The sequence below is a fragment of the Watersipora subatra genome, chromosome 7 (assembly GCF_963576615.1).
Source record: "Watersipora subatra chromosome 7, tzWatSuba1.1, whole genome shotgun sequence".
NCBI classification, from domain to species: Eukaryota; Metazoa; Bryozoa; class Gymnolaemata; order Cheilostomatida; family Watersiporidae; genus Watersipora; species Watersipora subatra.
The window spans coordinates 23681437-23799129 of NC_088714.1; the positions used below are offsets into that span (position 1 = coordinate 23681437).

At 34.9% G+C, this 117693-nt stretch overlaps 2 protein-coding genes and 3 long non-coding RNA genes across 5 annotated transcripts; 4 read left to right on the forward strand and 1 right to left on the reverse strand.

The window, feature by feature from the left end:
• The first annotated feature begins 47253 nt into the window (after positions 1–47253).
• Positions 47254–62022, forward strand: LOC137400569 (G-protein coupled receptor dmsr-1-like). Its single transcript, XM_068086896.1, has 7 exons — positions 47254–47586; positions 53737–53956; positions 55439–55641; positions 56303–56568; positions 57807–57919; positions 61102–61203; positions 61955–62022. Exons 1-7 carry the CDS (start codon positions 47254–47256, stop codon positions 62020–62022), a joined length of 1305 nt encoding a protein of 434 aa, XP_067942997.1.
• Positions 62023–72016: 9994 nt separating this feature from the next.
• On the reverse strand, positions 72017–75522 carry LOC137400570 (zinc finger BED domain-containing protein 5-like). Its single transcript, XM_068086898.1, has 5 exons — positions 75477–75522; positions 74509–74717; positions 73358–73537; positions 72655–73259; positions 72017–72083 (listed from the first exon to the last, which is right to left on the reverse strand). The coding sequence occupies exons 1-5, from the start codon at positions 75520–75522 to the stop codon at positions 72017–72019; spliced, it is 1107 nt and encodes a 368-aa protein (XP_067942999.1).
• A 1036-nt stretch (positions 75523–76558) lies between these two features.
• On the forward strand, positions 76559–87067 carry LOC137400138 (uncharacterized). Its single transcript, XR_010979225.1, has 6 exons — positions 76559–76693; positions 77556–77580; positions 78151–78204; positions 80638–80715; positions 85027–85102; positions 86750–87067. It is a non-coding gene; the product is annotated as an uncharacterized lncRNA (long non-coding RNA).
• A 2852-nt stretch (positions 87068–89919) lies between these two features.
• LOC137400242 (uncharacterized) lies at positions 89920–98319 on the forward strand. The gene is made up of 6 exons (XR_010979238.1): positions 89920–89993; positions 91525–91549; positions 93143–93196; positions 94123–94200; positions 95681–95757; positions 98148–98319. It is a non-coding gene; the product is annotated as an uncharacterized lncRNA (long non-coding RNA).
• Positions 98320–98975: 656 nt separating this feature from the next.
• LOC137400067 (uncharacterized) lies at positions 98976–114385 on the forward strand. Its single transcript, XR_010979210.1, has 6 exons — positions 98976–99054; positions 99850–99874; positions 102189–102242; positions 104938–105015; positions 111049–111125; positions 113996–114385. It is a non-coding gene; the product is annotated as an uncharacterized lncRNA (long non-coding RNA).
• The last annotated feature ends 3308 nt before the right edge of the window (positions 114386–117693 follow it).

The window sequence follows — 117693 nt, forward strand, 5'->3', positions numbered from 1 at the left end:
TTAGGACACAGGCGTTAAATTAGCCTCTTTCAATGAGCTATTTCCTCCAAAAAAAGCTAGATGGTTAATTTACCTAAGGGCTAAATTGGCTCACCACTGCTCAATGAAGTTTCAGAAGCTTGTGGTTTTTAAGGATGGAAGGCAGTTGTCTTTGCATTTGCCTTGCTGGTCATTTGTTGAGTGAAGCTAGGGGACGAGGGCCACAATTGCACCAGCCGGTACCAATATGGCCATTCAATGTCAAGTTTATTAACTATTGCCAGCTAGGGAAACATAGGTGTACTCGGAAAGTTATTTTTGTTGACTAGCTAGAACCAGTCTGGACTAATGAAACACAGTCCAACTGTGCTTAAAGCTCACTGAGCAACCCATGACATCACAGTGGTTTGTGTACTACTGTAATAGTACTAGATACCGCTAGGACTTTGTTGGTGCCATTACCCGTACCTATTGTGTTGGTACTGGTATCTGTGCTGGCATCACAGTAGAAGCCAATGCCAGAGTAAGGAAAAACAGGGGAATGAGGAGCCACTCCTTTCATGCCAGGACTAAACGATCAATGGAAAATAAATAAAATACTTTGTGTAATGTTTTAGACCTGTTTCATTAACAGACAATAAATAAAAATAGAGTATTGGATAACAATATAATATTATTACTACTATTATTACTTATACACATTAATATTATTAACAATATTAATAAGTATGCGTTGGGAATTACTTGTGTTAGTGTTGTATCCACAATGTTTGTGCGCTGCAAGTGTCTTTTAAGTCTGTTGCGCATGTGCTGTACGAGTGTTGTAACGACCTAAGATGCACCGTTACCCTTGAGGTGTTATTTGTGAGCTAATTGTGTTATAGCACTTAAGTGTCAAGTGCTATCTGTAGAAACGTATAGCTTAATAGACGTTTTTTCTTTGAAGTTCTTAATGACCATGTTTCTTAGCCAATAGTGTGCATTTATCTATAAAGCTGCAACAGATAAAAAATCGTTTCGATTGGTTGTCGAAGGAAAAATCTCAACTCTCAAACACATGTAGAAATAATGTAATTTGCAATGGCACTCCAAAAACCAGTTTCTGCTTAAAAGGTAAACTGGAGTCTAACTAAAAAAAGATAAAAAATAACATTAAGTTTCAAGACATACCATAGACTTTCACTTCAGCCAAACTAAGAGGACTTTCTTTTAGTTGACTGAAAACAGCTACATGTAGATGTTGTAGTTCAAGTAGAGTGTTGATCTTCTTTATGTACATAGCATTAAATGCTGCTTTTCTGTAGTCTATGAGAGTCCACAGATTAGAGCTCAGAGTTGGGTCTCCTGGTGATGGATGAGTAGAGATCAGAAGATATTGACTGACTAAGCGGTAATCTAAATATGAAATTCAATGGTTACAAAGAGGCGCTTGTAAAAACTAATGTTAAAAAGCTCAGTTTGAAAAAATAAGCTCATAAAAATTCTGATTCATAGATCAAATTGTGAAAAATTTTGGCAAATTACTTCATCATTTATAACAGATACTAAAAGTTGAATCAGTGAGCAGATCAGCACAATTAATCATAAATATCCGTTGAATACTGTGGTGGATGGCATTCCCTTACATTTAGCCAAGCCCAGCCAAGCCCAAAGCCAAGCCAAGCCAAACCAGAGCCATGCCGAGTCAAGACCGAGCCGGGCCGAGCTGAGACAGGCCGTTACTGCGCACTATCGAAATAAATCTATGATGTCATCAGTAAATAATCTATCAAGTTTTGGCAAGAACCCATAAAGTATGTCTCTGGTAAAGTTTGCTTACACTACAACAATTTTTGCCACCCATGAGAAAGAGTCATTGTTTAAGATGCTGAGAGGATTGCCTAGTGTAAATGTTGAAATGTTAGGGCAGCCATGGTTGTGGCAAACTATCTAAACTCTGACCAACATATTACCACATATCAACTGGAGTTCATTTAAAAATTGGTTTAACTTCAAACTACTCATAGTAACATAATGAGACTAAGTATTTCAGTAGTAATAGTATAGGAAACGTCAGCCGGTCTGCTAGCTGAGGAACGACAAGCCCAACCGACTGGCCACTGCACCAGCCGGCTGGAAGAATAATGGCTATGTCCAGCTCGGTCAAGAGGCAACTGGATGGGCCAACTATAGACCTTACTAAACTGAAACTTACCAGCCCAAACCAAAAACGACCTAGCCTGGCCTGGCCTGGCCTGGCGGAGAGCAAGACTGGCCGGCCACCACACAGCAGTGAGGCAACCACTCACCTCTCAGATTGGCACTTAGAAGACTGGCCGATCTCGCAAGCCAAATTGCAGCAAAGATCAAGAGCGGAAAGATCCAAGGAAAGCATTATCGTGTACATTCAGTGTGTACTGTAGCTTATATATTTATTGAAAGTATAATCTACATAATGGAACTAAGTGGCTTGTTCTAAGTGGCGCAGTGAAGGTCTACAGCAGATCTTGTGCGATATGTTTTAGATCGTCATGAATGTGAAACTTCCTTATCTATACTCTTTAGCTAACTTAGTTTATCAAAAAGCTCATATTTGAATATATAGAATGTTTGCATAGTGGCCTAGCTAATGTAGAAACCTTGACATTCAAAACACATTCTCCGCTTCTACACAATTCTTTTAACTTATAACATAGTTTTTGAGAAAGAGGCTAGCCAAATTGACTAAACTTAAATCAGTGTAAAAAAACTAAAATGGTATCAAATATGAAAGTGGTTTTAAACAATACCTAAAATGGTCAATACAAAAGCATTATAATAGCTCAGTTTCCTCTTTTGGTAATACTACAGGCTGTTGCATTGATAGCTCTGTTAGTGACAAACCTTTTAGAATACCTAGGCTATGACTCGAAACTAGATGTTGATTCGTTGTAGCTGTTCTCTTTTACAGATGTTTCTACCAGTCTATGAAAAAGCGTTTAGTTGCTCAGGTTTTGTTCTTTATGTAGCAGTGAGTTAGCCATGAGTGAAATTGTCTTAAGTAAGTCATGAAACTGTAATGATTGAAAATGATGACTAAACCCAATTATTTTGGTCAAATTAGTAAAGTTCTAATATCTATTTAATAGGTGTTTTGCACATCGATCGATGTCTCTCTTCTCATGGGCTACTTCCAGAGGAGCTTTCTAGGCTGCTTGTCGACAAGTATATGATGATTGTTTTAATTTATGGTCCTTTAATGTGTTAGGTGTCATGTTCATTGTAATATTGTTTATATCTTCTGTTTTTAGGCGTTTCTGTATTATGCTATCTGATTTTACTAATACCTCTGTACAACATTTTAAACTTAAAAATGAGATATCTGAATTAGATACATCACTGAAACGCATGAGAGTAAACACTGTTCTTTTCTGACCTTTGTCTGGTTTTAATCTGTTCAAGATGTTAGCAGTTCAATGCCAACATGTTTTAATGACTGACCAATGCATTTGTTTACAATCAAGGCAAATGAAAGTGAAACAGAATATTTATGGCAAATAAACTGAAATGGCAAATTGAAAAATGACAGCTTATACAAAAGGCAATTAATATAAAACTTTTAAAAGACTTTCGAAAAACGAGCCAACTCAAAAGGCAATGATGCGTAATAATAAGAATACATACTTAGCTTGCATCTTGCAATCATGGCTAAACTTAAAAGTGGTAATGCAACTCCAATAAGTAGAGCCCTTGCAAATCTTAGCCAACATTTTAGTAACTAAGCATTTTTTTATGCGGTTAACATGTTTCAACCAATTGCCATTCTCAGGAGGCACACACAATGGCAAAAAACCAACACTCCATTTCATATACATTTTTATATAGACTAGAATATAAGGAAATGCCTATCAGCATATATGCTAAACAATAATATACCGTATTGTATCACAAATTTTTACTACACCTCACTACGTTTTCTGCATTTTTTTATTTCTAAGAACTAAGCTCAGGTCATGACTTTTGCACTTACCTATTTGCTACAGACAAAGGAACCCTTCCATTGCTTTACTATATGACGCTTTTGCATAAACTCCCTAGACTTAAATGGTGTGCTTAAAGTTTAATAATATGATAGACATTGGCTCCTAAATTGTGTGAATTTTACTATTGGGAAGCTCACTATGAATTTTATTTTGAAAAAAATAATAGGCTCTCACTGTAAGTAGTATTATTTTAGGCAGTTCCTTAAAAAAATACACTAACAATCATTCTACCAAGCACTTTTTCAAATCATTGAACAAGTTCTACCAATCTTTTTAGAGTTTTTCAACTCATATACTTGATACTTATGCAGAATTTGCTTCATTACACTTCAAAGTACACTTCATTAGAATAAAGTAGCTGAAACCTCAATTGTTTAATTATTGAGGCTTCAGCTAATTTATTCTAATGAAGTGTACTGAGCTTATAGCCAGTAGGCTTATTACTCCATTTGAGTTGGATAGTTTCACTTGAACCCATTGCTTATTTCAAATTATTCTTTGACATTTTACTACAGTATCAACCAATTATTATTAATTACTTATATCCTAAAATGTTTGCTTTGTCATAAAACAATCAAAATAGTATAAAAATATTCCATGCACATATAGTTAACCTGAATCTTACTGAGACCGCGAGTTTACTATTCAAATGGACAGCAGGGCCTTGCAGACTGACCCCATGCATATCAGAAGAAAAATGTAAATATAGTCAGAAGCCTGAAATGTAGAGAGCCATGTGTAAACCAATCAACATTCATATGTGCTGCGGCAAACTATGGAGAAGAAAACTGTGAGCTACAAGAGGAGAATAATCAAACGGGATACATAACTACAAAAGATGGCTGGGAGCACTTCCCCAGACCTATCTGTACAGGTAATATATTGCAGTTGCTGAGAATAGGTAATAGAAACGATTTTATTAAATATACTGTATGATGTGAAATTTATCGGTTTATTAATTTTCATAATCTTCCTGTCCTATAGTAAATCAATATCACTTGCCATGTTAAAAGGCACGGTTGTTAGTGTTATTTTATTTAAATTGTACGATGCAGTATTATTTTATGTAAACAGAAGTGATATCTACAGAGATCTAGATGTTTGCGTTATATAAAACCTGTCATGACAAAAACAGAAAAGTTAGTAAAAATTTAAGATACAGAACTTTTTAAAATTTCAGTTTGGCCAATTTTGAAATTCTCCTTGATGATTTTGATTTTTAATAGACCAAAATGAATTAACTGTATTAATGGTTATGCTATAAATTTTTGACAAGAAACCCAATACCACACTGTTCAGTAATGTTGCAATTAAAAAACAGATGTTTTAGAAGTGTGTAGCTAAACCAACAATCATAGTACGAATATTTTCTGTCATTTGCGAAATATACCATTATTAGTCTTATAATGTGCATACTAATCATCATCAGACTATTACAGTCTAAGAAGACATAGCGCAGCACTAGTAAACTACTAGGATATATAGTTCTGCACTAATGCATAATTACAAGGAACATTGTTGCACTAGTAAACTACTAGGATATATAGTACTGCACTAATGCATAATTACAAGGAACATGGTTGCACTAGTAAACTACTAGGATATATAGTACTGCACTAATGCATAATTACAAGGAACATTGTTGCACTAGTAAACTACTAGGATATATAGTACTGCACTAATGCATAATTAGGAGGAACATGGTTGCACTAGTACACTACTAGGATATATAGTACTGCACTAATGCATAATTACAAGGAACATTGTTGCACTAGTAAACTACTAGGATATATAGTACTGCACTAATGCATAATTACAATGAACATGGTTGCACTAGTAAACTACTAGGATATATAGTACTGCACTAATGCATAATTACAAGGAACATGGTTGCACTAGTAAACTACTAGGATATATAGTATTGCACTAATGCATAATTAGGAGGAACATGGTTGCACTAGTAAACTACTAGGATATATAGTACTGCACTAATGCATAATTACAAGGAATATTGTTGCACTAGTAAACTACTAGGATATATAGTACTGCACTAATGCATAATTACAAGGAACATTGTTGCACTAGTAAACTACTAGGATATATAGTACTGCACTAATGCATAATTACAAGGAACATGGTTGCACTAGTAAACTACTAGGATATATAGTACTGCACTAATGCATAATTACAAGGAACATTGTTGCACTAGTAAACTACTAGGATATATAGTACTGCACTAATGCATAATTACAAGGAATATTGTTGCACTAGTAAACTACTAGGATATATAGTACTGCACTAATGCATAATTACAAGGAACATTGTTGCACTAGTAAACTACTAGGATATATAGTACTGCACTAATGCATAATTACAAGGAACATGGTTGCACTAGTAAACTACTAGGATATATAGTACTGCACTAATGCATAATTACAAGGAACATTGTTGCACTAGTAAACTACTAGGATATATAGTACTGCACTAATGCATAATTACAAGGAACATTGTTGCACTAGTAAACTACTAGGACATATAGTACTGCACTAATGCATAATTAGGAGGAACATGGTTGCACTAGTAAACTACTAGGATATATAGTGCTGCACTAATGCATAATTACAAGGAACATTGTTGCACTAGTAAACTACTAGGATATATAGTACTGCACTAATGCATAATTACAAGGAACATTGTTGCACTAGTAAACTACTAGGACATATAGTACTGCACTAATGCATAATTAGGAGGAACATGGTTGCACTAGTAAACTACTAGGATATATAGTGCTGCACTAATGCATAATTACAAGGAACATTGTTGCACTAGTAAACTACTAGGATATATAGTACTGCACTAATGCATAATTACAAAGAACATTGTTGCACTAGTAAACTACTAGGACATATAGTACTGCACTAATGCATAATTAGGAGGAACATGGTTGCACTAGTAAACTACTAGGATATATAGTGCTGCACTAATGCATAATTACAAGGAACATTGTTGCACTAGTAAACTACTAGGATATATAGTTCTGCACTAATGCATAATTACAAGGAACATTGTTGCACTAGTACACTACTAGGATATATAGTACTGCACTAATGCATAATTACAAGGAACATTGTTGCACTAGTAAACTACTAGGATATATAGTACTGCACTAATGCATAATTACAAGGAACATTGTTGCACTAGTAAACTACTAGGATATATAGTACTGCACTAATGCATAATTACAAGGAACATGGTTGCACTAGTACACTACTAGGATATATAGTACTGCACTAATGCATAATTACAAGGAACATTGTTGCACTAGTAAACTACTAGGATATATAGTACTGCACTAATGCATAATTACAAGGAACATGGTTGCACTAGTACACTACTAGGATATATAGTACTGCACTAATGCATAATTACAAGGAACATGGTTGCACTAGTACACTACTAGGATATATAGTTCTGCACTAATGCATAATTACAAGGAACATTGTTGCACTAGTACACTACTAGGATATATAGTACTGCACTAATGCATAATTACAAGGAACATTGTTGCACTAGTAAACTACTAGGATATATAGTACTGCACTAATGCATAATTACAAGGAACATTGTTGCACTAGTACACTACTAGGATATATAGTACTGCACTAATGCATAATTACAAGGAACATGGTTGCACTAGTACACTACTAGGATATATAGTACTGCACTAATGCATAATTACAAGGAACATGGTTGCACTAGTACACTGCTAGGATATATAGTTCTGCACTAATGCATAATTACAAGGAACATTGTTGCACTAGTAAACTACTAGGATATATAGTTCTGCACTAATGCATAATTACAAGGAACATTGTTGCACTAGTACACTACTAGGATATATAGTACTGCACTAATGCATAATTACAAGGAACATTGTTGCACTAGTAAACTACTAGGATATATAGTACTGCACTAATGCATAATTACAAGGAACATGGTTGCACTAGTAAACTACTAGGATATATAGTACTGCACTAATGCATAATTAGGAGGAACATGGTTGCACTAGTAAACTACTAGGATATATAGTACTGCACTAATGCATAATTACAAGGAACATTGTTGCACTAGTAAACTACTAGGATATATAGTTCTGCACTAATGCATAATTACAAGGAACATGGTTGCACTAGTAAACTACTAGGATATATAGTACTGCACTAATGCATAATTACAAGGAACATTGTTGCACTACTGCAGTACTAGGATATATAGTTCTGAACAAATGCAGTGTTAGGATATACCTTGTTGCACTAAAAATTGTGGTTTATTAAAATATGTAGCACTGAGTTAATGCAGCATAATTGTACATAGTGCTGCACTATTGCAGCATTAGAAAATATAGCAGTGCACTAATGCTGCATTAAAATATATTGCTGGGCTAATGAAGTATTAAAAATTAGTACTGCCTTATTGCAGTATTAGGAGCTTAGTTAAAACCTTCTGTTAAATATTGTTTACATGTTTTATCGGGATTTTTGCTTCTGCGGAAAACTGATAAAAGGATTTAGGTGTCAGGTAAAAAGATAGCCAGCCATATCCAAAATTAATAATCTGGAAGAATGTAAAAGAAGCTGTTTAAGAGTGGCAAATAGTGGCACTGAATGTGTATCCATCAGCGTTCATACTGTGTCTGTTAACAATAACTGCAGACAAAGGACTTCCAGAGTTAATAGATGCTCGTGTTGAGACATTTAAAAAGTAACACTTTCAATACTTCATTCATCCTAGCTGGTACTTTGGTGAGTTACCATCTGTTTTTGAAGTCTCCTTATATGGCTTCAGATAGAATTTATAGCTTCCATATTATCTCGTTCTACTTGTTATTATTGTTTGGTATTAATACTATCATCATTACTGAGACCAAATTGTACAGCAAACACTGATGGTTTGACTGAAACTTGGCACAAAAATGAACTACTACAAAATTTCAATTAACAACCAACTTTGCCTAAATAGAACTTTAAAAAATCAATTTACATAATATATTCTGTTTGAGTGGTTAGGTTAATATTTGTAGTTGCTTTCTTCTGTGTACAACAATTCTATATAAATAATTAACTCTTAATTTCAGTAACTTCATATTTTCAAAGTTCTGCATTTTAAAATAATTTGTAGTTGTCTTGTCTTGCATCCAGTGATCTTGCATGCATAAGCAACTACCAATCCTAGTAAGTTTATTTCAAGTTGGAAAGGTTTTGCAAGAATTTGTTGTTGTCTCATTTCGTGTACAGTGGTACTACAAGTGTAAGCAGTCACTTATTTAGTGACTTTGTCCTCAAGTTGCTAAGCAAGTCCAGAATATAATTAAGTATTATACCGAACTAAATGCTCTGACTGTATGGAATGACCTACCACTTCTGACTAGTGTGTCAAGAGAGCGTTATTGAAACATTTGCTACTTAAATGTACAAGTATTCAGTGTTGGCAGCAAGCAGTTATGGTGGAAAATTTATAATGCAATCATCAAACACAATTTTTTTTCTCAATTTATTATGATCAATTTATAGAGAGGAAGTGCTGGGTAGTTGAAGCGAGAATTATACAGAGTAGTTATATATATACCACCAATGAAAAGCTTTAATAAATAAGCTAAATTCATAATGAATTGTTTAGGTTTTGTAAACTATCAGTAAATACATAATCATGCCACTTTGAGGTCTGCTAGCAATAATAATATGCAGTCTATTGTATGATTGTAATAGAATCATTGTTATTGAATAAACTGAAAAAGCTTATAGTTGTCATGTTAAATGTGAATCTAGTATGTCAGCACATGTGCAGCTAAGATTATTTTGCAATCAAATGCTTTCTTAAAAGCGATAAATCGCTAAGCAGCAAAATAGGTCATTACTAATTTATTTAGCAGGGTGGTTTTGAGTTTCTGTTTTTAATAAAATGATATATAAATTGATCATCATTTGACTTTTGTAGACCTACATAAAAGCTTACAATTGTTCTTAGAGATGAGCGAGTTTAATTCTTTCTGTCTTTCTTGAAAACCGCGTTTGTAAAGTTTTTTTATGAAAAGTTTTTTGTGAGAAGTTAAGAACCATATTAAACTTTAACTTGTGATGTGGAGAGTTGATTATAATTTGGTTGAAGTGATCGAACCTATAAATGCATACACATGTCATATTTTCAGCACTCAAGATTTCCTAACAATCAAGTAAATTGTTGATACATCTCAAAATATCTTAGCAACTAGCTTCTGAATATAAATATTAAAACAAGCAGATCTTTTGAACTTTCAAAACTTTACAACCTTAAAATTTTTGCGTTACTAAATATTTTTGACTTAATAAAAAGGCAATAAATGATTTTGTTTTCGGTTATGAAAGAAGTTACAACCTAAATGTATTAGATTTTTTTTTAAACAAAACATCTTAACAAAAGTACTGACTCTTTTTGCTTTTATTACAAATGAGCTTGTTAGAAATTTGGTGTTCTACGGGCTGGAACAGATTTTTTTCAAGAAAACCCTGAAAAACATTCTGCTTTGAAAGCTCTAATTTCGAAAAGCTCTATAATCAATATGAAAAATATATGAAAAGATTAGTTTTTTACAGAAATATCCAGAAATAACTTTTACTGTAAAACAAATATAACAGTGTAGATACAAATAAGCATTGCTGGATAAAAAATAAGAACACACTCAGGATCTACTTAACCTTCAAATGCATGCTGCTAAAAGTATGATCTGCTTACACCATGGCAGACATCAGTCAGTCTAGCCAGCACCAGTACCAACTGGTATATTAGACCCGCAAAAATATGATTAGTATGAAAACAAACATGACATGTATATGCAGCATGTAGCCATAGTAATAATATTGTAGTCACAAAGTGATAAGGTAATTGCTAGAGGCTTGTTGTGTCTAAGTACATGTATTAAGCAGTACTAAACATGGTTTTCCTTACAGAACAGCAGCTCCCAAAAAGTCAGACATGCATTACATAAGATTGTATTCTTTGGCATTTTTGCCAGTGTTTTATGTATATTAAGTTATTTTACCAAATTTGAGGTTTGAAACCTTTTAGATCTAATCTTACCCTCCTTATGGTTGATGGAAATCATCAATTCTAGTGTTCATCTTTAACACTTCTTGTTTAGTATAAATATAAGATTTTATAACAATAATAAAGGTCATTAGGTAGCTTAAAATTAGCAACAATTACTCAAATTTATGTGATAGCAAAATAAATCCTTAAACCTTTATGACAATTTTATGATATTTAAAAAGTGTTTAAATTATATCAAAATTAAACCATTAGTAAGTTGTGAATATATACTAAATTTTATTATTTCTAAAGTGAAATAGGATAACTTAATGTTTGGTAAGAATCTAGCATCTGGACTTTTTAAAATCTGGTATTAATAATGAAATGGTGTCAGTTTGCCGACCTTCAAGTGGTGTACATGTTCACTAGTGGCTTGTTATAATTGTTATTGGAAGAGTACCCATTTGGTTATTTAAGAGAACACAATTCTGAATTCGTTATTGTTAAGCCTGGTTCCCATATCGATTACTAGACTCCGGCAGTAACATGCGCAGCCAAACGCTTGCGACGCTAGGCTCTGCGGGACATGTTCACATAAAGCCACATCGTTAATAATATCGTAAACATAATTATGTAATCAAATAAAATTTTCGCTCGCCATGCCGTTCCTATAATGGTGACCTTCACCCGTACAGTGCATTTCGGGAATGTTTTGCCTGCGGCCGTTTGCGAAATTTGAACATGCTCAAATTCTTGCGTTGACCGCCGGCATCCACCGACGGTGCACTGCGAACTGCGGCGTGTAGGTTCTCATTTTACCGCAATAGCCTGCGGTGCTGTCGCCGGTGCTTTGCGGCGTATATGGGATCCGGGCTTTATGTAGGCTTCATTGCTGCACAGGCTATATTTTAAGTAATGTTGACATATAAACTATGATTGACTTTCACAAATTCCATGTTTATTTGTATGAAGTTGGGTTATATTTTAGGTACAAATGTGTTTACAAAGTCATTATTTTGTTGTTATTAAGAAATGATTGGCAGTTTTGTAACTAAAGTTAGACTCAGACATGCAAATTAGAGCCTAAGTTTGGCTAGTTTTACGATGCATACTTATTACGATTGTTTGGTGTACAATCTCTTCGGCTATGATTTGTTCACATATTTAAAAAAAAACATGTTTTTCAACCCTGCGAGCTTATTATAGAGGCTTGATAAAAAAATCAAACAACTTTTAAAAAGTTCATGGCTACTTTAACAATCTTACATGTATTTGCATATCAGAATGTTTTGTGCGTAATTTCAATCACGCACCAAACTGACAGAACAGCTGATTAGGAGCAAGTCAAAGTTTTGTTGCCACAGGTTTTGAGAGGTATTTTTCATTTGCTGGAACGTTGCTTACAATTTCAAACCTTAATATCTTGACTGTCAATTTTAAAAATTAATGACATCGGGTGTTTCTTTTTCAATTGTAAAGAGATTTGATGCTACATATGTTTTATGCTTCTCACACTACTATATTTTATTAAAATTTATTTCATGCTTTACTTCAGACTAGGCACATTTGCATATTTTAGCTAATACTAGCTTTTAATGTTTCTGCACTAACTTTCACAGCAGGTTGGAAGGTACTTGTCATAAAATAGTACTTTTTTGCTGTTTCAAGATATTAGACAACAGCCACCACCAATTCGTTCACCAGTGCATCATATAAATAGCGATAGTACCAGCGGACACTTTATTCTCAAATGGCAAAATTTTTGCTACTTGAAAACCGTCCCAGCAATTTTTTGCCACGGTGTTGTTCCGAAAATACATGTAATTACGAGCATTGAAAATTGAGAAGTTTACATAAAGGCTGCCTGTTTTTCTTGTAAAATATGAAACGCTTGCGGAGGCCTGTAGTTCTTAGCTACCTCCTAACTAGCGATTAAAGGCTCAATCAGTAAAAAAAAATAGAGACAACATTGGAACCTCAAATTTTTTGGTTTGCCTGTAATGAATTTTTCAGCTTCAGATAGAACTAGAGGCAAGTGTGTATCTTAAAAGCTATCAAAAATTTAGAGGGCAGGTAAAGCTAGTTTCAATGTTGCACCAATGTAAGATTTGTTCAAGCAAGTAACACTCTTGTAATCTTTCAGATTCTTTAAACAAACCAGGCTTTGAAGATCAAAAGTAAACCAATTGTCTGATAAGACCAGTGGCAGGAGTACTCTTCAACACACAAATAGCTATATAAAGTAAAAATGACTGTGCACGCTGCCAAAAATGATAGCCACATGAGACCTTAATGACATTCATATGTTTTTTCACCATATGTGATATATGAAAAACCAGAACCATAAACTTAGAATTTTAAGCAATAGTGAGAATAAAGAACTTGGCTGATAAAGATGCTTTACTTGGAGATATAAGGTTTTGAGACATCATGTAAAGTTGCTGCACAAAAAATGTTTAGCTAACAAGTAACGTATATGTTTTACAAAAATTTAGTGATTTTATGGTGAATATTTGTCATTAAGCAATGCACCTCTTAATGTTGTCAAGCATGTAAAGACCCAAAATACGAACAAAGGCAATAGAATACCAATGCTAAACGGTTTCAAAGTAAATTATGATGTTGTGCATCAGCAAGTTGGCTATAACAGGGTCTGCAACATGAAGATCAATTTTATTCTATTTGCTGCTATTTGGGAGTTTTAAACAATTAATTCAACTGGTAATTTTCATGCTTAAATTGACGTATATGGAGACAAGCGGACGCCTATAGAAAGTCTGTGCTACAGTTGCTGCCAATAATTAACAAATTTTGTGTTCTGTTATAAAAAGAAATGGGTAGGCTAATGGGAAATGAGCACAAAATAACTTTTTCTTGCATTACATATTGACTTAGAAAAACTGATTGCTTCCTACACACGGACATAAATTGGCCAGAGAAAAATGAGAGATAAAATTTTAGATGCAATATTTACCTGACAGCCTCAAAATTTTAACAGCTAGTTTACCAGAAAAGGTAGCAGAATTTATTTTCCATTAATATATTTTCCTTGCCTATAGTGGCAAAGGTTGGCTGACTGCTATATTGGCTAGACACCCAAAACACTGGCCTGTCACAGCCTTACTCACTCGGAAAAAAGACAACTGGGAGATAGACAGAATGAGAGAGAGAAACGACTTGGCTTCACCAGGCGAGAAAAAGCGATGAGCAGCCTAGTCAAAAGAGCAACTGACTGGCCTTGAAGAGACCACTCAGATCCGAGAAAACGTAGGTGGGGCTTACGGTATATAAGGTGAAAGCTACGATTAAGAGCAGAAGAGCAAAATAGCTTTTGACTTGGTTTGCTGTACCTTACTACATTCTTCAGTTTATGCTGTACATTTATACAAAACATATTTTTGTTTTACTTAAACAAGTAGCTAGATCTAAGCTAAGAGGTCATAGTAGATTATTTACACTGATGGCAGCAGTAACATTTTTAGTATCTCAGCTCCACTCGCGCCAGGAAACCCTTGCATAAACTTCTGCAACTGCCTTAAAAATGGCATTGGGAAAGAGACCTTGAGAGATCAAGTGATTTGAAACGAAAAGCTTTGCGGACTGGTGAGAGCAAAGCTCCTTTAAAAGTGACAACTTGTCTTTAAACCTCTAAGGGGTAAACAAGCAAGTCGGAACCCACCAACATGGCCACTTGACATATCCATATTACAAAAAGAGACATGGACCATTTGGCTGACCTCTTGGAAGGTTGAGGATAGTGCCGAGGAACACCGTCCTAGCCTATTAGTATAAATGCTACGTATAATACACAAGTACTGAATATGGGGAATATTTCATAAATATCTTTTCTGGAAGTAACCAGAGCAGGCCAGTGAGCAACAGTTGCTGCAGAGCTGCACGTAAGGGTTGCCTTAAAGAAGAATGCAGAGAATTGCAGCCGGGAAGACTAAATCAAAGCCATACTTGAAACACTCAGAGCTTTGATAAGCCTGTTTTTTCGACAAGTATAGGCAAAACTGTGTACCCAGGAATGAAAAGATCAGACCACACTCTTTGAGATCAGAGTGGAAAGGATACTTTGAGTATCGTATTGTAGTTGCCTTGACCCTTCTCTCGTCAACATGGCAAAAGAGAAGTTCGGCAGCGGTTGGAACAAAACCTATTAAACAGAGACATTATTTGATGGTACCGACCTTCAAATTGACTGGTGAGTAAAAGCTAGTACACATTTTCTCCAGATTGAAACACAACCAACCAAGCAGCCTCATGTCAACAGCAAGGGTGAGAAACTGGCTGAACATGTTGATGTTGTTCAGAACCAGTATGTTAGCCATCTGCACAATAGATGCAACAGCTAATAAAGCAGGTTCAGCAGCTGTAAGACAAGCACCTCTGCTCTTGGCTAATACTACTCCTTCGTTGAATTTGAAGATCAATGGGCGCATCCTGTAAGACAGCCTTAGCAAAAGAGCCAAAATCAGTAGAACAACTAAGGAGGGCAAAAGGATGCGGACCTTTAGATGTACAAAAAGCCATTGCAACTCATAATTTTTTACAACAGGAGTAATAGTCTGCTGACTCGACCACGAGAGTTAGGGTTTGCTCATGCCAAAACGATCTCATGGGTTTGCAGTATAACAGAATTGAGCTTTCCGCGGCTACTAAAGAATACAACAAGGCTCTGGTAGAGCTTGAGTTCAGCGAGGCAAATTTCTAGGTCAAATTGCTTGCTCTCTTGAATACCAGCTGAAAACAACTCAGTCTTCTTCAGACATGGTGGCATAACGGAACCTGATCAGATTGTTAGGGAACAGAGAAATATAGACCAGCGGCATATTTATTGTCTGCCTTACAATTTGGGAGATTCCTTCTAGTCAAACCCAACCTGCTGACCGGTTGGGTAAACCTGAAACTTGTCCTGAAGGTGGCAGGTTCATGGGCACTGAAACTAAACTTCATTACCACCATGAGCCAAAAATAATAGGAAGTCAATTAATACACAGGCGTTAAATCAGCCTCTTTCAATGAGCTATTTCCTCCAAAAAAAGCTAGATGGTTAATTTACCCAAGGGCTAAATTGGCTCACCACTGCTCAATGAAGTTTCAGAAGCTTGTGGTTTTTAAGGATGGAAGGCAGTTGTCTTTGCATTTGCCTTGCTGGTCATTTGTTGAGTGAAGCTAGGGGACGAGGGCCACAATTGCACCAGCCGGTACCAATATGGCCATTCAATGTCAAGTTTATTAACTATTGCCAGCTAGGGAAACATAGGTGTACTTGGAAAGTTATTTTTGGTGACTAGCTAGAACCAGTCTGGACTAATGAAACACAGTCCAACTGTGCTTAAAGCTCACTGAGCAACCCATGACATCACAGTGGTTTTGGTACTACTGTAATAGTACTAGATACCGCTAGGACTTTGTTGGTGCACATTACCCGTACATATTGTGTTGGTACTGGTATCTGTGCTGGCATCACAGTAGAAGCCAATGCCAGAGTGAGGAAAAACAGGGGAATGAGGAGCCACTCCTTTCATGCCAGGACTAAACGATCAATAGAAAATAAATAAAATACTTTGTGTAATGTTTTAGACCTGTTTCATCAACAGACAATAAATAAAAATAGAGTATTGGATAACAATATAATATTATTACTACTATTATTACTTATACGCATTAATATTATTAACAATATTAATAAGTATGCGTTGGGAATTACTTGTGTTAGTGTTGTATCCACAATGTTTGTGCGCTGCAAGTGTCTTTTAAGTCTGTTGCGCATGTGCTGTACGAGTGTTGTAACGACCTAAGATGCACCGTTACCCTTGAGGTGTTATTTGTGAGCTATTGTGTTATAGCACTTAAGTGTCAAGTGCTATCTGTAGAAAAATATAGCTTAATAAACGTTTTTTCTTTGAAGTGCTTAATGACCATGTTTCTTAGCCAAAATTGTGCATTTATCTATAAAGCTGCAACAGATAAAAAATCGTTTCGATTGGTTGTCGAAGGAAAAATCTCAACTCTCAAACACATGTGGAAATAATGTAATTTGCAATGGCACTCCAAAAACCAGTTTCTGCTTAAAAGGTAAACTGGAATCTAACTAAAAAAAGATAAAAAATAAAATTAAGTTTCAAGACATACCATAGACTTTCATTTCAGCCAAACTAAGAGGACTTTCTTTTAGTTGACTGGAAACAGCTAAATGTTGTAGCTCAAGTAGAGTGTTAATCTTCTTTATGTACATAGCATTAAATGCTGCTTCTCTGTAATCTATGAGAGTCCACTGGTTAGAGCTCAGAGTTGGGTCTCCTGGTGATGGATGAGTAGAGATCAGAAGATATTGACTGGCTAAGCGGTAATCTAAATATGAAATTCAATGGTTACAAAGAGGCGCTTGTAAAAACTAATGTTAAAAAGCTCAGTTTGAAAAAATAAGCTCATAAAAATTCTGATTCATTGATCAAATTGTGAAAAATTTTGGCAAATTACTTCATTATTTATAACAGATACTAAAAGTTGAATCAGTGAGCAGATCAGCACAGTTAATCATAAATATCCATTGAATACTGTGGTGGATGGCGTTCCCTTACATTTAGCCAAGCCTAGCCAAGCCCAGCCAAGCCCAAAGCCAAGCCAAGCCAAACCAGAGCCGTGCCGAGTCAAGACCGAGCCGGGCCGAGCTGAGACAGGCCGTTACTGCTCACTATCACAATAAATCTATGATGTCATCAGTAAATAATCTATCAAGTTTTGGCAAGAACCCATAAAGTATGTCTCTGGTAAAGTTTGCTTACACTACAACAATTTTTGCCACCCATGAAAAAGAGTCATTGTTTAAGATGCTGAGAGGATTGCCTAGTGTAAATGTTGAAATGTTAGGGCAGCCATGGTTGTGGCAAACTATCTACACTCGGACCAACATATTACCACATATCCACTGGAGTTCATTTAAAAATTGGTTTTTCTTCAAACTACTCATAGTAACATAATGAGACTAAGTATTTCAGTAGTAATAGTATAGGAAACGTCAGTCGGTCTGCTAGCTGAGGAATGACAAGCCCAACCGACTGGCCACTGCACCAGCCGGCTGGCAGAATAATGGCTATGCCCAGCTCGGTCAAGAGGCCACTGGATGGGCCAACTAAACCTTACTAAACTGGAACTTACCAGCCCAAAATAAAAACGACCTGGCCTGGCCTGGCCTGGCGGAGAGCAAGACTGGCCGGCTACCACTCAGCAGTGAGGCAACCACTCACCTCTCAGATTGGCACTTAGAAGACTGGCCGATCTCGCGAGCCAGATTGCAGCAAAGATCAAGAGCAGAAAGATCCAAGGAAAGCATTATCGTGTACATTCAGTGTGTACTGTAGCTTATATATTTATTGAAAGTATAATCTACATAATGGAACTAAGTGGCTTGTTCTAAGTGGCGCAGTGAAGGTCTACAGCGGATCTTGTTCGATATGTTTTAGAACGTCATGAAAGTCAAACTTCCTTATCTATACTCTTTAGCTAACTTAGTTTATCAAAAGCTCATACTTGAATATATAGAATGTTTGCATAGTGGCCTAGCTATTGTAGAAACCTTGACATTCAAAACACATTCTCCGCTTCTACACAATTCTTTTAACTTGTAACATAGTTTTTGAGAAAGAGGCTAGCCAAATTGACTAAACTTAAATCAGTGTAAAAAACTAAAATGGTATCAAATATGAAAGTGGTTTTAAACAATATCTAAAATGGTCAATACAAAAGCATTATAATAGCTCAGTTTCCTCTTTTGGTAATACTACAGGCTGTTGCATTGATAGCTCTTTTAGTGACAAACCTTTTAGAGGACCTAGGCTAAGACTTGAAACTTGTTCCTTTTAGTCAGAAAATGGAAATTTGAAACTAAAATTTATGAATTTTGAATGATTTCGTATTATTGGTATTTGAAAACATAAAAAGCTTTGATAGGTACAATGCATTGTCATAAACCGAACCTCAAACAATATGTATGAAACTGCTGAAAACTTATTTAGGAACTTAAAAAAGGGAGTTATATGGAGTCTTAATTGAAAGTTTATTACATATGTCTATGTAAATGGAATATACTTTGTAAATGTTGTTTTATTTATGTAAAAGATAAAACCACACATTAAAATACTAACAATAGATCTGCCAACATACATATACATGTGCATTAAGTTTCTATTAGTTTATGGTATTTGGTTCATTGAGTTTTACTATGGTTATACATGTACAGTGCGTCTTAAAAGTAAAACTGCCACTGGCTATTCTTGTAATACTAATACAAGCTGGTCTGTAAAGACTTTTTGCCGATAGCTCACATTACCTCCCGTTGATCTTAATTGCGGTAGGTTAGATTGTGAAATGTTGGCAATGTGGTATATCAGCAATGGCTTGTTTGAACAAGTGATCAATGTCTGATATACGACAGGACTATGGGTGTATTATTCACATAAGTTACTTCCTCAAGTAAGTGCCAGCTGTTCAGTTGACTACAAGAATATATGTCAGAGTAATGAAGAAAAATATGACTTGGAACTACAGCATCTTTGGGTTATTACTGCTTAGCATGATTTTGGATGAATTCGGTGAGTTTTCACGGTCAAATGAATGTGTGGCAGTTTATATTGTGCATATGAAGGCTTTTTGCAATTGTATATGTAACATTTTTTGCTTTTTGCTTTTCCATTATACAGGGTCAGGTTGGACGCTAGGCATTAGATTCAGCACAGTGTAAAATTGTTAGTGTTCATCTTGAATGGATTGAGTTGAGCTGGTAGTTATGTGCTCTTGTTTTTTTGCAATACAAACTTTGTATTATCATTCATTTTGATCTTACTTCACTTGACAGAATGCTTCAATTTTTTATGTTGAATGTATTTAAAAAGACTTTACTTTTCTCGTTCAAGGGGATTGAATGAAAAACCATTTGTAACAATTTGGACCTTAACAGACCCTCTAGGTATATGATGAGTGTAATATTGTTTACTAAGAAACAAGTAATGGTTGGTAGTCAAGAATAAAATAAATATAAAAGGAAGACTGATTGATATAGCATTTATATTTTACAGTGAACTCAGATTTATCTTGTGAATGGACTAGCAGCCCAGGCAAACTGAAACCATCCATACTAACAAAATTAATCAGCTTGAGTAGTGACAGCCTTGAAGAGTGTAAAGACCACTGTTTAAACACCTCATCATTCATTTGTACTGCCGTTAACTATGGAGAAGGGAACTGCGAGCTTCTAGCAGAGAATAATCAGACAGCACATGTGACTACAAAATATGCCTGGGAGTACCTCCTCAGACCTATCTGTGCAGGTATCATGTCAATCAGAAAAAGTAGACAATCAGCATTTAAAATGTGTCAGTAACTGTTTTATCAGTAGGTAAAGTTTTAGAATACGCTTTTATATAGGTGAATATAATAGTGTGTGGCATGCATTTGGCATAGATGTGACCTGGCTGCTGTGGCATACATAATTTGACTAGGCATTGTTCATACATACAGTAGGAATGTGACATGCTACAGACGCATATAATGTATCCCAATAGATACAGCTATTAGAGTATGTATGCTCTGCTTCATCAGAGTACACCATATGGGTAGCAGATCATTACCCCAATGGTCTGCTACCCATCTGCTCTATGGGTAGTGTCTGCTCTATGGAATCACAATCATAGTAAATCCAAACTGGCTATAAAAAATACTGCATTTAGTGCTAACGAATGTGAATCCAAAAAGTTCCTTATTCATCGTACAGCAATAGCATTAGTTTTACCAAGTTTAAATGCGTAATTGGTTACTTACAAATTTTTTCTAAATATAAAGTTTTGTAGCAAATACTCACTATACTACCTTCAGTAAGCTATGCTTTTAGGAATTTGGCTTCCGTGGAAAGTTAATGATGGCAAAGATTTAAATTCTACATTCATAACATCAACAGCTAGCAGTCTGCAGCACTGTATGGAGCAGTGCTTAGAAGAGACAGGTGATAGCAGTGAATGCCGTGCTATTATTATTAATACCAAAACACAAAAAGACAACTGCAGATATGAGTCTCTTAAGACAGAAGATCCTGTTTATACAACATTGCCAGGCTCTAATTGGCAACACTTTGAACGTCCTGGTTGGTACCTTGGTAAGCTAGCTAGTTTTTGCTAGAAAAAACACTTTTTGTAACACGTTACTTGTTCTTAATCTATAAAATGAGCCAAAGCAGTAGAAAAGTTAAAAAGCATTTTATAAAGTGCTCTTGCACTCTATATTAGTGCAAGAGCACTTTATTAATATGATTCATTTGCATTGTAATAATGCATTTGCATAACACACAACTTCCTTGATTCCCTTCAAACAGGTATAATAGTTTGTGTGTATATTTCAAATTGTGTACAGAAAACTGGCAGTTTCCTGTACACAATTTGAAATAAACGCTCAAATTATTATACCTGTTTGAAGGGAATTAAGGAAGTTCTATATATATATATATATATATATATATATATATATATATATATATATATATATATATATATATATATATATATATATATATATATATATATATATATATATATATATATATATATATATATATATATATATATATATATATATATATATATATGTAATGCAATGCAAAATGCAATGCAATGCAAAATGCATTTTCATTTTGTGCAAAGCTCATCACTTTTGTGATTTGAGCACTCTGGTGCCAGCACATCGATTTTCTTAAAGTCTGTGAGGCAACCTAGTTGTTTCATGGCAGGAAATCAACTCTCATTGGTAATGGGATTTGCGTCCCTTGCCTAAGCTCTGAGCTGCACTGATGAGGCTTCAATAGCCGAAACAGTACTGTCTGTAGCATGAGTATATATATATATATATATATATATATATATATATATATATATATATATATATATATATATATATATATATATATATATGTATAGAGGTATGCATAGATATACATATATATTTATATGTATATATAAAGCATGCACGCATATTTATATTTTGAATACACTCAGTGTGTTTATTCTTGTAGAGAGTGAAGGAAACTGGAAGTTTCCTTGTGCATGCTTTATATATAAATATATATATATATAAAATTGTTTCCTCATCCCGGTTAACCCGTATGGGTGGCAGTAGTTTCTGTTCTAACTCGGGTCTCCTACCAGAGACCTGGGAGTTTAAGCACTCACTTCAAGATCTTAGCTGTTCCCAGTAGGGCAATTTTCTGCAACTCACCTGAGTTGATTGCTGTTGGTATTTGGGCAAGCCACATTTGATGCACCGGTGTTATTGTGCCCAGTGCCCCAATGACTACTGGGATTACAGTTGTTCTTACATCCCAGCACTCTCTTCTCCAAGAGGGAGATTTTTCTCTACCTTTTCTTTTTCTTTGCTGGCTATATTGTAGTCATTGGGTACTGCTATATCTATGATAGTAGCTCTCTTGTTCTCATTGTTCACCACCGCTATATCTGGTTGGTTTGCTAGAACATGCTTGTCAGTCCGGATGTAGAAGTCCCAGAGGATATTAGCGCGATCATTTTCATTGACCTTACCAGGAGTTTCCCACCAGTGTTGTGGTTTATTAAGGCCATACTCGTCACATAGACTTCTATACACAACACCTGCGACAATATATATATATATACATATATATATATTATATATATATACATTTTAGTACAATCGCGTCTGATGAGTGCACAAAACAATTTTGTAGCGCAAATACTAAAAGTTTACTTTTTTCGCAATAATTTTTCAAATATATATCTATATATGTATACATATATATATATATATATATATTAACATATATATATATATATATATACATATATATAAAGCATGCACGCATATTTATATTTTGAGTACACTAAGTGTGTTTTTTCTTGTAGTGAGTGAAGGAAACTGGTAGTTTCATGTACGCATGTTTAAATAAACACTCAAGCTATTATACCTGTTTGAAGGGAATCAAGGAAGTTGTGTGTTATGCTAATGCATTATTACAATGCAAATGAATCATATTAACAAAGTGCTCTTGTGCTAATAGAGTACTGATTGTAGATCAGCAAAAGGTCAACACAAGCTGATTAAAACTATTAGTATTCTTGCAGTCTATTGAGCCGTGAGAGATTGGCAGGTGCTCTGATAAAGCACAGATAATAAATATTTGTGCAGCTATTCTGAAATGCGAGAGGGCAGATGATTAGCTCAAGTTTTAAAGTGTCAGGCTGTTGTTCTGAATTTCATGAGTATGAAGCAATCTGAAAGTTGTGAGTTTGAATCCCGCTCAAAGCAATCTTTTATCTCAATTTTTAACCATGGCTTTTGAAAGATGAATAGACACAGCTTCTATGGTATTACAGTTAAGATTAACCTAAGCCATTTTAGTTCAACATTTCTTTTACCAACTTAATTTTTTTTTAAAGCGAAGCATAGTAAACTTTTTTTTACTTTTATCAGAAGTACCGCATTTTGTGTAATTTTATTAAAAAAAAGCCTATGATGTTGACCTTGAGCTATACTATTTTGCAACATTTTTATCGTGAGTAAAATGTAGCTTTACATTAGCTATTTGCTTTTGTCAAGAGTTCCGACTTGGACTACAATTTTAGACTAAAGGCCTGCCCTACTGAAACTCAATTTAATGGTAAAACCCTACAAATAATTGTTGTCTTGAAAGCTAACCAAGAGCAAACTTTTACACCTCGTTTGTTTGCAAAGACAATATCATGTTTACTTTTTATTGCAGAATCATCATCAGCTAGAACGGTAGCTGAAATCAAGAATCTGAGTACAATTGGAAATTTTCCTCATCTATTCACTGACATCAAGTTACCAGCTAGTGGATATCTGGTAGCATGGCAGTACTATTTTAAATCATATAAGTCTTGTATAACATATGCAGCAATTTGGAGACTTGTAAGTGCTGGAACATATCGATACAAGCTGGTTTCATTAACAAAGTTAGCTCCTGAGAATATCTTAATGGATGGAGCTAAATTTCAGTTTGTGCAAAGCCTAGGCATCAGAGTTCAGAAAAATGACATTATTTCTGTTCTTGGAAAAAATGAAACATGTGGAAATAGCATGGTCGCTGTTGATGGTAAAAATGGAAACAAGCTAACACTAACGTTTCGGGAACCTGAAGATAATTATACAATTGGGCAGGAAATTGTCCTGAACAATTTCGTAATCCGCCAATCCATACCTTCTTTAAGAGCATATATATCAGGTAAGACTGTTTTTTGGTATTTAGGAAAGATATCGCCTTTGCTAAAATCACCACTGAAAAGTAGTTGGTTTTGTCATGTTGATACTTGAGTGAGACTGTCAGTAGAAAGACCTTAAACTAAATACAAAAAACTTATAATAGAGTTGATAAAGTTTATAGTGGTTTTATGTATATTAATTATTTTTAAAGAACTGTAAAAATTACTGTTTAGCTACATGTATGCTATGAAGTATTTTTGGTTACCAGCATGAATCAAGTCTAGTCAGCAACAACACTGCAATATTTGTTCTAGTGAAGACATTCTTTCAAAAGGCAGCATTAGCATTTGATGTTGATGGTTGCTGTGGGAACCTTCTATTCATCCTCCTATTGAGCTGTAATAATCGAGAGACACGTGAACGGCCACTGCGTCGGCAACGACGTTCTGTTCTGGAAAGTTGTATGTCCATAGTAGTTGTCAAGTTGTTTTGAAATTAAATTCAAAAAGTCAGTCATGCAAAACAAAATATTATATAAAAATCAAACCTAATCTACTACTATCTCAAACCTATGTTTTACAACAATGAAATAAATATTAATTAAAGCTGTAGGCCTAGCCTACTGTACTGTATGTAATTTAACAACATCAATAATGAAATATGTTTATTACATCTCGGAAATGCAATATTAGAAGTAAAATGGCAAGCTGCTGTGTAATATACACAGTTTAAAAGTTGGTTGTGTTGAATGTAGAATGGTTTTGATAGCGATCTGTAACAGAAAGCGAGCATCAGAATTCAGGCGTCTGAAAGTTTTCTGCGAACTAGAGCGAAATAAAAAAATGTTCTCGTCATAGAGGGGCATTGTATTTTGGCCCTAGCTTGTACATGAGATGTAAACAATTTTGGCTAACGTTCTAATTAATTTAATGACACCTTCGGTAATTGGACAAATAAAACATAGGCTGATAAACTGTGTACCACAATTTTGTACCTGTAAATCAGTCTACGCCTCAAACGGTCTACGTTTATTAAAGAAACCTTCAGATAAATAAATTTGAATAATTATTCTTATAATTAAATCTTATAACAACTTTATAAAATTGAATAATTATTTTTATAATTAAATATTTTTGCAAGATATTAAAAACGAAAGATATAAGAAACCTTCGGCAATTGGACAATGCCATAGACTAATCAAATTTGCATGTTTTTCTCGTAAAATGCGCACGACTTAATGGTTCTACTCTCAGTCGCACGGCTTTATCGATGTTTCGTTGGCCGGTCCTAATTTTGAATATAATAGGCTTCTCCGGATTTAATAGTGATTTTAGGCCAAATTAATTTGTCTAGTTATGCATTATTTGATCAGATGGGTAAGTGAGTTGTGACTCACATTTGGGTGAGTTGTGTGCACATATGCTTTTATCACAAAGCTCTCAAAAAATCGCTTCACTCGTGTTTGGTCATGAGATGATAATAGTAATAATAATAATAATACATAATAACACATAATAAACCAAACTGTTTATTTTAGAGTACTTATCACTAACTGGAAAACCCACAACCTATCATAATGAATCTTTGCGTGACGGTCAAGTCTTTCTTAGACTTCCTCCACCTCTGATGACAGAAGATAGTGTTGTTGTTGCTGGGTACCGGATCATATGTTCAACAGATGCCCAAATGAAGCAACCTGTAGTATGCTCTAATGACTTAGTGCCTGTTTCGTCAAAAGTGGTATTGATCAGTCTTCCCAATGTTACCAGAACATTTCATGCATCTGTTCAAATTGCTAGAAATGTTAAAGGTAAAGAGCAGTTAGAAGAGAAGCTTTCAGATGTAAGCTTCGCTTTTTGTCCAGGTATGAGAAAAAAAACCTAACAAATAAAACATGGTGTTGTTATTAAACTCAGCTAAATATTTTCTTGTTTGCATCGTAATATTATCCGCTAGTATGTATACAATTTTAATAGGTTTATAACACTCCAAGTGAGCCGAGCAGTGTACTACTAATGAAAGGTTTTCCAGTTCTGACTGAGAACTAGTCAATGCAGCTCAGGGCTAATAAATGATTACTATCTTTTTTTAAATCGTAAAAGCATGTTAGAAGTCATAAATACGTAATAAGGATTGACTGAAAATGGAATCCTGCTTCTTGCTTTAGCAAACTATGCCAACCTTTACCTCTTTGATTCAGCTCATTAGCTAGTCATCACAATTACCAGCTATTGATGTGTGCTAGTGATCACTAGTGTGAAATAAGTGAACTCTCAATCTTTAACCTTTATAGAATTTTTTTTTAAAATAGGTTTTTAAAATCTGCTCAGAGAAAACAGTTTGTGAGCTTCTATTAAATTGGCTTTACAGAAATTTTCTTATTTTGTTGTTTTTTGCTTATACATATCTGATCTGACCGCTTTGGTTTGTCTGTTGTTCTAAAATTGGTCGTTGATTGTTAAAAGATTGAATATGTCTGAGTGTAAAATAGTGTAACAAAAGTTAGTAGTAGCCATTGTGCAATGCACATATGTTTTGTCTCACGACAAGCTATACATCGTACGCCTATTAGCCCACATCATAAGAAATAACTTTTCTTCTATATAAATTTCTAAATAAATTTCTTCTTCTACAAATAATATAGCTTGCACAAGCATTGATATCTAGAAACCTGTTAGTGAGCTCAACTGTGCTTTTATAATTATTCTTGATTTTTGTTGTGTATTTTAAATTCGTTGATGTACATGGTGTACATTTTTGATACACTATCCTTTGTTTCAAAATGTACAGACACAAAGGAATGAAATTCTTTATAAGATTTTATTTTATAGGACGAGCTCAGACTAAAAGTGCTTACATCATTGAATCCTTTGCACTGGATAAAAATCATTCTGCAGAAGTCAACATTACACTTTTGCACCATTTTGAGGTAAGTAGGCTACGCTTGCGATATCAAGCAAATAGAAAGTAATCATTTTGCTTCTTACAGTATTTAGGAGTATGAAATTATCGAAATACGTTTCATTAGCTGAAAGATAAGCCAAAGCAGACGTAAATCAAAGATAGGGCAGGAATAGAAATGGTCATACAAATACTACCCGAAAGCCATTATGAGAGAAAATGGAGGCAGTGCACTGATGATTGGTGATTGGTCATTAATAATACAAAGATCTCAGGTACTATTTTTGAAAATGTTTTTGAGATTTTTAAATGGAGAGGTAGGGCCAAACAAAGTTTGTGTCACTCATTTCAATGCAGTTTATATTCCAAAGCATGATAAAATAATTTGAATCCCCAATAAAAAATTTAGTTTGCACTGTTGTTACGACATAGCACCATAATCAGGGCTGTAGCGATCGACTTCCTTTTTATCACGGTCTTAGGGCCAAGCCTTCAGGACATCGAAGAAGGCCTGGTAACTAATAGGAATGCTCTGGCTACCAAGAAGAACTGATAAGACTGTGAAAAAGAAACAGTACGCAAAACAAAGGAAATAGGGCAGCATCCTAAAAAGAACGTAAATATACAGGAGAACAAAATAATCGTTAGAGCAGAGCTGTACGCGCACACTCTCTGCATGCTTGAAGGTGTTTATTGCCTGTCATACATGTATACTTACATATTAATGTTTAAAAAAATATGTATAAATATATATATATTTATGTATTTATATATATACATTTATATATATATGTATTTATATATATATATATATATTGAAATGTATCCTACTTTGAACTAAAATCAGAGTGCTCAACATAGGATGGAGCAGTATAAATTGGAAAATTAAATAGTTTACTTATCTTTCAGCTACTGTCAGTGTCCTGCTGGCGCATTCTTCAGGCTGTAAGCTTCAACTTAGTTGAAGCTTACAGCCTGACGAATGCGCCAGCAGGAAACTGACAGTAGCTGAAAGATACATAAACTATTTAACTTTCCTATTTCAACTTTCCTATATATATCATTGGCATTTAACACTTGTGTTGTTGCTTGACTGTCATGTGGAGAGTGAGGGGAGTCGGCAGTTTCTTTTACACTGCATCTAGTAAGTTAGAAGTTTAACGATGAAGATATACCTATTGCAGGGTGATTCTTGTGCTGAAGAGATCAAACTTAACTGCTCTCACTGTCGGGGTAACTATAAAAGTGTTGAGGCAGAACGAAATGAATTTTCTGTGCAGCTACAGCAAGAGATGTCTTATCAACTGACTGTCTATCTCAAGCTAAAAGATGGTGCAGAGATAAAATTCTGGTCCATGCTTTACAAAGTTCCATTTCAAGATCACAACCATAAAAATAATTGTGAAACTCTCCTTAAAAATTGTCTTCAAGGTTGGTTGATTAAAATAACATAAACAACTAATAAAACTTTTACCTAATACTCTTTAACAATTTTAGCTTAGGTGTTCAACAGTTCAGCAACACTTGCATGTTAATTTGTTCTATAAAATGTTAAACCTTTTAATTTTTTCATGTTTTAGCTGTCTTCCAAGTAATATTTATTAGGACTTTTACATTGCTATATCACTACATAATCTGTTTGATTATAATGGATAGGACCTATACAGTATGTCAACTGACGTCGTTGACTTTTCTATTAACCAGATAATGCTGATCACTCTCAAAGACTTATACAGACTGTTTCTCTGGGAGGAGTTACAGGTTTATTGCTTCTTTACTCTGTTGCTATCACAGTTGCTTTCTTGCGACGTGGAAGCTTGTAAGTACATTGAATTCATACATTTTGTGTAAGTTTCAAAGCCATTGATTTGAATCTTGTATGGTAATTACATTCTTTCAAGTTTTGATATAGTGGTTTTTAAGGCATTTAGATTAGTTCTAGAATCAATCTCGGAAAGCTAAAGATTTATTTTAAATGTAGAAAAAGAATATCTACAAAGGTATGTTGGTACTTTGGTGAACTATCAAAACGGAGATTTTGGGTTCCAAAATTTCCCGCTAGCTTTTCTTATGATGTTTATTCATTCTGGCAGGCTTTTGATTTATGATTAGACAGTCTAACTTTCTAGAGTGTTGCCGTGGAGCTTATTGCAAAAATGATGTATTGCTATAAGTTTAGTAACAAGTTTTTTTTAATTATCTGTTTCAGAAGACAATGTCAAAGTACTAATAGTCTGGAAGGTAGGCATCAATTTAATATTTATAAATAAGTGCAATTTATTTAGATGTGGTTTGGTTTATAGACAGGCTTGTGCCAAAACTAAACATTTATCAACGGTGGCAACAGAAATATGTTTTAAAATTTGTTTTTTTACTAAACAGTTATAATAATAGATTGGTCAAAGTAGTTCAACTGCTTTTTTGACTACTTTGGTTAAAGCTGATAAAGTTGTAAAGGTTTGACAAATATATTTGTTCAGTTTTTAAACCTTCAAATGCTGATCATACATTGAAGCTTGTTTGTGATGAGTATAAAAAGATCTTTGGCAATATTCTTACTTTTTTATAAAAACTGGCTCAATTCTGTTTAATTGTTTAAAATTTATAATTTTTAGTTGCGTTTAATGCTCTTTGGAACTTTTTATAGCAGGTTATTAAAACTGACATAATGGTCATTAATGCTCGCATCCATAAACTTAATAATATCACTGACCTGTTCAAATAAATGTTTTATATGAGCAAGCTAAAAGAAGAACTCTGTAAAGGATTTTGCTTTATAAGCAGAATTTGATGCCATGCTTCTTTTGGATGAAAAAAACTGTAATATTTACCTATTTAGCACTAAGTTCCACTCACATGTATATATTAAGAAGCATTAATTTTTTAAAACATGACTGTTACTTGGACTATGTATTATAGTAGCCAATGTATTGAACTGATTACTGTCAGCTCTACAGAAGTACATCTCACTACAGCTGATACCATACTAAATGACCTGTGTGCCTAAAGGTATACCATGTAAATTGGAAATATGTTTTAAATTCCTGACAATTTGAATACCGCCACCACAAAATTACAAGCTGAGTCGACTTTCTCAAACTCCTAAATGCTAAGAGATAACAGCTAGTTAAAAGCTAAATATTTAAAACTGAATCAAAACTTGATTATTTTAGCTTTTAGCTGTTCACAACCGGTAGAGCTTTCTATGTGTTTAACTTTTCTAAAAATTACTCGATTAAATCATCAGGATTCTATGTAGGCATACAAAAGCAAGCCATGTCATATAGTTCACCGAGCATGCAAAAAAATGTGAGGTGCAAAAAATGTCAACAATTTTGGCTTAATTGTCCAAAAGTATCTACCAAGTAGGCTTTATTATACAACACATTTATTGCACAACTTTAATGCTACAGGTGTTTTTGAGGTTTATTTTTTCTACTCGTCTGTTTGACGCAACTTACAAAAGTTGAATTTTAAATTACGATTTAATTTCTCACCTTAATAGCTTTTTAAGTATAATTAATTGCAGTGTTTAAATCTGCAGGAAATATTGTATTGACCTCCATTTGATAAAAGAAGCATTAATATTTATGTAGGTAACCACAAGGCAAAGGAATGTGTTTCTTCTCAACCGAATCAAGCGGATATATTAAATGGAGCATATGAGATGGCAGCTGTGGCTACTCCTCATGTATATGACATTATAAACTTGACAGATCAAACTGCTAAGCAAGGTATAGTTGGGTCAATTTAATAGGTTTTCGTTTTAAACTATTCGCAATGTATAAAATCCTGCAACAGATTCATATTTTCAAAAGATTTCAAAAATTGCAGATATTTTACTAGGTAAAGATTGGCATATAGTAGTTTTAGTTGTAGTGTACACCATATGGGGAAATGGTAGAAAGTGTATACCTAATGATAAAACACGTAGACCTTATGGTAGAATATTTAGACGATATGGTAGAACATATACACAATATCATCAGGCTACCTAGACAGCTCCTATACTCCCAAAATTCTTCAGGTTTCAGCAGATGAAAGCATGTTATTATATACAAATTGGATCTATAATTTCAGTTTCAATAAGTCTTGCTATCAAAGTTGTTCTTCTTTGAAGATAAACCATTAAGCAATCAGTTGAACTAACCAAGCTTGCTTAGAAACATGTTAGTCAATAAACCTATCAACCAGTAGTTGTGATTATTTACAGAAGGCATCAATTAAAGAATATGTAATTTATAAGTAATTATACTTTATAGTTTGTCTTATTAAGCTTTATGTGTTTTCATCACCTATTGAGTTTGTGCTATACAAAAACAAAAATTTGAAGAATGTAAATTAATGCTATTTTAAGGCGCTCAAACATTTAGTGAACTTGAATTATAAGACAGTTTTAATTTTTTCGTGTTTTTACTTTGTAAAGCTGCAACAAAAGCCAAAGAGACAGAACTAAATAGATAGGACTTAATCACTCTCATGCTTTCCTCAAAAAATTTATTTATAGCCGCTGGGTATAAATTAGTATGTGACTCTTATTACAAGTAATGACCTTGGCTTGCATCTGAAAACAAGTTGTTATCAATTGTTGTATTATTATTGCTTGTAAGTCAGGCTATGCAAATCAAAAAATATATATATTGATTATGCAGATATATTGATTATTGAATATTATATATCATTGATGCAGATACCACAGCGTTTGACTAATACACCACAAATTGCATAAACTCTGATTTCGGCAATTTAGTGAGTGCTCGGAACATCTTACCCTCATTGACTGACTCTGCAAGCACCTCCGGCACTTTCCTAATATTGAAAGTTTGCAAAATTAACCTTGACATTACAGCACTAGTAACAAGAAGCGAGTATAAATGGTTGCTGATAAACTGTCACAAATTGCTTTTCAAGTACAAAATAGAAACAAATTACCCCTGATCAAATGTTATTAAATATTCTTTTGTTTTAATTCCTTTTAGTTCAATATGTAAAAAAGAATTTGAATAACTTTTATATCTCCTCCTGTGTACTAATTTACTTTGCAATCTAATTTTAGGAAAGAAGATAAAAGGCAATGGTGCATCCAACGCAGCAAACAAACCTGCTGAATTTCCTGATCATATCTATGGTAACTTAGGGTCAGCCGGGAAACCTTAAACCACTACATTGTTATAAAATGACTTTTTTATTATTAATTCAGGGATATTTCTAGATATAGATTTGCATCTTCTGAACATAATTTCAGCTAGAAGATTTTAAGTAATTTGCTATATTTATCCAAAAAAATGGTTTAAACTTGAATTAAAGACCAAAGTATGTACAGCGTAAGCTTTGAACTACCTTAAATAAGTTTAGATTACTAAACATGCATACTTGAAGCTAATTTTTAGTAGGTATTTTTAACTATTCTACAGAGTTTCAACTTACTTTTTATAACTAAAGTTTTAGCACCTATCAGTTTCTGGCTTTGTGTTAACTATAATTTTAGCCAATCTCATAAGAACCTTGTTCAACCTAATTCGGCAAAAAAGCCCGAACGATCCTGTGTTAATAATGAAGTGGATTTTTGTTAGTGGATTAAGAGAAGTTGTCTGATTGGGATCGCAACTCCGACTTTGCAAATAGTTTGGAAGCAAAATAATCTGTACCACTTTTTACAAAATGGAAGCTGAACTAAAGGAAACGGTCATCATTTCCCTTTCAGGCATTCTGAGATATTTTTGGCAAACAAAGTATCAGCATCTTTGTTATTTTGTGTACAAAATACGCACACTGACTGCCAAATGTGACAGAGGAATGTTTTGTTGAGCTCGTATGGTGAAAAATGTTTGTATGGCGAGGTAAAAAAAATCATCATGTTCAACTTTGTAAGGTAAACAAATAGTATAACAGGGTAATCGTATCTCGACGGTGCACTGTAACTGTTATGGTTCTATCTAGACTACAGCCTACCTAAAGAACTTTATTAATGGCTAACGCTTTTAATAGGCAGCAAAATCTTATTATATTGTAAACTTGATTTGAACTACCATTGTTTTCATAACTTAATTCTTGTCAGACTTTAGTATTTGTATCACTTTCCATTTTGTCTTCCTTTTCTATTTTGCACTTTCAATTATCTGCCTTTTGTTACCCTTTTTCATTTTGTAGTCAGCTAGTTCTAACGCTTGCGATATTTTTTTATTTTGAACAGTTTTAAATTAAATTGCTAGAATGAATCTTTGTAATGTGTTAACATGTCCAAAAGATTGTTTGAGTGAGAAATTTAGGTTTTCACTGAAATATTTGCAACCCAATAGAAAAAATATAATTCTTCAATTTATTTGCTCCTGTTACCAAAATTTATGAAGTTACTAAATACAGCACAATGAGTCAACAAAATTTTTCTGGTACCTGTATTTTCAGCTTTATGCTTAGATTTCTCAGAGTACAAAATGTTACTCTGTCCAGCTTTTTTCTGCACATGGTATTTCTTGCAGTTTGTTGTCTACCTAATCTTTGGAGTATGAAAAGTAAACTGCCAGTAAAGGTGCAAGCCTTACGAAAAACATATACGTGTATATTAGAGCATTTACATCATCATTGATTACTCGGCAGTTCATAGCTACTTGTTATCAAATTCTGGGTGAAAGTCATACTAAGAGTAATTATATGTCTAATATTGGTCTCTTGGGTTCAATTTTGTTGTCTAAAATACTTGCTGAACAATCTTAAGTGAATCCTAAATAATAAATAATACTCTCTCAGAAAATCATAATCAGCATCATTTGTGTGCCTGCCTTTATTTAATCAATACCTAATCAATACCTAAATAATACCTAGGTAATTGTACTTAAGATGGATTTAGCTTCACGAAGCCTTGCCATTGGAGTTGTCCTTTTTTACCACTAGGGGTCACTTAGTGCTTCATGTCTTCATGAGCTTGGGTTAGCTGGAGTTTGGATCTTGATAGTTTCATCGATAGGTAGTCTGTGATATAATGTAACACGATTGCTCATCTTCTAATGTTCATAAACAAATGCAATCACAGAGATCATTAGCTTTCCCTCAAACATTTGCTGAAAGTTTCATGTGCAGACAACTTTATAACTTTGCTTTAATCTATTCTGTCAAATGAAATAATACCTTCTAAGTAAATGTACCTACATGCCCATGTTTTAAAGTTTGTGATTCTAGTTGTTTCTATATATTAAGTGAGTCATTTCAACATTGTTGAATAGAGCAGCAGAAAGCAAAATAGTCATTAGATGATAGAACTGTTCTGTTTTTTACCAGTTTCCTGATAGCACTGAATGCACTTAAAACACTGTGATACACAGTAAAGAATGTTAATAAAGCACAGATAATAAGTAGACTGGTCGTATTTGTAAACACTGGAAGGTGAATGATTGGCTCGGGTGGTAGTGAGTTGGGTGGTGAAGCGAAGTGTTGCTGCTTCAGCCCCTGCTTATATTTGTTTTCCATCCCTTATTTTTTGCTTTGGACAGACATGTCTCATGTTATAGAACAGATTATTTGTAAAAATCATAAGATCATAATCATATGTAAGATTGGACTTCTTTTTTTGCAAAAAAATGATGCCTCGATCAAAATGTAAATAGCACAATTGTCACGAGCTAATATAGCGAGTCTCTTTATTTAATAAAAAAGAAGAGAAGAGAGTCGACTCGCTATATTAGTCCTTGACAATTGCGCTAGTTACATTTAGATCAAGGCATCAATTTTTGGTAAAGAGAAACTTTGTCTTTAATACAGTTGGTAATCAAAATACATCAGTATTCAACAGTTCAAACGAAAATTCACTTACAGGTAGTTTGACAAAAAGTTATTTAAAAGGTTGAAAGTTCTAATTTGTTATTATCGGCATAACAGAAATAACTTGCAATAAGAGTTGGCAATAATATCATTTTGTTCATGAATATTTTAAAGCAAGATCACTTTCATTTTGTAGATGTCAAGTAAATATAAACTCAGTAATCAATAAAATGCTATCAATGATTAAAATTAGACCGGCTTAAAAAGTGTTTGAAGTTTGAGATGTTTGGGTTTGAACTCACAAGATTTTTGGGTGCAACTGCCAACATCTTTCAAGCTTTAAGAGAGTTACAATATGTTTTACTTAATTTGAAAAAGCAAGTTATTTGCTGACAGTAAAATACAGTAGGCTTGGCGAAGCAGCAGCAAAATGCCAAGCTTGATATATTTACAAATATTTTAATGTTTTTAGTCTACAATAATCAAATGATTAATCTTAACAAGTGTATTCAAGCTATGTTAAAAATGCTATTTCTCTATTCAAATTTCATTACTACCTCGTTGATTATATACTCATAAATTTTGAATTTGAATTGAATTACTCGCGTGTATAACAAACACATTCAATGTATGCTACAAGCCTTTTTGTTCATCTATTCAAATGTAACGGATTATCTGTCGATCATATATTGATTAGTTCGACGTGTGGGGGATGACTCCAAGTGGATAGACTCGCATACAACCAAGCAAAGACTTATTATGCACTCCATTCTACTTTAACTATTTTTTGACATGTTATTCACATACCCTTCTAAGAGACATGTATAGCATTCAAACCTGCTTACCAATTTTCTGTGGACTGTCATTTAAATATGATGTTTGCAGCACTATAAAATTAAAAGAATTTCACATTTGTCAGCATAACTATATAAAACTTACTAGCTGTGCCTCCAGGCGTTGCCCGGGTATTAAAAATCAGCTTATAAACATTGAGAAGTAATGAGATTTGCCATTGCCATTGCCAAGTGGCCTGACACATTGCTAATGAAAAATTTAACTCACCTAGCTAGTAAGCTTCAAATGCCAGTAGGCAATGACATTGCGTCAGCATCATTGCCCAGCTAAGCTATTCTAATAATAGCTATAGTCGGAATGCAGACATACATATCACATACGACACATGGACATACTTTGAGAAATATATATATATATATATATATATATATATATATATATATATATATATATATATATATATATATATATATATATATATATATATATATATATATATATATATATATATATATATATATAGATTATTATTATGCAGCAGCTAGTTGCAACAATGGCACAATAGCTTCTCCTTTGCTACCAGCTTTCACCACCTGCAATACAATAGCTAAAGCTCGCCAAATGAACAGCCCTGACTACCAAACACCAAATTGCACAAAAAATAAGCTGTTTAAAAGCCTCACTATTTTAAGATGGTTCCTTACTCTCCAAGTCACAAAACCTTGTTAGTTTTTTGAGAGCTGTAAAGCTCAGCACATAAACTCAGTAGCGAATTTGGAGTGGTAATTTTTGTTTCTTTTATTGATGATATTTCCTAAGGTAGCATTAACATCCTCTGAACTGCACACAGTCCATGCATTCAAGCTTAGCTTTTATAAGCCTCTCAATGTTTCAGGACATTAGCAAAGACGCCCTCCAACATCAATTCTTCAATGATGAGCAAAAAATGAACAATCGGTCTAAAACTTTGGCTTGATGGTAATGAGAGACCTTTGTGGACAGCTATAACATTCCTGGAAAAAAATTTATGCTTGAGAAAAAAAGGTGCTTATAACGTGTGGTTACCTTTTAGCCTGCTCTGGCATAGACACATGGACAGGTCTATTAATTTTAAGAAACAAGTTATCCCTCGACCAAACACGAGCAAAGCGAGTGTTTGGGAGCTTTATGATAAATGCATATGTGCACACAACTCCCGAAAATTATTCATCAACGGCTGTAGCCAAATTCTTGTACCAAAATCCCATCCAACAATTTAATCACTTTTGTGTGGAGTCGTTTAAGTATAATAATGATATAAAACATATAAACCTATTTAAATATGTTACCAAGTCTTTAAAAGGTGTAGACGATATCCTAAATCTTACCCATCTGATCGGATTACACATAATTAGAAATGTTAATTTGGCCTAAAATTGCCATTTAAACCTGACAAGCCCTTTTTAATCAAAATTAAGACCGGCTTACAAAATGCCTATAAAGCTGTGCGACAGATAGAACCATAAAGCCATGCAAATTTCACAAGAAAAATGTGCACATTTCACCAGTCTATGGCATTTTCCAATTGCCGAAGGTTTCTGTAATAAACGTAGAAGTATTGAAAAGTAATAATTTTTTTGCCGATTTTAAAGATAACTCTGACATTTTGGACACTTATAATGAGTACTTTGGTATTCCAACTGATTTCCAAAGCAGTGAAAGTAAAGGAAATGACGATGATATAAAAATATATTCTTCGATTTTATAAGATTTAGTTATAAGATTTAGCTATAGGAATAATCATTCGAATTTACAAGATCGAAGTATATACTGACCGATGGTGTGCATATGTTACTGTTATTATTTTTCTAAAGATTTTGTTAATGATACTACGGCTGTGCCCAATATCGCAGTACTGACAAGCCGATCTTAATATTTGCAAAATTAAGTAATAGGCCTACACTTTTTATAGATATACAGCTATTTCTATGACAACCAGCTAAAACCTGTTTAAATTTTTAAATTCAGCACAATTTTTTGGATATAAGTACAGAAATCTAGATAAGTATCACAACTTCTCAATACTGGTTGCTGTGATGTTTTGGAATGAAAACAAAATTGTGCATTAGTTTTCGTTTCTCAAACTTTAACACCAGTTTTGTCAGAACTATGTTTTTGCACTAATGGTAAACATGCATTTAGTCTTTTGACCATAAAATCTGCTGTAATAAAGATGGAATCAAATTTTTTTGCAAAATAACTGAGAGTTTTCTCCTTTTGCGAGTATAAATAACTCTAAATTTTACACACCCGATTTAACCATGGTTTCTGTGACATGACCAATTTTTTACTTTGCTCCGGTTTGCAAGAAACTTCCAGACGCACGTGAGTGCTAATGCTTGCTTTCGGTTACAGTTACTGTCAAAACCATCCTACATTCAACACAACCAACTTTCAGACTGTTTATATTACACAGCAGCTTGCTATTTTACTTCTAATATTGCATTTTTCCTATTGCAGGGGAGAGACATTAAGACCGGCTAACGAAACGCCGATAAAGCCGTGCGACAGGAAGTAGAACCATTAAATCATGCGCATTTCACGAGAAAAGCGTGCACATTTCACCAGTCTATGGCATTGTCCAATTGCCAAAGGTTTCTGTAATTAACGTAAAAGTACTGAAAAGTAATCTTTTCTTTTTTGCCGATTTTAAAGATAACTGACATTTTGGACACTTATAATGAGTACTTTGGTATTCCAACTGATGTCTAAAGCAGTGAAAGCAAAGGAAATGACGATGATATTTTTTAACGATTCTTATAAGATTATTACAATATTTAGTTATAAGAATAATTATTTGAATTTACAAGATCGAAATATATAGTGACAAATAATGGGCAATGTGTTACTGTTATTATTTTCTAAAAATTTTGTTGATGATACTAAGGCTGTGCCCAATATCACGGTACTGCCAAGCGGTTTTTAATATCTTACAAAAATATTTAATTATAAGAATAATTATTCGATTTTATAAGAATATTATAAGATTTAATTATAATAATAATCCTTCGAATTTATAAGATTGAAGTATATAGTGACCGATGGTGTGCAATATATTACTGTTATTATTTTTCTAAAGATTTGTTGATGATACTACGGCTGTGCCCAATATCGTGGTACTCCCAAGCCGTTTTAGTATCTGCAAATTTAAGTTATAGGCCTACACTTTCTTATAGATATACAGCTATTTCCATGACAACCAACTAAAAACTGTTGAGATTTTTAAATTCAGCATAATTGTTTGCGTATAAATACAAAAGTCTAGATAAATATCAGTTCTTGATATTGGTTGATATGACGTTTTGAAAAGTAAACAAAGTTGTGCATTGGTTTTCAATTCTCAAACTTTAACACCAGTTTTCTCAGAACTATGTTTTCGCACTAATGGTAAACATGCATTCAGTTTATTGACCATAAAATCTGCTGTAATTAAGCCGGAATCAAATTTTTTTTGCAAAATAACTAAGATTTTTCTCCTTCTTTTAGTGTAGATAACTCTAAATCTCACACTCCCGACTTAACCATGGTTTTTGTGATCATGACCAATTTTTTCATTTTGGTTACAGATCGCTGTCAAAACCATTCTACATTCAACAAAACCAACGTTCAAGCTGTGTGTATTACACAGCAGCTTGCCATTTTACTTCTAATATTGCATTTCTCCTATTACAGGGGAAAGATATAAACATATAATCTTTTCCTTTCATTATTGCTGTTTGTTGTACATAATAACACCCAGTACATTACAGCTACCATTGCAGTTCTCCTATTGCACTGCAGTGCCATTTGACTGCTAATATTGCATTTCTCAATCAGCAGTACCCTTTCTTTTTTCCAATATCACTTTTGTCGTGTGCTGTATGACAGGGGAATTTCTAGTTGTAATTAAATTCTTATAAAAAATATCTTAAAATTAACAGCTTGCGGAAAGCAACAAGATTTACAACCAATTTATATTTTTTAGCAGAAAACTAAACATAGATTATGTAAAAACAAAGGTACATTTCAACTATATCAAAGCTCCAAGATCTTGTTCTTTGGAAAGACGAAGAGCTAAGTGCATTGACCTGATGACCAACCAGAACTAGATGTAAATATATCATCGATTCTAAAATAGGATCGCTTAATGAACAAGTACTTCAAACATTTCCAGGTCATCAGGATACGCTACATATACCACAAGTTAAAATAAATATATTATAGCTTGATAAATGTGGCTTTAATCAATATTTAATTAGGATAAGCGTTGCGACTGCATAGAGTAGAGAAGCTAGCAATTTCAGTGCATTCTCAGAACAACAGGTCAAGTGTTATGTTCGACTAGCGGGTCTCAGCAAATTATAGAATTATACAATCTTAAGTGGGAGAATATTTTTAGCTGGCCATAGTATCTGTGTTGAACAAAACAACTCATGCATTATACACGCTTGGTTAGATATTCACTATGTTTCCATGATGCGCAGCGCTTCGGAGTTGCGCTCTCCGAAGTCGAGGGGATCAGGCGTTTCCGTGCTGCGCAGTGATGATTATGATTTCCAGCAAGGCAGTCGGAGAAAAGAAAGTGTATTAATGGGAACGCCACGCGCCGCGCTTGCGCACAGCGATCATGCAGACCAAACGCCAGAAACATCTTTTTCATGCTTTTCTCGTAATTACACTTTTATTTACAATACACCTTCACAATGTATTACTAATTTTAACACAATTTTTACAAAGTAATACACGACAGGACGCCATACTGTTAGAAGCTACTTCTAGAAGGACAAGAAGACAAAATAGAAAGAGAAAGTTACCTGTTGAATGGGAATCTGTTCAGTGTGTAAGTCTGTTTAGTTGTCATTCATTAGTAGTATGTTAGTTGCTTTTATTTTAATTTCTGTATGACATTCATTTTTCAAACAATATTCACAATACATATAACAATAAAATTTATAAAAAATAATTGGAAATACAGTGCTAAAACATAAATATCCTAAAATATTAGTGTTGACACATTATACTATTCTGTCATTTCTACTCATCGTCTCCTCTCTCCCACAGGTGACACCCTCTTGGTATGATAATGTTTTGTCTAAGTCAAGGCCAGGTGTGTGGCTGCAGCATTTCAAAATACCAGAAACCATTGTGGATGAGATTTGTGAGCTAGTCCGTGACGATATGTCTCCTCAAGAAAGATGTGTACAAGAACCTGTTCCACTGAAGAAGAGGTAATGCCATTCATTTATTATGTCATGTAGGAATTGTGGCATACGGAAAGCATTCCATATAGGAATAATGGTACATTTTTCAATATGTCTTGTAAAACTGTTTGGTTAATTGTGGCAATATTCTCTTATTCACAGGGTGTGCATAGCAATCTTCAAACTGGCTTCATGCTGCGAATATAGCAAAGTTGCAACAGTGTTCGGGGTCAGTAAGACTACAGTTCATCGATGCTTGTATGCTTTCTGCCATGCAATGTCAAGAAAAAAACATCAGTTCATCACCTGGTACTCAGATGTAGAAGCAGGGGAGATTGCTGATATTATCGAAGCTAATTACAAATACCCACAAGCCATAGGGGCTGTCGATGGAACACACTTTGAGATCATACCACCTGCTGATGGCATGGCTGATTTTCTATGTAGGAAAATGTACCCAAGTGTTGTCATGCAAGCGGTGGTTGATGTTCAGTATCTGTTTAGAGACGTCTATGCCAACACCCCAGGCAGTGCTCACGATGCCGCCGTTTTTAGAAGGCTTTAGGCTGAGTACATTAGTGATGCAAAATATGCCAAAACGGGATTAAATTGTTCATGGAGAGAGTCTTCCACTCCACATCCTTGGCGACCCTGCATACCCTACATCTAGACAAATCATTAAAGGTTTCACAGGGGCCAACTTGTCACCCGAAAAGGAATCATTTAATGTTTGCCACAGTAAAGCACGCATGTGTGTCGAGATTGCGTTTGGAAGACTCAAAGCACGCTGGAGAATGCTGTGGAAGTGTATTGATGTCAAGTATAAGTTGGCGCCCAAGCTTATCACTACATGCTGTATATTGCATAAAATGCTGGAAACTAGAAAAGTTGTGATTCCCCGCCACCTTCTCAACAGACTAGCAGATGAACCAGCTGAACGTGAACAGCCACCACCTGTGTTCAATCATGAGCAAACTAGAGATGCAGTTGAGATCCGTGATACTATCAAAGAGTTCCTTGCTCACACCCAGCCATTACTCCGTCCCTTTCACATGTAAAACCACATTTGAATTTGTTACATTAATTTTGTGAGTGAGTTGAACTAATTGTGTTACTGTATTCAATATTTATGTAAAATCTTTACAGAGTAAAAAATAATAATGTAAATAATAATTTTAACTGAACATACATGAACTGTCTCCAATATTTATGTGAAGTTTTTACGTAGTTTAAAGTACTAGTCTAACGTGGGCACATCATACCCTGACAATTCATTACTGGCCAATGAGGTAGGTAGCCTTTCAGGATTGGTTGCAGTGTGGGGTGCACCGGGGGAAATATTGTGGCGGTGGGGTGGTATGGTTGAAGCGAATGCATTATTTGACGAATGGGTGGTGTGAGGAAATGTATTACTGATGGTGTGGGGTGGGCTGGTGAAAGTATCATTAGGAGGTTGCGGAAAAGGCACAGAGCCCTGGAGGTGGTTTGGCATGGCATAAGGTGTAGAGGGTTGTTGCATGATCTGTTGCATAATAGTAGAAATTCCATTCAACATTGTCATTGAACTTTTTTCGATAATGGCAGCAACAGCCTTTAGGTCGTCTTGTCTTTGCTCTGTTAAGATCCTCTTCAAATTATGCATGTCCTCATCATCTCTCGGCCTCTTTCTCCTGTTGGTCGAAGAAGATGAACATGCTGACACAGCAGATCTGGGCCTCTCCTGATCAGAGTCAACATCTGTTAAAATTGGATATTTTTAAATAAATTTATAAAAATTTTATCAATATGTCTTGTATTGTCGACCCAGATACCCTAGGTTAGGACCACCCCACTCAAATGCAACACCTTCCTTACACAATTCAACAGCAGCTAGCAGGTCTGGTTTTACATGAAATCAAGTTCTGTTCAATTATTTTTAAGATCAATCACATAGTATGTAAATAGCATGCTTCACAAACCTTGGGTATTTTCTGCCTGCTCCTCCGTGTCGATCTCATTAGCTATGGGTCTATGACCCATAACCTCCTGAAGCTTTAGGTAAAAGCGCCACGAGGGTGCTGGTGCTCCTGGATAACGGAAATGACAAATGTATCAGCATGAGTATGAGCAGTTGTGTATGGTATATCACAAAGATAAAATAACATATTGATAAAATGTTACTATTGTACATTACATGTTTTACTGCTATTAGAAAACAATTATTTTTAACAAAAATAATGATAATATTTTTGTTAGATAATATCGATATTGCAACAAGACCTTAGGGTACTCCAAAAGTATTCTAATGAGTGGCAATTGACTTTTAATGTTTCTAAATGTGCTGTTCTTTCAGTTGGAGAGTCGAATTCAAAAGCAAGTTATTTTTTATGTGACCAACGTTTAGACAATGTTGATTCACATCCATATCTTGGCATTGAGTTGCAAAATAACCTGAAATGGGAAATTCACTATGTAAAAATAATAAGCAAAGCTAATAGAACATTACATATGCTAAGGAGAGTTTTAAAGCATGCTGACATAAAAACTAGGCAGATTGCTTTTTTTTGTGAGGCCACTTTTAGAGTACGGTTGCACGGTATGGGACCCGTTTATGAAAAAAGATATCAAAGGATTTGAGAAAATACAGATCACCGCTTTAAGGTTCATTTTCAAACTAAAAGGGCAAGTCAGTTTTACAGAAATAAGAGCAAATACAGGGATCGAGAGTTTAGCTAAACGGCGAAATAATATTAGGTGTGCATTTTATTTAAAAGCAGTGGAAAGGAACTTTACGATCCCTGATTTTAAAAATACTATCAAGCACCACAACACTCGACAGAAAGCAGGTATGTTTGTGCCAACCATCCGGACAAATGCGTTTTTTAATTCTTTTTGGCCGAGAACAACTCGAGACCTGAGAGGTTTTTAGTAAAGAATTTTTGTAATAAAAGAGTTCTCACGCCTTTCCTTCTTTCTAGAAGGGTGTAGTGGGAAATTTTTAGATTAGGTCTAGATTAGTTAATACATCGTGTAATACATAATAGGTAAGTCAATCACCGACTATCTGCAAAATAGAATTAATTTTACGTGATAGGAAAGAGTATCTGGTGCTTTGTTTGACCAAACTTTTACTTACCTGACTTTGATGCTTCAGCCTTGTAGCGTAGATATTTCGACTTCAATGATTTCCATTTAATACGCCACTGAGTCCCTGTCTTTGGACTCCACGACTTCCCTTCACCGTCCGCAGCTCGCTCAGCCACCTTTGCAGCCAGCATATCGAATAATTTAATATTACTTTGGGACTTGCCATCTATCTTTTAAAAAGTGTTGGTAGCAATAATAAAGTCCAAAAAAGTAATCACTTCATCATCCTCATAAGTGCAAACCATATTTAATTGAAAGAAGAGCAGAAGAATAGAAAAGAACAATATACGCGAGAAAACCTTTGTACGCGGTTATGGCGCTCGATGAATCTGCCTCCACAACAAGAGAGCCATGCGCAGCCACTGCGCAATAGCTGTTTCCTTGCTGCGAATTTGCATTGGCTTCGCACTGATCAGTGCGCAGTGATTTCAGTGCGAAGGCGCCGTTTCCATGATTCGGAGAGGGCCCAACTCCAAAGCACTGCGCATCATGGAAACATAGTGATTGAGAAGGCAGCCTAATAAAAACTCTCTTGCTAAGGGAGCATTTGTTAGCTGATTTTAATGAACCCTCGGTAAATCGGCATTTACTTTGCCTTTACTCTCTTAGACTGTAAATTAAATTAGGTCTATTATACTGCAAACTCAAACAACGTCCTTGTCAAAGTTGATAGTCAAACACTGTCTCTAGTGTAGCATCTATACTATTGTTATGTGAGAAACTGTAAAGATAAGCGTTACATGCGTTAAATGTAATAGACTAAGTACTGATGCTGGTCTTATCTTTTATTTAATCTGTTATTTAAATTAAGATCGAATTTAAAAAAGCTTGCTCGTGTTTCACGGCTTAGCAAAATATTAAGCAAAATAAATGGTTTTTGGGGTTCCTTAAAACATAGCTGATGCTGGTAATGTTTTAAGTAGAGTTGCCCCGATTTTGGTATCGGAATCGGTTTCGATGCTGATATTGGTGTTAAGTGTCTGAATCGGTATCGGCCGATCTTTTCATTAAAAATCTGAAACTTCAGATACTTTTTACAGATCAACTATTTAACAGACAACAGTATTTTAGCCAAATACACTAATAAAAAATCATCCGTTGCAAGTTCCTTATTTTTACCTGATGAATTCTGAGCCTGCCACACAATTTATTTCATGTCTATAGCTTGATTAACATCAACACAGTTGAGGAACCTTTTCCTTTAGTCAGGGCGTAATAACAAAGTGTGGTGTTTCTCAATTACAGCGATAGGATTTATTGCAGCCAATCACGAACAAGATAACAAAGATGGAAAGCAAGAATGCAGTGTAATATTTCTGTTTACTGGCATTACGAAAGTTATTTACTCAATCAATGCATAAAGTTATCTACCACTCTCTTGATCCTCACAATACAATGTATCGTTTGTATCTTACAAAATACGGTAACCCCAGTTCCTTATCGGTATTTACCCTGTCTTCCATCATTTGTGGCAAGTGAGTCTTTCTTTGGTACGACTGGCTACATTGATAGGGATAAAAAAAAGTGTGGTAGATATTTATTAATTACGATCGCATAATTTTTCAAATGTTTCTTAAGGAAATTTCTTTGCATTCCACCTCCTGGTTTATAACAGGAGTTATGGCGAGTTGCTGCCGAATGCAAGTGCTAAGAACTATTAGCAGATGAACACATGTAGAACTACTGGTTACTGCAACTACTGCTAACTAATGGCTACTGCAAGTACTAACAAGTGTGGATGACTGATAGTATCAACAGCTACTGGTGACTGCAACCCCTGCCAACTACTGGTTCCTGCAAGTACTAACAAATCTTGATTGCTGGTAGTATCAACAGCTACTGGGGACTGCAACCACTGCCAACTAATGGTTCCTGCAAGCACTAATAAGTGTGGATGGCTGATAGTATCAACAGCTACTAGTGACTGCAACCACTAACAACTACCAATGGCTAATAGCATAGCTGTTGTTAATGGCTGCTAGTGCTGCTAACTACCAGTTACTGCAAATACCAACAGTTGTAGATGACTGAAAGTACTGTCAACTACTGGGGAAAAGGGTCGTGAAAACTACTACACCTTTGAGGAAGCATTTGACCTCTCAAAGGTAACACAAGGTCAAAAGTGGCTAAAGCTGTGCCAGTATATTTGGATAGCAGAGCATTAAAAACAGTAGAGGGTTACTGGAGGCATAAGACAGAGGTTTCTACCAAGCCGCTTGGGCAAAGCTTAATAAGAGATTTGGAAAACCTGAAATAATTGCTGAAGCTTATGAAGAAAATTTAACTAGCTGGCCAGCAATCAAGTCAGGTGATGGTGAAAAACTAGAGGATTTTGTAGACTTTCTGGAGTCAGTTGTTGGTGTTGTATACAATTAAGAGTCATCTTCTCTCACACTACACATCCATATACGTTTCATAGTTATCATACCATATATGCTTAGCGGTTATCTTATATTTCATACTTGTGGTTGACACATGTGCACGGACCGTTTTCTGGCAGTTGCAGAGTGCATGATCTTATATTAAATGCTCGTGTACTTGTGTTATCACAGCATATTCGATATTTACCAATAAAGATATATAAAATAGACACCCAAATACAACTGTTGGCTGTATTTCCACCAAGCTAGACTTGAACTCAAAGGCTGCAAATAAGCAGTTGATCCTCAAACTGCCACATCAGATTGCACAAAAGTGGGCAACAAAGGCTACCAAGCTAGCACGTGTTAACTACTGTAGATGAGACCTGCTATAATCAGTGATTTTTCATTTTGATTAGGCCTCTTATTTAGATATGACCAGAGTGAACCATTCACACACTCTAGAAACAAATAACGTAAAGCTTGATTGGATGAATAGCATAACTTATTACAGGTTTGATCTATATTGATTGCACTAGCATTATAAAACCTATACTTTATTATGCAGTTGCTATTTTAAGACTGAAGTTAGATAAGGATCTATTGAGCTGCAGGCGAAAGAGATCATACATATAATTTACAAGGTATCAGAAATGCCATCTTGCTTTGACTAGTTACTAGCAGGTAATCTAATAAAAAAGTGTCACCTTCAGCTTTATGACTAATTTAATGTTTGGTTTCGATTCTTTTGGAATGACAGAGAAATTCATCGTTTTCACTTGCTGGGAAGTTGTTTAAACAGCTGAAATCATGCTTACAAACCTCTCTTACTCCTTTTCTGTGCCAACTGACTTCACGGAAAAAGAAGAACACTCGCACGATGTCGTTAAAGCTATTGCAAAATATACAAACAGCAACGAACACGCTTATATCTCCCTCGCTATATGTTTCATCGGAATTCTAACCAATGGACTTAATCTACTGGTGCTGACAAGGAAACGCATGAAAACTCCCACAAATTTACTTCTCAGCAGCATTAGCACTACCGATCTGCTCACGATAGTCATGTACTTGCTGAAGCTCGCCGTTGTCACTGCTGACCCTATGCTAGATAGAACAAGGATGTTCAACTACTACAAACTTGTGAGTACTAGCTGCATTTTAGTTTTTTTTAGGGGCTATTTAGCTGTTACTAGTTCTATAACTTCACCCTAAATATGTGAAACTCAATGAAACATTCACTTTGTAGAGCATAACTTTTTGTTTTTGCAGACAAATGTATAATTATGCTTCTGACCAATTATGCCGATTCATTCAGCAGCATGAATCGGCATTTAAAAACAGGCAATTTAAAACAGCCTGTATAAAGAAAGTCTGTATCTAAAGTATGTTAAACGTGCAGTACTTACATGCAATGTTGAAATAGTATTATATTTCGTGTGATCAAACTTAATTTTTGTCAACCTTATGTTACTGTTTAAGCGCTTGCAATGCTTACATTAACAAATAACTGTACGTTTTCACTATAGATGTTCTACTCTGGAGCTGTATTAATGTGTGAGTAAATATACAATGCACTTACTGAACTTTTTGCATATTCACCATTTTTTCTGCTTTACTGCACTTTTATCGAGCAAAAATAGAAAACGCTGTCCTTCAAGCCCCATTGCTCTTTCGAGTAATACAATCAGTTTAATCTATAATCAATCTATATTAATCAATTCCATTTTATACATGTGTGTGTATGAGAGCATGATCATTCGTTTGTGTATTATTCTTGGCAAACACCCTGTGTTTCCACATCTTTTAACTAATTTCATCCTAACTTTACAGCTATATGCTGCCTACCAATCCCTAGGTCAATAAAAATAATTCGTTCCAAAACTCCTTCTGGTTCCTTTGAACCAGCCTATTAAACACTTATCTGTGGGCAATCTGATTACCAATAAAAGAAACACCAGGTGCTGCCAGATTCACTGCTAGTGTAAATTAACATGCTGCGTGAAAGAAAGATATTGTAGATATATGTCTATTCCTTATGTTATCTATTTCTTATTTATACACAGAATGGCGCATCATAAAAAGTCATTTGTTAATATTTATTGGCATGTTTTTAAAACCTTTGAAATGAAATTTTCGATGTGACTAGCATAATGTATAAAAGAAAACTAATGTGGCAATGATGTTAAATATTTTTAGTAAAAAGGGGTGTGCGTGTAATAGGAAATAGTTATTTAAGCAAAAGATTTTTACCAGTTTTAAAAAAAGTTTACCAGCATCTGGTAATTTTTTTCCAGTTAATAGCAATTATTTACAGAATTCATTGTATGGTCTATTTGTTATTTTTTTATTTGTTAATTACACACTGTTCATTATTGACCTGTCACTATGGGTGTCACCTGTCACCTGTGTCAGTGTCACCTGTCACTATGGGTGTGTGCAATTACAAGTAAATATTTCTCCTAACTCTTAATTTATATTTAACATTAAATTGGCTGAAGCTTTTCTTCTTTAAATAAAACTACAATGAAATTTTAGACCTATTTATCAGCACTAGCAATTAGCAATATGTGACATTTGTAATTTGTTGACATTAGCCAATAGAATTGGCCGATATCGAAAGTTTATAGACTTCACAATAATTGTAACAACCATAGTCTAAAGCTTGTTGCATCTCTTATCAGCAAACTAAAGGGTGAAACCAAAACATATCGTGGTATAACAACAAATATATCTTATGGTATAACACTTATAAATGAGTCATGTCTATATATTGAAAAACAAGCAGCATCTGCTAAAGGTCTGTCTAACATGATAGTGGTATCCTTTCAGAGGAACTCCTGGTGAATACCTTTAGTTAGCTATATATGTTAAGTAGTTCATTGTTCACTCATAAGATTTTACCATCAGCAGAAATGAATGGTAAACATTATTTTAATAACTGTTCAGTGTAGATGCTGATGAAAACTAAATAGAAAAGTAAGGGATTCTGAAATTTTTTTACTTTTATAGACAATTCGAAATGCCAATCTCCGGCTTTGACTATTTTAGAAACACAAGAATGTGTTTATTCTTATGGAAGGGACAACAAGGGAAACTAGTAAAATTTTTCATAATTAGTTTGTAATGTATACTTATGATTTCCACGACAACTAATGCAGTAGGTTGAACTGAGCCACAATCTTTAGCGTTGTTCTTATGATGGCTGCCAGCGCTCCGTGTAGCCCTTGACACTACGATAATTTTTAGAATAGGTCAGTTAGGAGTAGCATAGACAGCGAGTGGTTTCTAGGTCGCTGCACATAATGTAAAGAAATTAAATCAGAAGCCTTTTTATTGGACCGTAGAGCCTAACAAAACAAATTATTAGACTCGCAAGCAAACAGGGCAATCAATATTCCAATTTCTTGCATTCTAACGACTTGAATTCGCTTCCACTGTTGGTATCGATATATGAAGTTTACTATTCATATAAACATTTCACAGTAAAGCCAATGTTTTTTACCCTACAACATTTCATGTACTAGTTCTTTGATGAAACAATCTGTTAAAACGTGAATTCAGTGCACTGTGCTGTTGCCGCTTGCATATATTCTGAACAACTGACTGACTAGCATAACATAAGGCATAACGTAACATCATGAAGGCAACTCAGACAGTAAGGCCTAACTCATAGGTCAATAAGTACAGGCAAAGGATAAACAGGACAAGGACATAAAAGGACAAATGAAATCACATGTCATTACAAGTTATTATAACAACACAATCAGCTAATTTGGGTTCTTTAACAGAAGATTTAGTCCACTCTGTTTATTATTTTAGCTGTATCAGAGTATTTGCATGTCTAGTACAATAAACTAATCCTACTTTCATTATATTAGCTAAAGGCTATAGTATCAATTGTTCGATAAATACTTAGCTACCTGTCAGGTTTATCTGGATTGTAAATTATCATTCCCTTATTGGCAGTGTTACAATTGCGCTTGTCTAGTTAGATGAACTAGTTGCGTTTTTATGGTATATTTTATAGTTGATCACTCCATTCACTTGAAAGAGAAATGAGTACGTCATAGAATTAGATAATACTATCTAAAGCAAAAGTTTAGGGCTGCTTTAATGAAGTACTGTACATGTCTATTTCTCTAAATGATCACTTACGTTACCATTCTAGTGTTTATTTGATTCTCTTACTTTATCCCTTATGTTCATTATGAAAAGGTATAGCGTCTCTTTTGTATTAAGCTTTAGTAATTCTCATTAGTTAGACATAACTTAGTATAACTGAAAATTTCTGCAGATGTTAGAGACTCACCAACACTTGCAAGAGTTTAAACTTTGTTACAGCAAAATGGTGGCTATCCAACAACGGACACAAACTTTTCCATGTTTTGGAGTAGATAAAACAATCGAATGTCAGAAGTTTGCTACTAAAAGTTTTTAGATGTAATTAATTTAGTTTGTTTTTACAAACTAAAATATTTTATCTCATTGGGTAACTTATTACCAGCTCGAACAATGCACTTTTTCACCAACAGCTTATTCACCAAACGGAATAGCTATTCAGCAATATGACATGAAATTTTTGAGCTCGGTTGAAGCAGTTGTGTGGTAAAGGTTTGCAGGTTTTTGATCTCTGGTTAAAGTATGCTCAGCTCAAACGCTTCAGCATTTGAGCGTTTGAACTCTCCTTGAGTTAACACTAACTTACAAATTTTTGCTAAGGTAATGCTACTCTCTATCTCTTGTCATTATATTCGCTAATGGAAGAGCCGCGCTGAGTAAGGCCTGTTTCAGACTATGGCAGTTGATACAGATTGCCATGACAAAAGTGTTACTTTGATATTCTACAGACTATTTAACAAATGCAAGGCTGATTTTACAGATGATTATCATAAGATCGTTATACTCTAGTGTATTACCATCATTGTGATTCTATCAACATCATCATGCTCATCATAACATTATCATTGTGAAATCTGGAATAACAATAATAATATTCTATAATTATACTACTCGCATATAGCTATAGCACCGCAAAAACACTCAAAAATCGCGCAATTTATTTTTGAAAATTCAATAAAATTGGTATTCTATAAACATGCGTAGCTCAAACTGAAATTTATTTCTACCAACAAAATATTTTGTATTACATAAACATTCATTTACAAATATACTACTACAAAAAAGTTATGACTATGTACAATTGTCCCTGTATGAAATACTTGGAAGCATTCCTTTCGGTAGAGTCCAACACTACAGCGTAGCCGTGCGAGCTGCCATATTGATCACTTTTCTCTGTATATTCAAACCTTTAAGAGTTTATATCAAGTCTATCGTCTGAATTATTTTCATATTTATATCACTAATGATCGCAGGATCTAATAAATTTTTAATTTACCGTTTTGAATGTCGAGCCGTACGTTGACTGGTTTTTCCAACTTCAATTTTTAAAGGAGTCGCAATTTCTTCAGCTTTTAGCCCCAGGCCACGCAACGCCTGTCATATAATCGTTTCATATTGTAATTCATCGACTAATATATTGTTGATGATGTTTAGAGTTTACTAGCATTTATATCCTTTGTTTAATATTACTAGGCAACAGCTTTATATACAGCAGGTTTACCGAAAGCGACATAAAAGTTGTTTCCTCCGATAAACGACATTTAGGTCGTTCTTCAGCCAAAGGGTTAACATAAATGTAACTGATTGTAAAAATGGTAACAAATAAATTAAAATTAACTTAAAATACAAGAAACCAGAGAAAGAGACATAATGAATGTTTTACTACTGACTTTTGCCTCAAGTTTTTGTAGATCTTTACTAAAAGGTTTAACAAAACTTCAGCCTACTGTATGGGTAAAAACTCTAACCTTAAAATGCAATACTCATGTGCCAATGAATGGTTTCTGCTACACCGGCCAGTTTGAGCATGGAATAAGAATCAAACAGCTCAATTGATCCAAAAGCACAGTTCTTGTCAGTTTTACTGGCTGACATACAAATGGTGCAATCAACAAGCCATCTAATACTAAACTAGTGACCTGGCAGCAAGCCACCAAGAAAATGTCTGACTCAGGGACAAACATGCATGCTGACCCTATCCTGCATGCTTGCCAGGGCACAGCTGCCACTATAATGGCCACTAACATTGATTGCAAAACTAAGCAAAAGGAACAGTCCAATTGAAATTTCTACTACAACAATCTTTACACAGGTTAATGACATATGTATGACGTGCCAGGTGCCTCGCACTGCTATGCAAGCTATTCTGCGCCGCTCTCCACAATCAAACATTACGCCTTTATTACAACCTACAGAAAGAAATCTCATTTTTCGAGGGTTTGGTCACTGAACAATTTTTGTTTACTTTCCACTCGTGGGACACATAGTGAGTCTAATTATAACGCTGCTGAGTCGATTCACATCAATCCTAGCCTAGGGGGCTAAGATTTCCGTGAAGCCCATGACTGCGCTCGACCACGTAAAACAATGTTCTTGTGGAGTCGAAGAATTTAGTTGCATCATCTTGCAGTTTCACGGCTATCATGATTCCCATCAATGACACACCTGCATAAGATTACATACCAGAGCGCAGCACCTCACATGACATTGGTCTAAGCCAGGCATAAACGCTTCTAGTTCTGCTCATCCTTTTAATGACAAGCTTGTGTGTCAAACTTCATAAAAATTACATGTTGTTTTCCATCATGTTACAGGAACCACTTCCCTTTCACACTGTGCTTCTTAACAAAACAACAGTGACTTTTCAATGTTTGTTTTTATTGAAGTTAGGCCAACCAGTGTCTGACTGAGTTATCTGTCAGTCGGTTTCCCTCACGCTCTGATATCTGTTGTTACTTGTGTTTCAATATCTGGCTGAACTGATAACAAAAGTAGAACATAATTCAAAAAGCACCAGGGATCAAGAGTGTAGTTTTGACTGTTTTTGTATGGATATTTGTTATTGTGGTCATTCCATACTCTGCTACCTAGTCACATTATTAGATGAGTTTCACACAGGCAACTGCTAGGAATAGAATTCTAAGCTATTCTAAGTTGTAGCAAAATATTGATTAATATTGATTAAAATTATGTTGTAATCAGGAACCATATTTCTAGAGTTTTATGATACATAAGCTGTTCATAGCAGAATTTTTTTCTCAACTTGCTAAAAGCTACTTTCTAAGCACTTTTTTAACTTTCCAGAATTTTTTGTTTCAAAACCTTTTTGCTAGACCTGCATTTTTGACTTTGCATAATTTTCGTGTCTAAAATGTGTATGATACCTTACAGGTATTTGTCCATGTAACTCTCCTCGCTCACACAACTTCCATTTGGCTGACAGTGTGCTTATGCGTCTTCCGCTGTCTCATTGTACTAGCAAGCAGTGGAAAGAAGTACACAAAATTTATTCAAGCAAAAGTAGCAATAGCTTTTGTGGCTGCTGCAGTCATAATATTTGGACTTCCTAACTTTGTACTACTGAGAGTGCACAGCATACACCTACAAAAAGGTTAGAAAAATCCTGTCTCATTTGTGACATGCTTCATCGCTTAAAATAATACAAGCCTCAAATCTTTTGACATATATAGAAATACAGGGCGCTCAATAAAGGTAAACATATTTTAACAACTGTCAACAAAATTCTTATTATACTTTCTTTATTTTAGAAAGCATAAATATCGGTATGTATGTATCTAGTTAACTAGCTCCTATAGCCATGAGTACCGCATTTTTTCAAACCTGAAAATAGAAATTTTAAAGGTTGACTTGCAACAAAATTCACATTACAGTTATTTGGTATCAAAAGATTCACCATGTCTTACTCTGCTGTTTTGAAGGTGCAAAATATGTGGAAATGGGATTACAAGCTCTTAAAAAAGCTCAAAAACAAACAGTTAATCGCCGCCATCACGATACTGCCGTAGATTAAAATCTCTTTCCAAAACAACTCAAATGGGACGTAGTGGTACAAGATAGCTTCTGTTTACACTTTCACGCAACCTCAGTCATCAAAATATTTTCAAAAAAATACTTCACACATTCAATAAAACCATGTCTATTGTTCTTAATTGTCCATTTTATAGTCATTGTAATGCTGTCACTTCCAGCAATGATATCTTATAACCTACCGTGAAAATTCGTTTAATATTTTAACTTTAGCACGAAGGAGTACATATCAGTGTCTGATAATCATGACGAGCCTGTTGGTCACCTGTGATAATCAAAAAATGCTGCAGAAATTATTCGCGAAATATGGGTCACATGATCAAATTACGACTAGACGATTTGACCAAGCCGAAAACAAGCTGTCAAGTAGCGAGCATCTATATTTGATAAGGGGTCTTCGGTAAAACCCGAAGTGTTTGTCATAAACTAGTGCTACAAAAAGTTTTATATTGAGCCTTTTATTGGCCTTTTAATTCATGTGAGAGCATCACGTGACAAAACAATAATCAAATGAAATGACTACGCCAGTGAAATAAACCGATTCCAATCTACGCCAGCTTTTCGTTTTTGAGCTTTTAAGAGCTTGTAATCACATCACGTATTTTGCACCTACAATACAGCAGAGTAAGACATGGTGAATCTTTTGATACCAAATAACTGTAATGTGAATTTTATTGCCAGTCAACCTTTAAACACTTTTAAAAGACATTCATAGAATAGCTCTTACTATAATTAAACTTCACAAAACACTTTTCTCACAGTATTAAGTTTAAAAGTTAGAGTGGTAACTGTTGTTATATGGTGCATACAAATAAATTTTCTGTGCAAATACTTTTATTACCCGGGCAAGCCGGACATTCACCTAGCATAGTATGATAACTATTATTCTGTTACTGCCAATACTATTATAATGAATGTTATTATTACCAACTTTACTACTGTAATTTTTATTAACACTATTATTATTTTTATTTGTGTTGTTGCACTTTAAGCAAAGCAAATTCACAAAAATGATTGTTGCATATGAAATATATTTATCTTGTAGATTGCAATACCACTGTGGAATGTGAAGATATAGTACAGTTCTGGTACATTGACATCGGAAAGGTCAATTCCAGCACACAAGAGAGAGAAAAAGCATTAAACGTTTACAACATAGAGATGTGGATTGTTGCTGTTTTTGGAAAGATTCTGCCATGTATATTGATTGCAGGGATGTCATCTATTCTGGTTCGTAAACTTGTGCAGGTAAATGTCACAAAGAAATTATGTTACAATGCTCTAGAATATCAACATAGATTCATTTGTTTTTAAATATGATTTGAAAGATGTTTAAAGCTATTTAATCAAGTTGAAAGTGAAACATGCTGAAATTTTAATGTAAGTTGTCTAATGGTATGTTTTCCCATGTCCTATTCAAAAATTTTAATTGTAAAAAAAGAAAGCTTTTATGGAGACATTTTAATGGCGAGTTAATTTTCAAAATTTCAAAATCACAGAAAGTTTTAGTCACAAAAAGGAGTTTAATGTAGTTTTGTGCCCCCTTTGTATAACATTTATTTTCACTTTATCTTATCTCACTCCATCACTTTCATCTTGCTCTGATGTGTTTGTTTTTTAACAGTTTACCTGTTGAGTTTTTATAAGCATGATACTGCTCCAAATATTATATTGATTGTATTAGCTTGTCTGATTTAAAATTTGAATGAAGGGGTCAATAGGTCAATAGGCTGCATATAGCTAATGATTGGCACAAAATATCACAAGAAACCGTATTTTCAAGATAAATATACATTTCACTTTGCCCAGTGATTTCAAAAGGCTTGTTTTTATAATAGTGCTTCAGAATATTCATACAGACTATCTATTACTTTGTGCAAAGGGTTCCTGATTAACTCTCTTTCGATAGATTGACAAAAAATACAAGCATCTCAAAGGAGCTTCACCCTCAAAGGCTCTACAATGTCCAGAGGAAACACAGCTCTGCGTGACTAAAAGTAACGATGCTGACCGGAAAGAAAGCCAACTCACCAATTTTCTCATTTTAAAAGGTTCAGGTAGCTCTGGCAAACGCTATCGAAATTCTCAAACTCACAGATCGACTGTCATGCTGCTGGTCATCGTCTTTGCAGTGTTTCTCACAGAGTTTCCACTTGCAATTCTCCTCTTACTCAGGTAATAAAAAGTCTTTTCAACGACTTTTAATACTTAACCAATGCGTCAAAAACATAGTCAATTCAAAATATACAAAGTTATTCATTCTGGCGTTTGCTTTGCGAGTCAAAACTGTCAAAAGAATTTATAATCGTGCTTGAGTTCTGTTTAATTTGTTTCAAAAACTATAACAATCATCATAACAATAATCATAATTTTTAATTATTTCCAACATTCCAAAACATGCATTATATGAAACTAACTGTGAAAAACTAAATTTATCAGTAAAAAGCTGTTCACACTTAAATTATGTTTGAGATGCATAAACAAAATGGAAGGCTCTGAAATTAGTGGGTACAATCAAGCCAGTTATAATAAGGTGCAACAAAATTACTTCTACCTTAAATATAATTGATTCAATTTACACATTTTATCACTTTTATATTTTATTGGTAACTTGTATTGTTCTTTTAATTTATTCACAAAAATTAACTTATTCTTTAACTTTATGTGGTTTAAAACATTTTATGTTTGGCTGTACATTTATATTAAAAGGCTAAAGTATGGTGTTATGAACACTTGTATCATATTCATCGAATAAGTAAATTACTAGAATCATGTATCGGAAAAGCATTCAACTAAGTTTAAAGAACTGTACAATAATGAAATTAATGTTATCATATTTTTTATTTGTGCAATAATTACTCAAATTTCTGTGAAACTTCATTCAAATGGATAACTTTTTAACAACAATATTCAAGTTTAGAATCTTCTGGAGAGGTAGTTTTGATGTTCGGTCTCTCTTTAGTGTTTAGTAAGTTTGTTATGCTTGGTAGTGTCTTAGTCCTTTGATTATTAAGTTACTTTCTATTGAAAAAAAAACTAATATAAATGGTTACACATATGGTAGACTATATACAATGTTGTTTTTGGGGGAGAAGCAGTGTACTAAGATTTTACTGGTGCACAGGCTATGTGTGCAGGTATGAATGTGCAAGGTTAAAACTTTCTATTTTTAGCAATACTTTCATTGGTTGCACTTCATGACCTGAAGCATATTTTCACGGCTAATTTAAGAATATTACTCAATTGTTATTGGTCACAAATGTAATTAATAGTGTAGTGTGTAATAATCTTCAGCAGCTTTTCACATGTAAAAGATAAAATCAATGATTACTAATACGCAAGCAATTCAAAGAGACTTCAAGTGTATGTTAGCATGGCTAACCGGTGCTGATTTATTCTTATTTTATTTGCAGCCAGGCAATCGGAGAGCATTTCTTTGACCACATTTATCTTCGACTTGCCAGTCTCTTTGACATCCTTATAATATTCAGGAGCTCCTGCAATTTTCTTGTTTACTGTTCCATGAGTTGGCAATTCCGTAACACCTTTGTAGAACTTTTTCGCTGTCCATCAACTAAAAACAAAAATAAAATATAGGGAAGTGTGTTAGCAATATTGATCAGTATTTTAACGGTTTTTTAAATTTACAAGTCTCTCAAATTGTGTCCAAAATATGCGTAAAGTATAAAAAACAACTGGAGATGGTTTCATCCTTTCATTAGGGAATAAAAACACCCCCATCAGGGAATGTTTTTTTAGGGAGCCGTTCTGAAAAACCTCTAGGGATGCTTTATAAGATTAAGTTACAAAATAATTCACAAGTAGCAGCAAATAATTATTTTTCACAAAATGTTTAATTGATTATTTATTATGTAGGATATCTTGGGTTAGTGCAATGTTTGTACAAAACCTGCGTAAAAAGTAGTTTCCTTCAAGGCTACTCCTTGGAAACTACTTCCATTTCCTGCTCCCTTTCCTCTTCCCTCTCCTCTCCCTCTTTCTCTTTCCCTTCTCTGTCCCTCATATTTCCATACAATTCCTTTTTTTTCTACTGTCCCTACACAGTTCTAGCATGGCAAGCGCTCCAAGTATACCATTGATAATAAAGTCTTCTTGAATCTTTTTAAAAAAGGCGTTTAAATCGAAAGCATTATTGGAATGAACATTCGTATAATTAGTTTTGAAAATATTGATCTATAGCACAATATGATGAAAGTGTGTGCAAACTTCCACATTCATTGCTTTGTGAGTGATACATGGTAGGCAATCTTTAAAGGTCTCTAGGCCATAAAATGCTTGTACCAAAGGTTTCAGATGTGAGTCGTGTATTGTTCGACAAGCTTACACAAATATAATACTAGTTTTTCAACATATTTTGACCAAATTTTTAATAAAAGTCAATTTGATCATTTAGCATGTGAAATCACTTCCAACAATCGTGACATGTGCTGACTGATACATACATGGTCTTACTTTCTGTGACTGTATTTGCTGAATAGTACTTGGTTTTCCAGAAAAAAATTATTTATTCATTTGTATAAAATTTATGCTTGTAATGTATTTTTTATTAATTTGTGGTGATGTTTACATTAGTTTTTATCTAGTATTAAAGTATTTATTACTTTTTACAAGTGCAAGGTGAGAGCTTATTGTTGGGATTCAACACTGCTTTTGAGAAACTCTATGTCTTTATATTCGTGTTATACATTGATGTAGGAATAATAATATTTTGATTTTATATTACAAGTTATTGTGTTCTCAATAAAAAAAAATATTTGTTCATTATTATTACTTATTATTCATCATTCCCTTATTTTCATTATTCGCATATATAGGGTTTATTATATCTATGGTTACAGTGTTTACTACTGCTCCTAGCTTCTTCGTTAATGTTACAAATGCAAGGTGAGAGCTTATTGCCAGGAATCAACACTGTTTTTGAGAAATTTATTGACTTTATATTTGTGTTATGCATAAATGTTGGAACAATAATATTTTAATTTTATACCACAGGTTACACCTTTCACACAAAGTACTATTATGGCAATAGACTTCTGGTTGGAGAGTCCTGTCAGTTAATCATTTGCCAGTTGATTAAAAACATTTCTAACACTCCCATTAAAGAATGCAAGTATTTCTAAACATATCTATAAAACACTGCATATTCAAAAGTCAAAAAGGCATTGCGGTCGTGTTATAAAAGGTCTATTTTATGAGAAAATATGCCTTTTTTTTACTAAATAGAGCTGCATAACGTTTATTACAACTATTGAGGCTCTGGTTCTAGAATTTAACTTTGCTAACTATCAAAAACACTATATACATAATATGTATGCATATAATATGCATATTATGCATGTTATAATGTTTTAGAAAATATAATATTATAAAGCACTGCATAACATATAATGATTAATATAAAGTGAACATGTCTATAACAAAACCAGAGTGTATACTAAAGTAAGATACTTGAGAGGTTTTATGGTCATCTTTGCAAACAGTTGGAAAATACCTCTACTACAGAAACGTTCATCCCACATATATACAATCTGAGTTTTTCATATACACAAAAAACAATGTTTGGTTTGAAAAGGAATAATTATCAACTATTTATTATTTAAGCTGATGCACAGAGTAGACTCACTACAAAAATTACTAAATGGAGTTGTTTTAGGGATATAAAATAAACAATATATACAGAGTGAGTATATACGTATAATGCACAGGTATGCAATACTGTAGTGGAAGATCAGAGCAGATCCAGATCAGATGTGAAGCACTTAAAAGTATCATCTTATGCAGTTATTAGCATGATCACTACTTTCATTTTATTATATACATGTATTTAAGAAATATGTACATGTACTGCTTTGCACTCGAGTGGTTTGTTTCCTTGTGGAGCAAATAGATGAGCTTGGTCTGATCTTTTACAATATAAAAATGTAGCTGTATGTTATACATGTGTGTAATACATGGAATTGGAATACTAAAATATGAAAATATCTACTATTAAAAAAGTTGTGGTAGTCCTTACGTCTGTTTTAAGCTAAGTAAGGGCATTAGGGAAAAATTCCTTCATACAGGAAACAAATTTGGATATACAATTTTGCAGACATGCATGCTACCAAATGCGCCACTAAACCACATTGCAAACCAAAGAATGGTTGTACATATACCGTAAAATCTGTATTTTAACACCACCTTTGTTTAAAGGGTAGCTCTATTTGAGCACTATAGGAGAAGGGCTGAAAAATAAAGCGCCCATCTTTTATTTAAATGTCTTTTAAGCCTTTATGACTTCTTATGGCCTCGTGAAACTTAGTTGTAGCGGAAGGTTGTCTTTTCTTTTTTATCACTTTTATACCAGTCACATCTGATTTCCAGGAGTGTAGAGAGATGTTTTCTCTTTCTTCTCCTGTTTTATGGCTATCTGTTTTTTTCTAAGGGCAATATGAACTTCCTCCAATTACTTGAGTACCACCACCAGAGACTTATTGGTTTGTTGAGCCTTCATGGGTGGCAGTTGGAACCCCTGCTGGTCATGTAGTTATAACTCTTGTCTGAGCATCAGCATGTTGACTGTCTCTCTCATTACCAAGTTGGGCATGCCTCTGTGTGTTCTCATAAGTTAAGGAAGCAAAGTTTCTAACTCTTCCTGGCCTGACTCTCCTGTCACCGCCTGTTTTTTTGGCCCACTGTGTTTTGCAGTTTGGCAAACTTCACAGCTTTTGGCTAGTCTCCTCGGTGGCGGCGTCATTCCTGGTCACTACCAAAGTCAGATAGAGGCAGCTTGGTGTCTTTCTCACCTAAGTATGTCGACTTAAGCATGTATTTACTACACAGTGGTCTCTCAAACAGGCAGCGAGCATATTGCACACCATCGAGGCTGATTGTGAAGAGATGTCTGGTCTATCAAAACTCCCTTTAGCCGTTTTCAGAAAAACAGCCAGATGTTGTATATATGCAAGAGGTCTTGGTCTCTTGGCTGTAATTAGTCTTTAGTCAGTTCTTCTGTCCAAAAGAGTGTCTGATATGTGGTAACCACTAGTAACTGGCTCGTAGCCTTCATTCATTTCTTGTCGACATCATTTCCTGTTTTCACCTGGGTCGTATCACAGAGTTCCAAGATTGCCTTAGTCAGTCCTGGGTGAGTTTTTCCTTCCCCCTCTCCAGCTGCTGTATTGGCTGAGTGTTTGGTACTTTATTGATGCCAATCCTTACAACAGGGTTCCATAGATTTTCAGAGGAGCTGCCCTAATGGAGCTTACGCTTTCTTTAGTTTCAAGGTATCTTGCTTATTACCATTAGGGTACCCTCAGTTATCGCATCTATATGTTCACTGATTTTGGTGAAGTCTGAATCGACAATCCCACTGCTCTCACCAGTGTAAAGGAAATTGCTCCACAAGAACCAAACCGCTTGATTGCAGAAGCAATAAATATTTATTCCTCAAATATATATAAGCGTACAGTTTATCAGAAACAATAAACAAATAGCAAACTGCACAATCTGAGACGCCTAGGTGCTCTGTTTTCAATCACTTCTGTATCCTTTTATATAGCCTTATGTAAAATGGCAAGTCTCGCCCTTCAGTCGCAGGGTCAACTCGGTAACTGCCTAGTTGACTGACTGGGGATCTAACAAGAGTCATGCCATCTGGCAAAGCTCAATTGAAAGTGTATTCTCATATTTTTTTATTGAGCAAACAACTGCGAATTGCCGGATGTCTTCTTCCTGACAGGGATTTCGAAGAAAACTCATCAATTGGATTCATTGAAAACATCAAAAGAAACTCCACGTCAGAAAAACGAGGCTTTAAAGATAAGCGTTCTTTTGTCGACATGTGAAGATTTCAAAGCAAACAATGGCTGGTTAGAATAGTTTTTGCTTTGCCATGACATAGTCTCACACCGTTCAACATAACTTGCCATAAGGAGGCAGAGAAATATGCTAAGAGAACCATTAATTGCTTACTATTTGTCGAACAGCAGAATCAATCGTTGAATCATTCATACATCTATGCTGCATACAAGATGGCGATCTACTCCTACTACTTTAACAGACTAACTGCTGAAAACAAGGAAATCCGAGAGGTTCCAGTAAATATTAGCGGTCATAACAAGGTAAACCTTACTGTCCTGCCGACAGATCAATCTGACTGGTTTAAATGCTGGCCATATATTCTGCTAAACAATAATGGACCAATTAAGGAAATAGTCGGCAGGTTTAAGAATTCTCTCGGCCTGTAATGAGCCATCTGTTCCTTTTTCAATGATGGTTTGATCGCGGAATTTTTTACAGAACATACTAGGTTCTTTTGTGTTTGAAAAACTCTTCCTTGTCTGAGACTCATACATGTGTCATATCAGAAATGCCACAAAAAACGCTTGAAGAAACTCCAGTTTGATTCGGCCATTATTTCAAAAAGCTGCACCAAGTTTATACAGGCTCGAATGTCTACTTGGACATCTCATTTAGGAGTGAAAAAGACAGCTCTGTAAGAATTGAATGGTGCACAGTCAAAGGAGCTACGCAGTATTTGGAAACACGTAAGCACTATAACGAAATTTTATTTGCAATGGACATTCAATGCTTTGAGTCGATTGCCAAATAATCTAGTCATCAAGTCATTCAAAGGTTATGGGCTGACCAATGCTCTACAGTCTAAACAGATCAGAGGATAGCAAGATCCACTCATTTCGGCTAGGCAACCCGATTGAGACTGGATTGGAATGTCTCCAGCAAGTGCAGGCCAATGTTGTTATTACCAATAAAAATTACATTCAACTACTCGACACTCATGAGCAAGTTCTAGAGAATGACCAGGGCTGTTGCAATAGTGAAGTGCCATTTTACTTTCAATAGTAAACCTTTTTATTACTTACAAGTAATCATTATATTATTTTGTACTATTTGACTTATATTTTATTTCATGTATTATAATTTCATGTTGGATGTTAGTTTATTGGTCGTTAGCCATTACATTATCTTGTATTATAATTTTATGTTAGATTTATGTTATCTTTTGCAGTACTGTATTGTCCTATTAAGAGACTTCAAAACTATCCGGAGCACTTTTCTTCTGTCAAAATTGCGAAATCGGCATAGTGTACATGATGGAAGTCATTATGTGGCACTAAAACTCATAAATATTAGAATTCAAAACTTTTCCATTTTATCACTGACTTCACTGTGTCCATGTTCTCGTGGGATCCTCATGAAGCACGAGTATTCCAACGATCTCCTTTTGAAAATAGAATGATAGTGAATGCGCGATCATTGCTGCTGTGGCGAGAACTGGCCAGTCACTGTCAGTCAGCAAACAAAATGGCCACTAGCAAGAATTCCGTCAGCAGTAAAAAAACTAAAGTTCCTTCAAAATCGACACAATTTACTCAACCTATCACAAACCTTTTCAGGTAAAGCTACAATTAAGTATCATGTGAGCATGCAGACGGGCCGCTATATCAACCACGATAGTATAGTGAGATTTTTTATCTATTTGCTGAAAATTTAATTTTTATTCTTTCTCAATTCACTCTACTTTTTTTTTAGATCATCATGGAACAATGTCATTTTCATGAACAAAACTACAGAACAATCATAACATGCATGAATTCAATAAATAGTAATTTTTATTTTATAAATAAATAATAATTTATAAAATTTATAATAAGTGGTTATTTAATTTATTACCTCAATCCTGTCTATCTTAGCAGCTATGATGAGTACTATGTCACAATCAATAATGAACAATTTTCTTCTCATGCATGCTAATCATGCTCTTAACAAAGTAAATTATAATTGTATAATGAATGAGTTTGTTGGTCAACGCCTGGATAGGAAGCGATTTATTTCACTAAGTGACTGAATAGAATAGAATAGTGTGTGTTTGCAGGCCAGATTTTTTGCTCATTGTATTCCTAGGTGGGCTTAATTTAAACATAGTAAGTTTTAAGCAGGTCAAGTGATCTGTTTGTTGCCTTTCCCTGGTGCATATAATACATTATTAAAACTTATTTTTGTAACTGAAACAGGTGCTCTTAAATTTAGTTTTTAAATGACTTTTTGTCAAGTTTTTTTAAAGGCTTTTAAAGCTTTTAAAAGTTTTTTAAGTTTTTGTCAAGCTATAACAATCAGTCTTCTATGTACACATGTACATGTATATATATTTATGAATATAAATGTAAATATACATATATATGGTAACAACTCAAAACCATGTAACTCTGTAGCTAGCTCTCTTTGCAAGACTTGAAATAACTCACCTTGGCAGTACCTGGATATCCACCTTGTATCTTTCGATACAAGATACACTTTAAAATGCTCTAATTTTGCTCTTAACTCTCAAAATTTTCTCGGTGGAGGACCCCCAAACCCCCCTTTACTGGGAGGGTGCTTCAGCTCCTCTCCCAGCCCCTCTTCGCATGGCCGTAAACGGTCAAGTCAGGCCTTCAGCCCTCTGGCAACTACTAATGGACAGTCTCCTGACCACTTTAATTTTTGACAATACAGCCCTGATCTTTCGTTACTAGTTAAATAAAATTATTTTTTCAAAATTCTGAGCAGCTAGTTGAGAAATTGAGCGCAACCCTTTAACTGAATGCCCCTTCTAATTAAACACCACCATAATAGAAGAGTTGAAAATTAGAGAGTCGCGGCGTTCAAACAGATGCTAGTCTCACACGGCCAACAGAGTTGCCAGCATACTAGTATATGCAATATAAGCATAAACATAACAGAACATTGTTTTTCAAAATTTGAGCCATGAAAACAATTAGTAAACTATATTTTAGTTTTGATAAAATCCGTAAATTTACATGTCAGTAGACATATTTGTATAAACTTTTTGGCAAAACTGACAACTATCCCATAAAAATCCAAGTTCACAAATGCGTTGTAATGCTTCTTTTGTTTATCACACCATCATAGTGAAAAGGTTTAATAATTGCATCTTGCTGTTGAATCTGGTTTGTAAAGCTTTATGACAACTCTGCTATGTAGGTGCCTCTAATAGTATTAGTTTACTTGATTGCTTTTAACAGACTTGATTCAATCTCAACAAAACTTTTGGAAAGTTAATCTCACTGAATGGTTCAAAACAAAATACTGATACGGTGTCCGTCGCGAACATTATTCGGTTAGTATTCTTTGGAGTTATCGCATTCAACCAAACTAGTTGCTGTTATTATTGGGCAGATAAGGTTCACAATTCTCATCAACAGATCTGTAAATAACAGTCTAGCAAATGTTTGAGGTACATGTAATTCTACGAATTTTTATCTTATCAAATTCTATCTAATCGTAGCAAAAGAGTTGTTGGTAAAACTTTCAACAAGCTGAATGAAAATGGAAATAGCTGTATAAGACTAATGTACTTAAGATCTTTCTTCCATTTTTCCTTTGAACTACTCCAAACTATTATTAGACAACTATGTCACATTATTAAATACACTTTTAACGTCTAAGCAAATATCATTTCTAACAAAATAACTTTCAATCTTGAATAATAAAAAATGGAAAAGAAATGACAAAAACAGGATAAATTGAGCAAATACATGTCAGAGATTAAGAAAAATAAAAATTGCATGTTTGAGAGAAGATAGTTGTAGAAATAGATGTTCATTAAAATTACTATTTAATTCATGTTGTAAATTCCAAATGAAAACCTGGTTTCAACATGAGTATTAAAATTGCTGAAATTGCAATACAGTAGTTTAGAAATCTATATTTCTATTGGTGTTATAGTTTTATTGTGATTTGTGTCAGTATTTGTTATACTATAATAAAATAATAAATTTTATAATTTGGATAATGAAATCCTACATGCAAGTTATCAAGATTCAAAATTAAAATGCAATGAAATGCTCACTTACTCTTTGAAATGTTTCTCTGACTATTGTGATGTTTTTATAAATCTGCAATTTCAAAAATTATTGCCTAAATGGAGAAAAGAACATCATTATAGTAAGTAAGATTTTCTTTAACATGAGGTATATGTTCAGTGTTCTGTGATATTGGAATCTAGATACTGCGAGCTAAGCAATAACAGTAGAAAATAAAAAGATTGAAGGTTGGAAATATATCTTCTTTAATTGACCAAAGAAATCAACACGTTGTGAGCAAATAGCACAGCTTCAACTCTCAGCTTCACCAAGCTGAGAAGAACTCGGGCCAGTTTTGTCGGACGGAGGCCAGAGGAGACCAAGTCGACCCACGGTCCAATCAGCCACCAGTATCCGAGCTGTTTACCATCCGGCAAAAAACAAGCTGAGCCGGCACCTGATAGACTGACCTACTACTGAGCTAGCACCATATGAACCAGCCTACAACCAAGCCGATTATTCCAAAAACAAGGCCAAGCCTGTCAGTGAGGAAAATATATAAGGAGCTTAATGAGTAGAGAGCTGCAGAGCACAGGAAAGCCTCATTATACGCAGTTTTTTTGATTGTATTTATTTATATGTTTGATAAAAATATATATAAAGCCTTATATACTCCTAATTGGTCTGATTCTCTGTAGAGTAGTAAAGGGTTGCAGTAGATCCTTTACACTGGTGGCTGCAATAAAATTTCTTAGATGACCAACTCCACAAAAGCCAGAGGGCTCTTGAATTAACTTCTTTAGACTACCCTAGTAGAAGAAAAGGAAAAGAGGATATCCAGAGAGCATGAGAATTTTGAGGTGAGATACCATCCAGATTAGGGAAGGCCTAGCTGTCTTAAACCTGACAGCCCACCTTTGAACATTAAAAAGATCCTTCTCGTAAGAGAAAAGGCAGGTCATGGCTACCTGGTGTGCCAGAAGCCCTGATAAGGATACGGACCATTTTGCCGCAGTATAATAGAGGCTGATGACTTTCCGAACCCCACTAGGCCAATATGGTAAAAGAAATGTTCTGTAGTAAGCCAAGCACTTGTGGCCTCAAACAGCATTGACTCACTGTATTGACAAATACACTGACTCGCATGAAATGAACTGGCACTGAGTTCCTCCAGATACGGTTTGGGAAATGGTTGAAAACCCCATTTAGTTTATGAAGAAGGAACCTGTCTAGTAGGTGATAGTGTTGCAGGATCTGACCAACAGCCAGCTTGCACTCTTAGTGCAGCAGCTGGTGTAGCTAGGTTAACAGTTGCATGAAAGATGACACAGTTCTAAGGAAACCGTGGTGGCCAAAACTTTTCAGTGATAGAGCTGTGGAGCCAGACGCATGTTAGGAGAGACTGCCCAAGCAAGAAACCGCCAAACCGGCAAAACGTCCAAGGACCAAAACAGTGGTGACAACTACTGGTCGCACTAAGGCTGCCAACCATTCTAGTTTTAGCAAACGGTGCTCTGACTAGCTGGTCAGAAACGTGGAGCCAGGTTGGACTCGGGCAAGGAAGACCTCAAAGAGTTATGAGAAAGGTGACGTAGAGATTCTCTGCCACAGCCACACTAAACGAGGAGTCAACAGGGCAACCTTTTGCCATAGCCTCTAAAATAGGGAAGCGACTCAAGCGCCTCTTGCCATAGCAACCTGGAACACAAAAGTAACACAAAAGTTGCCTGCTGTAATTATATAGAACTACTATGAGGCTTTACAAAAGTTGAAATCTGGATACCTGGACTGTGACCTGGCTAAGGAAAGGCAGTCAGAGTCAAGTCAAGCCACACCAGGCAGGGTTGCCCGAACTGGGCTTAGATCTCAACCAAAGAAGACCAGGGCTGCAACCAACCGGAAGCTTGCCTTCAAAGTCTAATCACATCCTAGCATAGTACCAGACAGACATACCAGAGAACTTCCTCGGCAGGCTCAGGAGTGTCCGACTTGGACAAAATGACCTTTAGGGGTGAGGGTAGTGCCGGGTCAATCAGAGCACACACTCTGGACTGGCAATATCCCACAAGCTACTCCCTTCCAGAGAAGCTAGAATGGTAGTCTAGTCATTTCCTATTCGACACCGAACGCACCACAAATTTGTTGAGAGAGCCAGTGTTTGACGGGCTACCTCAGGGCGTATGAGACCTGCTCAAAAATATTGATAGCCACGGTATTATTGGCAATAGGATACGGCTGCCATTATAATTGCGTCACCTGCATCTAGCAAGGTGCAGTTGGTAAGGGAAATGGTGGTACCAACCAGACTGAGTTGGCAATTCCATGTTGGGTCACCACCTAAAACTACTATTTGTTGGGGTTGATAAAAAGCTGTCAAGGAGTCCCTAGCTAACTACCAACTTAAACCAGCCTAGGCCAAAAAACCGCATTCGCGCAGTGCCTGAATCTCACTGACCAACCTTTGACTCTGAGTCAGCACCATGGTCTGCACGTACATAGTAGTAGAGGACCACCAGATGAATGAGAAACTGCTCATCTCTTGCTTGAGCTTCATGGATTGAAATAAAAAGCACAGGAAGTAAGGGTACTAACTCATCTAGAAGATCTGTTTCAAGCAGCGAAAAAGAATGGCAAAGAACTGGAACAAGCTGAACGGTTAACCTTAGCTGCTAAAGAAGGAAATGTAGATTGAACCTCTAAAGTGGCAAACTCTAATCACAAAAAAGGCATTTGGGACTTTATACATCAACCTCTCCACTGACTCAGACTGGATGAAGAGAACTTCAAGTACATGATATCTTCAGCAAGGGGTTTTTTGAATCTGATGGAATTTTTCGGAGTTTTTCTGTAGTGTTGATCCAGAAGAAGGAAAGGAAATGACAGTTCTGTTTTGACACACACTAGCTAAATGGGGTCACAGAACATAACACTTACTTTTTTACGAACTGGAAATAGCCTTGATGCCTTCTCTGGCATCAGGTTCTTAGCTAGATTTGGTCAGTAACTACTGGCAAGTGCCTTTGGATGCTAATGCACAAGATAAGTCAGTATTTGCAGCCTTTCGGTTTATGCAAGTTGAAAGTTTTGCTGTTTGGACTCATTTCTGCACAGTACCCTTTCCAGAAGCTGATGGAGCTGGTGCTGCACAGCTTTTATGGGCAAACATTACTACTCCATTCAGACAACTTCACAATTGTTGTGCTAGATTTCAACACGTACCTGCATCAGTTATAGGAGGTGTTCCAGGAGCTGAAATGAGCTAGACTCAAGCTCAAGTCAACTAAGTGCAAATTTTTCTGTTTACAATTGTGTTACCTGGGCAATGCGGTAAGCAAATGAGATCGCTACTGAACCAAAAACAAAGCATTCCAAGAATGGCCGACTTTCCGGGGGCTCAAGGAGCTGCAAAGCTTTTTGGGTCTAGTAGGATACTACCGTCAGTACATCTTAAGCTTTGCCATCATGGCACAATTCTTGCATAGGCTGACAAAGAAAGTAGGCTTGGGAAAAGGAGGGTCATGCTGCCTTTGATGATCTGAAGGAACGCATCTCTTCTGCACCCTCCTTGGGTTACCCCATATCGTGTCAGCCGTATATCTTAAATACGGGTGCAAGTGAACATAAGGCAAGGGCAGTCTCAATTCTAAGAGAAAGAATAATTGTCTACTTCAGCAAAATCCTGTTACTTGCCAAAAGGAACTACTGCATCGCACGTATGGAGTTGCTGGCTGTAGTCAAGGTCGTGAAGCACTTTTGACCAAACCTCTATAGATGGCATTTCCTACTCCGAATTGACCATGCTTTTTTCAGCTGACTGTGCAGAAAGAAGGAGTCATCCAACTAATTGGCATGATTGTTGGAGATGTAAACGGCGTTCCAATACATGCTAATACACTGAGATGAGTCAGTGTTACAAGAACGCTAATTGAATGAGCTGGCAGACCTGTGAAGACGGACAGCTGTGCAAACTCATCGAGCTAAGGTATGGCAAACCCACACACTCAGACTGAGAGGTTGCCAGAACTATGCGCAAGAGGGTAAGCCATTTGGGTCAACTGGCTGTCCTCAAAGTTGTAGCCAGAAAGGTTGACCCTGGATTGGCCGAGGCCACCCTAGGACCTTCTTGCATTACTAAAATAAAGAGTCAGGATGACATTGGCAAGAAGTTGGCACAGATGCGGGCTACGAGTCGAGGGTTCGTGGCAACCATGTACCAAGAACATTCACAAGAAGAAGCTGATCAGGAAGCAACTGGAGCTAGGGGTCAAGAGCTAGGGGACATCTTAAAAAATTTTTAATGAGGTCATGAGGAATGCTAGAAGCTCGGACTTTACTCCAAGTCCAGCTCAGGTGGTTTTGCAGTCTATTCACCATCTATTAGAAAAACTACTTTGGGGCAAACGTATGCTTTGGCCAACTCTGATATGGGCAAGATGATCAGACATGTCTAGCTGACTCAGTACTAGCCAGAACTGACAGCATCGTGAGTAGACTGGCCAAAAGTTGCAAAGTGTTTCAAGCCGTGGAACATTGTTAGACTAACACAGCCGGAAGCAAGCGTAGATTGTTGGACAAGTGGCAGAATTTAGCAGTAGACTTAGTTAGGCCACTGCCAATGACACGTATAATAAGTGGATTCTAGGATTGACTATTTCACCCAATGGCAAGATACTTTGGTCTTCCCAGATGCCACAGATGGCACTAGTGGTAGCCAGCACCTTATATGAAACGGCTTCCTGCTACATGGGTTTGCCGAACTAGATCCACACAGAACAAGGGGCACAGCGCGAGAGTCAATTGATGACTGAGCTGCGTCAACTCTGTCATGTGAAGAAGTCACACACTATCCCATACCATCCTTTGGCCAATAGAGTAGTGAAGAGCAACAATCAGTAACTGGGTGGCTCACTCTCAGAATGCTGCTGCTCAACAAGGCCCAGGAAGAATGGGATGTGTTGCTTCTTCCAGCTGATGAGAGCATGCAGGGGCATACAAGTGGCAGGGGCTATACTGATAGTGTGGCTCCGCTTTTACCTTTCTGGGGTACTCTTTTCTATCCATGGAATCCCAGTTAACGCCTCAGTATGAGGTGAAACTACTGAAAAGGTTGACGGAGGTGCAAAACACCCTTCACCAGGTGCAGATAAAGATTAGACAAGAGGACCACAAAAAATCACCCTGATATGCTCTGGAGACTGGGTATGGATGCTCCACAAATGGTGGAAGAGGAGAGAAAATTTTAAGCTACAAGCCAGATTCGGAGTTGTACTAGGTCAGGGGTGCCCAAATACTTTTGCTGGAGGGCCAAACAAGTAACCAGGCCTTATCAGGAGGGCCAGGCATGAATACAGCTGTATATATGTAAATATATGTGTATTTTGAGTAATGTGTAAGTAAACATATATACATGAACATGAACAAGGTGTATTCTCAACAAAAGCTACTGTGCAAAAAAAGTATCTGTAATGTTAATGAGACACATGGAAGCGAATTTGCTTTGCAGCTATTGCTGCAATATTGCAGATATTGCTACAATATCTGGTTTATCTTTGGTTACTGCTACGGCTAAGAACTGCTGAGTATGTTCCTCTGTCAGTACACTCCGATACCCACTTTTTTATAAATGTCATTGAAAACAATGATTCACACAAGTAGGTTGTACCAAAGAAAGTAAGTGCATTGTAATATTGCATAGCATAGAATACTTCTCCTGTACAACAGGTTGCTTTCAGAACCCTGCAATAGTTTGCAGGGTTTTTGAGCTTTAGCCAGTATATCTGCCTTTAAATCACACAGCTCTAATTCTGCCACACCTGTCTGAACATGAGGAAAGTTATCAACTTGGGCTTTCCAAAGCTGATGTGCCTAAAATGGGCACACAACCAGCTCAATAATGCCATTGATACTATCGAAGGCAGCAGAGCGACGCGTCATCTCTGAAAAACATCCATGAGAAAAGCCCGTGCTGCTGTAAGGTCCACGACATCATTTCGACCATTCACAAACTCCCTGATGATTGGAAAATGATTCATATCACTGTTTGTGTCCTCGTAAAAGCAGTGGATTTTGTCTTTAACAGTTCCGCCACATTACGACCTTCACCCTGCAACCTCAAATTTAGGTCATTAAGATGAGCCACAATGTCTGTCAGAAAAGCCATGTCTCTCAGTGAATGCTCCAATCTGAGAATCTCTAAAAATCGTTCTGCTGCATCTCCTCCAATCTCACTAAGAAACTGCTCAATATGCTGTCTTACAATCCATACTCTTTGCAAAGCTCTACCCTTACTCAGTCATCTGCAAAAGCACATTAAAGTACATTGTATATTAAAAATAATGGGCAATATTCACAACTTTTCTGCACTTTTTTGCCTCATCATAATGTAATGAAAATAAGTATGTCAAATCTAATTTGAAGAAAGCAACATGGTACTAACCTGACATTGTTGTGTACTAACAATTTAGCATACTGAGAATCAGACTCCTGTAGAAATGTTCTAAGCTGGCGGTGTTGTAGAGATGATTTTGATCTGAGAAAGTTTATTAGTTTCATTATGTCTAGCAGAAGACCTCCATATTCATCTTTCAGTTGCGCACAGAGAATGCTTCTGTGTATGATACAATGAAATGCAATCATCTGAGAATTGTTATCTTTCAGGGGATTAACAAAACCAAAATATACACCCACCATAGCTGGGGCGCTGTCTGTTGCTACAGAAATTATCTTATGCATTGACACTTTATGGGAGTCCATGTAAGCCTTGAATGCCTGATACATATTTTCTCCAGTCGTGCATTCTGTCAGTGGAATAACCGCTGCAAGGTCCTCACTAAACTTGTTGTTGAGATAATACAGAACCAACACACTCAGCTGAGCAACATCGTTTATGTCAGTACTCTCATCTACTGCAACTGAAAATAATTCACACCTGTTCAAGTTATATATGACACCTTCAGTCACATGATTGGCAATAGCTTCTATCCGTCGGGCACACGTATTCCTAGATAGTGGTACTGACTGAACAGCTTGCTGAATATCTAGCTATTCAGGGTAGAACGCTTAACGGCTGAGACCATGCATTCTTTGAACAGTTCACTGTGGGCGTATGGAGCCATTGCCTTGGCCAATTTATAACAAACCTCATAACCAGCAGTAGCTGCTCTTTGTTGCAAGCTTGTAGCTCTCTTCATCATAGCCATTTGTCCATTAGCCTGCCTTGTTAATCTATCAAGCTGTTCCTGCCTCCTAGCTGTACCTGATGAAAATCTTCCGTCATAGTCAGGATGGTTTTGAGTGTAATGCCTGTTGACATTTGCTACCTTGTTTATAGCAACTGAATTATCGCATATCAAACATATAGGTTTCCCTTTTACTTCATGAAAAAGAATTGTGTAGTCCAGTCTGGATTAAAACGTCGGTTTGTTTCCGTCTACCAATTTCTGAGCCATGATTGATCACAAATATTTTTTTAATTCATTAGTTATAGTAGAAGTCTTAAAAATGCAAGCTGGAAAATTCCCTGTAGGTAAAAAACTAAAGTTGAACCAATCTCAAATGGTGGACTGTTGGACATTCTCTAATCAAACAATTTATGTTGAGAAATCCCCCGCACTAACACAAAACTAAACTCCAGTATGGTCAACAATGCTGGTCAGGTTATTTCAGATAACTACCGTACATTTTGGACTATTAGCCGCTGCGTTTTTCCGATGTTTTGAGCCATGCGGCTGATTTAGAGGCTGCGGCTATTTTGCGCTTTTTTATTTCACAGATAAGGCGAATTAACCGGAATCTAGTTAGTGTGCCTCTAGTGGTGAAAGAAAACGAAACAATGCCTAATGGCACAATTCTGTTAGGCATTGGGTTAAAAAGCGTCGGTTAATACGAAACTGTGCGTAATGGCACTGTTCCATTTTAACTACCAAAGTTGCTACCATGTTAAAAGCACCGTCATGTGTTCTGTGGCATATACAAAAGGTGCGGCCTATTTATTGCTGTATTACCGGTTTTTGAAAATAAAGCAGATGCGGCCTATATAGGGATGCGATTAATAATCCGAAAATTACGATAATAATTACTACTAATACAATAACAATAATGCATTGCCAAACAAACTCTTTAAAATTTGCCAAACATTTAAAAAAATTACAGCAGCTGGGGGGCCTGATAAAAACAGCTGGAGGGCCTGATCAGGCCCGCGGGCCTCCATTTGGGCATCTGGGTACTAGGTCATAAAGGTCTAGTCCAACTGCATCTATTAGGTAGGGCGGGGAGACAACGCTCCACTCACAGCGAAAATTGGCTGAAGCCTTGCTATGCTTGAGCAGAGCAGCTGGGATGAGCTCCACTCATGGTAGAGCCTCGCAGGGGCTCCAACATAAAGGGAAGCTAGGATAAACAAGAAGGAGTCAGAGCCCTGCCTTGAAGAGATTCTGGAGTCGCCCATTCCAAAATCATATGGGTTAAAGCCGTGGGAGCTGGGGCACAGGATGGAAGCCTCTTCAAAGGAGCCAGTATAATAAATACAAATCAAAAAGATCTCATCATTCCGAGACAGCTAACTTAGCCCGAAGGCCCAAAAAACTAGCTTCAGGAGTCACTTGGCACAATGCTTGACCGGCTCAGATAACTAAGAGCCAGATCGATGCAGTCAGTGAGTGTGTTTTAATATAATGCCAGCCGATCTCAAACAATTACAGCACAGTAATACCAAAACCAAAAAACACTTGAAGCTCAAACATCGGCTGTGGAATGGCTATTTCCCTTTTAGAGTGCTAATGAGTTAGGCGGTCTTTTCCTACAAGTCTTTCTCAACTAGCCTTTCTTGATATTATTCAGCCAAGTCTGTCATAGTCGTTCTACCCTGTCGCTATGGAATCTCAGCAAGGTGTGCTAAATGATTCTTTTGAAGTAATGCCTAACTAGTTAAGCCTGGTAGAGGCAGGCAAAAAGTAGCAGCTAAGAATTTTTTTCAAAAGTTACCATAGAATCTGAGCTAGATGAGTCAGCTATCACCAAACTGCTGGCTGCCACTAAGTCACCTGTGCTACAAGTAACACAGATGGAGCAGCCACTGGCCAAGCAGATAGTGGTCAAGACCAAGCACTATTTATTGCAGGATACCTAAAGCAATGTGGCTGCCACTCTGAAAAAAGCTAAAAGTATGTGGACTCTGCTGTCTTACCACGAGTGTCAGGAGGAGTCAGCAGCATGTTCTGCAGCGTTTCGCCTTTTTTGTGTGCCCTTGCAATCACCAACGTGTATCATGAGACCAAGTCATGTGACGCCGGGAGTGCATGGACATGGCCAATGTGAGAATATGGTCTATCACCTTGATAGCACTAAATGGCTACAATTCCTAATGGTGCAAGTTTGGCCAATAGAGCCTCTCCATGAAGCCGGGTACTCCTTCCATTACCGCCGCTTGGCGGATTCTCAAGGAGCAGTTGATGAAGCCAGTTAAAGAGGACAGACTCAAGCCTGTGGTGGAGATGACTAAGCAGAAAAAACCAGCTGACACTATGACAATCAAGAAGCTAGCCTGGCCTCCGAGCAACAATCTGCCACCGGCCCAGCAGCCCAGAAAAGAGCCTGCCACCCCTGGACCGGAAGCCTGAGCAAACCCGCCACCAACACCACACCCTCCTCTCGGGATCGTTTCACTCGGATCTTTGGGTGTTGACCAGCTGGCCAGTTGTTACATGACTAGCAGGAAAAGATGGCTCAGTAGTTGATGAAGGACAGCTGATTACACTTATTCTTAGACTATGTTCTAGAGGCCATCTACCATGGTATGTTGAGATTAGTCAGTAAAGTTTAATCCAAGTGATTTGAACGCGCTGGCTATAATAATAATAATTATTATAATTATAATAATAATAAAAACAAAAAGTTTTATTAGCAATTAGTAGGACGCAGTGTTTGTTACAATTACCATGTAATGAGAGGATTTAGAATTAAAAATCAACAAATAAAACTCTAATTTTATAAGGAGTTGTCGTGTCTTTGTTTGTTTTGGAGTTGTGTATTCGTTATACTTTATATCAAACTAGCTTTGAAGTCGTCGAAAATGCGCAAAAATCTAATCGCTAGAAACAGCACAACAGTTTTTTCGCTCTGCCTTATAGCTCGACCTGCGGCACTCATCATATTTTTATCGTTATGTTCGTACTACGAGCACATCGCAGTTTTTCGTACACGCTTTGGTCTATGATCTTGACACAAGCCTGATAACTGTAACCTACTTCGGTTTACATGTCAAGTGGGTGATGCGAAAAGAAGTTTTACAATGTCCAATACCTAGTTGAGAGAAACAGTTCTATGCTTTTTGTGTCCAAGTAATCTCAAAGAAATCAGGTTATAAATAGTTTCACTTACCTAACTTAAAAAATAGGCGTAAGCTGTATTTCTCGTACCTCCTAATCTCATTGCAAGAAAATGCCGAAGGACAGAGCCGAAGTTCATATTATTTATTGGTAAGGCTATTTTCTTATTAAAGGACAATACAAAAAATATAACGTGCTATCACTAATCAATGTATTTGCTTCGAATTGCCTCTGAGCAGCTATCTAATATCCTTCACCGCAAACCAACTCAACATCACCGAATTTCAACTCGATCCACTATCGACAGTGTAGGCTATTTGTGGTAGTCATGCTGTGATATTAGTTTCATATTTAATGAGAAATACAAAGTGATGAGCTAACAGTTCTAATCATGAGCTTGATAAAAAAATTTCACCTTAATTATGCCTGGTAAAATTCTTACCATAACATGAATAATTAGGTAATAACAACACTGAGGATTTTTTACGGTATGACTATCTAGCTCAGTAATCATGACCAATTTTAAGCATTGTTATGCTGTTATCGGTGTTATGAAATATATACATGTAATGGTAAAAACTTTAGTTGACTCTTTTCCTTATTAGTAGCTCACTTTTTAATAGAAAAACAATAGCAATGCTGTTATGGTTAATCTAAATGCTATTTTGTTGGTATAGTGCTGCTATTTGTATTGTTACTTCTTTGGAGGTACTTCTACTTAAAAGATAACTAAAGTTTGCTTTAATAGCAAATGGCAATAAAATTGGCCTTAACTAAAAGCAATTTGACTCTAAATCTGGGTGAAAGCCCGCACTATCACTTTTAGCCAGCATTGCAGGCTACATCTTTTTGCCTACTTTTTACAGTTTTTTTATAAAGGTGTAAGTCTTGCGTCTTACGTCGTGCTCTCTTTCTCCATGCACATTTTCATATTATCTTCATCTTGCCTTCCAATATTTATTGAATTGTTTATCTGGCTCAAGATTAAGAGTAAAAAATGTCTTTGTTTCAGTGGTGCATGAGGATACGCTCCCAAGGTATGTGTACTTCTTATTTGTTTGTGATCTTTCTTCTGACATTGTTTGTTGATCCCATTAGTCTATCATACACCTAGACTAAATTTAACTATCAACTCAGTTTTACCAGAGTTTTGTCTTATAGTTTTTAGCTAATTAGTAATGCTTGCTATTTTTAAGCGCCTATTAATTTAGAAATAGATATCCGTGATTGACAGTTTCTTCACATCATTTATAACGTTTGTTTTATATGCCAGTTTCTTCGATAGCCTACATCAGTAGCTCAATCAAATATAGGTAAATACAGTTTGCATCATAATTGTGTTCTCGTTTTTCATGAATCAGATAAAATGGCTATAACCATCAAGCAATCTACGTCCGTCACATAGGCTATCCATCTGATATATAGACTGGTTACATGTAGACATAGTCAGTGTTGTATTAGCATTTGATATAATTATGCTTCTTTGTAATTCACATTTGAACCAAAAATAACTGAATTTGGTTCAAATTACAATGAGGTCTACATGAAATCTATATTTTAGCATCTTGTGAAATAGGAAAGTTTGCACTATATTTTCTGTTTATTAGTACCAGCGCCTGAAGACTGAAATAGAAGACGTCTTTGGTGACGCGGTACTTGTGGTAAGTTAATGTCAGACCTATTTTATTGTGACTACAATGTATTGTCTGTAGAATGTTTCCTAAGGAAAGGCGATGTGATGCATTGGCTGTGAAAGGAAAGGTTATTATGCGGATCTATGCTAGCGTCTAAACGCCTCACTGCTACCGAACAATAGTTTATTTGTTCCTTTTATTTGCGTGTTCAGGTGTGTGTGGCCTTACAATGTCTGAGTTAAAAATAATATTTTGCCAAGCTGATAGAAAGTTTCCACTACTTTGACTGTAGTTCCCATACTTAGCTGCTGTCGTCACACCCGGTGTGTTAATTTTGCTAGTGTTCCACATGACCATGCCTTAAACTAACCCGTGATGAAAACATTGGAAGCTAAATTGCATGAAACCTTTTATTGCAATAGAGTTCAGTTTTTAGTAAACTTTGTTTTTAATAAAGAACTATGTTTCATAATCTTACGGGTTTAGGTTTCACTCAGGTAGCATTTCAGAGGTTTGATTAGATCTGCGATAGTGTAGCAACAACTGGGTGCGCTAATGCCAAAGTGCTACTCCGGGTCGGCAAGCAGTTCATGTTTTCATAGGGCGCTATAGTGGATAGATTTAGAGTGTTTCTTTAACAACCAAAGTTTCTGCATTTGACGCAACAGGTAAGCAAGACCTATGAGCACGCACAAGTGTGACGCCGTTTGTTGCTATGGCTTCTTCTGTAACACAAATATGGCGCATAACTTGAGTGTTTCACTTCTAAACGGTGACACTGAATCACAACATAATGAGATCAACACGGTTGTTTCCATGGTGTCTTGCAGCACCGTATGGGAGTGTGTCACTTTGGTATCGCTGTATGGAATCATAGCATTAGTCTATATGTGTGTATAACCTATGGATTATAGAGTCCACTGATTTGTTTTCTGCTATAGGAAGACATATTTGGTAGGCGCATTATCCAGCTAGCAAACAGTTTTGCTTGTGAGTCACTGGAAAGTTTGGTTGTGAACAGCATTTGTCTGTATAGCTTACTAGAAATGGAAAAGGAAATGGAAATGGTAAAGAAAGTTTCTGCATTATTTGTCAGTGTTCTTGTAGATATACATGACCTCTGTGAACATGTTAGGGTTTGAACATGGGTGTAGCGGTTTAGGCTAGATTCGCAGCTTGCGATTGTCTAAAGGTGGAATTGATTCACTGATTTGGGAATCACGTGTTGCTGTTGTATTGAATCAACACCAAAACCGTGAAATCTACAATTGAACATCAGATTTACAACAACTTCCTCGACTGCAAAGCAAAAAATGATTTTATGAAAAAGTCCTGACACAAATGTTTGCTTTCTTAAAAAAACTCAGAGCTCATTCAAATAGTCCAACGAAACCAATTAACAGAATAAATGTCAAAATGTTCTGATCAGAAAATAATTGTTTAATTATCATCAGCTGTGTGTTGCTCGTAGGAATTCAAAAACCGTAATGCCAAGCTTGGATGAAGCCCACCAAAGTTGATCGAACGCACCACACGTCAAAACAACTCTAGTGGCCACTTCAACTCGAACACAACGACGACAAAAAGGCTACTTGGGTTTTTTATAATGGGAATTGAGCTGGTTGGCTCAACCAATAGACTAAATATAATTACTTCATTTGTTTCTATCAAATATCCTAAAAACAGTACAGATAGCTCAGTGAATGCTGTAACACACAATTTTCAAGAACGCTGGATCTAAAATTATTACGGATTATTATCTGTTACTAGTCGGAACATTCTGATGGTTCACGTATTTACACCCAAGTAGGCTAATGTATGTACAAGTAGATCAAATTTATGTACAAGTAGATCGATTGTATGTACGAGTCGATTAATTGTATGTAGGTCACATGTATGTAGGTCAAATTTATGTAGGTCAAATGTATGTATAAGTAGGTCAAATGTACATATAAGTAGATCAATTGTGTGTACAAGTAAATCAGTATTGTGTACAAGTGGATCAATCGTATGTACAAGTAGGTCAAATGTATAAGTAGGTCAAATGTATGTACAACCTTTGAGAATGCAGTCAACTATACAGTATTTTTGTAAAATTTTCATAATATAAGCATATCGCTTCCATCAGGTTATATAATACCATATGTCAGATCCATATCAGCTGCCTGTTTTACCTGATTAGCAGGGCATTAATGTTAAATGGTCTTGGTAATAGTCATGTTGGTTACAGATAGTTTTAAACGCTTAATCAATGCAGCTAATCATACATATACGAGATCATCGTATCTTACTTATTCCTGGAGTATATGTGCAAAACTATTATCTAAGTGATCATGCATAACAAATGAACTGTTTGCCATACGCGCATGAACCTGCTGCTGTCGCATTCGCATGTAATTTTGTGAAACTTTATAGAGCATATTCCATTTTCTTATGTTGTTGACATTGATATGATTTCAGACCGGCGAGGGTACACCCACCCAGACTGGCTACTTTGAGGTTACAATCAAAGGAGGTAAACTCATCCATTCAAAGAAGGTTAGTTGGTTCCTACCATGTGGAACTGAGCTGCCTGTATTATGTCATAATATTATCAAAAGTGTGTGTGATGTTTATATGTTCATGTTTTTATGGCGGTTTAAAGAATAGAGTGCTCAGCAGTATTGCCTCTGTAAAGGTGTAATATTATGGCTAGCCTGACAACTGAGAGATGAAGCATTTGCATCAGTGATAAAATGTCACCTGGCAACATACTCCTTGACTCCTTCGTCTCTTGTTTTGCCCTCTCTTAGTGTTTTTTTTAATTAAAAATAGCCACCAGTGGTAGTTAAAAAATTTTACAAGAATAAATTATGTAGTCTTGATTTTTAACATGTACTTCGGTACTACAATGTACATCAGGTAACTCTATATGGAATACAATGTAGACAAGGTAACTCTATATAGAATACAATGTAGACCAGGCAACTCTATATAGAATACAATGTAAACAAGGTAACTCTATATGGAATACAATGTAGACATGGTAACTCTATATAGAATACAATGTAGACCAAGTAACTCTATATAGAATACAATGTAGACCAAGTAACTCTATATGGAATACAATGTAGACCAAGTAACTCTATATGGAATACAATGTAGACCAAGTAACTCTATATAGAATACAATGTAGACAAGGTAACTCTATATGGAATACAATGTAGATAAGGTAACTCTATATGGAATACAATGTAGACAAGGTAACTCTATATGGAATACAATGTAGACAAGGTAACTCTATATGGAATACAATGTAGATAATGTAACTCTATATGGAATACAATGTAGACAAGGTAACTCTATATGGAATACAATGTAGACCAGGTAACTCTATATAGAATACAATGTAGACAAGGTAACTCTATATGGAATACAATGTAGACCAGGTAACTCTATATGGAATACAATGTAGACAAGGTAACTCTATATGGAATACAATGTAGATAAGGTAACTCTATATGTAATACAATGTAGATAAGGTAACTCTATATAGAATACAATGTAGATAAGGTAACTCTGTATGGAATACAATGTAGACAAGGTAACTCTATATAGAATACAATGTAGACAAGGTAACTCTATATAGAATACAATGTAGACAAGGTAACTCTATATGGAATACAATGTGGACCAAGTAACTCTATATAGAATACAATGTAGACCAAGTAACTCTATATGGAATACAATGTAGATAAGGTAACTCTATATGTAATACAATGTAGACAAGGTAACTCTATATGGAATACAATGTAGACAAGGTAACTCTATATGGAATACAATGTAGACCAAGTAACTCTATATGGAATACAATGTAGATAAGGTAACTCTATATGTAATACAATGTAGACAAGGTAACTCTATATGGAATACAATGTAGACAAGGTAACTCTATATGGAATACAATGTAGACAAGGTAACTCTATATAGAATACAATGTAGACAAGGTAACTCTATATGGAATACAATGTAGATAAGGTCACTCTATATGGAATACAATGTAGACCAAGTAACTCTATATGGAATACAATGTAGATAAGGTAACTCTATATGTAATACAATGTAGACAAGGTAACTCTATATGGAATACAATGTAGACAAGGTAACTCTATATGGAATACAATGTAGACAAGGTAACTCTATATAGAATACAATGTAGACAAGGTAACTCTATATGGAATACAATGTAGATAAGGTCACTCTATATGGAATACAATGTAGACCAAGTAACTCTATATGGAATACAATGTAGGTAAGGTAACTCTATATAGAATACAATGTAGATAAGGTAACTCTATATAGAATACAATGTAGACAAGGTCACTCTATATGGAATACAATGTAGACCAAGTAACTCTATATGGAATACAATGTAGGTAAGGTAACTCTATATAGAATACAATGTAGATAAGGTAACTCTATATAGAATACAATGTAGACAAGGTCACTCTATATGGAATACAATGTAGACAAGGTAACTCTATATAGAATACAATGTAGACCAAGTAACTCTATATAGAATACAATGTAGACAAGGTAACTCTATATGGAATACAATGTAGATAAGGTCACTCTATATGGAATACAATGTAGACAAGGTAACTCTATATAGAATACAATGTAGATAAGGTCACTCTATATGGAATACAATGTAGACCAGGTAACTCTATATAGAATACAATGTAGACAAGGTAACTCTATATAGAATACAATGTAGACCAAGTAATTCTATATAGAATACAATGTAGACAAGGTAACTCTATATAGAATACAATGTAGACCAGGTAACTCTATATGGAATACAATGTAGACAAGGTAACTCTATATGTAATACAATGTAGATAAGGTAACTCTATATGTAATACAATGTCGATAAGGTAACTCTATATAGAATACAATGTAGATAAGGTAACTCTGTATGGAATACAATGTAGACAAGGTAACTCTATATAGAATACAATGTAGACAAGGTAACTCTATGTAGAATACAATGTAGACCAGGTAACTCTATATGGAATACAATGTATACAAGGTAACTCTATATAGAATACAATGTAGATAAGGTAACTCTGTATGGAATACAATGTAGACAAGGTAACTCTATATAGAATACAATGTAGACAAGGTAACTCTATATAGAATACAATGTAGACCAGGTAACTCTATATGGAATACAATGTAGACAAGGTAACTCTATATGTAATACAATGTAGACAAGGTAACTCTATATAGAATACAATGTAGATAAGGTAACTCTGTATGGAATACAATGTAGACAAGGTAACTCTATATAGAATACAATGTAGACAAGGTAACTCTATATAGAATACAATGTAGACCAGGTAACTCTATATGGAATACAATGTAGACAAGGTAACTCTATATGTAATACAATGTAGATAAGGTAACTCTATATGTAATACAATGTAGATAAGGTAACTCTATATAGAATACAATGTAGACCAAGTAACTCTATATAGAATACAATGTAGACAAGGTAACTCTATATAGAATACAATGTAGACAAGGTAACTTTGTATGGAATACAATGTAGACAAGGTAACTCTATATGTAATACAATGTAGACAAGGTAACTCTATATAGAATACAATGTAGATAAGGTAACTCTGTATGGAATACAATGTAGACAAGGTAACTCTATATAGAATACAATGTAGACAAGGTAACTCTATATAGAATACAATGTAGACAAGGTAACTCTATATGGAATACAATGTAGATAAGGTAACTCTGTATGGAATACAATGTAGACAAGGTAACTCTATATAGAATACAATGTAGACAAGGTAACTCTATATAGAATACAATGTAGACCAGGTAACTCTATGTGGAATACAATGTAAACAAGGTAACTCTATATGGAATACAATGTAGACCAGGCAACTCTATATGTAATACAATGTAGATAAGGTAACTCTATATGTAATACAATGTAGACAAGGTAACTCTATATGGAATACAATGTAGACCAGGTAACTCTATATGGAATACAATGTAGACATGGTAACTCTATATAGAATACAATGTAGACAAGGTAACTCTATATGTAATACAATGTAGATAAGGTAACTCTATATGTAATACAATGTAGAAAAGGTAACTCTATATGGAATACAATGTAGACCAGGTAACTCTATATGGAATACAATGTAGACATGGTAACTCTATATAGAATACAATGTAGACAAGGTAACTCTATATAGAATACAATGTAGACAAGGTAACTCTATATAGAATACAATGTAGACAAGGTAACTGTATATGGAATACAATGTAGACATGGTAACTCTGTATGGAATACAATGTAGACATGGTAGCTGTATATGGTTTGCCTAAGCCTGGTATTTAATGCTGGCGCAGCTGTCAACTCCTACCAGCCAGCAGTTCTTTCTAACTCACATGGTCTCTCTGATCATTAGTGGTTCACTGGAGTCATGGCTTTCATTTGTATAGACAACATATTGTTCGTATATCAATAAAAGCTTTTGAATTGGCAGTAGGAGGAGCTAAGTTCAACAATAATGATTTTTTAAATGATGTCGTGGCCACTCTCGGTCATTTTCAGCTCTTCAGAACAGTTTCTGAAGCACAACATTTACTCGAACTTTTGTAATATCTTCGTTCCGCTAACATTTTGTATTTTGTTTTTATAAAAGTTTACTTGTGGGCTGGTAGCTATTCTTCAAACGACAAAAAATGTGTTTCCGCGTTATTGCTGTGACTTATTGGTCTAATGTTGGACTCTATGGATCCTATGACTATCTCATCTCTCTTTGCTCCTTTTTCTAGGCTACTGGTAGCTTTCCTGCCAGTGCTGATCCCATCATCAAAGCCATCGAGGACTTTATGAGCGCCTAAGGCTAAGGTTTGTATTTTTATTTCCTCTCACTCTGATGTATGTTATTCGTTATTTGATCAATTCGTTAGCACCTTATTGTTAAGCGGAGTCTTTCATATGTCATCTCTATGATTCAGGTCGTTTGAGGATTCAGTTTTCCTGCGGTTGGTTAACATGTCCATGCGTGTTTCGTTACCTCCTGATAAACAACTATTGTAACAGTCATGGCTTGTCATTTGACGAGCTGTTAAAAGAATTGCTCATTAGACAACGAGTTGGTAGAGATAAAAGAGTTGGTAGAGATAAAATCGACACACCTGTGATGTGCTGATATAGTTTATTAGTGTGATCTCATTTCAGTTTTATCTAGTGTGCGCTATCTATGCTAGTATGTTATCTATGCTCCATCTACGCTGGTTGTGTCCATGATTGGCTTACAGGCGACGAAGACAGCAGGGCTTCACACAAGCAACTACAGTGCGACCCCTGGCTTTGATGTTCCTGTGATACAGTTTTTTGCCTCACGATGTCACATGTGATGTTTTCTCGTACCCGCCATACGACATCTACAAACGGTTTTTCGAGTTTCAAATTTGACCGTCGGTGTACTGAATACGTCGGAATGACGAAGATGCCAAAATGCTATTCGTTAAAAATCCCTCCCACAAAGCATAAAAGAGATACGATGCTCGCTCTCTCGCTCAGTTCAGCATTGCTCGTGTTTCGTAAATCTTGATATCGGGTGAGTGAAATGAAAATTAATGAAAAGGAAGTGAAGGTGAAATGTTGTTGCGTGTTTTAGATTTGATACTATGGGTTCCTATACCCCTATACGGCATTCTCACCTTGCGATGCAAACACCGGAGCGAAATAGAATTGTACGACGAGGGTTCACTGTATTTATATTTGGACAGAGATGGTTCACTTGCAACTTATACAAAAACCACTAGTATAAAATGAAACTGTCTATTTCAGATATTTTTTGCGGTAATTGAGTGTTGAAATACTTTTACGGTCTTATTGGTGGCATTAACTTGAAGTATTTTTGTAGCTGGTTGTTTTCCTCATTACCATGTAGGACTTACTTTTTTTGAGTAAAATATAGCAACGCAAATAGCTGCTCTAATGCTATTGCTGTTACAAATCGTTGATAATCTGTGTTACGATGCACACATCCTGATAATACTTCAGTAACAGTACTAAAAAGTTCAGCAAAGACACCATGGCTTTCACTGGACTGCAGCCAATTCTCAGTGCCTACTTTATTTGTTGACTTGATGCATGGTTTAGTAGTGTCAGCGTGTGTATCGAGAGCAGTTAGTATCTGTACTACACTCGGACATGCATTTTATTAATGTTTTTGCGTGTAGCCAGGTCTTCGCAGCATCAGAAAATAATTCAGCAGTCTGATTAGTATTACAATTACTCAGCTATTGTTTATTCGCTCAATTGTGGCAGAGAAGACTATCGCTACAGATCTATGGTGGATGTAAACTCTTTATTTTTTAGGAAATATTGGATGGGCATTTTCTGTGAAAGGCATAGTCCTTGCAGTTGAATATTTATGTCATAGACCGAGCTTCAACTGCATTTTAGATCACTAATCTCCTTTAACCTATACAGTTGAATTTCTATATGTTATTGCAGTAGTTATTGTTCTGTTGTTATACTCAGGATCTCTACCAGATGGCCGGCTGTGAGGAGTTACTCTCAAACCTGTCGCTGATGATGAAGAAGCATCAACCCTGCCTGTCAGCCATGCTCTCTTCTGATAAAAGACACATTTCTTTGTAATTCATCAACACCCGGTTCTCTGGCTTTTTTATTTTCTAATAAACCATCTTAGTTCTTTTTCACTACGCACTTTTGTATTCATGTGTCAGATTACACTAATAGTTGCCACAGCATCATAATTTTTGTATAACTGTGTCCTTTTTTATTATGGTAAATACTCATGGTTTCTGTCAATAAATCCAATACCCTAACAAGGTTCATCTATTTTTCACAATGGCTTGAAGTTGTGCTTTCTCAAACAGCAATTTTGGAGTATTGATGATTATCGCTCGATCAGCACAATAGTTTCTGAAAGAACGATACCATCGTTAGTAATGCATTCTCTTCATTTAACTAGTGTGCTACCTACAGTACATAATTGAGTAGTGGCTTGGTAAGGTTAAGATTTCTGTTTTATATGATTTTTCTAATGGTATTTTCTAGTTAATGTTTCTAATGAATTGTGATGATTAGAATCTATAATTTGAGTGAGAAACATTTAAGGCTGAAATCAGTTGGCATTTATCAATGGAAAACTAATCAGTTTTATAATCCTCTTTGTGTCATGGATATTGAAAAATGAAAGTCCCTCGCCACTCAGGTTGGCTGATTTTCCAAACTCAATTTGTTTAAATGGTAGAAGTTCATTGTTTACTACGAACATATGGCTTGGAATTTCTAAGTCGCACAAATTGTTCATAAGCAAACAAGCAAATTTGGGAACGCTATCATGAGATCTGTATGTTCTCGACTCGAAAGTTATCAATCAGTAGTTTGACACTTTCATTTCAAGAGAACCTGTTGGTCAGAAGAAAATTAATAGCCATTTACCAATTTCAACTTTAGCTTACCTGGCTTCACATATCCATCTTTTATCTGGTTTCAAGTTTCTATTTTTTCTTGTTTAGTTTTGCCAATCTATCTTTAACACAATTTTAGCTGTTTTTACATGTCGATCTTTAATGTTAACGTATCTGGTTTTATATAACTATCTTTAAAACTATTTTATCTTTTTTCACCTATTTAGTTTTAGCTTATCTTGTCTAGTTTCACATATCTATCTTTAATGCGACATATCTGGTTTCACATAAATATCTTCACCGCCATCTTTCCAGGTTTCACAAATCTATCTTTAACACTGTGTTTCTAGTTTCACATATTTATGTTTAGCACTATCTTATTTCAGTTTCACATATCTATCTTTTATACTATCATTTCAGTTTCACATACACATATCTATCTTTAAAGTTATCTTATCTCAGTTTCACCAAGTTTCACAACCCATATATTTTTATGGAGACTACTTTTAAACATGTTTTTGCTGCAAGCCATGGCTCGCTGTTGCGTTTCCTTATTCTCCGCAAAAGAATATAGAAGACTTTGTTTATTACTTTTATTATTATTGTGTATAGCAAAGCTGGTAATATCTTGTTAAATTTTGCTTGAATTTAGGCAACCTAACAGCAAGATGTAGCAATGCTGCTTTTACTATTATATTGGAAGTTTGTTTTGGATCAACTAACTAGATAAAACAATTTTACTTCGCAGCACTGCTAATACTATATTAGAGCAAAACTATTTTAATTTAAAAAGGTTATTTTGCTCTCATTTTATATGTTCTGTTGGAGGACTAATAAAAAATTACTACTGTTGATTTTCCAAGCTATACTGCCGTTACATACAGTATCAACTCCCATTCATCTTTAATAGGGACCAGAACTTGGTTATGGCTTTAAATTCATAGCCTGCTTAAAGGTTAACAAAGTTCAATTCAGTAAACTATCAACTTTCATTTGAATACTGCTTTTGAAACATTAAAAACAAAGGTTCTTTCGAGTTGTTTGTTCTTCATTAATATTGAGTAAGCAACTCGGAAAAAAATAGTTTGTTGGTTTGGAGTTTTTCTCACATCGCAAGTTTCCTCATCATTTGGGTATGATAAAAAAGTTTTATTCAAATTAAAGTAGGTGTTTAAAGTACAATCTTGTAAATCTCATAGCGTTTTTTGTCTCTGTTGACTTTGCATGCGTCGTAACCAGATAGCACAGCAACATGAGAAAATGAGCGCATTACTTCTCGTCACAAATGTGTTACTCGCACAGACTGCGGAAGCTCTAAATCTTTTGAGAAGATTCTTGAAGAAGCTTTTAGATAACAGGACAATCGAAAGCTTTGCTGTTGTAGACACATATTGCTGACAGATGCTGCTGAGAAGTCAACCTGCATTAAGTATGTGTTGTAACATAGTAGTGGCAGCCTACTAATGTGTTCTGTGCAATAAAAATTGAGCTTCACACAGATCTTTTCAGACAAAGGAACACTTTGGTTAAATCTCCGGTTGAAGTAATGACAATGCTGGTCAAGGTTTTTCCTTAGGAGCAGCAATGAGTTGATGATGGCAGCAGAACGGTGAAGGTGGTGATGATTCAACTGAATACTGAATTAGTCTATCATGTTTAGTTAATTTAAACTGCACTGTCATACCATATTTCAGTTGTGTGGAGAATGTTTTTTCGTTCGCAAAAAATGATTTTTTACAACCTTCAAATTTGCTGTTGATGATAATTTTGTTTTTATGAAACAAATTTCATTTCTCAGTTAGCTTACTATAGTATTTTATTGACTTTTCCATAATTTAGGCATATCCATCAACTCTCGCAGTTTTTCATAAACACTTGACTGTACTGATCTTTTAAATAGAGTAGCAATCAACAGCAATAACAAAAGGCAATGTTTGTTGTTCAAATGCATTAATATTGTTACAAATGTGTATCTTCTCAAGAGATTCTTATGAACACAGCAAGTTTTAACACTCTCACAACAATATAAATATGTTCTGATGAAGAGTCAACAAGCCCTGATGCAAAATGCGTCTAAATATGATCCCTGTTGAGGCTTGCTAAAAAGCTTTTTAGGACTATGATGTCATAATCAGAGCTCCTCAAGTTGGTGACAATTATAAGAGCACTATATGCAGCATGAACCAATCAACGTTGTTGGAGGCGGAGTTAAGATTTCTTCATTGTAGTTAAGCCTTTTAGAACAAAATTTATTTAGTCAGAAATTGAAAGCAGATTGTGAGTGTCAGAATCTAACATCAGATCATCATGCCTAAAGATAAAGCAGAAGTACACATTTTATATTGGTATGTATTACCCTGTATTCTAAAGCAGAGGTACATGTTGTATATTGGTACGTATTATATTTTATTCTAAAGCAGAGATACATGTTGTTTATTGGTAAGTATTATACTATATTCTAAAGCAGAGATACATATTTTATATTGGTATGTTTTATACTCTATTCTAAAGCAAAGGTACATGTTGTATATTGGTATGTATTATACTCTATTCTAAAGCAGAGATACGTGTTGTATATTGGTATTTATTATACTCTATTCTAAAGCAGAGGTACATGCTGTATATTGGTATGTATTATAATATATTCTAAAGAAGAGATACGTGTTGTGTATTGGTATGTATTATACTCTATTCTAAAGCAGAGGTACATGCTGTATATTGGCATGTAATATAATCTATTCTAAAGCAGAGGTACATGTTGTATATTGGTATGTATTATACTCTATTCTAAAGCAGAGGACTATGTTGTATATTGGTATGTATTATACATTCTATTCTAAAGCAGAGATACATGTTGTACATCGGTATGTATTATACTCTATTCTAAAGCAGAGGTACATGTTGTATAATGGTATGTATTATACTCTATTCTAAAGCAGAAGTACATGTTGCACATTGATATGTATTATACTCTATTCTAAAGCAGAGGTACATGTTGTATATATCGGTATGTATTATACTCTATTCTAAAGCAGAGATACATGTTAAATATTGGTATGTATTATACTCTATTGTAAGGAAGAGATACATGTTGTATGTTGCTGTCTATCATCTTTTATTCTAAAGCATAGATACATGATGAATATTGGTATGTATTATACTTTATTCTAAAGCAGAGGTAAATGTTGTATATTGGTATGTATTATACTCTATTATAAAGCAGAGGTCCATGTTGTATATTGGTATGTATTATACTCTATTCTGAAGCAGCGGTACATGTTGTATATTGGTATGTATTATACTCTAATCTGAAGCAGAAGTACATGTTGTATATTGGTATGTATTATACTCTATTCTAAAGCAGAGGTATATGATGCATATTGGTATGTATTATACTCTATTCTAAAGCAGAGGCACATGTTGTATATTGGTATGTATTATACTCTATTCTAAAGCAGATGTACATGTTGTATATTGGTATGTATTATACTCTAGTCTAAAGCAGGGGTACATGTTGTATATTGGCATGTACTATACTCTATTCTAAAGCAGATGTACATGTTGTATATTGGTATGTATTATACTCTATTCTAAAGCAGATGTACATGTTGTATATTGGTATGTATTATACTCTATTCTAAAGCAGAAGTACATGTTGTATATTGGTATGTATTGTGTTTTATTTTAAAGCTGAGGTACATGCTATATTTGACTCTAGTTTTACTCTTTGAAACTTTTGCTAAAAATAATTTTTGCACAAACTACCACTAAACACCATCCTGTTTCTTGCTCCATCCTGACTGATAGAAAAAGATTTCTACCTATAACATTGTTAAAATGAAATTATGTCTCTCATATTTATTTATTATGTTCCAGCGGTGCCTGAGGGTACGACACCAAGGTATGTTATAGCTGGCTAATAGGGTTTTGCTTCAAATGAACAAAAAAAATATCGTTAATCCAAACCTATCTTAATCTAACAGCATGACACCTGCCAAAGATCAGACCACCCACAGCTAGTTAGTTGATCGTGCTAGTAATCCTCATTATAGATGGCTGCTACTGATGTATATAGTTAGACCAATTATGCTGGGTTATGGTTGCTTGTTTATGCAATAGAATGGACTGATCATAACAAGTCAATGAAACTATTGACTACATGTAGAAGTGTAATGATAGCTGGTTGAAGTCTTTACTAGGAGTAAATATATTTACCTTAAGCTCTGTCAAGTGCATGTATTTATTTAGAATTTTATGGCTAGATGTGTTTGTCAATCAATGTATTTGCAAATCGACTTATTTGTGGATTAATTTATTTCCGCAATAATAAATCTTCGCATTAATACAATGGTTTTAATGCATCTTTATCAAGGCATCTTTGCACTGATCGAGTTGGGAGGCTGAGGTGTTTGTACAATATTGAGTTGATATATTAAGTCGATTGCTTGTACTGTAGTCACCTGAACTTTATTGACTTTATTTCAGATAGCATTTGGCCTAAACTGAGTCCCATTTATTCTCAATGCCTGCAATAGATAAACTTGCTCAGTAAAACATTGGCTATACCTTTAATATAGATGCTGTACCAGTAATACACCTCCTATTTTAGTAATGTACTTACTATATTAGTAATACACACACTGGATCAGTACAACACCCACTGTATCAGTTTTGCACCCTCTGTAATAGTTATACATCTACTGCATCAGCAATATAATCACTGTATCAATAATATACTCTCTATATCAGTGATACACTCACTGTACTAATAATACACCTGTCATATTGGTCCTACACTCACTGTGCCGGTAATACACCCACTAAATTAATACTGTTGCCACAGTATCAGTAATATACTCACTGTACCAGTAATAACCCTACTGTGCCGGTAGGGTTATTACTGGTACATTATGGTTATTACGGATGTATTCATGATACAGCGGGTGTTCATTGTATCACGAATACACCTGCTGAATACCCACATATAAGTAATAGCTCTATTCTACCAGTGTTACACTCCCTGTATCGGTTATAAGACCACAATATCTTTAAAACATCCACTGTACCAATAATACACTCACTGTACTAGTAATATACCCACTTTACCGGTAATATACCCATTGTATCAGTATAGCACACACTCTCTTTGTAATACTTTCAATGTTTCCATAATATACCCACTGTACAAGTAATACATTCACTCTACTAGTAATACAGCCCCTATTTTAGTAATAAACTTATTGTATTAGTAAAACACTCACTGCGTCAGAAATGCACGCACTGTATCAGTAATACACCTGTAATGTTAATACACTTGTTACCAGTAAAACACTTTTTGTACCAGTAGTCCATCTCTGTACTATCAAAACACTAGCTGCTCCACTCTGACATGCACTGTTACAGTAACAACCAAAGTTGTCCATAAACTAGGACAGTAATATTCAGTTTCCGGTTTATAAAGCATCTAGCTTACGGCGTTTTTTATATTTACTAGTACGAGCGCCTGAAGACTGAAATAGAAGACGTCTTCGGAGACGCTGTACTTGTGGTAAGTTAATGTATGGCCTGTTCTGTCATGACTTAGCATATTTGAGAATAGATTAGAAATAACACCTAATAAATAAGTGGCTAGGCCAGTCTTGCTCTCCTGACCACTAGAGAAATGTCTGTCAAGGCTTAATTAATAAGCTGAATGTCTGGTTAAGAGGTTGAACAGCCTCTCACACTCAAATGAACCTTGACTAAGCTGGCCTACATTAAGTACAGGAAACCCTGGCTGGTGTATTATGAAAGTATTCTGTAAAATCAGTGGCCATTAAAACTATGTTTAACTTTTTAGTATACACCATAGTTTACAGAATCAAAAGTTTGATTATTCTGAAAGATTAAAAAAGATGTCAATAGAAGCCATATTTTGAATTGATGACTCATTTGTTGTTTTGCTTCTCAACTGTATAATAGAATTAGCTTATGGCACTAACCAGCCAATATGACAGAAGCGGTATCTACTAACACAAAGTGTTATTTGCAGCTCAATATCACTAGACTAAATACTTGGTCAATCATAAGATTTTTAGACAATTGCATCATACAAAAGTTTTGATAATTCTCAAATTGAATTTTTTATATAAGTTCAGATATGTTCTCAAAAATACTATGAGCAGTCAAAATGGTACGTTAGGGATTACATATGGTTATCATGTCATCAGTAACTTGAGTTGTCTAAATGTGAGAATTTTTATTAAGCTAATTTGCTTCTTAAGATGTAGATCACATTCAAAACTTGCCAAAAACTTTGCCATTGCCTAAGTTACTCTTGTATTCAGGCTATCACTTTAGAGTTGAACTATTCTTAAACAGATGACAGTTATGTTTCCGCAAGAAACTAACTAAGTTCACAACCACAAATCCATTTTTGCTTGACACAAGTTCATAAGCTTGTATTATACCTGTCGTGTTGCGTTTTGTTTGTAGAGTGGCGAAGGGACACCTTCAGTGACAGGCTACTTTGAGGTCACTATTAAGGGTGGCCGACTCATCTATTCCAAGAAGGTCTGTAGCATTGTCAATATTGGGCTTCAGTTATTTGCACCTCTTTCTTCAAAATGTTTACCTTTTCAGAGTAACAATATTTTACAAGTGTAAAATATTGTTTCTATGATCATGTTCTATAAGCAAATGGTCATCATTGTTGATAGAAATCAATTATAGTAATTTTTCAGTTAATATATTTCGTTCTTGAATGAGTTAAAAATAAATATTTAATTTTGTGCGGTTAGACTGTGTTCATTGAATAGTTAGGGCTAAGGTATTCTTGATAGTTTTGGATAAACGACAGTCGCCTTTAGTAAAAACCTTTTCTACGCTAGAAGAGTTAAGTCTAGGAAGAGGTCAGCACCAGTGCAGTGACAATCAGTACAATCAGTAGAGTCAGTTATTTAATGAATAAAGTAATAAAAAATGAAATAAACAAAAAGGTAATTATCTCATCATTGTCGTATGAGCAACCCATCAGTTGGCAATAGTAGTTACAATATACTCGGGTGAGTGTAATGAAATGCGCTGAATTTTTCACCTCCACTGGAGAGAGTTTAGTCGGGTATTATCGATTTGAATCCATTTGCAGTGAGCTTTTGTGACATCGAATAGTGGTTTCACGGCGAATGCTTTTGCACAAATTGTGCGAAGCATAGAGACAGCGAATACGTTCAGATTTTAAGGTTTCTCTGGTTTGGAGTGGAAGCAACTCCAAATCCATTCAAAGCATGAAAACCCAGTAATAGAAAACCTTCGAAAGCAGTGAAAGCAAAGCTTAGGGCTGATCCATCAAATCTTTTTAGTTTTTCCATACAGCTCACTAATGTCGTTTTACAGCAGCCTTATAAATAGTAAACTGGTTTGTTGCTTTAAAGTTTGTGGAATGTCAGCTAGAGAATACTACCAAAATACTAATAACCCAAAAACAAACTTTACGTGATGTATTTCACAAACATACGACATTCTATGCTGCGTCCTTATTTAATAAATCTAAAATATTACCAATTCAACAACTACATTTATATATTCTCAGACTCTGTCTCTTAGCTCACTCTGTTCACATGAATAAATTAGAAGACAATCCGTACTATGCTACTCGCAACTATAAGCTAGCAATTAGACCACCCAGTTTCGTGGCTGCAAGTTGGCCAGAGATGTATGTCATGTTGTATACTGGCTTTCCAATGCATAGAACTCTCTACCAGTTTACAACAGAGAGATAACTGATTGAATAGCTTTGGAACATCTTTTAAAAAGTACCTGGTGTACTCACTGACATAGTCTTCGTGCCGCATTGAGTTACCAATTCTTTACATGGGCTCACACCTTGACCAGCCATGTTATTAAACAATGAGCTCTCATTGTATCTATAGTTTTTTATTGTTTTTGAAGGATAATATTGGATGAAAATAAAACAAACAAGTCTGTTGTCACGGCTGCTCTGTTTTCTGGTTATTGTGTGACTAGTACATGCAGGTGTTGCTTTGTTATACAGGCTACAGGAAAGTTCCCTGCAAACCCTAATGTGATTATCAAAGCTATTGAGGACTTCATGAGCTCTTAACTCCTTAGGTTAGTTTCAACTTTAATTTATATGCTCTAAATAGTAATTTGAGCACAACTATTCTGTGAACCACAAAGCTTTTCTAATGATTTAATGATTTCATATTTCTAAAAGAGGTGATAATGCCAAACTAATTTACACATAGGCTTATCTAAGAAAATTGTGGCAAAACAGATAATATGTTGTTAATTTGAAATGGGATGTAATGATTGATGGGATGTAATGATGTAAACAATTTTTAATAATTTAGTGCTAGTGTGCTCTATCTGTTTTGCAATATCAATGTATCTAAGGTTTTATAGAATCTGGTTTCTGATTATTAAATATTATAAAATCTTAATAATAGAGCTAATCCGATAGGTTCTTCTAAAGCCTGGCTCCAGATCTCATTGGCACTATATTGCTAGACAATTTAGGGAGACAAGATACATACGAAATTCAAGCAGTGTCTAAAATCAATTGTGGTATAAACAATTATATTTTAATTTGTATAAATCTTGTTAATGACTGATAAAAGAATGCGTCTTATTACTATTTTCTAGAAGGCCAACTACCAATTCAAATAAGTAAATAAAATTTTATCTCTGATTCTTTTCATCTATTGTTTTTTGATGGAGCTTCGATTAGGATAATGGTGCGTTTACACTGGCCAACACCGACTTCGATTAGGTGCCAATACCCCGACTCAGACAGGTACCTCAGACATTTCACATATGGGTGCCGACACCGACTCCCCCTTTACATTGCAATGATCGAACAATTTTTGTCGGTCCCAACAGCCAATCACGGCGCTTCGCCGTTCTGACCTTCACGCGAAGACGAGTACACATAAAAATCAACGCGCTTGATGTGGAAAATTATATACTAGTACTACACTACTGCTACTGCTCCTACTACTACCGCTAGAAGCAACTACTGAATGCCGAGCAATGAATGAATGATGAGGCAATGAAAGTCCGAGCAAAGAATTGTACGTACAGTTCTTTCGTCCGAGTAATTATAATAAATAAAATGAATAATGAAGAAAATTGAATAATGAATGTATATTAGTGGTAGTAGTAGTGTGGTGGACGCCGGGCCAATACTTTACACTTCTTGTAATTATATGTTTGTATATATTTTATATGTCTGTAAATATTTTATTATATGTGTTGTCCTTTTTATTATAGCCTTGTTACTCGTTGTGCTACCAATTGTCATTGTTTATGTTGTCATATCAACGCACTAGCGGGTCTAATTATTGGCCATTTAAACATTGTTAGCCGGTGTTCCTACTCGGTCCCGTTAGCCGGAACAGGCAATTTTATTGTATATAAGGGAGCAACGCTCACTTAGTAGACAGAGCAAATGGACGTACGCTCCTCAACTAGTGAATTTCCTTTGCTAATAAAACATCGAATGAAATCACACGCAATTTATTTCTGTATGAAATAATCTAGATCGTGCCAAGCAAGGGCCGGCAAATTCCTTTACAGTAGTACTAGTAGTAGAACTAGTAGTAGTACTAGTAGTAGTCGTACAACTGGCTATTCACTTTTAATTAATTTAAATTAAAGAACTAACTTGATTTTTTGGTACTCTCGCGTTCACATCGTTGCTAGCCATGCTGGTTCACTATCAGAAAGAGCACTGAGGGAAAGTTTAATGGCAGTCTCTTAGCCTCTCATTAAACCTAGCCCTTTCATTTCATAAACTTAGCACTGTCATTAAAGCCTAGGCTCATTTAATCAGAGGCTCCTAGCTTCTGATTGGCTGATGAGCGTCCGATTTGTCGGTGCAACCGGGCACTGCTGGGTTTCACCGACTTTCAGATCGGTGCCGACACCGATCTTTATGTTCATACCTACCGACACCGACTCATCAAATTTGTCTGTGCACGACAAAATCGGTGACAAAATCGGCCAGTGTAAACGCACCATTAAGCAAATTTTGGTTAATTAGCTTGGTTGCCTGCTGTCAAACCTAAGCTAATTCAATATTGCTGACTAAGGAAATTCAGCCCATATAATATAATACAACATAAATGATGCAAAACATTATAATAAAATTCAATGCAATATAATATTCCATTATATAACACTATAATAATAATAGTATACTGCTGCGGCAACATTTTGAAGTAGCATAGCTCATCGCTCCTCCCAGTTTTTCAATTGATTCAACTTTTCTGAACATAATATAGATCATAAATAGGCCTATACAGCCTTTCATTTTACCCCATGATCAAAGTCTCAACAAAGCCGGACAGAGCAAAAGAATATTATCATCAAAAATATTGTATTTAACATTACATGTTTATGAGCTCAACACAGACTTCTTAAAAGAAATAAAACTAATCATTCAAATAATCAATAATCAATAGCAACCAATAAATATTCCTATGATTTATACTTACAAGAAACGAAACAGATGGCTGGCTGTGAGGAGCCACTTTCAATCCTGTCGCTGATGATGGAGAAGCACCAATCTTGCCTGTCAGCCGTGCTCTCTTCTGATAAAAGGCTCGGTTTACTGTGATTCATCAACACCTGGCTTTCTGTTCTTGAATAAAATGTTATTGTATTATTGGACTGACAGCCCTAATTCATTGTATTTTATTAACTAAACATCACAACAAATTTAAGGAAAATAAAGTCAGAATCTTATAATTGAGAAACCTTTCTTTCTCTTGCAGCCAATATAAAAAGAATGCAAAATTTATCATCATTAAATAGTAATATTGTCTACATTTTGCTTTTTTAGCTTGGAATGATGTCCGGTTTCTAATTTTATGCAGCACAGATCTTCAACATATTGTCTGCAGATCCTATCAGCTAATACAGCAAATGGTTAAACTGTAGGTGTGTATGATAAGTGAATATGTGTGCCAAATAGACTTGAGTAAGCAATATATTTCATAGAGTCATCACTGTAACAGAATGATCACCCACTGCCAGTTCAACTGACTGAGTAACTTTCTGTTGATGTCAATATGTAACAAAGCAATCATACATGCAAACTAATATGGCCTTTGTAATTCCTTGTAAGCTCTGAAGGCATTATTTATGAATTATGCTAGCTCTATTAACAGAAAGTTCTGTGCATTTAAATAATAGGATCAGTAACACGGCAACATGACATATAGACAGCTTTTTGAATGAAGCTCATTCTATAGGCAAATTTAACCAATCAGAATGAATGTGGGCGGAGTAACTAGAACTTAAAACGTTTAGAAAAAATTTCATTCAAACAATATTTGTGAGCAGCTAAAGGAGGAGTTATTGTCAGAGCAAAATGTCTAAAGCAGAAGTACATGTTGTATACTGGTATGTATTATACTTTGTTCTAAAGCAGAGGTACATGCTGTATATTGGTATGTATTATACTCTATTCCAAAGCATAAGTGCATGCTGTATGTTGATATGTACTCTACTCCATTCTAAAGCAGAAGTGCATGTTGTATATTGGTATGTATTATACCATATTCTAAAGCAAAGGTACACGCTATATATTGGTATGTATAATACTCTAGTCTAAAGCAGAAGTACATGTTGTATATCGGTATGTATTATACTCTACTCCAAAGCATAGGTGCATGCTGTATGTTGATATGTATTATACCCTATCCATATATATAGTCCATATCCAATATAAAGATAAGACCATAATCCATATATATATAGATATATACATATCCTATATTTATATAGCATATTGATTCACTTCAACTTACCCATTGCCTTTGGGTGACAAGATACGCTCAAATATACCTGCCCTCAACTGCAATTAGTTCACAGCAAAAAGCCAATGCACCTGTGACATTCCAATAAAATTTGACCATAAGAGCCCATAGGTAGTACACCTAGCATACATTCACCTAGCCTCTCATAACATGTCTGCTATAGCAAATATGGTTCTATTTATTTTTGACTTTAAAGGGTGTGTGGTTTATATTTGTAAAAATAAAAATAGTAACACAGTTATCAAAAGAAAGTAAAAACACATTGTTTTGGTAGTCTGTGGATCACTGAGCCCCATTGATAAATCAGTTCAAGATTTACATGTTAGTAACCATATGGTGTTACTTTACAATATTAACCTTTGTCTTTTGTTTGTTGCAGTGGTGTCTGAAACTATACCCCGCAGGTATGTTTGAAGCTTCATTAACTTCTTATTTTAGGGCTAAAGATTCCTTGAGGCTGGTTTACACTATATCACCATATTTCGGCGTTGATGCCACAATACTCCGGTGATCGTCGATAATAACGATGTTTACACTATCACAAACCTAATCGCGTTTGCATCAGTGATGCAGTGTTATCATTTTTTTTGCGAAGAAACCTTTTTGTTTTCGCATGACTGAAATCAAATACTAGTTCCACAGAAACGGTCATAAAAGGAAAAAATTACATCATGCTATCGTTAACCGTGAATTACCGTTGCCAAAATGGTTCACACTTGAAAGGCTGTCGTCGATGCTCAGCAAAATATCAGGAAAGTTTGACATCTGCAAACTTTCCTGGTGTGTCTGCATTGCTTCGTCAATGACATCAGTTTACGGTTCACATAATCGACGCTGAACGCCGAAAAAAAAACGCGGACCTACTGCAATATAGTGTGAACCAGGCTTTTAAGTTCACTTCATGTCGTATATCTCAATGGCATCATCAGAGGGTTACGGAGTCAACTAGTCTATTGAGGTAATTAATTACTAGCTGTGAAACATTTCTTGCATGAACTCCTTCGGTGTGGTTTGTTGCGGTATTTCAAATCAAGCAAAACACAAACCATGTAGCCTCATACGTGTTTATAAACTAGATCAGGTCATAAAAAAATGTATTTCTACCTCAACTATTTGCTGTGTCAGAGTTGCTGGTCAGTAATCATCAATAACAACATACCTTTTCTGATGATTCACATTAAAATGATCACTTCTATAGAAACATAAATTAAGCAGCACATGAAGGCAATGTTTATACTAACTGTGCTAACGTTACTTACTCGCCCATTACATCTCTTACATTGAAAAACATGGCATCCTATTTTAGCTTCTACCTTGTTATTACTGGTTCAAGCTAGCCCAAACTAACAACTCATCATTAGAACTTCTTAACAACATCATAATTTTAATAATATTTGTCTTAGGTGACCTTATAGCACACAAGACGATGCCGAATACAAAAAGGGTAAATTTTAAAATAAAAATACAATTGTTATAGAGTTCTAGTTCATATTGCAGAAATGCTTGCTATTTTATATTGCTGATAGAAGTATTAAAATAACATGGAAACAGTTTGGAAGATTTAGAATAAATTAATGCAAAATTATATAACGTAATATGAATATATTTACCAACTGAAAATGGAAGCTTGAAAAACTTAGAATTGACTAAAAAACAAATTATTATCGTTTGAAATATAATTATCGAGAGCAGAAACCTCCTAAAATAAATGAGAACGAGTGCTTCAACAAAAAAGATTTTGAATTTTGAGTAATAGACATTGCTACAACATTGGACAGAAAGCACCATACAAAACTGTAAGTCTTGCTATGGCCTATAGAAATAAAAGGTTTCAGCTCATTAGGTTTTGCGAGATATCATTTTTGTTTATTGGCTAGATCAGCAATTACCATGGAAAGTAATGTTTCCTTTTAATACTGTGTAGATGTATAGACGTTCATAGTGTGATAGAACTTGGGTTAAAGGAGTTATTACAAGGTTTGGAAAGTATTCATGTAAAATGCCTATAATTTTTGCTGTTATTCATTTCTTTTACCGCAATTAACTATATGCTCATCCCAATTGTTTAAAACTGCTTCGGATACAGTCTAAATATGTTTTTACTGTAAATATATCAGATTTGTAAATAAGTTATAATCATATTACGCTCATTCGCCAGTTACAAAGTTTCATAAAATCTGAGCCACTGCCAAGCCACAGAAATTCGAATATGTCACTCGCGTCAGGGAAACTTTTGTGAACATGCAAAGATGGCCCTCAAAGTGTTAAATACTATTATGTTTCATAAGAATTCTTTTTATATATCTCAAAGCTTAATTGAGTGATAAGGGTTTAAATTTTCACTTGTGGCAGAATTTAGAGTTTGAATTGGATCAATTTAAAAGGTTGCATAGCAAGATCCTCTGCTTCAATGTAGTCATTTCAATGTAGTCATGTCAATGTAGTCATGTCAGTGTAGTCATGTCAATGTAGCCATATCAATATATTCATGTCAATGTAGTCATTTCAATGTCACTAAATTTCTCAACCTTTCTCCAATAGTGGCGTTCTATTAGAGGTGACGTTTAAATAAAGTTAGCTTCAAATAGAGGTTTTACGGTATACTGGAAGCCTTTCATTTGTAGGCAGGTGATTTTATATCTTACATTTTATATTATATACCTGATTGTATTTTTACTAACTGCTCAAGCATTGACAGTATATTTTTGTGTTTGTTAGTACGAGCTCCTGAAGACTCAAATACAAGACGTCTTCGGTGATGCAGTACTTGTGGTAAGTATTGCTGGCAAGTTCTATATTAGAGCTTATCTAGGCTGCCTTTGTACATTTAAGCGGATATAACTGTCCTAAACTATTTTCCAAACCTTACAAAGGAAACAGCAAATCAAGGTCATAGCAAATCAAGGTCATAGCAAATCAAGGTCATAGCAAAGGAACTGAATTGAAAAATGACTAAAACGTTCTTGACTAGTAAATGTATGTTGGCTGAACTGATAGATATATCAAAGTAGCAAATGAAATTGCTTTTTGGCATTTTAATGGCTTGATTATTAACACTCATTGAGATAATCAGGCTTTTCTAGGCTTTAAGGCGAACTATTCCTCAAATTATTTCTCAAAGGTGCGGCTATTATTAACAGGTGGTAAGCCGAATACACCATTTTTTTTCCATAGAGGTAAATGTAATATATAGCATAGTAATTTTTATAACAAACATAAAGGATGCTTTTAGCATGGTTAGCTACAAAACATATTTATTCAATAAAGATTTTTAGATGTGGTATATGGGATTATTTAGGTTTTTTTTTCAATTTCATCTTTACAACAGCTTCACCTGGGAAAGTTCTTCACATGACAACAAGTTATGCTTTAAAGATTTGCAGACAAAAAAGATAAAAGCGTGAATAATCAAATAATTTAGGTGAACATTCTTTAAGCTCGTTTCATTGTTAAAATGTAGTGAACTTAAAGAATAAATAGGCTATGCTTATACACTGGTAGCTCAGCGCTATTTATGTGAACTTACCCTGGAAAATATTGTAGGCTGTCTTATCTTTCAACTAGTACCCTTGGCAGTCTTGTGCATGGTGACAGATCGTCATGAGTAATCAGTATGTGCGTAATTATTCCATGGTGAAATAAGGCAACCAAGTAGTGTAGAGGTTAGTACACCAGGCTGTAAAGTGGATGGTTGAAATTCAATTCCCGTGTGAGGCAACCCTTTTTTGCTAATGCTGTTGCTGTAGCTTCGAATGGAATGATACAGCTTTTATTGTAGTAAAGCTTTCTGCTACAATCTCAAATGTAAACAAAAACTCACAAAGGCAATGACTGCTTATTGTAGTAAAGTTTCATTGGCTCTTTTGTAAAGTTATTGATATTTTAACATCATGTAGTTACAAAAGATTTTCACGTTTTGGCATTTAATTGAAATTTCCCTGTATACGCAGTCATAGTATAAAATGCAAGGCCTGATCTTGCCTACAGACCAAGTATGATTAGTGGCAGCTCAAGTCTTCGAAAATTTTCATTCACATTTGTTGAAAGATCTTTTCTCAGGTTCTTTTTTCATGCAACAAAATTTAAAAAACTTCTTTAAAAAATTTTCATAGCTTTGCTCATTCTAATGTTATAAGAAAGCAAATTGTTGAATCATTAAAATGATGCCATGATTCAGGTATGATACGGCTAGCAACACAAAAAATAAAAGTGTGTGAAGAGTGAGTCTTTATACTAGTAAAAAATTACTAGTTCAGCAGCCAGCACATGACTGCATAAAATAAGTTAATCTTTTTATGTAGCTAAAGTGACATATTTAATTTTATTCTGATATTTTTATTATTATGTTTAAAATAGATTGTGATGTAAGGAGAGCTAGCTAGTATTTAGTTCTGCAATTTAGATTTTTCTGTTACTCACTCAGCTTGAGAAATGAAAGACAGAACAAAATAAGGAGTTGTTTGCTCGCCACATTTTTGCTAATAGTTTTCTTTTTATGAATGATTCAGTGAAACCAATTATATAAACACCTCCACAAGGATAGGTGACAGTTATCATATAGGCGGGTGTAATAATCGAGCTCTGTTGGGATGAACCCGAATATAGCACCAGAACAAAGAAATATGCTGAATAAAGTCCCTTGTATATTTACAAATATTATGAACAATTGTGGTTATTCTACTGATCTGTTGGTTTCATTTTGTTATCAAATGAATATAGTTGCTCAATACTGTCACTGTTATGATCAGTCAGTTGCCATTCACAAGCATTCATTAAATTAATAGTCGCCATTGTGAAATGGCCCAAATTAGGTTTCATATTTAAAGTTTGAGTATGAAAAGTACACTGCACAGCTTTGCCTGCTGTCCCATCTTATTGGCCTGGTCAAACAATGTGACAACAATGAAAGAATTTGTCATTTTGCATTAGGGGGGGGCAAAATATTAATCAGAAACTAGGAAAAAAAGGACGCTGTTCAGGTGATTTCGGGTAGATTATATTTACAAGATTATATTTACGGGTAGACTATATTACAACCCTTACCAATCTCAAAATTGCCAAAAATAGGTAATTTGAAATGTTTTATTTTCCATGAATCCATTCTTTTGGTTAGGTATTATCCCTACAATGTAAAAGTTCATGGTTTGCTGTTGTGAACTGCGGGGGGGGGGGGGGGGAGGGGGGGTCTACTGACTGAATGAGCTAATGACACGATAACAGCGAGTCGTGTTTTTCAAAACATAACAAGGCAACGCGACAGCCCCACGAGAACTGTGTTAGCCCCGAAACCCAGGCTAGCACAATCCCAACAGAGCTTGATCATTAAACCCCACCCTTATTATAGCCATCGCCTATTCTTGTGGCAGTTTATATCATTGGTGAGACATGGAAAGAGAACAAAGTTTAAATTTAAATACATAGGTTTTATCTTGTAAGATTTCTATTGTTAATCTGTTGTGTGTTTTAGACTGGGGAGCCAACACCTACAAGAACGGGGCTCTTTGAAGTTACCATTAAAGGCGGCCCGCTTGTCTATTCTAAAAAGGTTCATATTATACATAAGATAACATATAATAGTGGCTTGTTATACCAAATATTACTGACACTAGTGTTTGAGATGATTATCAGGCTTTATAATTTGCTTCTAGTAATTCAGGTTTCATATAAAATGAAATTAATAAAATGAAGTGATTGCTTCTAAAATGTAGTAAAGCAAAGATAACTCTATAGATAAGCAGTGTTATAAAACTCGACTTCTTCGGTTCACTCTGTTAGCCAGTTGATTGGCTAACAGAGTTGGCTCTGTGAGTTAACAGAGTGAACTGGCTAACACAACATTGTTCGCTATTGTGTCAACATTAGCAATATTATGTAGCTGTTGTGATAGCTTGAACTTCAGCAAATTTTATTCTTAGTTGAATTTTGTTTTTATTAAATTTATTAAAACATTAAAACAGCTACATATGCAAAGTTTCCCATTTTTAGTGGTACTAGAAATATGAAAGCAACAACTTGTGAATTTTTTACTGTACAGTCAAAAACCGATTTGCAGTCTACATATGAATTTTTTGACACCCAACATCAATTTTGAAAACTTAAAAATGTAACATAAAAATATTTGTGAATATACAAATTTGGGTAAGTTAAAGTAAATCTGGTGCATGTAAGAGTGAGTTACGTTGTATATTTGTATCATTTGTTCACTGAATCAGTACGGCGTCTAACGGTTTGATTATTAACCAAAGTAAAGCTTTGAGACCAAAAACTATTAACAACTCAGGGTAAAAGCTTTATTTTAAAACTCTTTTGGCCTTACCATGGCTGTAGTTGACATTGATTGGAAAATTTTTTTGGTTCGTACTAGAAATCCAAAGTAATCATTCAATGTTCACATATAGATTTATATTAGATCTGAATTGTAGGCTGAAGTTGTGCTCAACATTGACTTACCTAGTCTCAACTTTTGGTATAGCTCCCTTGTCATGAAAAGCACCTTATTTTTACTAAACAATCAAATCTAATCACTTATTCAGCATCAAAACTTTGGGACTGACAAGATTTGTCTTAGGGTGATGTCAGATTCCGTGCACATACCCAAAATAATCCAAAACAAATTTTCAGTGACACTGTTTTAATACGGCCTCGTTTACAGAAGTTTAAAGCTAACTTATATTTTTGCGAACATTTTGATCACCTCAAAAAGGCTAAATGATAAGATGTCATAGTGAGTCATTGTTTGAATCATATCAGTGGATCACAACTCCCAGATTGGTGAGAATCTATTGCCATTTTTGTAGCTACTAGCATTTCAGTTTAAAACAATTCATCGAACAGCTTATATCATATGTAAAGCTTGGAAGATCCACTAGCTCCAGAATAATATTTACAAGGCGAGTGTTTGGATAGCACTCAATGTAAGCGTTGTATCATGAGTAGGCGTCAACATATTTCGTTTGATGACAAGACCTTTGATACTCAAATGGAATCCGAAAGGGGTATTTTTACTTAATTTTCATGCTTTCTCAAGTAATAGATGCAAATGCATTGTAATAAGATACTAAAAACAATCAGTTAACTATTATGATAATTATTTACGCAACAAATAAAAATATGCTATAAGCTTTCCAAAATAGTAGTCATAAACCTGTGATGCCATTCGCTATGCGCTGTACAAAACATTGATGTGATTTCCCTTGCTGAGCATGAAAGTCCTAAAACAGCAGCCAGCGTGGCTTGACCTTTACAGAGTTGCAATCGGTGTAAAGGAGTGGTCATACAAACACCGAAGAAAAGCATTCAATGATGTAAGCTAGGGTTGAAAAACATAGAGAAAGTAACTGCAATATAATAGCTCACAGCGGAATGGCTTCAGCCATGACCAGATAGGTTCATCAAGCTGTAACAAAAGCTTACATTTGATTGAACAACATTATATTAGCGAATCCAATATTTACTTTATTTATTTCAACGAAAAGTAGCAAATAACATGATAAATATATAGTCATTCATGACCAGCATGCTTAAAACAGGTAAAAACAAACCATATTAATGGAATCGTGTGATAACAGCACAAGAAACAGCCGGAATAGTATTAAATTCCAGAAGTTATTTTAGACTTGTTTTGATTTGTGTGGCCACTTATTACAAACTTAGGTTGTTTTAGGCAAGAATTCAGCATCTCTGAAATTTTATTTCAGTTCCTTTGCGGCTGCGAGTTTAGCATAAATTATTTCTCCTTTTAAGATGGCTGTCTATAGCTTAGGATTAGTAATTTCCAGAAGATACCTACACTCTTTTGTTGCATTATGTAATAGGTAAAAATAGAATAGATTTACACCATCAGATAAACACTTCACTTCTATGTTATGCAATAGTTGGAGACAGTGAATTACCACCAGTTTGCCTTCCGGTTTACCTAGATCATATTGCAATAATAGCAGTTTCATGGTTTTAATAGTGCTTTCTCATTGTGCTTTCTGAAAGCTTGTTGCTTATTGGTATCCATAGCTTTTTTGTTGTTCCCAGCTGGCACGATTAACGCAGCTAACAAAGTTTCTGTCAATAAACTGAATATTTAAACTTTATAAACAACATATCAGTTTTGGCCAAAGCGTCTTTCTCGTGCAATTAAAGTTCAACTTATGAAAAGCTACTGCTAAGGCATGGTCTTGTTTTTTTTTTACAGATATCTTAGCTAAGGCTTTTTTCATACAAGGAAGAACCTTCACCAAAACCTAGAACAAAAGCCTCTTAGAGCAAAACCTTGCAATGAAATTGGTTTGAATCAGTATGGTGAACTTGAATCAGCATGTTAACCCTTTGAACTCTGGCTGTCCTTGTCAATGTGTGTTAGTACCCCTTCGCAATATGTGCAACGATATGAGGTTTTGAAACTTTTATTAAATATATCTAAATATGCTTATAATCTAATAATATTGGGTAAAACACGGGTAAAAATGTCTAGCAACAAACAGCAAATTTTACCAATTGTAAAACAAATTTACTTCACAGTTCTTTGGACTAAAACCATAAAATTTGTACAATTTTAAAAACTTCTAACGATCTTTACAGTAGAATCATATCCTTTGAGCACACATTTATTTATCACCATTTTATTATTTAAAATAATATGCAACAGTTATAATTAGTATCATAAAATTCTTCATCTGCATCACAATCATTTATGACATAGCTACCAACAAACAAGTCGAAACCTTTTTTTTCGAAATATTGTCCTAGTAAAATTGGTAGTATAACGAAGGAATTGGACAGAGATATTTGAAATCAGTTAAAAATGGAAGTTAAATATCTTGTCTGATGCGCTTTGCAAAAATTAATTTGATTGATTTACGCTGTTACTTAGAAACAGAGTCATATGGATGACGGTATTCTGACCGTCGGGGTCTCTGAGCCTACGCAATACCAGAATACTTGCTGTCAAGGTTTAAAGGGTTAAGGTATCTTGACAATCAAGCAATGTGGGTTTCACAAAATCATAAGGGGAGAAAATCAGTATAATTGGGTAGTGATGGCTTCTGTTGCCTCTTATTGGATAAAGCAAGGTCTATGCTATTGGTCAATTGTTTGTAGGAAAGTAACTATAATCAGCATCCTATAAAATATAGTTGATATTAGCATTGACTGAGTTGGTGAATCCAACAAAATAGCCAGAAAAATTTCAAAGAGATATAACTGCCCAGACAAAGCTAGCATTTTTTCTCTTAAGCGTTGTTATATTTTAAAGTCAAATTAACAAAACTTACAAAGCTGTTAATTGCAGCATTAATTTGTATTATGTTTTATTTGTATTATTTTTTATTTTACATTCATTAGTTTTAGTTTGTAATATTAAGACAGACCTAATCTAACTTGAATGTTTTAAAACTTTGAGGCATCTTCTGAAGACATTTCTACTTTTTATTCTGCGGTACAAGCCAATCTTATACAACATTGTACCTACCTTTTGCATTAGTATTACAAAGCCACATGTCAAGGATCAATACCTCTAATAAAACTAGCAAAATAACATAAATTTAATAATAATAGAAATAATGTTTGTTGATCGATTTACATGCTGCTAACAAACTAGGATACAAACGGAATTCCAAACATATTACATGAGTTCTTTGTTTTTATATTTACATTGAAAATATTCTGCTTAAAACAAAGATAAAAAAAAATTTAAGTCAAAAACCAAAGCAGACAAGAGGAAAACGAATGACTTAGGATTTCTAACCATTTCACATATCAGTGCTTTCCACAGTCCTGTGCAGCCTTCAAGTGAGTTAACACTGCACAATGCAAAAGGCCTTTCCTTTAAGAAGATAACTAAGGTTCAAAGCATAAAATTATTAATTCATCTCTGAAGATGTTGCACAAATACAAAAGACTAGCTTTAGTGATCAACTGCAGCGCTGCGCATGTATGAAGCTTGGTTCACTATAAAAGCTTGTTGAGATAGGATTAAGCATTGAGTCAAGATGTGCGAGGCAGTTTTCGCAACTTACAAAAACAGCAACAAGAAATTCGTCAAACAATACTAATATATAATGTTCAATATTTGTACAAATGTTATGATGTCATAATATGGTTTTTAACTAGCTAATCAGCGAATAAGTTTGGCATGTTTCTTATAAGCTTGATGGGTGAGGTAAGAGAAGAAAACTTCAACATGGACAAGCAGGCCAAATTTTGTCACTTTTTTTGTCACATCTTGTTTTAAACCTGTGGATTGCATGAAATCCTTTTTGCTAAAGAAAAGTTCACTTTCTATGTTTTGCAGATTACGTAATTTAACCACAATAGTAATACTTTTGCTAATCAAATTCGAAATGGATTATTGAAAATAGTTTTCAACCTCTGACTTCATTGGTTAACACATAAACAATCTGAGTATTATTAAAAATAGTTATCAATTTTAAAAAATTGAGAACTGTTCTTCGACATTGGCTTTTGCATCTGAATTTCAGTCATATTAAATGTGTGTATTTATCAACATCAATCTTGCTTATATCTTATTGACCAGTTCTGTAATTTGTACAGCGAGACTTGAATCGTACCAACTTGAGACTTGAATTTACGTTTTGGGTCAAAGAAACTTGTTTTGTGCAAAGAAGTATTTGAGCTCAAATTACCATAAAATTTAACTGCGAGCGTTTCATGTTGTATCATTAATTTGTGTTTATCAATGTTCCGAGTTGCTCCAACTGTAGCTCCTTGGAACTTATAAATTGGAACTTATAAATGATCATCAGTACAGCCCTGCAATTATTTTTCAGTTAGCATAATTATACAACCTTTACTAGTGAACTTACCCTCATTTGGATTGCTCTATTTGTGTTTCTCTCTAAAAAATTCCCTTTTCGTACAAAATTCCACAAATCATAGGCTATTAAAATGCATACTCATCTTAAGCGCTGAGCTGCATGAGAGCCTAAACTATTTCTAAGAGCGCCACTACATCAACAATTTAAGTTTGTCATTTTTTGAGGTGCAGCCCAGATTTCTTTCAAATGTCTTTAATGTGTACCAATTAGTATTCTGTAAGGGGTGTCTTCCTTAGAAACCAATAAAACCTAAATTTGCCTATAGAATAGAATATTCTATATATTATATATATAGCAGATATATAATAGAATAGAACTCTTAGATAGAGACCAGTTCCGGTATCAGCTAACTTGGCAAAGACATAAACTTGCTGAGATTAAGCTTTATCAGATTATAGTTTTTGTCAACTATTATCATAATTTCTTTAATAAATAAACATGATATATTTCAGGCATTACATATTAAAATCATGTTAACTGTAGTTTTATATTGCTTAGTTCAGTTAGTTAACAATTTCCTGTTTGGGAACTTCTAGACAAACTGGCCAACAGTGACTATATCTGAGGTAACTCCAAAGGTTACATAGGTTTCATTTATAACGGTTGTCAGATATCGTGTGGTCTTATATTACTTGGTTGCAGCCCGCTTTCTATACTCTAGAATTAAAAGTTAACCTTTCTCCTTTCTTCATTTTAACAAATGCAAGTGGGCTTTCTTTGCAGAATTTCCACCTGTTATTTGTATTTTTCAGGCTACCGGCAATTTTCCATCAAGCCCTGATGCCATCATCAAAGCGATTGAGGCCCACATAAGTGGTTAATCTATTTGGTTAGTAACTCTAGACATTTTCTTTTTGGCTTGTTTTACCTATCGACTAAGTCAACAGTTTTGAAGTACAGAATATGCTTGGTATAATAATTTAACTTTTTAATATTTCAAGTGTCTGTTGTATTTGCCTGAGACAATTTCTATACGTTTAGAATCGAAGTTTCATGTAAACGCCTTAGTTATATATCTGTACATGCGCATAGCATGCTCTTTCATTTGACCATTTGACAGATTTTAATTGCTGTTATCCCAACTTAATGGCTTATTAGTGCAGGGGCGGATCTACTGTGGTGCACATGGTGCAAATTCACCACCATAAATATGGCAAAAATTTTATCTCAACTTAATGGCTTATTAGTTGAAAGCTTTTGCCAAAATAATTGCCATACCAAAGATGTGTTTCTTCTGTCTTCATGTATATTAAGCGAACTGTAATCGGTAAAGAGCTCTTCTGAGTGATAACAATAGTAAATCTAATGCGTCCGTTTATGTTGTAAATAAAATTTTTATATTTAAATATTGCTCGAACTCTTTGTTTTCAAATTTTCAAATTTCGTTAGATGTAAAAGTAATGCTATGTAATAGCTGTTTTCCGTAAAGTTTAACAGAAGTTATTTAAACTAACAATGCTGCAGTTCAATAGAATTACTATTTCTATACTAATCAAGGTAGCTAATCGTTGCTACAGTCGTCTTTCATCAATATGTCACTATTTTTAATGCTGGAACAAAGCATATATCTCTAAAATTATTCAAAACATATTGTTATGCAAAATCTATATAACACTATTGTTCTGACAGTATTGTTATGAAAACTCTTTTAAGTTTATTAATCATTTTGTTAAATTTATCAAATAAATTATGTATTATGTAAATTATGTAGCCAATTAAAAATTTATCAATTTATTCTTATAGATTTATTCTTATAGTGCACTGGCAAGGGTTCTTCTGTCCGACTCGCTAGTCAGTGAGCCGGCTCACAGGATGCCAATGTGTTGCCAGGAGTGACCTGACTCACAGCTCACTCCTGGCAACACAGCCTGCTGTGGTTCAATTTGATCCAGAGCGTGTTTCCATGTCTGTGCTGTCTTTCAGACGCTCGGGTTCAAGCACTTTTAGATCCTGGTAGTAATTTCGAAGAGCTACCAAAATAATAAGTTCTATAAGAATCTATAAGAATAAATTTAAAATAAGAAATAGTTTAATTCGTATCAGAATAAATATTTAAAAGTTGTGTGGTGTGAAAGACACATTCAAAGCATTATGTTTTTTATGCAGACCAACCAAAGCAGACTTTAGCACTTTTGAAACTTGTTCACTTAGATAAACTCTAATTATTCCTTAGTATTTTTGTGCCAACTCTTTCCGTATTGGTACTAATGATAGCACCAGCTGGCAAGTTGCTAACTAACAAATATCGTATGGAGTTATATAGGAAAAATGTAACAATCCTCAATTTGTCTTAGTAAACAATTAATTTTATATATATATATATATTTCATAATAAAGTTTTAGGGTGGCTTGTGCTTTTATTTTCCAGGTTCAAACCCATCAAACACTTTAACCTTTTTTTGTTGATATTAAAATTAAAAGATTTTTGCAAATTGGAAGTTTCCTTTATCTTGTGACTAGTTGAATACCCGGCATTGCTCGGGTAATAAATAAGTCTTTGCACAGAAAAGTTATTTTTATTTAACATATACAATATTTACCATTCTAACTTTTAAAGTTACTGTTGCAGCAAAAGCTGCTATTGAATGTTTTGATGGATGATACTGGTACAAACATATAGCAGTGAAGTGCACAAGGTTGCTTAGGAAAAACCATAAATAGGTGTGGAACAACACATCTAAAATTGAAATGGCAAATTTGAAATTACAAATTAAAAAAAGTAGTGAGCTTTAAATTAGCTTTTCAAAAGCTTTCAAAAGAAAACAGACACAAACGGTAATATTAATTGATAATAAAAAGTACCTATTTAGCTTATATTCAGCATGTAACCCGCAGTCACATTAACGGTAGATAAAATCTTTGAGAGCTATAAGAATGGTTTAGCCTTGTGGTTACACGCACTAGTTTGTAGACACACATTTTGAATGTCATGAGTTCAAATCCACTACCATGTAATTTTTTCATTGCTAGATTTTAATTGCTATAACTGGATGCAGGGAAGACAAACCAGCGAACAAATGACAAACAAACATTGAGATTTATACGTATACTAGCTGTGTCACCCGGCGTTGCCCGTGTAATAGAAGAGTCTTTGGACAGAAAAGTGATTTGAATTTAACATATAACAACATTTGCCATTATAACTTTCAAAGTACGTATCGTGAGAGAAGTTTTGAAATAGTTAAAATAGAAAAAAGTAGTTGAAATAAATTAAGAGAAAAATAAAAACAACTTTAAAGGTTTTAAAACTTTGTCAAGCAACTGTACTTTCCAAGCTAGTAGCCTGGTATATTGCCAATGGAAAACTCCACTAAGCTAGTTAATAAGGTTAGGCTTCCAATGACGGTAAGCCATGACTTTGAGTCTGTATTGTTGTCCAGCTCAGCTGTTCTAATAATAGCTATAGCCGGATTTCCAACAGACGGATTTCCAACAGACGGAATTTGAGAAATATATATAGATAGAAGATAGAAGATAGATAGATTGTTTAATAAGATTCTTCCTAAAGAGATCACTGATAGGCTCTGCATTTCACTGATTGTAACATAACTTTCTCCACGACTTCCTTTGTTGTACATTTCTATAGTTGTTAATAAGAAATGATAATTGTAGGTATAACATGGTAACAACACCAACACTCTTTATGTATAATTGCTGAATTTACATTTTCATAGTTTTTATTCTGTTTCACATTTGTAGGCAACTGACCAGATGTCTGGCTGTGAGGAGTTACTCTCAAACCTGTCGCTGATGATGAAGAAGCACCAACCCTGCATGTCAGTCGTGCTCTCTTCTGATAAAAGACCAGTTTCTTTGTAATTCATCAACACCCTTTCTTTTGGTCACTTAAATATATTCTAACAGTCATTTTTAGTTTTTATGGTGCACTGTATTTTAACTATAATACAAAAACGAACATTTTCACAGCATCCCAAAAAGGGTACACGGATGTGTCAATGTTTCAGTATGCAGGGAGCTTGCTATGACACTTGCAATGCACTTTCTATTTATCCGCAGTACTAGCGCTGCCTTTACAATTCTGACTGTATATTGGCTGTTGTCATTATGCAATAAAGACTACTTTCAATATTTTGTTATTTTTCTTAGTTGTGAATGGAAGAGATAGATAGAAGTTTATCTTTAGCAATGCTGGTGCACTTAGAAAATGCTCTAACTTGATGAGCCTTGCAGCATCATTGGTATCAGAAACATCGCCAGAAGCATGCGCCAAACATCGGCCTAGGTAGCCACTCCTTTGATTCTATTCAATGTTCTTCAGTAAATTCCATTTAGAATATTTAATAAATAGGAATAAAATTTTATAAAGGTAAATTATATCTTTTGTATAAACTCTCTATCAAATCCTGACAAGCCTCACCATCTTAAATAACATAGCATGAACTTGCTATAATTTGGGTTACACTGCTAGTACTTCAACCCACATTAAATGGAATGACCACTGACATTAAAAGTTGGATGTATTTATTCAAAGACTTGAGCAGTGTGATACCGTTGAATACGTTACATTCTTAGCTAATTTTTCAACCAATAAGACATTTAATTGGCAAAGCATATCAGGCTGGATTGACCAATACTAGTGAGGTTTACCTCACACAGGTTTAGTCAATGAGATATACTATTAATAAGTTTCTATAGAGCGATACTGTATAGCGGCATCTGTGTACACCAGCCCCAAATCGCTAGGACAGACTAACAGATAGGTTATATCTCCATAGGATGTGATAGTAGAGTGATGGTTGTGTGACGCCTTACGTAAAGGTATGTACTTTTCTGCCTTTTATTGTGTAATATTCTGCAAATGCTCAACCAGCTAGGCAAGAAACCTTTCGATTTCGGTGTTTGTCCATACAGCTTTCTCTTTCAACATTTTAAGTTTCAAGTCTAAACAAATACGTTAGAGCAGTTCAACAGTAAAACTGTTTGCATATGGAGCAGCCAAAAAGCTCTATTTGGACAAGCACACAAGTGTGACACCTTTGGTTGCTAAGGTCGTTTCCATGGCACAAAGATGATTCATCGCACAGGTGTTTCACTTTCCAACAGCGACACTGAATCACGACAGAACTAGAGCGACACCGTTGCTTCTACGGTGGCATTGTAGCATCATATGGGGGTGTGTCGCTCAGCTATTCCTGTATGGAAGTTTAGTATAAATGAACCAACAACACAGTAACAATGAATGGCTTTAAAACCTGCAGATGGTTCACTAGAGCTTCATGATATGGTGATTTACTTGTTTATTGGCAATTTTTAGGGTCAAGGATTTGAAAACCGTCACTATTTAATGCGATGTTGGCCATGGTATACAGGTAAACAATATAATCGTTTATTGGAAATTTATCTCACACTTGACAATATTCTAAGTAAGCTACACTGGAACTATACAGTGCTCGGGCCTTCTAGTATTATAACAAGTTCTATCGCCTGCCATGCACGCGGCATTTATGAAATAAATTTTTCTAGCTATCATGAACATCAAAGAGTATATTTTTAAATTGAAATATATAAAAAATATTTATGAACATTAACAAAAATTTTACATAATAATCTGGTAATAAGAACCGTCTGGTGATTTACGGAAATCGTGAAACTTTATTGCTATATATTGTCTCATTGATAGCATATGAAGGACAAAATTTGCTGAGAACTTTGAAACACTCTTTTTGCAACGAGAAAAGAATTATAATAATAGTAATAATAGAGAACACAATAAAAACAAGCAATCGGAGGTAGCCTTAGCTTTACTACTTCTGAACTCAGTCAGTTTCTGGTTGCCGATAGAAAAAGTGGTTCACCTGGCTTGCTCCAAGCCAAAATGGGTGACATCTGTCTGTTGACATCACCTATAGGGAAGAACCTCAAATAACAACTGTCAATATGCACAAGTGTACAAACCGCATCAACACAAATATTTATGCTGTTCACGATAGTCATAGTTATAGGTTTATTTTTTCTAGACAACCTATATATCTGTATACCTATATTGTATCAAGAATAATTTCAGGTCATTTCTTAATTGCATATCAGCAGTATAAAGAGTATATTGACAAATCACCCATATATTCATCACCATTAATAAAACATTTCAAGAAAACTCGAGATAACACATTTTTGAAGGTTATCCAAAATTATACCAACTAGTACCCAGGCATTCCGGTGAGCCATGACAGATTGTCTAGTGGTATAACTAGCTTCATAATTATTTAAAGATTTTGTGTAGCGGTAGGTTATCACAGGATATCATCCATTTTAGCCATTACTTGCTAATAGTTTCACATTTACATTTAAACACCTTTACAGTTTCATTTTTTTGTCTTAATTTATTCCAACAAAACACTTTTTTTCATGATACGAAATTTAAAAACTACAGTTGTTTGGAAAAGTTTGAAAACCTTTACACTTGTTTTCTGTTTCATCTAAATTCATTTGAACTGCACAAAAAACACTTTTCCCATGATATGAACTTTAAAAATTAGAATGGTAAATTTTGCATATGTAAAATAAAAATAAATTTTTTTTCCAAAGACTTTTTTATTACCCGGGCAACGCCGGGCATTCACTTAGTTATTTGTTAAATATAAGAGAGAGGAATAACTGATAATCATAACCTTACCATATATAGTACAGTAAAATAGTTCTGTAACTATGTTTGTCTTAAAACTTGAAATCAATCCCGAATCAGAAAGTTGTTGGGTTTGAAGGAAAGATGTATAAACTAATACACAAAGCAAGCACTGTAATGAACTTTCGTAAAACACTTGTGTAACGAACTCAATATTCGTCTGCTGAGAAAAGCTATTTGTACATATTAATATACTATATCTATATTAGAATAACTATTAAATTAAAATTGGGCAATATTTATACAAACAAAGATGTTTTAAATAGAACTGATTGAAGATTTAATATTAATTTAAAAAATAATGTAAAAGCCATAAATAAAGAAAAAAAGAAGATTTTGCTCGTATTAGATGGTTGTGAAAGTATGTATTTTACAAAACTAAACTTTAAATCAGCTAACATTTTATCAACTTTATCTATTTTTGTTTTCACTATAACCTGCATCGAAAAACGATAAACATCTCATTCATGCGTTGTGGAAAAGATTTCGAATAGCACATCGGCAGTTTCATCGTAATCAGTACAATGGCTGCCAAATTTTAATTTTTAAAGAACTTTTTGCTGATCTCGTATGGCGGAAAACAAAATAATTGCCCAAATAACAAAAACGCATCATTTTTTATAGAGTTAGGCAAAAATATTTGATAAAAGGGGCGTCATAACCCGTGGTGCAATGTATCAATTAATCCATCTTTTCACATGTGCAATCGGTAAAAGTGTATACAGTATAGGGTAAGAGGGATGAAAATGTAAGA

Coding starts and splice junctions, on each gene's coding strand:
- LOC137400569 (XM_068086896.1), top strand. CDS start 47,254: ATGCTTACAAACCTCTCTTACTCCTTTTCTGTGCCAACTGACTTCACG. Junction 53,957..55,438: donor CAGCATACACCTACAAAAAG/GTTAGAAAAATC, acceptor TTTATCTTGTAG/ATTGCAATACCACTGTGGAA. Junction 55,642..56,302: donor TGGTTCGTAAACTTGTGCAG/GTAAATGTCACA, acceptor CTCTTTCGATAG/ATTGACAAAAAATACAAGCA.
- LOC137400570 (XM_068086898.1), bottom strand. CDS start 75,522: ATGTCCATGCACTCCCGGCGTCACATGACTTGGTCTCATGATACAC. Junction 74,718..75,476: donor GACTTGGTCTCATGATACAC/GTTGGTGATTGC, acceptor GCTCCTTTGAAG/AGGCTTCCATCCTGTGCCCC. Junction 72,084..72,654: donor TTAGTACACAACAATGTCAG/GTTAGTACCATG, acceptor TGCCCATTTTAG/GCACATCAGCTTTGGAAAGC.